General features: G+C 39.7%; 2 protein-coding genes across 4 annotated transcripts in view; one reads left to right on the top strand and one right to left on the bottom strand.

The window, feature by feature from the left end:
* The first annotated feature begins 39,598 nt into the window (after positions 1-39,598).
* On the top strand, positions 39,599-114,417 carry SEC22A (SEC22 homolog A, vesicle trafficking protein). 3 transcript variants are annotated; one of them, XM_040250408.1, is made up of 7 exons: positions 39,599-39,652; positions 57,422-57,622; positions 68,835-68,998; positions 70,138-70,332; positions 87,044-87,159; positions 100,517-100,582; positions 110,601-113,192. In XM_040250408.1, exons 2-7 carry the CDS (start codon positions 57,441-57,443, stop codon positions 110,799-110,801), a joined length of 924 nt encoding a protein of 307 aa, XP_040106342.1. In that variant the 5' UTR covers positions 39,599-39,652; positions 57,422-57,440; the 3' UTR covers positions 110,802-113,192. The 3 variants fall into 3 exon arrangements, with proteins under 3 accessions (XP_040106342.1, XP_040106343.1, XP_040106341.1); XM_040250407.1 differs by lacking the exon at positions 39,599-39,652 and adding an exon at positions 41,651-41,760 and having other exon boundaries at positions 110,601-114,417; XM_040250409.1 differs by lacking the exons at positions 39,599-39,652; positions 100,517-100,582 and adding an exon at positions 41,649-41,760 and having other exon boundaries at positions 110,601-114,417.
* A 25,936-nt stretch (positions 114,418-140,353) lies between these two features.
* ADCY5 (adenylate cyclase 5) overlaps positions 140,354-144,179 on the bottom strand; it is a 159,326-nt gene continuing 155,500 nt past the window's right edge. Inside the window, exon 21 of the mRNA XM_040250406.1 lies at positions 140,354-142,717. Coding sequence (XP_040106340.1) covers positions 142,589-142,717 — 129 coding nt within the window. The 3' untranslated portion in view covers positions 140,354-142,588. The remainder of the gene's footprint in view (positions 142,718-144,179) is intronic.

Here is a 144,179-nt window from a genome sequence, read left to right as displayed (position 1 = left end):
TCTGAATTCCATATATATGCGTTAGTATACTGTATTGGTGTTTTTCTTTCCGGCTTACTTCACTCTGTATAATAGGCTCCAGAGGGATGGTATGTGGAGGGAGGTGGGAGGAGGATTCAGGGTGAGGAACACGTGTACACCCGTGGCGGATTCATGTTGATGTATATGATATTGTAAAGTAATTAGCCTCTGATTAAAATAAATAAATTTATATTTTTAAAAATAAAATAAAGTATTACTTAGACTTCTAAAAAAAATAAAGAAAAGCAAATATTAAATGAGACAGCTAAAAACAACAACAACAACAACAACAACAAAGAAATCAAACCTGTGTCTCCTGCATTGGCAGGCAAATTCTTTACCGCTGAGCCACCAAGGTAGTCCCCGTATAGTTATATAGATTCAGAAAATTCTTTTCTTCTCCAAGATCATCATTTTTACTTTTGCTTTTCTGGTATCTAAAAATACATCTCAAATTCAAGTTTATTTTAACATAAAGAATGAAGTAGGAATCCAGCTTTTTGTTTTTCAGAATGACTAGCCACTTGCCCCGACATCATTTTGATTAATTTACCATTTCCCCACTGAAATGCCACTTTTATCATATGTTAAATTTCAAAATGTGTTCAGATGCCTTACTTTTCTGCCAGATTCCACCAATCCCTTTACTCCTGTTTTATTTTATTTTTAAAATTCCATTTTAATTACTTTCTTTTTGAATAGAATTTTCCTAGCTGCTTAGACTGTTTTTTTTTTTTTCAGTTAAACTTTCTATCTTTGATCTCAGTTCTTTCTAACCCAAAGTCAGCCTAACCTTTTCAGTACAGTGATTACCTCCTTTAATGGAATAAACAGGAATAAAAAGTTGTGGAGTTGCACTTTCTTTTCTCATCCATCAACATTATGAAGTTGTCTCCAAGTAATGAGCCCAGATCAGGTCTCCCTCCTTGAACCTCTTCCTCTGGACTTAACAGAAGCCACCCTTTCTGTCGTTGTAGCTTTTTGCTGCAAGCCTCAGTAGCTAGACTTCCAGGAACTCTTCTCAGGATCACTTTCGTGCATCCTCCTCGCTCCCTGTGCTTTGTGACCTGAGTCCTCCTCCCAGTGAAACGCGCCCCCTCCCGCCCCACCCCAGCCCCCAAGCCCGCTGCCCGGATTCTTTTATGTAGACCTTCCTTTTCTTATCACTGCGTCACTTTCAACAGTAAAGTCTTGGTCTGTACCTTCTTCTTTTTTAATTTAAATTTAATTTTTAACACCCAAAACATTTTGTATTGGTGTATAGCCAGTTCACTTTGTTGTGATAGCTGTGATAGTTTCAGGTCCCTATCTTCTTACTCTGAGTATTTAGCTTAGAAGGAGGGCATCTTTTCTACGACAGTCACCTTCACAGCCTGAGCTGAATGTTGTGCCCCATGGACCCCAGATACCCTCCAACCTCAAACCCTAGGTATGTCATGATGAGGAAAAGGAAGAAAGAGATGACATCAGCATGTTGTCATTGGAAGCTGGTAACCTCCGAGGCTAAGTTCTCTGCAATCACCTGGATTTTCTGCTATTTCACTTCTTGGGAAAAGGATAGATCACCATTCATGCCATCTTATCCCAGGTTCTATGATTCTCAATCCTGAACATTTAACCACTTGGGGGAGCTTGGAAAGCTATCAGAGCCAGGGCCCCACCCCAAAGCAACTGAACTGGAGTCTCTGGGGATGGAGTCCTGTCATTGATATGTTGCAGAAGAGCTCCAGATTGTTCTAAAGTGCAGCTGGAGTTCAGAAATGAGCTGAGTATTAAAGGCTTCAGCAGTGTGTTGTTTATTTTTTATATGTATGGAAACAAGCCTGGGAAAATGGAAAAATCAAGGGAAAGACATTTTTCAAACAACATTATTCTCCAAAATGTTGGTCATTTTTCCTTTTGATAAGTAATCAAGTTGCTCGTCACCTATTACTACTTTCAACTCTCCTGAAAATTGTTTCTAAAAAACATTCTCTAGGGAGCTATATATGTAAATCCATCCACATTATCACTGCAATACAGGATCCGTGTAGCTAATATAATGGTGGCTCTAATATTCAAAGGCAGCAAAGTAAGTGACATAATACCACCACTCTATTTTTCCAGACCATAGGATAAGCAGCACACGCAAACATGTTTCAAAGGCTGCTGTATCACGTGAGAGTTCCGCGTGGCATCCAGACTGGGAGTCTGCCAAGTAAACGTCTCCTCTAACAGGATGGTAAAACCTCGGCAGACTCAGACTTTAATTCCTGTCATCATCTGATGCTTTCAAACCTTCCGCCTTCTGTGGCATGGAAGCAAATTGGTCTGGGTTTCAAAATTCTTCTGTCAAGAAATAAACTAACACGTGAAGGCATAGAGGGTCTTATCTGAATGCAAGCAGACACTGGGTTTTCAGAAGACTTTGATGTGTTGAAAAAAAAAATACAGAGGTGTCTGAGGAAGGTGAATTGCTGATAGCAATAACTCAGAGAATGAACTGAGTAAACCAAGCTCCGTCAGCTGGGGTGATGCAGGAGGTGGCTGTAACTTTTTGCTCTATGTGTATATTCAACCCATCCTTTTGTTTTCAGCATCACTTTCAGATATACTTGTGGCCCCAAATCTTTTTATTTTGTCCACACCCCTACAGTTTGCAAGATCTTAGTTCTCTGACCAGGGATCAAACCTGGACTACAGCAGTGAAAGCCCTGAATCCTAATCACTGCACTGCCAGGGAATTCCCAATCCAGATCTTAAACCTGCGCAGAATTATGTAATGTGAATCTGCTACTTCCAGTTGGGCTTGTAGTCTGCTAAGTCAGTGACCACCCACCAGTATGACAGTCTAAGGACTGATGCCCAACCCCATTCTCCCTTAAAGAGTTATGTCTGCCAGCCTCCCTCATAGAGAGCACTGCCAACCACAGATGTGTGATTTGTGAGCATGGGTGCCCATACAATTTAGGGGTCCTCTTTAAGGAAAAGAATACAAAATTGGGATAAAGGCAGATATTTATTTAGAATGTAAAGGAAAAATCTCAAGTTAAATAATTAAAAAGCTTAAGTACACCACAAATAACACAAAAATCTAGAATAATAATAATTTATAGTTGTTCCATCGCTAAGTCATGTCCGACTCTTTGTGACCCTGTGGACTGCAGCACACCAGGCTTCCCTGTCCTTCACTAGCTCCCAGAGTTTGCTCACATTCATGTTGATTGAGTCAGTGATGCTATTTAACCATCTCATCCTCTGCCACCCTCTTCTCCTTTTGCCTTCAGTCTTTCCCAGCATCAGAGTCTTTTCCAAGGAGTTGGCTCTTTGCATCAGGTGGCCAAAGTATTGGAGCTTCTGCTTCAGCATCTGTCTGTCCAACAAATATTCAGGGATGATTTCCTTTAGGATTGACTGGTTTGATCTCCTTGTTGTCCAAAGGACTCTCAAGAGTCTACTCTAGCACTACAATTCAAAAGCATCAGTTCTTCAGTGCTCAGCCTTCTTTATGGTCCCACTCTCACATCTGTACATGACCACTGGAAAAACCATAGCTTTGACCATATGGACCTTGGTCGGCAAAGGGAAAATAACAACCCTGTATTTTTAATTTATTTTTGTTTATGTAGGTGTCTTCTAAAATATCATCTTCCTTGGGAGGGGGCCCTCCTTCTCTCACCACCCCATACAAGGAAGGCAGCACCCTTATATTGGTCTCCATCCCCTCACTCTGCTTTCTTTTCCATAGCACCTGTCCCTTGGGATGTCATATCTATTCTTATTTGTCTGCTTGTTGTCTTTTTTCTTTCCTCACTAGAATGTAAGCTCTGTGAAGGTAAAAATATTTTCTGTCCCCTCTTCTATATTGTCCAACAACCAGGACATGCTAAGTACTCAATGAATGTTTGTTGAGGAAATGTTGAAATTTTTCACACAAAATTCAGTATTTTATAAAACATATATAAAGTATGATCCAGCTTTTGTAATAATATGCATAAGAGTAAAGAAATAAATAGATCAAAATGTTAAAAGTGATCATCTCTGAGTGATTTTCATTTTCATCTTTCTTTTCTGTATATTTCAATTTCTCTTCAATGCTGTTATACATTTTAGATAAATTAGAGGTGCAATGCTTGTAAATGAAATGTGAAGAAAAGTGAGATAGAAAATATAGCTAATAAGATCCTGATTTAATGTTCTTTTTAAAAAAAAATTATTTATTTTCGGCTGTGCTGGGTCTTTGCTGCTGCGGGGGCTTTTTGTTGCATTTTCAGTCTTCTTATTGCGGTGGCTCCTCTCGCTGCAGAGCGCAGGCTCAAGGGCACTGAGCCTCAGTTGCTGCAGCCTGTGGGCTCAACAGTTGCGGTTCTTGGGCTCTAGAGCGCAGGCTCAATACTTGGGGCCAACAGGGCTGATTTGCCCTGCAGCTTGTGGGATCTTCCTGGACCAGGGATCAAACTCCTGCATTGGTGGGCGAATTCTTTACTACCGAGCCACCAGTTCAGTTCAGTCGCTCAGTCGTGTCTGAATCTTTGCAACCCCATGGACTGCAGCACACCAGGCTTCCCTGTCCATCACCAACTCCCAGAGCTTGCTCAAATTCATGCCCATTGAGTCGGTAATGCCATCAGACCATCTCATCTTCTGTCGGCCCCTTCTCCTCCGGCTTTCAATCTTTCCCAGCATCAGAGTCTTTTCCAATGAGTCAGTTCTTCACATCAGGTGGCCAAAGTATTGGAACTTTAGCTTCAGCATCAGTCCTTCCAATGAATATTCAGGACTGATTAAGGGACTCTCGATAGTCTTCTCCAACACCACAGTTCAAAAGCTTCCATTCTTCGGTGCTCAGCTTTCTTTATGGCCCAGCTCTCACATCCATACATGACTACTGGAAAAAGCCACCAGAGAAGCCTCTAATGTCCTTTTTTTTTTTTTTTTTTTTAATGAGAAGAAGACAAAGGGAATGTAGTGATGAACTAATAGTAGTTACTTTTTGGAATAACTGGTGGTTTTCGATTCTTCTTACTTTTTGTGTTTTTCCAGTTTCTATCATGGGAGTGAATTACTTTGATAATCAATGAAAATTAAGATAACAAACATTAATGTGAAAAATAAGATAACTTAGAGAGGCAGCTAGACATTTGGTGGTGTTCAGAGAAAGGTCAGGGCAAGATAAAAGGAAGGGCACCCAAAAGGAGGGAATAAAGTAGAAACAGGGATCTGGATGAGAGTAAAAGAGTATCAGGGAGAGAAAGAAGAAACCCACCACAGTGGTGGATGAATATAATAATGGAGGAGGAGAAGTGGAACCGAGAAATGCCCTCATTTTGATTCAAATAAGTGCCTCCCCTCAGAGTGTCCTAAATTTCTAAAAAAACCCCAAAGTTAAGTGGTAAGTAAGTGGATAACATTTTGTAAACTTTTGATGGGCTCTTTTAAAAAGCAATGAAGAAAAAAATGTATTCTGAAATTGCCCCAAATGCCTTCTTAACTTCAGTTTTTCAAGATAGACATCTGAATTAGAATATTTATGACTTGACTTAATTGTGCATTAGTTCTGGGTACGATGATTGACCGTAACTGCAGGTAACTGGACAAATCCTTGTGGTCTCCAAGGACTACCTGTTTAATGGAATAATAATGATAACTAGGATGTGGTGAATCCACCTTCTCACCAAGAAATAGAATGCCAAATAGAAGTCGTTGGTATTCATTGAAAACAGCATGTGAATAATCAGATAAAAGAAAAGTACTTAGTGAAGGCACAAAAACACTCAGTGAAAATCCTTTAGCATGTATTTTTGTAGCACAATAAAAATGTGGGCTAGTTTTAAAATTCATAGCTTATCTAAAGGAACTCCTTGAGACTTATTGGCTACATATAAAATTACTTTAAAGAGCAAAATAGAGACTGTAGTATAAAATGGAAAGAATTCAAAGCTCCTTCTTACTAGAATACATATTGATATGTAAAAGTTCTTTTCAGTTCAGTTCAATTCAGTTCAATTGCTCAGTCGTGTCTGACTCTTTGCAACCCCATGAACCGCAGCATGCCAGGCCTCCCTATCCATCACCAACTCCCGGAGTCCACCCACACCCATGTCCATTGAGTCAATGATGCCATCCAACCATCTCATCCTCTGTCATCCCTTTCTCCTCCTGCCCTCAATCTTTCCCAGCATCAGGGTCTTTTCAAATGAGTCAGCTCTTCTCGTGAGGTGGCCAAAGTATTGGAATTTCAGCTTCAACATCAGTCCTTCCAATGATCACCCAGGACCCATCTCTTTTAGGATAGACTGGTTGGATATCCTTGCAGTCCAAGGGACTCTCAAGAGTCTTCTCCAACACCACAGTTCAAAAGCATCAATTCTTTGGCACTCAGCTTTCTTTATAGTCCAACCCTCACATCCATACATGACCACTGGAAAAACCATAGCCTTGACTAGATGGACTTTTGTTGGCAAAGTAATGTCTCTGCTTTTAATTGAAGATAATTAAAATAACAGGCTATCTTTAAAATAATTACATACTAATGTCTACAAAATGATGGGAACTTGGTTATAAAATTTTAACATGAGCAGTATCAAGACATAATAATGCCATATCTAAATGAATATATATATTTTTACTAATTTATCTATTCACCCTACATGCTCTTCTGCTTAGCGGGGAGGGGAGTGGAAATCTCACTAATATATAGACCCTGATTCAGCAGGTACAGACGAAATTTACTGGAGTTAGAGCTCTATGACAAAGTTATAAATGTAAATTTACCATTGAAATAAAACTTGACAGTAGTGGGCCCCCTGAAATATATATTCATATTCATATATCTATTGATATAAATAGCTACACATTTAATTTATGATAGGCTTAACTGTGTTCCTTACATTAATAATTAACTCCAAAGGAAATGAAACTAGACGGTCCCATCTATGAGGGATGTTTAACTTAAGGAGTAATAAAATGAAATGCAACTTAACAAGGAGCTTTTTTAAAAACTTAAATTAACAAAGTATTTTAAAGCTGATAGTATACAAAGCATCATCATCAGTCATCACCAATAGCATTTCAAAGTGATTCAAACCTCTTGGAAAGTAATCTGGCAATATAATATTAAGAGACACAAAAAATTATAACTTTCAATTTAGCAATTCCAGTTATAGGAATGTATCCTAAGAAAATAATCCCAAGCATGGAAGCAGCTATAAACAAGAAAACATTAATCTAGGCATCACTCATAATAGGGGAAAAAAGGAAGTAGATGTCCCAGAAAAAAATGCTAAATATCTAATAAAATGATAGTTACGTGGATTATATAGTACATTCATTTGATATATTCTGCAGCTGGTAAAAATGACAGTTATGAAAACTAGGGAGAAACATGGAAGAAATCTTATGGTGTGTTAAATTTTAACAGTAGAATGCAAATGTATGTATACTGTACGATTGTAATTTCTTCAGAGATATGCTTTTTAAAAAGTGCCAGAATAAATTGCATTAAAATGATAATGATGGGGCTGTTAGGGTGAGAAGGCTATTTTTATTTTCTCTTCTTTCTACATTTTTGTAACATAATTATATTACTTTAAAAATAAATGTTATTAAACTTTTTGTATTGGAGATTTGACTTGCTAGTTTGAAGTGTTTTTTGCAATATTTTCCAGTGTCTTCTCCAATCCTGTACTATCTCTGAAGGCTTGATAAAATTTAATAGCATAACCTTACAGTAAAATTTGGGGGGAAATTTTAGGTAAAAATACACATGAGAAAGTATAATATGAAAAAAAGCTGGACACAAAATGCTTCCTCTAATATGATTCTGGTTTGTTTAAAAATATTTTTATAAAAAATAAGGCAAGAACTTCTTATACATGACATCAAAAGCACAAGAGCACAAGCAACCAAAGAAAAAAAAGATAAATTGGACTTCACTGAAATTACAAACTTGTGTTTTTAAAAAAATACCACTGAGAAAGTGAAAAAATAAGCATAAAATGAGAGAAACTATTTGCAAATCAGATATGTGATAAAAGAAATGTATCTAGAATATACAATGAACTCATAACTCAACAATAAAAAGAAATACCCAATTTTAAAAACAAAGGATTTAAATAGATTTCTGCAAATAAGACATGAAAAGATGCTCAACCTTACTGGTTATTCAGAAATGCAAATCAAGACCACAGTGAGCTACACTGGGTTGGCTATAATCAAAAGACAGACAACAATTAGCACTGCTGAGGATGTGATGCAATTAGAACTCTTATTCGTTGTGGTGAAAGTGTAAAATGGTACACTCAATTGGAAAGATAGTTTAGAATTTCCTCAAAAATTAAGCATAGAGTTACCTTATAAGCCAGCCTCTTCCCTTGTAGCTCAGTCAGTAAAGAATCTACCTGCAATGCAGGAGACCCGGGTTCGATCCCTGGGTTGGGAAGATCCCCTGGAGAAGGAAATGGCAACCCACTCCAGTATCCTTGCCTGGCAAATCTCATGGACAGAGGAGCCTGGTGGGCTGCAGTCCATGGGGTCTCAAAGAGTCAGGAACGACTGAGTGACTAACACTTACTTACTTACCTTATAAGCCAAAAGTTCCATTCCTGGGAGAAATGAAAATGTGTGTCCACACAGAATAGCATATGTGGATGTTCAAAGCAGCATTATATTTAATAGGAAAAAGTACAAACAACCTAAATGTCCATCAACAGATGTCTAGATAACAAAATGCAGTATATGCATATCATGAAATATGACTCAAAGAAATGAGGTTCTGATACATTCTACAGCATGGATGAACTTGGAAATATCATGACAAGTGAAAGAAGCCAGTCACAAAGGACCATATATTGTATGAGTCTATTTATATGAAATGTCCAGAATAGGAAAATCTGTAGGGACAGAAAGTAGATCAGCGGTTGCCCATAGCCAGGAGGTAGGAGGGTGGGGGAACAGACGTGGAGCATTTTTTAAGGCTGGCTTTGTTTATTTATAATTTATTCTATTATTTTTGGCTGTGCTGGGTCTTTGTTGCTGTGCATGGACTTTCTGTGGTTGTGGCGTCAGGGCTCAGTTGCAACTCACGGGCTCAGTTGCAACCCACAGGCTCAGATGCCCTGGTATGTGGAATCTTCCCGGACCAGGGATTGTACCTGTTTCCCCAGCATTGGCAGGTGGATTCTTAACACTGGACTACCAGGGAAGTCCTGTGAAGCATTTTTGGAGAGACAAAAATAATCTAAAATTAGGTAGTAGTAATGATTGAACAGCTCTGTGCAGGTACTAAAACCACTGAATCCATAGGCTTTAAAATGGGCGAGTTATGTGGTATATGAGTTATAGTTCAACTGAGCAGTTAAAAAAAAAGAATGACACCTCTATTTTGACTTAAAGGTGTTTTAAAAAAATGGTTGAAGGAAATATGGCAATAAATCAGTAGCCATTCAGTTCAGTTCAGTTCAGTCGCTCAGTCGTGTCCGACTCTTTGCAACCCCATGAATGGCAGCACACCAGGCCTCCCTGTCCATCACCAACTCACACAGTTCACTCAAACTCACGTCCATCGAGTCGGTGATGCCATCCAGCCATCTTATCCTCTGTCGTCCTCTTTTCCTCCTGCCCCTAATCCCTCCCAGCATCAGAGTCTTTTCCAATGAGTCAACTCTTCGCATGAGGTGGCCAAAGTACTGGAGTTTCAGCTTTAGCATCATTCCTTCCTAAGAACACCAAGGGCTGATCTCCTTTAGAACAGACTGGTTGGATCTCCTTGCAGTCCAAGGGACTCTCAAGAGTCTTCTCCAACACCACAGTTCAAAAGCATCAATTCTTCGACACTCAGCTTTCTTCACAGTCCAACTCTCACATCCATACATGACCACTGGAAAAACCATAGCCTTGGCTAGATGGACCTTTGTTGGCAAAGTAATGTCTCTGCTTTTCAACATGCTATCTAGGTTGGTCATAACTTTTCTTCCAAGAAGTAAGCGTCTTTTAATTTCATGGCTGCAGTCACCATCTGCAGTGATCTTGGAGCCCCCCAAAATAAAGTCTGACACTGTTTCCACTGTTTCCCCATCTATTTCCCATGAAGTGATGGGACCAGATGTCATGATCTTAGTTTTCTGAATGTTGAGTTTTAAGCCAACTTTTTCACTCTCCTCTTTCACTTTCATCAAGAGGCTTTTTAGTTCCTCTTTGCTTGCTGCCATAAAGGCGGTGTCATCTGCATATCTGAGGTTATGGATATTTCTCCCAGCAATCTTGATTCCAGTTTGTACTTCATCCAGTCCAGCGTTTCTCATGATGTACTCTGCATATAAGTTAAATAAGCAGGGTGACAATACACAGCCTTGACATACTCCTTTTCCTATTTGGAGCCAGTCTGTTTTTCCATGTCCAGTTCTAACTATTGCTTCCTGAACTGCATATAAGTTTCTCAAGAGGCAGGTCAGGTGGTCTGGTATTACCACCTCTTGAAGAATTTTCCACAGTTTATTGTGATCCACACAGTCAAAGGCTTTGGCATAGTCAATAAAGCAGAAATAGATGTTTTTCTGGAACTCTCTTGCTTTTTCAATGATCCAGCGAATGTGGGCAATTTGATCTCTGGTTCCTCTGCCTTTTCTAAAACCAGCTTGAACATCAGGAAGTTCACGGTTCACATATTGCTGAAGCCTGGCTTGGAGAATTTTGAGCATTACTTTACTAGCATGTGAGATGAGTGCAATTGTGCGGTAGTTTGAGCATTCTTTGGCATTGTCTTTCTTTGGGACTGACCTTTTCCAGTCCTGTGGCCACTGCTGAGTTTTCCAAATTTGCTAGCATATTGAGTGCAGCACTTTCACAACATCATCTTTCAGGATTTGAAACAGCTCAACTGGAATTCCATCACCTCCACTAGCTTTGTTCGTAGTGATGCATTATTAGATAAATGCAAATCAAAACTACAATGAGATACCACCTCACACCAGTCAGAATGGCCATCAAAAAGTCTACACACAGTAAATGCTGGAGAGGGAGTGGAGAAAACGGAACCCCTCTTGCTTTGCTGGTGGGAATGTAAACTGATACAGCCACTATGGAAGACAGTATGGAGATTCCTTTCAAAACTAGGAATAGGGGCTTCCCTGGTGGTCTAGTGGTTAAAGAGTCTGCCTTGCAATTCAGGGGACACTGGTTTGATCCCTGGTCTGGGAAGATTCCACATGCCTTGGAGCACCTAAGCCCCTGAGCCACAGCTGTTGAGCCTGTGCTTTAGCACCCCTGAGCAGCAACTGTTGAACCCCATGCAGCAATTACTGAAGCCCACAGCTGGAGTCCCTGCTCTGAAATAAGAGAAGCCACCACAATGAGAAGCCCACATACTACAATGAGGAGTAGCCCCCTTTTGTTGCAACTAGAGAAAGCCACGTGCAGCCATGGAGACTCACTACAGCCAAAAAATAAAAATAAATACATAAATCTTAAAAAAAAAGAAACTAGGAATAAAACCACCTCATGACCCAGCAATCCCACTCCTAGGCATATACCCTGAGGAAACCAAAATTGAAAAAGACACATGTACCCCAATGTTCATTGCAACACTATTTACAATAGTTAGAACATGAAAGCAACCTAGATGTCCACCCACAGATCAATGGATAAAGAAGCTGTGGTGCATATACCCAATGAAATACTACTCAGCCATAAAAAGGTACACATTTGAGTCAGTTCTAATGAGATGGATGAACCTAGAGTCTATTATACAGAGTGAAATAAGTCAGAAAGAGAAAGATAAATATTGTATATGGAATCTAAAAAGATGGTACTGATGAATTTATTTTCAGGGTAACAGTGGAAAAACAGACATAGAGAGTAGACCAAGGGACATGGTGGGAGGGGAGGAGGGAGAGGATGAGATGCATGGAGAGAGTAACGTGGAAGTTTATGTAAAACAGATAGCCAACGGGAATTTGCTGTATGACTCAGGGAACTCAAACAGGGGCTCTGCGACAATCTAGAAGGGTGGGATGGGGAGGGAGATGGGAGGGAGATAGGAGGGAGTTTCAGGAGGGAGGGGACATAGGTGTACCTATGGCTGAGTCTTGCTGATGTATCACAGAAAACCACAAAATTCTGTAGGGCAATTATCCTTCAATTAAAAAAGAAGGACATCATGATATTTCTTCATACTAGGCTGTTTTGAGCATTAACATAGAGAGTTTGTGTAAGTGCAGAGCAGAGTGCACTCAATCAATAAATGCAAGCTGGGAACAGGAGTCATAAGTATAGTGATATTAGTTCCAGCAGCAGTAATACTAAGGGATCCATGAAGCCAAAATGGTTAAGAAGCACCACTCTCAATGGCAAGGCTCTCTGACTCTAGGTTGGTCAGTTGTTGTAAGTGAGGAGGGCTGTGAGGGCACTTCCTTGACTCACGGGGCTTTTGCAGATAATGTTGAAATAAACGTTCTTTTGGTTTTCTGGCCATTCTGAATTCCTAATATATTGATTATTTTTTTCTCTGAGGTTTATGGAGGCCAAAGGGAGGCCAGGCAGTAGTATTGTTTTTTTCAGTTTTGCTGTTATATAAAATTAATTTGCTCCTTTTCTTTCTTCTTTTTAAAATTCATATCAAAATAAATGGTTGAATTTTGAATTTGTTTCAACTAAATGAGATTACCTCATTGGGTTTAAAACTACACTTCGAGAGATACAGAGTAATGGACCTTACTGTAATATAAGGTTTATTTACTATTATCAGATCAGGCTGATTAGGAACACCAATAATTCTACCATTTTCCTGAGCCTTTGCATGACTAGGGGGAAATTAGGCTGGACTTTTGCTCTTTCTATACTGAGACTTGCTGTCGAGATCAACCTGAAAAATCAGGATTAATTGTTTTAATGATTAGCATTGGTGTCTATAAATAAGTGGTCACATATTGGATATGGTCACAAGCATCTGAAGGTGGTGATTCCTGATTTCTTCAATGATTTTCCTGATACCACTTGTCTGGCAGAGGTAGCAAGGGCATTCCTCTTTCTGTTTGCTCTTCTTGGATGCTGGGGGAGTGGGGGTGCTGCTTTTCCCAGCCTTCCTTGCAGTTATGCTGTGGGGTCTACGACTGGCTTCTACCCAGTAAAATGCAGGGGGCACAATGGAAGCCAACTTCATTTTGGGTCCTAACATGTCCTCCAAAAATCCTCCAGCTCTCTCTTCCCTTGGATACCATGAGTTCTAGATGAAGAAATTAAGATCTCTGGGTCCCCCTTTGGAGAGAAACTGTTAAGGAACAGCCTGAGACCCCGGACCATGTTATAAGTGATGAATAAAACTTCACTGTATTGAGACTGTTCTGTCTTGTTGAAAACAAACCTACATTTTAACACAGAAATCTCCAAAGTATCCCTTAAGATGGTCAGTGTCATATCACATTAACCAAATGATTTGGTTTAAATACTCTGCTTTGTTGATGTAACTAGGATTAGGTGTTCATGCAATCTGTATCCTTACGTGTCACATGTAGCATCACTTGGATATTTACCTTTGCATTCTCTTCACACCAAAATGAAAGAGGAGTTCCTGCTTACTCATGCCAGGGCTGCAACATCCTTCCTCAAAGCTCACTCTTCTCCCCATGGCTTCTCTCTAACCTGTGTGCCTCAGTTCTTCACTTGGAGCCAAGTGTGACATTCAAAAGAGAGAAATGCATGAAGAATGGTATAAACTATGATATATCTTCCACTGAATGTGTTATGATAGTCTTTCCCCCTTTTTGGAAAAGAAAAATGTTTGGTAACCAAATTACTAAATGCATTAGGGTCAACAAATGCATTAAAGAGAGATTGTTGTTGCTGCTCAGTCACTAAGTCACGTCTGACTCGTTGCAACCCCATGGACCCCATGGACTGCAGCCCACCAGGCTTCCCTGTTCTTCACTATCTCCCAGAGTTTACTCAAACTTATGTCCATTGAGTCAGTGATGCCATCCAGTCATCTCATCCTCTGTTGACCCCTTTTCCTCCTGCCCTCAATCTTTTCCCAGCATCAGGGTCTTTTCCAATGAGTCAGCTCTTTGCTACCTGAGGCCAAAGTATTGAAGCATATAGTAATGAGCAATTACTATTTCTTTGACTAAGAATTCAGAAGTGCTTAGCACCTTACAAGCTATCACATTTATATTATGAAATCTTTTTTTCTCTTATATTTTAAGTAACTTAAGGTCCAGGTTGCTTTGTGTTTTTTTTTTTTTTTTTCTGGTTGTGTTTTTTAGGGTTTTTTTTTTTTTAGTTATCTCAAGTGCTGAGAGCTGGGTCAATTTTACTCCATTCATAGCAAATTATTACCAGTCCACATAAGGCCTCTTTCTAGTTTTATACCTTTTTATTTTTACCTATTCATCTCTATTTACCCCCAGATAATCATCCACAAATGCATCTGATATGTCTTTAAATATGAATGTATCCTTATGAAATATGTGTTGTAGTGTGTGTGTGTGTGTGTGTGTGTGTGTGTGTGTGTGTGTGTGTGTGTAAAATCTTTGTTTCTTCTCCACGAGTATTAAATGACATTGCACAGTCTGATGTAAAAGTCTGAGCTAGTTTCTAGAATGTCAAATAGGCCACTTTCTCCACAGACTGTCAGATAATGTGCTGATAATTAGACTGTACAGCTTTATTACATTTATATGGTTTTCAATGCCCTTTGAAATGTGATTAGTTCTTTTAAGGTTCATGGACCCATATGACACTTAGCTTATAAATAATTAAATCCAATTAATGCTCCAGACTGAACCAAACCTAATTTATTTCAAGTTCTGGTTCTTAGCAGAGGAGGCCTTGGTTCGCTACTTTTGAAATAATTCCATTTTCCCTTCAATTCATATGAGTAATAAAATACAGATGACATGAAAGGGGAAGTGATACCTGTAGAGTATATATTAAAATATGGTATTTTATTAATTTGAAGAAACTCCAAATTCCAGAAAAGTAGAGAGAATAATAAACTATAAACCTTTAAATTTCTTTTTTGAAAAATAATGTATTTCATATATATAAAAAGGCATTAAAAGAATATGAAGAGCATCACTATGCCCATTTCTTGGTTTAATCTTACAAACAGTTGGCACCTTCCTGACCCCATTCCCCTCTGTTTTTCTTCTGCCAAAACACTATCATCCTGAATTTCATGTCTATCCTTCTCAGGTAAGTCTTTATGCTTTTACTAGTCATATATGCATCCAAAACGGTAGTTTCATTTTGCAGATTTTAAACTTTATATAATCAACATCATACTCTAAGTAGCCTTTTGTAACTTACTTTTTATTTTAATTTTTTGGAGATTTTTTTTCTTGTTAATATGTGCAGTTGTAATTCATTCAAATACCAGTGCCATCTGTTTTTATTACACGACTAAAGTGTAGTTTTTCTCTGACAAACAATACTGATGTGAACATTCTTTAACATGTCCTCTTGTGTGTACATAAGAACATTTCTTGAGAGCTGATGCTTGGGAGTGAAGGGGTTACAGCATCCGGTGTCCCCTCCCTTAGGCCTGCTTGGACGTCTTGCTCACCCTGTTTCTAGTGCCGCTCTCTCTTCTGTCTCTTGTAGCCACATGGACAAGCATCCTGATGAAGGCAGGCATTGTGTTGGTGGTTGAGCATATGGAAGGTGACACTCTCTCTGGTTCCCCTTGGCTGCCACAGTTCCGCTGACTGCCATCTCTAACTCTGGCACCCAGGCTCTTGATGCAGCCTCTGGAAGAACAGTTGACAGCCCTTTTGCAAAAGACCCCTGAATCACAGCCAATCAGCAGCATCTTGGCACTGCACTGACCTCTTTCTACTCATTGTCTCGCTCCCTCTGGGTGCGCCCTAACTCCACTGGGACAGCTCTGGCCCTTGAAGCCTTCCTGATGGCTGCAGGATGTGGCATGTATCACTTTGCTCTGGGAAGAAGGAAATCCTGTGACTGTGAGAATGCCTTTCTGCAGAGTCTGCCAGCACCACAATGCCACCTCCTGCAGCCACCAGGAAGGCTTCAAGGGCCAGAGCTGCCCCAGCAACAGCGAGCAGTAAGTCACCAGCAATAGCACGTATTGATATCACACACCGCTCGGTGTATGGTAGACTGAAAAAGGCACAACATGACTTCTGGGATATTCTTGCCCCAAAAGCATTAGCTCAGTCTGATCAAGAAAACGCAAGTCAAACTCAAATTGAGGGACATGTTACAAAATAGCTTACCAGTACTTTTCAAGAATATCAAAGTCATAAAAATCAAGAAAAGATAGAGAAAATGTCACAGATGGAGGAGACTAAGTAGATATGGTTACTAAATGCAATATATCACAACAAAATGTGGAAAATTCTTAAAGAGATGGGAATACCAGACCACCTGACCTGCCTCTTGAGAAATCTGTATGCAGGTCAGGAAGCAACAGTTAGAACTGGACATGGAACAACAGACTGGTTCCAAATAGGGAAAGGAGTATGTCAAGGCTGTATATTGTCACCCTGCTTATTTAACTTCTATGCAGAGTACATCATGAGAAATGCTGGGCTGGATGAAGCATAAGCTGGAATCAAGATTGCCAGGAGAAATATCAATAACCTCAGATATGCAGATGACACCACCCTTATGGCAGAAAGCAAAGAAGAACTAAAGAGCCTCTTGATGACAGTGAAAGAGGAGAGTGAAAAAGTTGGCTTAAAACTCAACATTCAGAAAACTAAGATCATGGCATCTGGTCCCATCACTTCATGGCAAATAGATGGGGAAACAGTGGAAACAGTGTCAGACTTTATTTTTGGGGGCTCCAAAATCACTGCAGATGGTGATTGCAGCCATGAAATTAAAAGATGCTTACTCCTTGGAAAAAAAGTTATGACCAACCTAGACAGCATATTGAAAAGCAGAGACATTACTTTGCCAGCAAAGGTCCATCTAGTCAAGGCTATGGTTTTTCCAGTGGTCATGTATGGATGTGAGAGTTGGACTGTGAAGAAAGCTGAGCACCGAAGAATTGATGCTTTTGAACTGTGGTGTTGGAGAAGACTCTTGAGAGTCCCTGAATATTCACTGGAAGGACTGATGCTGAAGCTGAAACTCCAATACTTTGGCCATCTGATGTGAAGAACTGACTCATTTGAAAAGACCCTGATGCTGGAAAAGACTGAAGGCAGGAGGAGAAAGGGACGACAGAGGATGAGATGGTTGGATGGCATCACCAACTCAATGGTCATGAGTCTGAGTAAACTCTGGGAGTTGGTGATGGACAGGGAGGCCTGGTGTGCTGCAGTCCACGGGGTCGCAAAGAGTCGGACATGACTGAATGACTGAACTGAATTGAACTGAAATGTGATATGGGCTACTAGATTGAATCCCAAGACAGAAAGATATTCTTGGGAAAACTTGTAAAGTTCTCCATAAGTCTATACCTTTTTTAGGTATTGCACTAATGTTCAATTCTAGGTTTGGATAATTATACTGTAGTGATGTAAATTGTTAGCAGTAGGGGAAGCTGAGTGAAGATTATGCAGGAACTCTGTCAATTTTTACAACTTTTCTGCAATCCATGATTATTTCAAAGTAAAAGTTAAAAAGAAATCTAGGCCTCATGCCTTTGGAGGGGTCAATTTTTTATCATTGACACAATTTTAAAAATTTGTTATTAGTCTAATTAGGATTTATAATCTTTCTCTAGACATTTTTTTTGGAAAAAATTTCCCTTTCAAGTGTATTTTCAGGATTATTGGCATGATATTCATTCATATTATTTCTCAATGTGTTTGTTTTGAAATCTATGTTGGATTTATAGTTAGGTCACTTTCACTTTTCACTCTCATGCATTGGAGAAGGAAATGGCAACCCACTCCAGCGTTCTTGCCTGGAGAATCCCACGGACAGGGGAGCCTGGTGGGCTGCCATCTATGGGGTCGCACAGAGTCAGACACGACTGAAGCGACTTAGCAGCAGCAGCAGCAGCGGCAGCACCCTTTTCCAAGTGACTCAGGTGGTAAAGAGTCCACCTGCAATGCAGGAAACCTGGGTTTGATGCCTGGGTCGGGAAGATCCCTTGGAAGAGGAAATGGTAACCCACTCCAGTATTCTTGTCTGGAGAATCCCATGGACAGAGAAGTCTGGTGGGCTACAGTTCTTGAGGCCACAAAGCATCAGACACAACTGAGTGACTAAGCATGCACGCATGCATCCTTTTCATTAATTCATTTATGATATAATATTCACTTATTATTTTTCTTGTTCTGTTTATTCTTTGATTAAGACTTCAAGAGGTTTATCTTTTATTAGCCTTTCAAAGAATCTCTTTTGGTTTTGTGGTCATTTTATTGTATGTTTTCTATTTTTAGTAATTTCTGATTTGGTTTTAATTTTTTTCCTTCCCTTCTTTTTGTGTTCATTCTATTACCCTTTTTCTACCTTCTTAAACACTTTGCTTATTAATTTACCACCTCTCTTTTTTCCCAATGTAAACCACCATATAGTACAGTATTTCTTCTAGTTCTATTTGACTATATCACTCAAGTTTTTGTAAGGTTGCCTTTTATTTTGAAATATATGAAATTATTATCTTATTATTATTAATACTAATTTTACCTTATTAAAACATGGGCATTCTTGTAGTCTAAATAATATCACTGTCAAAAATACTATCACTGTTATGAGAGTCACAATATAATTTTAATAAATATTGTCCATATACTCTTCAGTCTTCCCTCCAAAACAGTTACTGGTTGACTGAAAATAATGTTTCAAAATAGAATATATATAAGATTTCAGATCAGTTCACCCTCCCCATATCTTTCCAACAGTTTTGTATACTTAAGAGAGCTGAAGCACAACTTTAGGTTGATTTGTAATTCAGCCCATCATCTTGAGACAAATTACGGCCAATAAAAGTTTTCAAATTAGCATCTCCTCTCTGGCACTTGCAGGTATCAGTGACATTTGTGTGTGGATAGAGGTTATGGAGATTTGCGATGGTGCTGAAGAATATAGGTCCAGAATCAGTACTTATTATTGCTGGTGTTAAAGTATGACAAGTAATATCCTGGTGAATTTATATATTCCCACTATTCGAAACACTGAGCTAAGCTGGAATCTGAAGACAAGGTCAGGAAAGTCACTCTTTAACATGGGACCTAATGAGATTTAATATACAAGGGAAGGGAGTGTTTGTAACATATCCTGTTTTGTGGTTTGGAGTGCTCTTTTCTATGAGCCCAAAAATGGTAGAAGAAATGGCCGAACTCATACAGACTAAAAAGTGAATCTAAGCAGTAGTTATTCATCATTGCCGTGTTCAGGTTGTGCAGACACATGTAACCAATAGGAGAGATAGATCGATATCTATATCTATAGTTTAACTATAGCTATGTATATATAGTTACATCTGCAGGGTGGGCTGCCAAGCTGGAGACCCAGGAAAGAGCCAATGCTGTAGCTCAAGTGTGAAAGTTATCTGAGGGAAGAATTCCTTTTTTGCTCAGAGATCAGTCTTTATTTTATTTAAACCTTCCTCTAACTGGATAAGGCTTACCCACATCATGGAGGGACAACCTGCTTTTCTTAAAGTCCAAAGATTTAAATGTAAATCTCATGCAAAAACACCATCACAAAATAATGTTTGCTCAACCATCAAACACTGGTCCAGCTAAGCTGACACATAACATTAGCCATCACCCTTCCTGAAGAGTCCAGGGCTGTCACGAGTGGCTAATAGTATTTTGGTCCCTGGGAGATAAGGTGCTCAAAAGGAAAAGTGCCCTGATTTTGATTCCCAGCTGAATTTCTCTTAGCTTTTTGATCTTTGGCAGTTTAGTTAACCTCCTGGAGCTTCAGATTCTTTCTGTAAGTAAATAATAAGGTTGTGAGAATTAAATAATGTAATGCTATGTAACAACTAACAGTCCTTTTGTAGGTGCTCAAAGATTGTTCATTTCTCTCTGTTTCCTGAGGAAGGAGCATTCTCCATCTGCTTCCTTAGCCTGAGCCGATATGAGATGACCAACACCTTGGGCTCTGATACCCTGATCACAAAGCCACATTCTGATTACTAAGTCCATTTTCCAAATGCATGGACAGAAGAAGTCTTGTTGGAAAGGATTGTTCCATTCGTCATGAATACAATGGCATTCTTATTCAAAAATCAGTACCTGAGTCAGAAGTTTCTAGTAAGAAAGAAATCTACTCTAAAAAGCTCATAAAAAGTGGATTTGATATCAAGACTGAGAGGAATGTCATAGAGACTTAACTGCAAGATATAACCTATCGTCACTGGGAATCATAATATGAGTTACCTGCCCCATCTCTCTCTGAGGAGATAGAGCCATGTTCATTTCTTTTGGGCTTCCTTTGCTGTATTCTAAACATGTGCTCTCCTGTAAATTGGGGCCATGTGTGGCACTTATAGACTCTCTGACCCACCCTCTAAATAACCTTTCAGATAGTTGCATGTATGTGGCATCTGACCAGCCCACTCTTTATGTTTCTTAGGTCAAATTCAGACAGTCTGATTGATCGTTGGCCAGCTCCTTTTGTCACATGGTCCGATTAGCTGTGGCTAAGTCTCTAGTACAGTTGCCTGGCTGGACAGTCAATGCACCTCAAAGAGCTGTGCCTGCCTTTTGCTCCTGCATCCCCAGCTTAGCTTGCCTTTACCTCCCAGCTGTCCTCCAGACTTGCACAGGCTGTTTTCTTCCCAAGCGAGAGATGCCAACGCTCCTATAGGCCTTTCTATCCCAGGCTGCCATCTGTCTGGCTATTGGAAAAGCTTATCCACTTCATTACGTGGGTCTCAATAGACCGCTAGAATCCCTGGCATTGACTGGACATCTCTTGTCCTGCTTTTATATCCCTGTCTCCAGTCTCAGTGACTTCCCAGGTCTTTGCCGCCTTCACAGACCTGCAGATTTTGTCTATATGCACATTCCCCTCATGTGATTTTAGATTTCCTCCCTGGGTATGCACAGGGCCCAGCAGTTTACTTCATGCCAGGATGAGCCGACACATACATAACATTGGCTTTCTGAGCTTGCAAAGTTGAGAGGCACACCCTGACGTGGCTGGATCCCTAAGGCATGTGGAGTGTCCTAAGATGACAAGCCTAATGCAGTTGGTCTGTCTTCCTGGCTACAGAGCTGCCCACTGCAAGTGGCAGCAAAGGATCACAGTGAAAAGAGCCAGCGTGGGAATTAGCAAGCTTGGATTTGAATCCTGGCTCTTGCATCTACTCACTGTGGGACCTTGGCCAAGTTTCTGAGACTTAGTTCTATAAGATAATAATTATTATAATATTTAAGGCATAGGGTTGCTAGAAAAACTAAATGAGATGGGTGCAAAGTAATTAACCCAAAATAAAGGAATGGGAATAGTTACTTTTAATCATCTTTATCAGTGTTAATAGAATATTTCCTAGTCCCCAAGAAATGGTTAAAGAGGAGGGATTGTTACAGCCCACAGGCAACTCCTCATTCCTGAAATAGGCTTTTCTCTCCACTCCGTCTCTCCTACAAGGTCACAGCCATATGGGGGTGGTGAAGAAATGATGGATGTATTTATAGCAGTTAGGGAAACTGTATTTTGGATTTCAAAAACTTCCTGCACCTAAACCCCTCTGCTGTAATAAAGGTTTAAAATCCTTTCCTTGCAGCTTACCTTACTTTTTTTCTTAAACTTCAGCAGCAATGTCACATTGAGGTCTTTCTTTGAACAAGCACCACTGTACGAAACCATATTTCTTACTGAATTTTGGGTGGAGTGAAAATTATTTCTAAGTCATTTATTCCTTAAGCCAAGAAGTATGCAGTAATTAAAGCACTATATATAAATAGGAACAAGAAGTAATTTATAGCTTATGTGTGATTGTTTCATTCTTTCATGAACTTACATATTTATGTATTTGAATAAAACCTATGAATACTAACTGGCTCTTTATTCCAACAAACGAGACTGATGGGGAGTGAATTGAAGAAGGAAAATGTGAGCACGTAATTGAAGTATAAGATGGAATGATGGACTTGAGATGCACGTCTGACTCATTTTGTAACTCTGAATACAACACTTCATGCTCTGACTCTCCACCTGGAAGACTACAGTAATATAACTATCTGGAAAGTATGGCATAGGAGTTTATTTTTTAAAAAGAGAGAACATCAAAAATATTTTGGGGTTTTTGGATCCAAACAGGTAAACATTCAGCACAATGGTCTGGGAAGTTAGAACCCTTGTTTAGCCTGAAATATTTTATCCTTGGTGAACAAAGTTTGTAAATTTGAAGATGCTGCTTTAAATCGAGGGTAGCAACAGAGTAATAGTACTCACACATTGTTTAGCCAAAGAAACAGATGAACGGGCAACTCTCCGAAGACAAAACGCATTTGAGCAAGAAACACATAAAACGATTAACATCTTCACTAATAATTGTGTAAGAATTGAAAGCTAAACAATAATGTAGCTTTTTTTCACTTTTCAAACTGGAAAAAAGTTAAACACTCTGCCGATATAAGTGCAGCTTTGGGGAGGATTGGGGAAATGCACACAATATTGGTGAGAGTATAAGTGAGTACAGGAATTCTGAGAGCAATCTGATAGTAATTTTCAATCCGTGTGCCCTTTGGCCAGGAAATTCTACTTCAAGGAATCTGTCCGACCTAAATATTCATATATGACAGTCTTTACAACATCAGTGGTTGTAATGGCCTGAAAAGGGAACATAAACATCCATTAGTAGAAAGTGATTCAATCACTTACAGTAATCCATATTACCATATGCCACGGTGAAAAAGAATGAAGTAAATCCACAGATACTGACTAGGGTAGGAAGAGGGACTGTACATGAAATACTGTCCTAAAAACAAGTGGTAGAGCACTTGTTTGGTGGCTCAGAGGTAAAGAATCAACCTGCCAATGCAAGAGACACAGGTTTGACCCCTGATCTGGGAAGATCCCACATGCCACAGGGCAGCTATGCCTGAGCGCCACAACTGCTGAGCCTGTGCTCTAGAGCATAGGAGCCACAGCTACTGAGCCCATATCAGTGAGTGGTACTCCCACTCTCTAGAAATAAATGGTACACATATTTTTCTGTATTATCTTGCAGTCTCTTAAAAATAAATCCTTAAAAATTAGAATTATAGATGTGGTATCATACACTGATTTCTATTTATGTACTAATTTTAAAATTGTTTTTAAATTTATTTAAGTGCTCCGTGCCTTAGGTGCAGCATACACGATCTTCGATCTTTATTGTAGCATGCGGGATCTAGTTCCTTCACCAAGGGTCCAGCCTGGGACCCCTGCATTGAGACATGAAGTCTTAGCCACTGGACCACCAAGGAAATCCCTTATGTACTGATTTTTAACTTAATGTTTTATTATGAGCGCTTCTCTAGATTATTTGGCATAACTTTAATAGTTATAGAATACTTTATGGAGATACCAATAGTTATTTCATAATGAACATTTGATAGTTTCTATTTTTTGCTATTGTAAAGAATATATATACATGCATATAAAATATGTTTCATTATATCTCTTGGTTGCTTCTTCAGGATAAATTTCTAAAAGGAGGAGGAGTGCAATCTTGGCTCGACACATATTGCCAAGTTGGTTCCTGGAAATACTGAATTCATTTGGACTTTTACCAGAAGGAGATCAAAATGAATGAGCTTCTCAGGTAGCTCAGTGGTAAAGAATCTGTCTGCCAATGCAGGAGATGCATGGGATGTTGGTTTGATCCCTCGGTTGGGAAGATCCCCTAGAGGAGGGTGGCAACCCATTCCAGTACTCTTGCTAGGAAAATCCCATGGACAGAGGAGCCTGGCGGCCTACAGTCCATGAGGTCACAAACAGTCAAACTCGACTGAGCACCTGTGATGAAACTTCAACCATCCCACTGTGGCCAGTAGCTTAAATTCTACTTTAAATAGAAAATAAAAAGAAGCCAAAATAATAAGAGGGAATCTATTTAACAGGCAAAAATTTTTTCCTTTTAAAAATTCGTATTTGCTTGATTGTTATTATAGTTGGAAAAATTAAAATATATTTTTTACTTCAGTTTGTAGTTTAAAAAAGAACATTTCCCTCCATAAAATTATAATTTTTAATATTATATCAATATTTGTTTCATAGTTAAATTGCACCATTTGTCTTAAAAATGTCTTTTCTGGTTTGTTTAAAACAAAATCCAACACAAGACCAGACGTTGAACCTGAATATTATGTCTCTTAAGATTCTTTTAAGCTACAGTTCCTTTATTTCTCTTTCTTTTTCCCTCTTGTTTTCTTCCTTTCTCACTCTCTCTTTTCATGTACTGACTTTTGAAGAGATTTGGTCAGTTGTCTGTAGAATGTTTTATTTTTCCATATTTGTCTTATTTCCCTGCAGTGCTGTTTAACAATGGCACCCCACTCCAGTACTCTTGCCTGGAAAATCCCATGGATGGAGGGGCCTGGTAGGCTGCCGTCTATGGGGTCGCACAGAGTTGGACACGACTGAAGCGACTTAGCAGCAGCAGCAGCTGTTTACTTTGATCCTCTATTCCCTGTATTTTCTGTAAATGAGGAGCTGGATCTAAAGGTATGAGATTTAAGCTAAACATTTTGGGGAAGAATACATCACAAGTGTCTTATATTTCTTATTGCATCATATTAGCAGTCTGACCAATAACATCTCGTGGTCAGTCATTAGGATTGTTAAGGCTGACCCCGATAACGGTAGTAGCAAACTTCTCCCTCCATTTCCCTTTTGCAACTGCACAGTAATCTGTGTGGTGCCCTTGAGCACCAGAGGGGTACTATTTTATTAAATAGAGCTTTCTCTCATCAACTTGTTTATTCTGAAATGCAACGACTAGGAAGGTAAGCTATTTCATTTTTTCCCTTTAATTACCCCTTAAATATTTGTTTGCCACTTACAATAGTTCTTTGGTGAATGATCGTTTTAGTGCCTTGCCTATTTGCAATGAAAATGTTCCTAATTCTCTTGGCATATACTTTCCTCAGTTTATTGTCTGGTTCTTAATTTTACTTGCTTTCAGGTACACATTTTATATTTTTATTTAATTTGGTCTCTTAATCTTTTTCTTTGTGGTTTCTTCATTGTTTTCATGCTTAGAAATCCTTTTCTATCCCAAAGCCAGATCCACCTTTATCTTTATATAGCTGCTTTAATAGTTGATTTTTTTAAGCTATAAAATATGCTTATTTTTAAAGCACCATTTAAAAAAATTTGCTGCTGCTGCTGCTGCTGCTAAGTCGCTTCAGTTGTGTCCGACTCTGTGCGACCCCATAGGCGGCAGCCCACCAGGCTCCTCCGTCCCTGGGATTCTCCAGGCAAGAACACAGGAGTGGGTTGCCATGTCCTTCTCCAATGAATGAAAGTGAAGAGTGAAAGTGAAGTTGCTCAGTCATGTCCGACTCTTAGCGACCCCATGGACTGCAGCCTACCAGGCTCCTCCGTCCATGGGATTTACCAGGCAAGAGTACTATTCCTCTGCTTAAAATCATTCAGTGCCTGCAGGATAAAAGTCAAACCTGGCAACTTGGGATATCAGCTCTTTGGAATCTGGGCTTTCCTTTGGCTTTATTTCCCATCTACATTCTAGCAACAGAAGGCCACTTGCAGTTCCCTGAATTGTTAATGCTGTCCCATGTGTCTATGCCTTTACAAACATGGAGTCCCTTCTCCATGACCCACCACAGCTTGCCTGATTAATTTATCTTCTTCCCCTTTATCACCTCTTTCTGTAAAAAGTTTTCTGTGTTTCACTGCAGCTTAGTCACCCCTTTGTGATCCTCCAGAGCCTCTTGGTCATATTTTTATTGACATTTATCTTATTGAATTATCATTGTCTTTATACATATTTCTCTCCCAATCCTGACTGTGAGGGCCTTAAAGGGGAGGACTGTATCGTATTTACAATTGTGGCTGCCAGCACACAGAGGGCACACAATTAGTTGAATTGTGAAAGGTTGATGAAAATACAGTTTTAGACAATAAACCAGATAACAGTTTGCAAAAGTGATGGAAACCACCTTTGCAGAGTGGTGGAAATGTTATTTCAGAATTTCTAAGATGCAATTTTTAAGATGCTTTCCCTCGCTCCATTTCTAAGAAATAGGGCTATCAAAGGTTTTGCTAACCTAAAAGAAAAATAACTTCATATAAATATGACATGTGTGTGTGTTAAGGATGGCTTGTGATATGCAGTGTTAGTGACAAAGAAATGATGTCATAGTGGCAAAGCTACTACACAACTGCAATGCTGGGCAATCCTTGCCATCTGGCTTCCCTAGCCCCTCTGTCCTGCAGCTCTTTACTCTTGGTTCTGCAGTGCTGCCATGCAAGACTCAGACACACTACCCCCAGACGCAAATCTGCACTTCCTTCCCCACCAGGTCTACCTGGAGCCTCCCTTACATGGCTGGCTGCAGAGAGGGTCAGCACTGTTTATCTGTCCCTCATTGACAGTTTTTTAAAAAAAAACCCAGGCCTTCCACAGAACTGGCTCATAAAGCAACAGAGCAGTCTCAAACTAGGGCATGTAAAATGTTTAAAAATATGGGATGATGACAGTACTAGAGATAATCTTGATTTCTATACTATGAAAAAGTACTGGAATCCAACAGTGCTATCCAATAGAAATAGAATGCAAGCCATATAATTTTAAATATTTAGTAGCCATCTTTAAGAAAAAGAAATATAAAATTAACTATGCTAACATATTTTAACCCACATATTAGCATACTATGATTTCAGTGCATATAAATTTTACAGTTCTACATTGCTTCAATTTTAAAATAAAAACTTAAATTTAACTAAAGTTAGGTAAAATAAAAGTGGTTAAAATTGGTACATTTAGTATTGATACAATGCTACTGATATTATCTATTTAGTACTGTTACAGTATTATTGATACTATCTGATCCATTCTCCATATTCAAATATTATTGGTTGTTCAAATAATGTTCCTCGTGACTATTTCTTACCACAGTCCAGAATCTAATTTAGAATTATGTATTTCATTTAGTTGTCATGTTTTTTTAGTTTCTTTGAAACTGGAAAATAATCTCAGCCTTCCCAGACATTGAGATTTTTGAAGTGCATGGGCCAGTTGCTACGAAGAATGTCCCTTAATTTGGGTTTGATGTTTCCATATGATAATTTTCATGTGTTGCATTTTTGGTAAGCATCCCACAGAAAATCTGTGTGTCTGCTGTAGACACAGGGACTCCCTGCCAGAATCTGCCTCAAGGGAGGACTTGTTGAGTTTTATGTACTAAATGTTTGTCTCCCTTTGTTGAATACCCACCCCACATGTAATGGTATTAGGAGATGATGTATTTAGGTTTAGTTAAAGTCATGAGCGTGGTGCTCCCATGGTGGGATTATTATCCTTAAAAGAAAAGAAATAGACACCAGAGCTCACTCTCTTACTATACGAGGATATAGTAAGACAAGAGGACTTGTCGTGTACCTGCAGGGAGAATGGTCAGAAGATAGGCTCTAGTCAGCAGATGCTCTATCGTCAGCCTCAGTTTCAGAGAGAAATCTTGTGTGATGTCATGTCCATCTCGAGAAGTCCGTGTATGGTGACTTGTGAGGCAAGGATATCAAAGCCTGGCCATCTGATCTGACACAGGACACTATAACAGGTGGTACTTGTTCCAGAACTCCTGCTAGACTGACTGAGCACTCCTTTGTTAGATCTGCATCACAGTTCAACTTATTCCTCTGCCAATACTGTTTCCTTCTCTTCCCTCTGAAGGAGGAAACAGACAGAACAGGCTCCATCTTGAAAGCAGGACTCCATCTTGGGCTGGACTCTGGACTTTGAGCTATATGCCCAGTATCCATGGAAATGACATACCAACTGGAAAACCAGGTACTCTGGATGGAAGAACCCCAGGGCTCATACCTATACTCTCCACTGCCTAAAAGAATACCCTAATTATCTGTGTAACCAAATAAATCATAAATTCTATTTTGCTTATTGGGGTACGACCACAGGCCTATTGATAATTGTCCACTGTTAGCTACCTAGGCTTAAGGCATATGAATCATGGGTTAACTTTGATTGTATCTTTCTCTTCCTTTGTTCAGACTAGTTTTAGGGAATTTGGGGAAGTGGGTTTGGGCATGTACACTTAAGGTATATAAGGTTTTCAGAAAAACTGGTTGGGGTCCTTGGCTAAGAGGAGACTCTGCCTTGGGCCCGCCAGTGTAATAAACTGCACTCCACTATCTGCATTGTCCTTCTGAGTGAGTTTGTTTCCCGAAACGCATAGCTACAACACCTTCACAGGTGTTGGTCCCTAATAAACATTTCATACCCCAAACTCTACTTAGTGCCTACTTTCAAAGAACCCAACCCATTGTGTTAACAGAAATGGGATAATGAAAAAAAAGGCAATAATAAAGAGTATTTGAAATGGAATCATTTACCACCTGGCTGGGGATATTAATAGATGGAAAATTTGACAGTACCACTTGTTAAAGTCTTTAGCAGTGGTAAGTTGAGAGGTATATAGGTGGAAGGGAATATACACAAGCAGGTACAATGTATGAGACATTCAAGATATATGGAGAAAGAAAATCTATGAGGATAGTGCATTGGATGGCTCTTGCTGATTGACATTAAGGTTCTACATAGAAATATAATACACAGCTAAAGTTGAATAACAGGCAATTGAAAACCAGGTGTGAAAATTAGAGGACCACTTTGATTACATATATAAAAAGAGACAAATCTCATCTCTAGCAAGACTGCAGAGAAAGCCCAGGAGAAAGCCAAGGGTTTAAGAAGTTAAAAGCCAATAAAGGCAGGACTGCTTTGCCAAAGTCAGATTCCTGGTCAGGAAACACTGATTGGGAAATAGGACACAGGGAAAAGGGTCATATATGTAGAGGACCCCAAAGTTTTTGCAGCCGTATCCCACTCCTGTCTCTTCTGAAACTTCTGAGCCTGTGTAAGTGGCTGTGTGACAACCCTCCACATTATGAGTTGGTACCTGACCCTCAAAGGCAATATGTGCTCCTGGGCCTATCCTATCGGTCACCAGGCCTATGATGAGGCTTCAGTGAAGGTATAGCCCAGCTGAGGACATGGTGAGCCTAGGAAGGAAGGAAAGGAGCTATACACCAAGGGAGCTGCAAGATCCAGCCAACAGTTATCAGAAGGAGCAGGGTAGTCCATGTGTGACTGGGGTCTAAGGCTGTTTAATCTAAGGGGTCAGAGTATAAAATTGGATAGAGATGAGTTAGACTTGGGAGTACCTTCCTGAGATTCAGGATTTAACACATAGCAAGAACCCAGAATGCCAGGAGGTGAGCATTTAGCCCTTGGATGGCTCTTTCAAGTGTGGTTGACACAGTTCAGTTGAAACACTGGAATGGCAGGGGAGGACGGGATAGAAAGTGGAAGTGAGCACGCTGGAATGGTTACACTATGTAGACTGCAAGAATTGCCAGATGATATGTTCTTGGAAAGGCCCAGAGGAATGAGCTGTGGGGCACTGTTCAGAGGTTCAGCAGGTCTCTCTCTGTCAGCCAGGGTTGATGGCAGCAGAAATCATAGTAGAATTTGGTTCCCTGATATTACAAGACCCTGAGCAAACAGAGGCCAAGTATTGATGTTTAACAGACAAATGCCAGGGTGAGACCGTGATGACTATAATGGTCTGCAAAGTTAGAGTGGCAGTCTGCTGGCCTGACTGCAAAGGATTATAAAAAATGGTTCATAGAATGTGGACTTCATTGGGGCAAAATAGATGGGCAGCTGACTAACTACTACTCAGCTTTCACTAATAGAAAACTGGGAGGCTGAGTGTACTCATCCCACAAAAAACTCATGATTCCTGATCATGACTATCATGATTCCTTGTACCCCTAGTAGGGACAATACACAAGTCTAGGTACCAGCGGGTAGAAGCAGACTGGAATCTCGTATCATGACTCTTAATGACTCATCAAGGGACTTCATATTTCTTGTCTCCATAACCCTGGGCTCTGAGAGGTTTGAGTTCTTGGTCTCCACATGTTTGGCAGGTGATACAAGAGTCCTAGGGGATTATGAACTATGACTGCTCCCTGAGCACTTTGAATCCCTGTGTCCAGGGACCAAGAAGAGAGTCACTGTCTTGTCAGGGATCACAGAGCTTCAGGAGGAGGTTGGGCTGCTTTGTACACAACTGAGGCAGGGACAATTGTGTTTGGAATGCAGGCTTCCCACTTGGGAGCCTCAGAGTACTCCATTGCCCAACTGTGACTGTAAAACCACAGCTGGAGCAGGGCATGATGACCAGGGAATGAAAATCTGGGTCATGCCACTGGTAAGCCACTGAGGCCAGCAGAGTTGGAAACGGAAGATGAGGACAATTAGAATGCAAAGTGGAGGGGGATGATGTGATGTATCAGTTGTAGCTTGTCTCCCTCCCTTCCCTCCTCTAAGTTTGCCCTCTGAAAGAGATCCACCATATTCCTGGAGAAGTGGATTGGTTGACAACAAGGTGTTGACTGTGATAGACACAGAGCTAAGATGCCTAGACCTCCCCTCTCCCCACTCTACCAATGAAGAAAATGCTGCCCATCTTTAGTGAGTGAAGACCCTTCAGCATCTGCACCAGCTACAAGAGTAGCTGTAGGTGGGGTCATACCCTTCCCAGAGCAGCCCGCCTCAGGTCCCTGATTGAGGTGGGACTATAAAAGTGGTCATTTTGGCCCACACAGGGCACTCTGATAAGCAACACTCACTCCAGAGCTACCCATTGGATTGGGAGAGGCTTTCTTAGGTCTGAATTGTAGTGTAAACTCTTAATCCCATTTTCCAGTCTGTTTTCCTTCATAGGTGTTAATCACTAAATACACATTTTACACTTCAAACTCTGGCTCCAAAGAACCCACTTTCTGACAGTGTCCTTTTCAGTGCATCAGATTAGGAAGCAAGCATATAAAGTCACTTGGTGATTTGGTGGCATCTGCCAGGTTTCTCCATTATAAAATTCCTGGGTTTCCCTTTGTTTAGTAGGCAATTTGGGGAGATGCTTTAAGATATATAAATATCTTGTTCCTCATTATAATTCTGTCTACTTAGTTTGGGATAAGTGAAGTGAAGTCGCTCAGTCGTGTCTGACTCTTTGCGACCCCATGGACTGTAGCCTACCAGGCTCCTCCCTCCATGGGGATTCTCCAGGCAAGAGTACTGGAGTGGGTTGCCATTTCCTTCTCCAGGGGATCTTCCCGACCCAGGGATCGAACCCTGGTCTCCTGCATTCCAGGCAGACACTTTAACCTCTGAGCCACCAGGGAAGACCCCTAGATTGGGATAGGCATCCATTAATAATTTTCCAAGTCTCTCATTCTTTCTGTATTTGTTACTTGGCATTCTACTGTAAGAAAAAGCTTTCTGTCCTCATTTATCTATATCTATCATCTATGATTTAAATTTATATCAGTATGGACTCATGGACTTCCCTGGTAGCTCAGCTGGTAAAGAATCTGCCTGCAATGCAGGAGACCTCGGTTTGACTCCTGGGTTGGGAAGATCCCCTGGAGGAGGGATAGGCTACCCACTCCAGTATTCTTGAGCTTCCCTGGTGGCTCAGTTGGTAAAGAATCCACCGGCAGTGTTGGAGACCTGGGTTCAATTCCTGGGTTGGGAAGATCCCTCTGGAGGAGGGCATGGCAACCCACTACAGTATTCCAGCCTGGAGAATCTCCATGGACAGAGGAGCCTGGCGGGCTACAGTGCATAGGGTCGCAAAGAGTCAGATATGACTAAGCACATAGACTCACAGATTATTTGCTTCAGTGATATTTATTCTGCTCAATGGGAATTATATAAAAAATGACAGCTATTGTTTAGTTTGAGACTATGATATTGTCCCAGATCGAGTCAGAGGAAATCCTTCAAGCTGGCTCCTATGTCTTGGATACGTCTCTGTCATTCTTTGACACTTCTTTGTTTTCTGGCACAATATGATCCAGGCGCCTATTATTCTTTCTGTGCCGTAGGCCTGCAATCAACCTTTTCCCCAAAGACTTCTGGTCTCTTTTAGTGGAAATGGCATTTTGTCCTCTTATTTTTAGGTAACTCCATTATTTTAAAATAACATTAGATAACATTTTTAACTCCCTTTCTTGACTTGGGTAACCTGCCTTCCATCCTTCTCAGTGTATTGATTTCTTTCTTCAAGCCTAGAAAAGACAAAAATAATTTCAGATTGCTAGTTAGACTTCAATATTTATATGCCACTTTTTTCTTTTGAGGTAAATTTACATGCAATGAGATGCAAAAATCTTAAGTGTACTATTTAGTGAGTTCTGAATAATTCATATGCCTGTGAAAACCAAATCCCTATCAAGATAACAGAACCTTATCACCACCCTAAAAATGTCTCTCATATCGCTTTCTAGTCAACCCAACCACTAGAGGCAAGCATTTTTCTGATTTTCTTTTCACTATATATTATTTTTATGTGTTTGCTGCTGCTGCTGCTGCTGCTAAGTCCCTTCAGTCGTGTCCAACCCTGCACGACCCCATAGACAGCAGCCCACCAGGCTCCCTCCATCCGTGGAATTCTCCAGGCAAGAACACTGGAGTGGGTTGCCATTTCCTTCTTCAATGCATGAAAGTGAAAAGTGAAAGTGAAGTTGCTCAGTCGTGTCCGACTCTTAGCGACCCTCATAATTTACATGGAAAGATACAGAATGTACTTTTAGTATTTGGCGTGTTTTGTTCCACTAGTATTTTAAAATTTATTTTTATGCCCCAGAGTATGGTATAGCTTAGTGAATAGTGCATGTGTACTCAAAAAGAATGTATATCCTATTGTTTGCCATTATTTCACCTTCATACTTTGAAAGAATTTTTGCTGGATATAAAGTCCTAGATGGACAGAGGTTTTTCTTTCAGATTTTATTCCATTAAATTCTGGCTTACACTACAGTCATCAAGACAGTGTGGTGGTGGCACAAAAACAGAAATATAGACCAATGTAACAAGTTAGAAAGACCAGAGATTAAACCCAAGCACCTTACCTTTGAAAAAGGAGGCAAGAATATATGAGAAAAAGTAGTCTGTTCAGTAAGTGGTTCTGGGAAAATTGGACAGTTACGTGTAAAAGAATGAAATTAGTATACATCCTAACATCATACACAAATATAAACTCAAAATGGATTAAAGACTTAAATATAAGACCAGAAACTCTAAAATTCTTAAAGGGAAATATAGGCAGAACACTCTTAGACATAAATCACAGCAAGATTCTCTATAACCCACCTCCTGGAATAATGGAAATAAAAACAAAGGGAATCTAATTAAACTTAAAGGTTTTTTCACAGCAAAGGAAACCATAAACAAGATAAAAAGACAACCCTGAGAATGGGAGAAAATAATTGCAAATGAAGCAACTGATAAAGGATTCATCTCCAAAATTTACAAGCAGCTCAGGCAACTCAATATCAGAAAAACAAACCAGTCAATCAAAAAATGGGCAGAAGAGCTAAACAGACATTTCTCCAAGAAGACATACAGATGGCTAATAAACATTAAAAAGTGCTCCACATCACTTATTATGAATAGAGAAATGCAACTCAAAACTACAATGAGATACCACTTCACACCAGTCAGTATGTCCATCATCAAAAAATCTACAAACAATAAATTCTGGAGAGGATGTAGAAAAAAGGGAACCCTCTTGCACTGTTGGTGGGAGTGTAAATACAGCCACTATGGAGAACAGTATGGAGATTTATTTAAAAGCTAAGAATAAAACTACCATATGACCCAGCAATCCTACTATTGGGCATATACCCTGAGAAAACCACACTTCTAAAAGACACATGCACCCCAATGTTCATTGCAGCACTATTTATGATAGCCAGGACATGGAAGCAACCTAGATGTCCATCAGCAGATGAATGGATAAAGAAGATAGACACACACACACACACACATACACACACACATATATATAATATAAATACAATGGGATATTCAGTTCAGTTCAGTTCTGTTCAGTTGCTCAGTCGTGTTTGACTCTTTGTGACCCCATGAATCGCAGCACGCCAGGCCTCCCTGTCCATCACCATCTCCCAGAGTTCACTCAGACTCACGTCCATCGAGTCCGTGATGCCATCCAGCCATCTCATCCTCTGTCGTCCCCTTCTCCTCCTGCCCCCAATCCCTCCCAGCATCAGAGTCTTTTCCAATGAGTCAACTCTTCGCATGAGGTGGCCAAAGTACTGGAGTTTCAGTTTTAGCATCATTCCTTCCAAAGAAATCCCAGGGCTGATCTCCTTCAGAATGGATTGGTTGGATCTCCTCAATGGGATATTACTCAGCCATAAAAAGGAACAAATCTGAGTCAGTTCTAGTGAGGTGGATGAACCTAGAGCCTGTTATACAGAGTGAAGTAAGTCAGAAAGAGAAAAACAAATATTGTATATTAACACATATGTATGGAATCTAGAAAAATGGTACTGATGAACCTATTTGCAGGGAAGCAATAGAGATGCAGACAATAGAGGACAGACGTGTAGACACAGTTGAGCAAGGAGAGAATGGGGTGAATTGAGAGCGTAGCCCTGAAACATTTACATACCATATGTAAAATAGATAGACAGTAGGAATTTGATGTATAACACTGGGAGCTCAACCTGGGGCTCTGTGACAACCTACAGGGGTGGGATGATGGGATAAGTGGGAGGGAGGTTCAAGAAGGAGGGGACATATGTATACCTATGGCTGATCCATGTTGATATATGGCAGACACCAACACAACATTGTAAAGCAATTACCCTCCAATTACCCTCCAATTAAAAATAAGTAAATTTTAAAACACTGTGGCTTACAGTCCCTCTGATTCTTAGTAGTAATTCTTATCTTTTTCTCTGTATACAATGTGGCTTTTTCTCTGGTTGTTTCTAATATTTTCTTTTAATTATTTATTTTCAGCAGTTTTGTGTAATGTGCATTGATGAGGATTCTTTGTGTTTATCCTCTTTAGGGTTGGTTTGATTTCTTGATACTGTGGATTTCTATTTTTCATTAAATTTAGAAAAGTTTTGGCTGTTATTTCTTCAAATATTTTAAAATCACCTCTCCTCTCTTTCTGGGTCTCTGATAATACATGTGCTAGGTATTGTCCTGTAGGTCACTAAGTCTCTCTTCATTTTCTTTTCAACTTTTATTCTCTTTGTGCTCTGGTATAGATAATTCTTTTTGTACTATTTTCTCATTCACAGATCTTTTTTTCTGTATAACTAAGCTGTTTTTAAGGCCATCCAGTGAAGTTTTCATTTTGGATACTGTATTTTTCTGCCCTAAAAGTTCTATTTGGTTATTTTTTATAGTTTTCATTTCTTGTGTTTTCCTTTAAATTCCTGGCTACATTTTTAACAGCTGTTTTAAGTACGCTGATAAATTCATTACCATTGTCCTTTCTGGGTCCATTGACTAATTTTTCTCCTCTTTATGACTCACATTTTCTTGCTTCTTCATATAATTCAGTTCAGTTCAGTCGTGTCCGACTCTTTGCAACCCCATGGACTGCATCACGTCAGGCTTCCCTATGTATCACCAACTCCTGGAGTTTACCCAAACTCATGTCCATTGAGTTGGTAATGCCATCCAACCATCTCATCCTCTGTTGTCCCCTTCTCCTCATGCCTTCAATCTTTCCCAGCATCAGGGTCTTTTCAAATGAGTCAGTTCTTCGCATCAGGTGGCCAAAGTATTGGAGTTTCAGCTTCAACATCAGTCCTTCCAATGAACGCTCAGAACTGATCTCCTTTAGGATGGACTGGTTGCATCTCCTTGCAGTCCAAGGGACTCTCAAAAGTCTTCTCCAACACCACAGTTCAAAAGCATCAGTTCTTTGGCGCTCAGCATTTTTTATAGTCCAGCTCTCACATCTATACATGATTACTGGAAAAACCATAACTTTGACTAGACAGACATTTATTGGCAAAGTAATGTCTCTGCTTTTTAATATGCTGTCTAGGTTGGTCACAGTTTTCCTTCCAAGGAGCAAGCATCTTTTAATTTCATGGCTGCAGTCACCATCTGCAGTGATTTTGGAGCCCCAAAAAATAAAGTCTGACACTGTTTCCACTGTTACCCCATCTATTTGCCATGAAGTGATGGGACCGGATGCCATGATCTTAGTTTTCTGAATGTTGAGCCAACTTTTTCACTCTCCTCTTTCATTTTCATCAAGAGGCTCTTTAGTTCTTCTTCACTTTCTGCCATAAGGGTGGTGTCATCTGTATATCTGAGGTTATTGATATTTCTCCCGGCAATCTTGATTCCAGCTTGTGCTTCATTCAGCCTGGCATTTCTCATGATGTACTCTGCATATAAGTTAAATAAGCAGGGTGACAATATGCAGCCTTGACGTACTCCTTTCCCTATTTGGAACCAGTCTGTTGTTCCATGTCCAGTTCTAACTGTTGCTTCTTGACCTGTATACAGATTCCGTAAGAGGCAGGTCAGGTGGTCTGGTATTCCCATAAGAATTTTCCAGTGTATTGTGATCCACACAGTCAGAGGCTTTGGCATAGTCAATAAAGCAGAAATAGATGTTTTTCTGGAATTCTCTTGCTTTTTCAATGATCCAGCGGATGTTGGCGATTTGATCTCTGGTTCCTCTGCCTTTTCTAAAACCAGCTTGACCATCTGGAAGTTCACAGTTCATGTATTGCTGAAGTCTGGCTTGGAGAATTTTGAGCATTACTTTGCTAGCATGTGAGATGAGTGCAATTGTGCAGTAGTTTGAGCATTCTTTGGCATTGCCTTTCTTTGGGATTGGAATGAAAACTGACCTTTGGATACTGGACATTATGGGTACTACATTGTTTAGTGCCTGGATTTTGTTGTCCTTAAAGATTATTAAGTTTCATTCAATGAAGCACTTAATTTACTTGCAGGTAAGTTTTCTGTTTTGTTTGAGTGAGTCTAGAATAGCTTTTACTCTTGGGCTAATTTAGCCTTATCTCTAAATTGTGGCCTTTCTGAAGTTTTCTTACCAAATGCCCTATTTGTTTAATAAGGTTTTTCCATTCCAGTTGGTCAGAACTTCAATGTTTCCAAACCTTATTTAAGATCTAGTAGTTGTTCAGCTTATAGTTCCCACAGTAGTTGTTATTTAACCAGCCTCCTGGAGTCTCATTAAAGCTATGCCAAAGATTCAAGGAGACTCACGCATATTTCTGAAACTCTTAATCTGGGTCTCTGCCTTGATTTCAGTTGCCTCCATCCCTCATAATTCAAATTTCACTCTCCTCAGTTAGAAAGAGTACTGTATTCTGCTTAGCTTTCTTCAGTCCTGCGCTATGGAAAATACTACCAGAAAGAAAATCTGGGGACATCTTTGGGCTCATCTTATTTGCTTTCCTTCTTTCTAAGATCACAGTTCTACTGGGCCTACTGTCCAATGACTGAAGAGACACTTGTCTCATAGATTTGGTTCAGTTTTCTATTGTTTGTGGTAGGAAAGTTAGTTTAGTTTGGTACCAGTCACTTATTTATGGCTGAATCAACATAACACTTTAAAAATATAAAATTTCTATTGAATAATAAGATGCATACTAAAAATTGTGTATCTTAAGTATGCAATTTGATGAATTTTCTTTTCTTTTTTTGCCAGCTCCATGTAGCATGCAGGATCTTAGTTTCTTGATCAGGGTTTGAACCTGTGCCCCCTGCAGTAGAAGCAGGGAGAGTTCCCACTGGATTGCCATGGAATTCCCAACCTCATGAGTTTTCATTAATCAAACACACTAGTGTAATTAACATCCAGATCAAACATTACTAGAACCCCAGAAGCCCCCTAGGGGCCCTTTCCAAATCTTAATGCTACCTAAGGGTAACCAACAGTCTAACTTCTATTACCATATATTATTTTTGTCTCTGTTTGAATGTTATATAAGTAGAATCAAGTAGTATACAGTTTCTGTGTCTGGCTTATATCAGTCAGTTTTACAGTTGTGAGATTCATTCACGTTTTGTATATAGTTGTTGATTGTTCATTCTCTTTCCTGTATCCTGTTCTACTATGTGAATATTCTAAAGTTTATTTATCTTATGATAATTCTTATATATGTGGTATATTCTTATGTATGTTTATGGTAAACAAATGAATACATTTCTGTTCCACATATATCTAGGAGTGGAATTGCTTGGTTAACCCACTCCAACAACCAGCAAATTTATATAATTAGTCCAGACATTGCTTCTGGACTTCAGACTTACATCTCCAAATCTGTTTGACATCTCCATATACAAGCATGTCCAACTTAATATGTCCAAGACCATTTGCTCCTCCTTCTAGGTTCCCTGAGTCAGTAAATGGATTCTTAATTCATCTAGTAAGTTATGGAGGCATTCTTAATGCTCCGCTTTTCTTTATCATCCTAGGCAAACCAATTCTTTATTACATCCTTTGGATTCCACCTCTAATTTATAAATAAGTATTTCAAAATTACCCAAATCTTTCTGTCTCTAGTGTAATTACCCTAGTTCAAGCCACCATCATCTCTGGCCTTGACTAATGTAACTGCCTCCAAACTGGACTTCCAATAAGCCCTTCTCTCCTCTTTCAAACTATTCCCCACAAACAGCCTAAGTGAGAGTTTATTAATAAATATGTAAATCTGACCCTACTTAACACTCTATTAGCTGCCCATTGACCTTAAGATACATTCCAAAATACAGTCTAACATTTATAATGTGGCCAGGAGGAGCCTGCATAGTCTGGCCTCTGATTCGTTTCAACTCGTTTGCTCCTACACCTCAACCCCATTGACTTCCTTTCAGGGACATGTTCCTAGAACACATCAAATTCTTTCATGCCCCAACAATCTCAAACATAATATTCCCTATGCCTGCAACATTCTTAAAGGCTCTTTCATGTGCCTGGAGCTTCAAAGGCACTTCTTCAAAGAACTCTTCCCCCATAGTCCTGATTAATCTATCGTTGCACTCACTAATTTTTCTTCATAGAATTGATCACAATTTATAATTACGTAATGCTTATGCTTTACCATCTCTTGCTCCTATCACACATTAGATCCACCGAAAGTTATATTCAGTCCTATAACCCAATGCCTAACACAGGGCTTGGCACATAGTACGCAGTCAGTAAGCACTCGTTTAATAATGCATGACCGATGCAAAAGCTGGGATGGACTGCAGGAAGAGCATCTGGCATTTCTTTGTCAAGGTTGGATGCCTTCCCGGGCGTGGTAATAATGGGACAGGTCCTTTTCTTGTTCACTCAGAGTGGGGCTTTCATGCTCCTTCGATAAGTGTTTTCTGCAGGGCCGCATAAGAAACAAACTACCTTCAGGTACAGGCGGCAGACGGGAGATCAGTCCTATTTGCGAGGGACAGTATAATCAGTCAATCCAGGACTTGCCACTCTCTTGGCGTAGAAGCGTGAAAAGCTGTCAATCTCCCCCGGAGCGGGCGGGTAAGTATGTCCTTCCTCCAGAACCTGATTGGCCTGAGCAAGGAACGGGGGCGGGCCTTGATCCCGCTGGGTGCCAGCCACGTTGCATGCGGGGCTGCCCCGCGGAGAGGCCACTCCCCGGCCCCACAGTGCACTGCGAAGCGCGTCACTCGGAGCGGCGGGTCTCGGCTCGACAGGTACGACCCGGCCCCTCCCAGTCCTCCTGCGTCCCTCCTTGGGGTCGCCCGAACCTTGATCTGCCGCTCGCCTCTCTCTCCCGTTCTCCTGCCACGGTCCTGACTCTCGCCGTTGGGACTACAGACCTACCTACCCCGGGCGGGAACTAAGTTCGTGGCGTGGGAGCGGGAGTCGTCGGAGTCGTGGAGCTTTGGAGGGGTGGGATTGCTCGGACTTCGTTCCCTTCAACTTGAGGGATCACTGGGGCCGCGCGAACGGCGGTTGCCCTTCGGCTGACCTGCCGGGATATCGGGCAGCTTGGGCAGGGGGCCGAGGAGGGAGGGACAGTCGCTCTCGAGCTGCAGCGGTTAAGCGGCATTCCCTGGCGCCCAGGTGTCAGAAACACGGTGGCCCTCCTAGGCTGTTTAGGTGGCCCAGAGAGCTTGACATGGCACTTCCTATTTTCTTTTAGGCAGAGTTACTTAGCTTTTTTGTGAGGTAATTCAACCTCAATGCTAATTCAAGCATTGAACCCAGAGATTTGCCCGCTTTGGCTCACAGAAACCGAAGGTCCTGTTAATGGCACTTAGGAAACGATGTGGCATAAGGGAGACCTAAGCAATTGGCTCGACAGGTAGCTGAGGGTTCCGGAATAGGAGGCCAGGCCGAGCCCCAGCTGCCTTTAATCTCTCTGACAGTGAAAACAGCAGCTTTGCCCCCCCCCCCCCCCCCCCCGCACCCCGCCTCTCCGGTGCCCCCGCCCCACCCCATTTAGTTTCCTGGATCACCCACCTGGGGCAGTGGGAAAGCTTGAGAATCAGTTCCTTCTGTGCTTTGCTTCAGCCAAGGCAAAGCCTAGCGGTGAGGTGTCAGCCACCAGGAGGGAGATGACGGGATCTCAGCTAACAGGTGGAACAGCCACTTAAAAATCTTTGAGTCCCTTTGCAGGTTACTGGCATTTGTTCAGGTGCTAAGATAATGGTTTCCCTGGTGGCTCAAATGGTAAAGAACCTGCCTGCAATGTGGGAGAGCTGGGTTTGATCCCTGGGTCAGGAAGATCCCTTGGAGAAGGGAATGGCAACCCACTCCAGTATCCTTGTCTGGAGAATTCAATAGGCAGAAGAGCCTGGCAGGCTACAGTCCATGGAGTTGCAAAGAGTCAGACAGGACTGAGCGACCAAGCACACAACACAACCCTAATTTAAGGGGCATCTGGGCATTGCCTATACTGAGAACCATAATTAGTTTAGTGCTTGTGTGTGTGTGTGTAAAGTGATTATAAAATGGTAGTCGTGTCTGAGTCTTTGTGATCCCACACATTGTAGCCCACCAGACTCTTCTGTCCGTAGGATTTTCCAGGCAAGAATACTGGAGTGGGTTGCCATTTCCTCCTTCAGGGGATCTTCCCCACCCAAGGATCAAACTTGGGTCTCCTGCATTGCAGACAGATTATTTACCATCTGAGCCACCAGGAAAGCCCGTGTGTACATAATTGACTCTTAAAAATCTTCAGTGTATTTTATACTGGTGTATTAATGGAGCCTACAGTTCAGTTCAGCCACTTAGATGTGTCCAACTCTTTGCGACTCCATGGACTGCAGCCCACAGGCTTCCCTGTCCATCACCAACTCCCAGAGCTTGCTCAGACTCATGTCCATTGAGTCAGTGATGCCATCCAACCGTCTCATCTTCTGTTGTCCCTTTCTCCTCCCGCCTACAGTCTTTCCCAGCATCAGGCTCTTTTCCAATGAGTCTAGGTCTTAACAAACGGGAACTTTCGACCTTCCTGTCCATGTAGTTGAGTTGCTGCTGCTGCTAAGTCACTTCAGTCGTTTCCGACCCTGTGTGACCCCATAGACGGCAGCTCTCCAGGCTCCCCCGTCCCTGGGATTCTCCAGGCAAGAACACTGGAGTGGGTTGTCATTTCCTTCTCCAATGTAGTTGAGTAAGAAGCTTAAATATGTTGAGAGGCAACATTTCAGAGTGTGATTAGAATTATGCTTGAGTTTAATTCTGTCACTTGCTCGTTTCAGGATTGAATAGATTACTTTTCTGGGCTTGAATTTCCTCAGAGATAAAATGGAATGGATAATAACTACCTCACGGGGTATTGGAAGGCTTAAATGAGGTAATGTGTATAAAGTGGTAAATAGAGGACAGTCAGTAATAACAAACGCTTAATATTGCACTTTCCGTCTGCAAGGTGATGTTTCAGGTTCTTTACATGTTCTTATGTGGTAGATAGTATCTTTAAACAGTCCTATGAGATGGATGCTATTGGTAGTCAAAATTGACAGAGGAGGATATTGAGCATAAAAAGACAGTTTGCCCAAGTTTACACAATTACTAAACAGTAGAGCCAGTTTTTGAATCCAGGCAATTTGGTTCCATAGTACACCCTGTTAACTATACTACTATACTGTATAGTATATAAGCTGTTTTTAAAAATTGTTATTTCAGAATGAATAGCTAATTCCTGTATCACTGGCTTCTTGCCCCTTGTTGATTATAGGAGGAGCACAGTGATGTAGAGATATACAAGAGACTTAGATTTAAGCACTGCCATATATTAGCAGTGTGACACTGAGGAAAGTTTCCTCATCTGTAAAATGGAGGTTATACCTCCCTCACTCTTCGTTAACTGTGAGGTGTTACACAAATTACTGATGCAATTGAGTATGTGTTGAAGGCCTTCTTCCTAGTTATGTGAATGATCCACTCTGGAGCCAGAGTTCTTATGCATACTATGCAGTACAAGTACCTATAATAAAAATACCAAAGGCTGTTGATAAGATGCGGGGCACAGGAAAAGTTGCAAAATAAACTCTGGTTGTTTTTAGTACCCTTTTCACCTCTTTTCAGGCTCTATCTCCCAAGTACCTTCCTGCTAACCTATGGCTGCATGAAATCCTTCTTGTTTCACTCAATCTTCCCCCAGCCCAGGGCATCACAATTAGTATAGCTTTCTCCAAAGCTACACCCCAGTTCCCAGATCTCAGCTAGTACTTTTAAAAAAATTAATTTATTTATTTTAATTGGAAGCTAATTACTTTACAATATTTTAGTGGTTTTTGCCAGACATCAGCATGAATCAGCCACGGGCGCACATGTGTTCCCCATCCAGAACCCCCCTCCCACCTCCTTCCTCATCCCATCCCCCAGGGTCATCCCAGTGCATCAGCCCTGAGCACCCTGTCTCATGCATTGAACCTGGACCAGTGATCTGCTTCACATATGATAATATACACATTTCAACACTACCCTCTTAAATCATCCCACCCTCGCCTTCTCCCAGAGAGTCCAAAAGCCTGTTCTTTACATCTGTGTCTCTTTTGCTGTCTCACATATAGGGTCATTGTTACCATCTTTCTAAATTCCATATATATGCAATAGTATACTATATTGGTGATTTTCTTTCTGACTTACTTCACTCTGTATATATGCTCCAGTTTCATCCACTTCATTAGAACTGACTCAAATGTATTCTTTTTAATGGCTGAATAATATTCCATCGTGTTTATGTACCACAGCTTTCTTATCTGTTTGTCTGATGATGGACATTTAGGTTGCTTCCATGTTCTGGCTATTGTAAACAGTGCTGCGATGAACATTGGGGTACACGTGTCTCTTTCAATTCTGGTTTCCTTGGTGTGTATGCCCAGCAGTGGGATTACTGGGTCGTATGGCAGTTGTTTCCAGTTTTTTAAGGAATCTCCACACTGTTCCCCATAGTGGTTGTACTAGTTTGCATTCCCACAAACAGTGTAAGAGGGTTCCCTTTTCTTCATACCCTCTCCAGCATTTATTGCTTGTAGACTTTTGGATAGCAGCCATTCTGACTGGCGTGAGATGGTACCTCATTGTGGTTTTGATTTGCACTTTTCTGATAATGAGTGATATTGAGCATCTTTTCATGTATTTGTTAGCCATCTGTATGTCTTCTTTGGAGAAATGTCTGTTTAGTTTTTTGGCCCATTTTTTGATTGGGTCATTTATTTTTCTGGAATTGAGCTGCAGGAGCTGCTTGTATATTTTTGAGATTAATTCTTTGTCAGTTGCTTCATTTGCTGTTATTTTCTCCCATTCTTAAGGCTGTCTTTTCACCTTGCTTATAGTTTCCTTCTTGTGCAAAAACTTTTAAGTTTAATTAGGTCACATTTGTTTATTTTTGCTTTTATTTCCATTACTGTGGGAGGTGGGTCATAAAGGATCCTGCTGTGATTTATGTCAGAGAGTGTTTTGCCTATGTTTTCCTCTTCAGTTCAGTTCAGTCACTCAGTCGTGTCTGACTCTTTGCGACCCCATGTACCGCAGCACGCCATGCCTTGCTTTCCATCACCAACTCCTGGAGTCTACCCAAGCCCATGTCAGTTGAGCCAGTGATGCCATCCAACCATCTCATCCTCTGTCATCCCCTTCTCCTCCTGCCCTCAATCTTTCCCAGAATCAGGTTCTTTTCAAATGAGTCAGCTGTTCACATCAGGTGGCCAAAGTATTGGAGTTTCAGCTTCAATATCAGTCCTTCCAGTGAACACCCAGGACTGATCTCCTTTAGGATGGACTGGTTGGATCTCCTTGCAGTCCAAGGGACTCTCAAGAGTCTTCTCCAACACCACAGTTCAAAAGCATCAATTCTTTGGTGCTCAGCTTACCTTATAGTCCAACTCTCACATCCATACATGACTACTGGAGAAACCATTGCTTTGACTGGGTGGACCTTTTTTGACAAAGTAATGTCTCTGCTTTTTAATATTCTGACTAGGTTGGTCATAACTTTCCTTCCAAGGAGCAAGCATCTTTTAATTTCATGGCTGCACTCACCATCTGCAGTCATTTTGGAACCCCCCAAAATAAAATCAGCCACTGTTTCCACTATTTCCCCATCTATTTGCCATGAAGTGATGGGACCAGATGCCATGATCTTAGTTTTCTGAATGTTGAGCTTTAAGCCAACTTTTTCACTCTCCTCAAGAGGCCCTTTAGTTCTTCACTTTCTGTCATAAGGGTGGTGTCATCTGCATATCTTAGATTATTGATATTTCTCACGGCAATCTGGATTCCAGCTTGTGCTCAGCACCACTTGTTAAACAGATTGTCTTTTCTCCATTGTATATTCTTGAATATTTTCCTCTAGAAGTTTTATAGTTTCTGGTCTTATGTCTAGCTCTTTAATCCATTTTGAGTTTATTTTTGTGTATGGTATTAGAAAATGTTCTAGTTTCATTCTTTTATAAGTGGTTAACCAGTTTTCCCAGCACCACTTGTTAAAGAGATTGTCTTTTCTCCATTGTATATTCTTGTCTCCTTTGTCAAAGATAAGGTGTCCATAGGTGTGTGGATTTATCTCTGGGCTTTCTATTTTGTTTCACTGATCTATATTTCTGTCTTTGTGCCAGTACCATACTGTCTTGATGACTGTAGTATAGTCTGAAGTCAGGCAGGTTGATTCCTTCAGTTCCATTCTTTCTCAAGATTGCTTTGGCTATTCGAGGTTTTTTGTATTTCCATACAAACTGTGAAATTATTTGTTCTAGTTCTCTGAAAAATACCATTGGTAGCTTGATAGGTATTGCATTGCATCTATAGATTCCTTTGGATAGTATACTCATTTTCACTATATTGATTCTTCTGATCCATGAACATGGTATATTTCTCCATCTATTTGTGTCACCTTTGATTTCTTCCATCAGTGTTTATAGTTTTCTATACATAGGTCTTTTGTTTCTTTAGGTAGATTTATTCCTAAGTATTTTATTCTTTTCGTTGCAATGGTGAATGGAACTGTTTCCTTAATTCCTCTTTCTGTTTTCTCTTTGTTAGTGTATAGAATGCAAGGGATTTCTCTGTGTTAATTTTATATATTGAAATTTTACTGTAGTCATTGATTAGCTCTAGTAATTTTATGATGGAGTCTTTAGGGTTTTCTATGTAGAGGATCATTGTCATCTGCAAACAGTGAGAGTCTTACTTCTTTTCCAATCTGGATTCCTTTTCTTTTTCTTCTCTGATTGTTGTGTCTAAAACTTCCAAAACTGTGTTGAATAGTAGTGGTGAGAGTGGGCACCCTTGTCTTGTTCCTGACTTTAGGGGAAATGCTTTCAGTTTTTCACCATTGAGGATAATGTTTGCTGTGGGTTTGTCATATACGGCTTTTATTATATTGAGGTATGTTCCTTCTATTCCTGCTTTTTGGAGGGTTTTTATCATAAATGGAGGTTGAATTTTGTCAGAGGATTTCTCTGCATCTATTGAGATAATCATATGGTTTTTATCTTTCAGTTTGTTAATGTGGTTATCATATTGATTGATTTGTGGATATTAAAGAATCCTTGCATCCCTGGGATAAAGCCCACTTGGTCATGATGTATGATCCTTTTAATATGTTGTTAGATTCTGTTTGATAGAATTTTGTTAAGGATTTTTGCATCTATGTTCATCAGTGATATTGGCCTGTAGTTTTCTTTTTTTGTGGCATTCTTTGTCTGGTTTTGGTATTAGGGTGATGGTGGCCTCATGAATGAGTTTGGAAGTTTACCTTCCTCTGCAGTTTTCTGGAAGAGTTGGAGTAGGATAGATGTTAGCTCTTCTTTAAATTTTTGTTAGAATTCAGCTGTGAAGCTCTCTGGTCCTGGGCTTTTGTTTGCTGGAAGATTTCTGATTATGCTTTTGATTTCCATGCTTGTGATGGGCCTGTTTAAAATTTTCTATTTCTTCCCGGTTCAGTTTGGAAAGTTATACTTTTCTAAGAATTTGTTCATTTCTTCCAAGTTTTCCATTTTATTGGTATATAGTTGCTGATAGCAGTCTCTTATGATCCTTTGTATTTCTGTGTTATCTGTTGTGATTTCTCTATTTTCATTTCTAATTTTGTTGATTTGATTCTTCTCCCTTTTTTTTTTTTTGATGAATCTGCCTAATGGTTTGTCTATTTTATTTATCCTCTCAAAGAACTAGCTTTTAGCTTTGTTGATTTTTGCTATGGTCTCCTTTGTTTCTTTTTCATTTATTTCTGCCCTAATTTTTATGGCTTCTTTCCTTTTACTAACTCAGGGGTTCTTCATTTCTTCCTTTTCTGGTTGCTTTAGGTGTTCAGCTCAGCTCAGTCATATCCTGCTCTTTGCGATCCCATGAATTGCAGCACACCAGGCCTCCCTGTCCATCACCAGCTCCTGGAGTTTACTCAGACTCATGTCCATTGAGCCAGTGAAGCCATCCAACCATCTCATCCTCTGTCGTCCCCTTCTCCTCCCACCTTCAATCTTTCCCAGCATCAGAGCCTTTTCAAATGAGTCAGCTGTTCGCATCAGAAGGCCAAAGTATTGGAGTTTCAGCTTGAACATCAGTCCTTTCAATGAACACCCAAGACTGATCTCCTTTAGGATGGACTGGTTGCATCTCCTTGCAGTCCAAGGGACTCTCAAGAGTCTTCTCTAACACCACAGTTCAAAAACATAAGTTCTGTGGTGCTCAGCTTTCTTTATAGTCCAACTCTCACATCCATATATGACTACCGGATAGAGTTAGGTTATTTATTTGACTTTTCTTTTGTTTCTTGAGGCAAGCTTGTATTGCTATGAACCTTCCCCTTAGCACTGCTTTTACTGAGTTCCATAGGTTTTGGGTTGTTGTGTTTTCATTTTCATTTGTTTCTATGCATATTTTGATTTTCTGTGATTTGTTGGTTTTTCAGAAGCATGTTGTTTAGCCTCCATTTGTATTTTTAATAGTTTTTTTTCCTGTAGTTGACATCTAATCTTACCACATTGTGATCAGAAAAGATGCTTGGAATCATTTCAATTTTTTTGAATTTACCAAGGCTAGATTTATGGCCCAGGATGTGATCTGTCCTGGAGAAGGTTTCATGTGCACTTAAGAAAAAGGTGAAATTCATTGATTTGGGGTGAAATGTCCTATAGATATCAATTAGGTCTAACTGGTTCATTGTATCATTTAAAGTTTGTGTTTCCTTGCTAATTTTCTGTTTAGTTGATCTATCCATAGGTGTGATTGGGGTATTAAAGTCTCCCACTATTATTGTGTTACTGTTAATTTCCCCTTTCATACTTGTTAGCATTTTCCTTACATACTGCGGTGCTCCTATGTTGGGTGCATATATATTTATAATTGTTATATCTTCTTCTTGGATTGACCCTTTGATCATTATGTAGTGTCCTTTGTCTCTTTTCACGGCCTTCATTTCAAAGTCTATTTTATCTGATATGAGTATTGCTACTCCTACTTTCTTTTGATCTCCATTTGTGTGAAATATCTTTTTCTAGCCCTTCACTTTCAGTCTGTATGTGTCCCTTGTTTTGAGGTGGGTCTCTTGTAGACAGCATATATAGGGGTCTTGTTTTTTTATCCATTCAGCCAGTCTTTGTCTTTTGGTTGGGGCATTCAACCCATTTAGATTTAAGGTGATTATTGATAAGTATGATCCCGTTGTCATTTACTTTGTTGCTTTGGGGTTGAGTTTACACACCCTTTCTGTGTTTCCTGTCTAGAGAAGATCCTTTAGCATTTGTTGGAGAACTGGTTTGATGGTGCTGAATTCTCTCAGCTTTTGGTTGTCTGTAAACCTTTTGATTTTTCCTTCATATTTGAATGAGATCCTTGCTGGGTACAGTAATCTGGGCTGTAGGTTATTTTCTTTCATCACTTTAAGTATGTTCTGCCATTCCCTTCTGGCCTGAAGAGTTTCTATTGAAAGATCAGCTGTTATCCTTATGGAAATCCCCTTGTGTGTTATTTGTTGTTTTTCCCTTGCTGCTTTTAATATTTGTTCTTTGTGTTTGATCTTTGTTAATTTGATTAATATGTGTCTTGGGGTGTTTCACCTTGGGTTTATCCTGTTTGGGACTCTCTGGGTTTCTTGGACTTGGGTGGCTATTTCCTTCCCCATTTTAGGGAAGTTTTCAACTATTATCTCCTCAACTCTTTTCTCATGGCCTTTCCTTTTGTCTTCTTTTCTGGGACTCCGATAGTTCAAATGTTGGGGCATTTGACATTGTCCCAGAGGTCTCTGAGGTTGTCCTCATTTTTAAAAATTCTTTTTTCCTCTCTGCTTCATTTATTTCCACCATTCTATCTTCCACCTCACTTATCCTATCTTCTGCCTCAGTTATTCTACTGTTGTTTCCCTCCAGAGTGTTTTTGATCTCAGTTATTGCATTATTCATTATTGATTGACCCTTTATTATTTCTTCTAGGTCCTTGTTAAACATTTCTTGCATCGTCTGAATCCTTGTCTCCATGCTATTTATCTGTAACTCCATTTTGTTTTCACGATTTTGGATCATTTTTACTAACATTATTCTGAATTCTTTTTCAGATAGACTCCCTATCTCCTCCTCTTTGGTTTGGTGGGCATTTATCATGTTCCTTTACATGCTGGATATTTCTCTGCCTTTTCATCTTGTTTAGATTGCTGTGTTTGGGGTGGCCTTTCTGTGTGCTGGAAGTTTGTGGTTCCTCCCTTTGTGTGGGGTTGGACGAGTGGCTTGTCAAGGTTTCCTGATTAAGGAAGCTAGGGTCAGTGTTCTGGTGGATGGAGCTGAATTTCTTCTCTCTGGAGTGCAATGAAGTGTCCAGTAGTGAGTTTTGAGGTGTGTATGGGTTTGGTGTGACTTGGGCAGCCTGTATATTAATGCTCAGGGCTATGTTCCTGCGTTGCTGGAGAATTAGCATGGTATGTCTTGCTCTGAAACTTGTTGGCTCTTGGGTGGAGCTTGGTTCCAGTGTAGGTATGGAGGCTTTTGGATGAGCTCTTGTTGATTAATGTTCCCTGGAGTCAGGAGTTTTCTGGTGTTTTCAAGTTTTGGATTTAAGCCTTCGGCCTCTGGTTTTTCAGTCTTGTTCTTACAGTAGCCTCAAGACTTCTCCATCCATACTGCACCGATGGTAAAACATTTAGGTTAATGGAGAAAAGATTCTCCACAGTGAGGGACACCCAGAGAGGTTTGCAGAATTACATGGAGAAGAGAAGAGGGAGGAGGGAGATAGAAGTGACCAGGGGGAGAAGAGGGGGAATCAAAAGGGAGAAAGCAGTCTAGCCAGTAATCAGTTCCCTATGTGCTCTCCACAGCCTAGAACACCCAGAGAGGTTCACAGAGTTACACAGAGAAGAGAAGAGGGAGGAAGGAGAAGTGGGGGAGTCAAAAGGAGAGAGACAGATCTTCAGCTAGTACTTTTAATAAAACAGTATGTACCAAAGTAGTGTTTCCCAAACTTTGGTAACTTAAGATAGGCAAGATAATTCGAATGATAAGCAGATAAACATAAAAGAAATTCTGCAAAAATTTTCCAGCACATGTTTGATAAGACAAAAGTTCTTTATATATTTTAATTTAAATTAGAAGGAAAACCTAACACCTCAAAACTGATTTCATAGATGCTATTGCTAAGCATAGGGCAAAAAGTAAATCAATTGAAAGACCTGTATTAAGTAAAAAATAGTACAGGTGGGATGCAGATATGGTAATATGACTTCTGAAAATGGTACTTGGATGATGGAAGTTTGGGAAATAACAGACTAAAAGTATGAGTGATTAACCTATTATGAAATTATTATTTTTTTCCCCCTTAAAAGTGGCATTTTGAAAGCATCTTGCTGTAAAGTAGATATAAAATGTACTTACGTGTTGGGTTTTGTTTACTACTTTTGAGAGATTGCCTTCCTAGAACCTTGGACCCACAGTCATTACCCTACAACATTCTGAAGAAGAAAGGCCAGCGTCTTGTTGTCTTGGGTCTAAAAGGCTGCTTGCTAACCACTGCTGTAGGAGTTTGGTATTGTGGAATTTTTTACTCTAGCAGTTGCTATTGGGCAAAGAATATATAAGCCAGCACTCAGATTTCCTATGAGTTTTCTGATGCTGTGTAAAGGCATATGCTACTTTTTTTTTTCCTGTTAAAGGTGAGGGAGAATGGACCAGTGTCCTAAAAATGTATCTATAACCCCAATAAAACTACTGCTGTTAAATCTTCCCATGCAAGTGTCTTAACCTCTCCCTTTTTTCAGTTCCCACTAGCTTTTCCGTGTTTTCTCCAGCCACTACCCTGCCTAGACTTTAAGGGTATCCTAACCCGAGCTTCTGTTAGGTCCATACCATTTCTGTCCTTTATCGAGCCCATCTTTGCATAAAATGTTCCATTGGTATCTCTAATTTTCTTGAAGAGATCTCTAGTCTTTCCCTGTTCTGTTCTTTTCCTCTATTTCTTTGCATTGATTGCTGAGGAAGCCTCTATCTCTTCTTGCTATTCTTCGGAACTCTGCATTCAGATGCTTATATCTTTCCTTTTCTCCTTTGCTTTTTGCTTCTCTTCTTTTCACAGCTATTTGTAAGGCCTCTCAGACAGCCATTTTGCTTTTTTGCATTTCTTTTCCATGGGGATGGTCTTGATCCCTGTCTCCTGTACAATGTCACAAACCTCCATCCATAGTTCATCGGGCACTCTATCAGATCTAGTCCCTTAAATCTATTTCTCACTTCCACTGTATAATCATAAGGGATTTGATTTAGGTCATGCCTGAATGGTCTAGCGGTTTTCCCTACTTTCTTCAATTTAAGTCTGAATTTGGCAATAAGGAGTTCATGATCTGAGCCACAGTCAGCTCCTGGTCTTGTTTTTGTTGACTGTATAGAGCTTCTCCATCTTTGGCTGCAAAGAATATAACCAATCTGATTTTGGTGTTGACCATCTGGTGATGTCTGTGTGTAGAGTCTTATCTTGTGTTGTTGGAAGAGGATATTTGCTATGCCCAGTGCATTTTCTTGGCAAAACTCTATTAGCCTTTGCCCTGCTTCATTCCATATTCCAAGGCCAAATTTGCCTGTTACTCCAGGTGTTTCTTGACTTCCTACTTTTGCATTCGAGTCCCCTATAATGAAAAGGACATCTTTTTTGGGTGTTTAGTTCTAAAAGGTCTTGTAGGTCTTCATAGAACCATTCAATTTCAACTTCTTCAGCATTACTGGTTGGGGCATAGACTTGGATTACTGTGATCTTGAATGGTTTGCCTTGGAAATGAACAAAGATCATTCTGTCGTTTCTGAGATTGCATCCAAGTAATGCATCAGCATCACTATGGACAAAGCTAGTGGAGATGATGGCGTTCCGGTTGAGCTCTTTCAAATACTGAAAGATGATGCTGTGAAAGTGCTGCACTCAATATGCCAGCAAACTTGGAAAACTCAGCAGTGGCCACAGGACTGGAAAAGGTCAGTTTTCATTCTAATCCCAAAGAAAGACAATACCAAAGAATGCTCAAACTGCCGTACAGTTGCACTCATCTCACACACTAGTAAAGTAATGCTCAACATTCTCCAAGCCAGGCTTCAGCAATACGTGAACCATGAACTTCCAGGTGTTCAAGCTGGTTTTAGAAAAGGTAGAGGAACCAGAGATCAAATTGCCAACAACCACTGGATCATTGAAAAAGCAAGAGAGTTCCAGAAAAACATCTATTTCTGTTTTATTGACTATGCCAAAGCCTTTGACTGTGTGGATCACAATAAACTGTGGAAAATTCTGAAAGAGATGGGAATATCAGACCACCTGACCTGCCTCTTGAGAAACCTATATGCAGGTCAGGAAGCAACAGTTAAAACTGGACACGGAACAACAGACTGGTTCCAAATAGGAAAAGGAGTACGTCAAGGCTGTATATTGTCACCCTGCTTATTTAACTTATATGCATAGTACATCTTGAGAAATGCTGGGCTGGAAGAAGCACAAGCTGGAATCAAGATTGCCAGGAGAAATATCAATAACCTCAGATATGCAGATGACACCACCCTTATGGCAGAAAGTGAAGAGGAACTAAAAAGCCTCTTGATGAAAGTGAAAGAGGAGAGTGAAAAAGTTGGCTTACAGCTCAACATTCAGAAAACTAAGATCATGGCATCTAGTCCCATTACTTCATGGGAAATAGACGGGGAAACAGTGGAAACAGTGTCAGACTTTATTTTTGGGGGCTCCAAAATCACTGCAGATGGTGACTGCAGCCATGAAATTAAAAGATGCTTATTCCTTGGAAAAAAAGTTATTATCAACCTAGATAGCATATTGAAAAGCAGAGACATTACTTTGCCAGCAAAGGTCCGTCTAGCCAAGGCTATGGTTTTTCCAGTGGTCATGTATGGATGTGAGAGTTGGACTGTAAAGAAAGCTGAGCACCGAAGAATTGATGCTTTTGAACTGTGGTGTTGGAGAAGACTCTTGAGAGTCCCTTGGACTGCAAGGAGATCCAACCAGTCCATTCTGAAGGAGATCAGCCCTGGGATTTCTTTGGAAGGACTGATGCTAAAGCTGAAACTCCAGTACTTTGGCCACCTCATGTGATGAGTTGACTCATTGGAAAAGACTCTGATGCTGGGAGGGATTGGGGGCAGGAGGAGAAGGGGACGACAGAGGATGAGATGGCTGGATGGCATCACTGACTTGGTAGACCTGAGTCTGAGTGAACTCCAGGAGTTGGTGATGGCCAGGGAGGCCTGGTGTGCTGCAGTTCATGGAGTTGCAAGAAGTCGGACACGACTGAGTGACCGAACTGACTGAACTGAACCCAAATTTGGCCTTAATGTCAACAGATTCCTTTTTCTACTGCCACAGTCCAGATTAAGATTGGAGTGTGTGTATGTTTAAGGAACTGTATTAAGAATTCAAGGTAAAATTAAAAAAGGTGGTGTGTATGTATTGAGTTAATAAAGGAAAGATTGCTAATCCAAAGAGTTGGACATGACTGAACAGAACTGAAGGTGACTAAAGTCTCTACAAATTAGTCAAGCCTCGTATTGTTCACTAACTGTCATCCCAATTTCTTTTGTTAGTTCGCTGGTTTGAATGCTCTGAATTAAAGGTTAAATGACTCTGAAAGGAAGAGGTTTAATTTTTTCTTCTCAGAGAAATCTTATCAGTGGGTCTATTGAAGTAGTTCTCTGAAAACCTTTCAAGAATTTAGAAAGGGAATGTCACTGCTGTTGTGCTTTTGGTTACAAGCCTAAAACTGTATATTAGGAATATCTGAAAGGCAAGTTTGTGTAACTGTAGTTTTCCAGTTAGTAAAGCAGTTGGCAATATAGCTTTTGTTATGTTTGCTCTTTCCGTCTGAATTTAATTCTGGATTGATGCTTCTCCGTGGTAGGAAGTATCTATTCCTGATGTCTAACATAGCCCCTGGCATAAATAATAAATGTTTGTTAAATGAATGGAACTTAACTAGGTTGGTATTCTTTTAGGAAGTATGAATCATACATTTCTGTCTTTTAAATCGTATAAAAAGAAAAGAGTAGCTTTGAAGGTTATGTGAAAGTTGGCATTGTATAGTAAAGCTTATTCCTAATATTTCTGTTGAGATCCTAGAAAGATCAAACATAAAGAATGCAGTTTCTTTTAAACAGTACTAAGAATATGGATGTTTGGAAACTGTAAGTCACAATCTTACCCTCATGTTAAGTCCTAGAGTGGTCATTGTGTTTCAGTATACTTCTGGAAAGATGAAATTTTCTGTTTAAATCATAAATTATAAGGGTATAAAGTAGCCATTTTCCTAATTTCTTACACTTAGGCTAAATGTTACAACTGTGGTTTAATAAATGTAACAACTTTAAAAAGAGATTTATAATATAGACATTATCCCTTGATCCCAGCATTCTTTTGCTACTGCCTTCAGAAGGAAAAAGGAGCTGGTTCAATAGGAAGAAAAAAAATGATTTGGATATGTCACGTTGCAACTTTTGTTTGAAGATTCCATTATGGTAAAGACTAACTTAATTCCTGCTGTTTTTTTTTTTTCCTTTCAAATAAATGGAGAATAAAAATATTAAAGGATAATGACATATTAATACCTAGCTTTTCCTCTCAATCCCTCATGAATAGAGGTAAAGGGGGAAGTAAATTTAATGCATTAGCTTTATTATTTGGGTTAAGTTTTGTTATCAGTTATCATCATGATTGGGCACTCAGATTTTGACTTGACACAGCGACAAAAATTAGGGGCCCCTGGTTTCCAAACTTGGTACCAATTGATTTTCTTTGTCATAGTTTGATATATTACTAACTCAGTTTTTCATTTTTGGAGTGAGATAATATTGAACTAACTAAGCTGATTAGGTAAGGATTAATTTAGTCTCTGAGTATTATCTTGAAAAAAGCCTGTGACATTGTTACCAAATTTTTCAATTTTACTGCTGCTAGTGAAGGAGACATATTTAGTGACATTATGCTCTATGGCCTGGCAGGAAAGAGTTATCACTTAATTATAGACTGCTAACAGACTAGTTCCAAACAGGAAAAGGAGTACGTCAAGGCTGTATATTGTCACCCTGCTTATTTAACTTATATGCATAGTACATCTTGAGAAACGCTGGGCTGGAAGAAGCACAAGCTGGAATCAAGATTGCCAGGAGAAATATCAACAACCTCAGATATGCAGATGACACCACCCTTATGGCAGAAACTGAAGAGGAACTAGAAAGCCTCTTGATGAAAGTGAAAGAGGAGAGTGAAAAAGTTGGCTTACAGCTCAACATTCAGAAAACTAAGATCATGGCATCTGGTCCCATCACTTCATGGGAAATAGACGGGGAAACAGTGGAAACAGTGTCAGACTTTATTTTTGGGGGCTCCAAAATCACTGCAGATGGTGATTGCAGCCATGAAATTAAAAGACTCTTACTCCTTGGAAGGAAAGTTATGACCAACCTAGATAGCATATTGAAAAGCAGAGACATTACTTTGCCAGCAAAGGTCCGTCTAGTCAAGGCTATGGTTTTTCCAGTGGTCATGTATGGATGTGAGAGTTGGACTGTGAAGAAAGCTGAGCGCCAAAGAATTAATGCTTTTGAACTGTGGTGTTGGAGAAGACTCTTGAGAGTCCCTTGGACTGCAAGGAGATCCAACCAGTCCATTCTGAAGGAGATCAGCCCTGGGATTTCTTTGGAAGGACTGATGCTAAAGCTAAAACTCCAGTACTTTGGCCACCTCATGCGAAGAGTTGACTCATTGGAAAAGACTCTAAAGCTGGGAGAGATTGGGGGCAGGAGGAGAAGGAGATGACAGAGGATGAGATGGCTGGATGGCATTACTGACTCGATGGACATGAGTCTGAGTGAACTCCGGGAGTTGGTGATGGACAGGGAGGCCTGGCATGCTGCAGTTCATGGGGTCGCAAAGAGTCGGACATGACTGAGTGACTGAACTGAACTGAACATGTTGTAATTCAGTTTTTTTCAAAGTATGGTCCTTATATAGTATAGTAATTACTTGGGGAATTTGCTTAAAATGGAAAATGCTCAAGCTCCACCCCATAGTCGATGGATCAGAACTTTTTGAGGGATGGACCCAGAAATCTTCATTTCTAATAAAAATTCCAGTGGTTTTGATACAGGCTAAAATTTGAGAACCACTGTGTATATGTGTATTTTATCAAAGTTTGACTGTTTACCTGATTTCTTTCAGGCCTGCATAAACCTTTGGTCTTTTATTTATTTTTGTAAAGCATGATTAGAGTATAATAAAACAGGTCATTATGATTTAGTCAGTTCAGTTGCTCAGTCGTGTCTGACTCTTTTTGACCCCATGGACAGCAGCACACCCAGGCCTCCCTGTCCATCACCAACTCCCGGAGTTTACCCAGACTCATGTCCATTGAGTTGATGATGCCATCCATCCATCTCATCCTCTGTCGTCCCCTTCTCCTCCCACCTTCAGTCTTTCCCAGCATCAGGGTTTTTTCCAATGAGTCAGTTCTTCGCATCAGATGGCGAAAGTATTGGAGTTTCAGCTTCAGCATCAATCCTTCCAATGACTATTCAGGACTTATTACCTTTAGGATGGACTGGTTGGATCTCCTTGCAGTCCAAGGGACTCTCAAGAGTCTTCTCCAACACCACAGTTTAAAAGCATCAATTCTTCAGTGCACAGCTTTCTTTATAGTCCACTCTCACATCCATACATCACTCTCACATCCATACATTATGATTTGCTTTCTGGCAAAAAGATTGAGAACAGTATTGATTAGTATTCCTTTAGCTTTAAGACTTATTTTAAATAAAACATTTATCTGATTATAAAAATAATATGTTCCCATTGTGGAATATTGCGGAGACTTAGGAAATTGTAAAATAACTGTCACCCATAATACTGTTTCTTGAAAATGAGCATTCTGATTTTGTCATGTTTCCTTCCAGTATCTGTTTTGCCATTTATCCCTCCCTTCTTTCTTCTCTGTGTCTTTATGGAAAACAACATATACAGTTTTGATCCTGCTTTTTAAATACCTAACAAATAAACATTATAAACATATTACCATATCATTAAACTGTTCGTAACAAACATAACTTTTAGTTGCATTATATTCTATCATGGGGTGTACCAATAATTTGTTTAACCATCCCCCTGCTGTTGAATGTTTAGGTTGTTTTCAGCTCTTTCTATGAGAAAAATGTCTTTCTGTTTAAAATTTTTTTCTAAATCTGATTATTTTCTTTAGGATAAGGATAAGGGCATATGTGGTCAAAGGGCATGTGTTTTTTTTAAACTCTTGTTGAGCATCACCAAATTGTTTTTACATGCTGTTTATTCCAATATTTATTTCCACGTATACTTATAGAAATGCCAGAAGGAAGCAAGTGGTTTTTTTTAACAGCTAATTTGTGAAGGAAAGTATGATATGTCATTGCTTTAATTAGTAAGTCTTTGATTATTAGTGAGTTGCACATTTTTGCACTGTTTATCAGCCTTGTATTTAATTTCTTACCTAACTCAAATTGTTAATTTTGTTTCAGGTCTTCTCTGCTGGTGGAAATGTCTATGATTTTATCTGCCTCAGTCATTCATGTCAGAGATGGACTGCCGCTTTCTGCTTCTACTGACTATGAACAAGGCACAGGCATGCAGGAGTGCAGAAAGTATTTTAAAATGCTCTCAAGAAAGCTGGCTCAGCTTCCTGATAGATGTACACTGAGAACTGGACGTTATAATATTAAGTAAGACTTCAGCTTGCTCCCTTAGAATCATTTGCTTTGTGGTTGTCATTTGAATGAAATTTTAGTTGTTGAAATAGAAATTAGTGTTTGATTAGCTTAGGAAAACTTTTCAAGTCAAAAATGATGTGATTCTGAACTTTTACTAAATAATATTTATTATGTCATTACCCTTTTTGTAGTTTCTCTGTGTTTATGTCTGACTTTAGAAAATTTTATATTTTTACAGATTGCAGATATTCTGTCTTGTAAACTGATCATTAGGTATTTATTGGTGTTCTTACATGTCCAGGAAAACTTTCATGGGAAATATAAAAAATCATACCTGATAGCTGCCCTCAAAGAACTTACAAGATTGATATCCTAGTGAGAGGAGATAGTGCTCATCATTATTATTTATTGACATAGTGCCCAATAAATAATGAGCAGTGGGATAGTGACTTTTGGTGGTCAGGGGCCTCTCTGAGAGGGTGACATTTGAACAGAGATCTAGAAGACATGAAAGACGACAGTCTTATGAATGCTGTGGATGAAGATCAAAGTGTGGTCGGTGCATTAACCTGGCCTGGCGTAGTGAATGGTGACGCAGGGATAGTTATGGGAAATGTGAGATAATTAGTGTGGGGCCATATCCTACATCTCCCTGAAAGTTCAGGTCGAGGGATGTCACTTTGATGATGTAATAAGTTTAGGAAACTGTTACCGCAGGTTTGAGGAAAATAGCTTTATAAAAAACAATGCTGAGACAGTAAAATATAGGGTGAAATGGAAAGTCTGAGTAGAGGAGAGAAGTCAGCTTGTAATTAGGGCCTGAACTCGTAACATAAAAGTGCAAATGATAAAGAAAATGCCAACAAGAAAGATACTTCAGAAGAAATGGTTAAGCCTGATAAGATAGAATATCAGAGACGAAGAGAAGGGACGAAGTTGACTTGGAATTGGAATAGGACAGAATGAGATCTTTGAAAAGGGTTGCTTATGTGGTGAGGAAGATGAGGGAAACAGTGAAGCTCCATTTTGATCATTTTACTTGAGGTTGTAACAAGGCGTTCAGTTGAAGTGGTAGAGAGATTTTTGAGTTATTTACATAGAAACAAACTGTGAGGGTAGACATGCCCAATGAGTTTCAGAGAGGCCCAGAAGAGAACCTTAAAGAAGGTCCGTATTTACTTGGATTACCTGAGATAATGAGCATTGTCTTTACTTGGTCTTTCTGAGAGTTTTAGCTACAAAATGTGGTGGTCATGGTGGTTAAAATAGATCTAAAATGATATCTTAGTCTACTTCTATATTTTGAAGAAAAAGCCTGAAACCTTAAAATATTTCATAGGTTCTTTTAGTGCCCTGGGTTTATCATCCTGAGTTCCAGTTGTTGTGTAGTGCCAAGACAGATTGGTTTGAATATGTATTAATTCAGGCAGATATCCTTGACTCTAAAAAACCAAACGCTTGTTTGCAAATGTTTTTTGTTCCTCTACCTTATTGGCTTAAAAGGAGAGTAGAATGTGGTGAAATTTTAGCATTCTTCCAATGCTCAATGCTGTTTAATTGTTGTGAATTCTAGATTTTGTATTATTTATTTGCACTCATGTTATTCCACAAAGGATGTGAGGCAATCAAAAAAATTCAAGAGTACAGGTAAGAGAATCATATGACAGAAAAAATAAAGATAGAGTAATAAACTGAAGTAACGTATCCTTCTAGAGATGCAAACTGCATAGTCCATTAATTTTTTTAGAAAAAGGCTACAAACATTGTTCTGAACTTCCTTGGGGCCAAAACAAAGGGGGATAATGGGTCATTTATGGGATTCACAGGTTCCATTGGATAAAAACATTGCTTCTCATGTTACTGAAACCTGATGTACATAAAGAGAGACAGAATTTGGATAGTATTCTTCCAGCAGCCATACCGTGAGCTTTTTATGATTTTTCTTATAATATTTCTTAGTATAAGCAAATAGCTTGATGCAAAAAGCAATTTATTAGTGAGTTTAGGAGTCAGGTGAATCAGCAGAGGTCTAATCAGCCTGATCTAAAAATATAATTTAGAAATGTCTAAAGGAATAAATAGATTACATGGCCCCCAGAACCACATATAGAAAAATCTCTTTGTGTATTTTTATAGCCAAGTTTTAAGAAAGGTTTGAATAACAGAGAATTTTTAGTTCTAGTTCCTAACAACCTGGACTTCATATATTTTCTTTCACTGATTGCTAACTAACTGTCTTGTTAGTTGGTTTGTAGTTCATTGAGGTTTTTGTGCAATATGACAACAAATTTAGCCTGAAATACATAAAATTGGAAATTGATGTGTTACCTGACATTAAAATTCTAACGACACCACTTTTTCTAACCACCATGAGTTTGCCAGACAAAACCCAAAGGTCTATAGTAGTGGTTGCACCACAGCATGAAACTGGCAACACTCTGTACTTTCTTAGCCATATTTCTAAGTACTTCTCTTTCTTTCAAAGCTCCGCCTAGAGCCTGTGTCTTTTGAGTCACCTGCCTCATTACTACTGTTTGATTTCTCTAGTAACCTCACTCCCTTCACAGATTGCCTGTAGAACTTGTTGACGGGCCTTTTCACCATTTTGTTTTCTTATTAATATTTTTTAGAATTTCTATATCCACTCTCTAAAACTAGGTTGTAACTCATTGAGATAATTGACCTGCCCTGGCTTGTATTATTTTTGATTCCTCACCTCTAAGCTTTGTGGTTTTTAGATTTGTACAGAAATTGAAGTGCTCTTTGCAGAGTACCCCTGAGAAGCCAAACTAAGTGTCAAATTATGTGCTAAATCAGATGGTACCTCACCTTAGATTCTAGTTGACTAGGTAAAGGAAGTTCAAAGTTTTAAGAAAAAAAATGTTAGCAACATTTAAAATTGTGAAAATTCTTTTAATTTTCTCCTCCTATGTATTGGATAAAAGATAAATTTCAGCAGATTGTAGTATCTGAATAATGCAATTCAGCTAATGGTGCACGTTCTGTGGAGTCTGGCTTGTGGTGGCACTGTGCCATGCACATATCGTAGTAGCTGCTACATGAGGGGTGGTTGTGCGGTGTGGCAGCAGAGTGCAATGGAGTTAAGTCTTCATTTTCTTTTAATTCTTCATCTTGACTAATTGATTGGGGTGGGAGTGGGGGATGTATAATCCAGTTTTGTGATTTCTTTTCACATTGCATAGTGATAGTATAATTCTCTGTATAAAATTTTAAGGAATTCATCTGTTTTATTTGAAGGATACCTTCCTTAAATTATAGTGTTTAATAGATAAACTTATATTACTACTTACGGAACAGTGACTCACACAATAATTATTAACCATATGGAAATTAAATTGTATTTTATGAAATCTTGAAACTTTGAAATTGGTTTTAGGTGTTTAAAAAGTATAATTGTACATTTTGACATCTCTTTAAACATTGAGACACTGATCTCATGAAAAGACAAACCCTTTGGAAGGTCAGTCATACTCTGAGGTGAGTTTAGTGCAAGAAGTGAAAAGAGGGAGTTACCTCCCTTTACCCTTAACCTCTTTTCTGACAAAGTGCCTTCCTAATTCTTTTCATTTTATGAAACTAACTAGGGAAGAGTATTAAGTGAAACTATCCCCCCTCCCTTTGGTTGAAAAACAATGAGGAACAGAGTATCTATGAAGTCTAAAATTGATGAGAAAACATTGGAGACGAGGTGTTTGGTGGGGGCGGGGGATGCAGCCGGGGAATGCAACTCACCAGTAGTTACCAGGCCAATTGGGGGAGAAGATAACCTGTGTTTTATCTCATTAGTAGCATCGTATTACGTTTCTACTGTTTATTATGGTAAGATCCACAGCTTTTCAGCTCCATGTATGTTAAATAGGCTCTTATGAACTGATCTAGAAATCTAGTTACTCTTACAATGCAGTTTCTGTAGGTGTAGTAAACCTCTGAAATACAGCTAACAGGCAAATAAAGAGGCTGTCAATGGTCGGTTATCTAAAAGAAGTTAGGATCTTTGTTCCCTGGAACATGAAGGTGTAAAGGAATTAGGGTTAAAATCAGGAGGTAGACTAACTCTGCAGAAAAAGAAAATGAAGGCTGTCAAAGGCAAAGTTTGTATCCAAGGTTCTGATGGTGTAATCATCTTCTGTCACTTAAAATCATCTGATTCTCCGTTTGTTTTTGTTTAGTTGCTAAGTCGTGTCCAACTCTCTGTGACCCCATAGACTTACAAGATGACCCCCTGGGTCAGCAAGATCCAAGAAGGGAATGGCAACCCACTCCAGTGAGAATTCCATGGATAGAGGAGCTTAGCAATTTACAGTCCATGCGATCGCAAAGAGTCCGACACGACTGAGTGTCTAACGCTTTCACTTACTTTCTCCAGGGGATCTTCCTGACCCACAGATTGAACCATATCTCCTGCATTATCAGGTGGATTCTTTACCACTGAGCCACCAGGAAAGCCCAATTCTTCTTTAGCTTACTGTTATAAGTTACTATCACCTGACATATTACATATTAATACATATTTTCTTATATAATGAGGTTTAAGTTAGTAATGAAAATGGGTCTTTTATTTATGCGATAATGTATTTATGATTTAGCTCTTCACCACTGGAGGGTAATTAAAGGTTGGCTACGTAAGAGAGGAATAAGTGAGGAAATATGAAATCCCTGATAGAATGTGGAGCACGGCAGATGCTCATTGTTACTTAGTTCTCTTTCTGGTTCTTGTCATCATACTGTCACTGTACTGTCCCTCTGGTGGTAAAGTCTTGTTTTCACTTTGTTTCTTATCATATGTATTTGGTGATAACAAATTCATAAGGTATACTCAATTTCACAACATCAAACCGTTTTTTATGATTAAAACTTTAAAATCATTATTTTAGGAAATGGAATGCAGTATGGAAGGTTTTTCTTCTTAGGAGTTTTTTAAATGTGGATTAGAGATTTCATGTCCAACTGGAGAACTTGAGAACTTTTCTTCACCCAGGAAAGCTGTTTACTTGGTAAACATGGCTACAAAGGATGAGCAGACTTTCTATGTGCAATGGTACAATTGCAGAATGAAAACTATCAGTTCAGTTCAGTTTGGTTGCTCAGTCCTATATGACTCTTTGCGACTCCATGGACCATAGCACTCCAGGCTTCCCTGTCCATCACCAGCTCCTGGAGCTTTCTCAAACTCACATCCATCAAGTTGGTGATGCCATCCAACCATCTCATCCTCTGTCGTCCCCTTCTCCTCCTACCTTCAATCTTTCCCAGTGTCAGGGTCTTTTCCAATGAGTCAGTTCTTTTCCAATGAGTCAGTTCTTTGTATCAGATAGCCAAATTATTGGAGTTTCAGCCTCAGCATCTGTCCTTCCAAAGAATATTCAGGACTGACTTCCTTTAGGATGGACTGGTTGGATCTCCTTGCAGTCCAAGGGACTCTTGAGAGTCTTCTTCAACACCATAGTTCAAAAGCGTCAATTCTTTGGCACTCAGCTTTCTTTATGGTCCAACTCTCACATCCATATGTGACTACTCAAAAAGCCTTAGCTTTGACTAGACAAACCTTTGTTGGCAAAGTAATGTCTCTGCTTTTTAATATGCTGTCTAGGTTGGTCATAGCTTTTCTTCTAAGGAACAAATGTCTTAATTTCATGGCTGCAGTCACCATCTGCAGTGACTTTGGAACCCAAGAAAATAAAGGTCTGTCACTGTTTCCCCATCTATTGACCATAAAGTAATTGGACCAGATGCCATGATCTTAGTTTTTTAAATGTTGAGTTTTAAGCCAACTTTTTCACTCTTCTCTTTCACTTTCATCAAGAGGCTCTTTAGTTCTTTGGTTTCTGCCATTAGGGTCCTGTCATCTGCATATTGAGGTTATTGATATTTCTCTTGACAATCTTGATTCCAGCTTGTGCTTCATCCAGCCATGTACTCTGCATGTAAGTTAAATAAGCAGGGTGACAATATACAGCCTTGATGTATTCCTTTCCTGATTTGGAACCAGTCTGTTGTTCCATGTCCAGTTCTAACTGTTGCTTCCTGATCTGCATACAGATTTCTCAAGAGACAGGTCAGGTCGTCTGGTATTCCCATCTCTTTAAGAATTTTCCACAGTTTGTTGTGATCCACACAGTCAAAGGCTTTAGTGTAGTCAATAAAGCAGAAGTAGATGTTTTTTCTGGAATTCTGTTGCTTTTTCTATGATCCAACAGATGTTGGCAATTTGATCTCTGGTTCCTTTGCCTTTTCTAAATTCACTTTGAACATCTGGAAGTTCATGGTTCACATACTGTTGAAGCCTGGCTTGGAGAATTTTGACCATTACTTTGCTAGCGTGTGAGATGAGTGCAATTGTGCAGTAGTTTGAACATTCTTTGGCATTGCCCTTCTTTAGGGTTGGAATGAAAACTGGCCTTCTCCAGTCCTGTGGCTGAAAACTGTATGTAATACAAAATTATTACTGTTTCAATTTATAACTATTTTTATAATTTTTCATTTAGCATGCTAAAAAGTTCAGTTTTGTTTCTTTAATCTTGTTTTGTATATCATTTTAAGTATATTCCCAGTACCTAACTATAGGTTCCTGGTGGGCAGGCATTTGGTCTTTGACATTAAAGCCTGTACAGTAGAATGCTGGATATGCACTGGGTGCTTTATTATTTGCTGTGAGAAAGATCATAGTCTTCACTTAGTTGGTACAACAAGCCAGCACGTCCTAATAATGTTGATGTTTAATTGGTGATGTCTAAAAAAAATTTTTTGGCATTTCATAAATAAAATTAGGCACTGGGAAAAGTTTAATGTCTAAAACCACTTATTCATTTTGTTGGACTTTAGGAATCACTTGAGGTGCGGCCTGCTTGGATACATGTTAAAATTAGCTTTTAAACAAAGTGACTGAAAGTGGTAAAGCCTCCTTATCTGTAGTTTGAACTTCAGCCAGCCTTATGTGTCCCAGACAGTCTTGACCTTGGAATTCCCTAAAGAAGTTTCTAGTATATGTGCCATGGAGAGGAACCAAAGATGTAATGAGGTTAGATAAATTCCTGGGTCAGAAGAAAGGCAGTAGCTATAAAGATCAAATCCCATGGATCCCAAAGTCCAGAAGTGGAAGGAAATAAAAAAGAAAAAGGAAATTAGAGTGAAGTAGGAAGAAAACAGTGGCAATTTAAGAACTGTGCTCAAGGTGGAGAAAAGAGGACTTTTTGTTGTTGTGAGGATTAGTAATGACTGTGATAAGAGGAAAGTCGACAAACTTGCTAGACCTTTATAACCATCTGGAGGTACTCAGTGCACAGGTGAGTAGTTCTACATGATCTCTGAGAACAGCCCTGTCTTTCAAATAGGGGGATGTTGAAGACCTAGTGACTTGAACTCAAGCCTTCTGGGAACAATGACCTGGAAGAGTATGTGAAGTTCTGCTCCCTTCTGTCATTAGTCAGGTGTTTATTGAGCTTCTTGGTGTAGATGCCACTGAGCCGTGCAATTATCTGTGCATAGTAGCTAAATCAATTAGGTATAAATGAATAAATGAATGATGCCATCTGTGCACTTATTTATTTACAAATTTATTGAACACTTATTGTGTACTGGACATAATATTCTAGATATTAAGAATACAGTGGTGAACTGTAAAGAATCGTCTCTGCTCTCATGGAGCATAAATATTAGTGAGAGAGACATAACAACAAACATACAAATATGTAAGTATAAACTGGGTTAATTACGTGAAGATAGATAGCATGTGCTTTATTTACATAAAGTAAGAATGAAATTAGATGAAATATGTAAAATACTTAGCAAAGGGCCTGGTTCATACCAAGTGATCAGTAAACTGTACCTGCTGTTACTGTTACTATTATTAAATCGTACTATTACTGTTACTACTACTACTCTTCTTCCTCCTCATCAAGGCAGAAGAACAACAGCCAGATTGTCTGTAACAAGTGAGCCAAATGAACTTGATGGACAGGCTAAAGCCTGCACAAACTTGCTTGCCTCTAGTGACTTTAGACTATTTCATTGCAAGTTGTCCTCAGTGTGATGGTAGGAGTCTTTCAGTTTGTCCCAGTGATATGAAAAAGTAGAACCTTTGATAACAGAGTAGAACCTTTGATAACAGAGTTGTATGTAATTTTGGAAAACCAGCTTTGCATTTCAAAAAAAGACAGCATTGTAAGGGTAAATTCACTATGAAAAGTCATAATACTATAGAATATAGCATTTTTGGAGAATATCGAGCATTTATAATAAAATAAAGACTTTATAATAAAGACTTGAAAACGTTAACATACCATCTTAAAAACAGGACTTTTTTAATTTCACAAATAATTTGCCAGGTAAATTGAGTGCAAGCAAGAGAAACCATTTGGGATAAACACATGTAGGTGTCTATGGTTCACTCTGTTACTAACATGGAAGTACAGTAAAACCCTGTTATAGCACAAAAACTGGAGTGTAAAAGCTTCCATCATATTATTGAAGGATAGTGAAATAACGCCTCGTAAGTTGCCTTGAAATAACGCCTTGAAAGTTCCAAGTGTTTAGAAGCCAATCACCAGTTTTGTTCTATCGCAATTCACGTTATTGTGAGATATATTTGAATGCTAACGACATGTTGAAGAATTTTGATAGTGACAGTGAAGATTTTTTTGGACAGGGAAAAGTATTTGGGAAAATCATACTTTGATTTTTCAATTTACTTGACAATTTTGTAGAAAAGTACAGTACATTATGGCTGAACTTTTTTGACTGTGACCCACAAGAAGAGATACATTTTACTTTCTGACCGTTACTTAGCATACAAATAGAATAAACCAAAGTTTTATGAAACAATTGCATTCAAGCATTTTCTGTAATATTCTATTTCAGTTTTTAAGAAAATGCTGTGTGTAATTCATTAATTTTATGATTTACTGGTGAGGGGTCACAACTTTCAGCTTGAAAAACATTGCATCAAATGGCTGTATGTTAAGTGGAACTTCAGAAAGGAATTTCAGGTTATTCCAGAAGAACAAGTTCAGCACAGTTTTTCTAGTAGTATATCCTGCACTGTTAGTAATAGATGATGAATAGGTACCAACCCCATATCATTTGGCTGCCTTGGGTGGTGTTTTAAAAAAGATAGATGTATATTTGTTTTCATATGCATAACTCTGACTGGAAGGACGCATATGAAATTAATAGTAACATGAGTTGCTTGAGGGACAGAGAACTGAGTATCTGAGAGCAGCGGTGGGGATAAGATACTTCAAGTATATATTTCCTTTCATTTTTCATTCTTTTAAAATTTGAGTCGTGAATATTTTAAAAGTTAAATTTAAAATGATATTAATAAATAAATTCTGCTTCTATAATAGTAGAGAAAAAGGGAGAGAGAGAGACTCTGATGTAGATCAGGGTTCGGTAGTAAAAACTGCTGTGACAGATTAGCAGTGTCTGGCATGGGAGTGGCGAGGTTACAGCTTGTACGCTCTGTTTGCTTCCCTTGAGCTAGACCAGAACTGTGTTGACAGTACTATGCAAGAACATTTAATGACCCATTAAAAACTATCAATTTCTGTCCCATCCTATGCACGTTATAGGGCAATGTATACTTTGTTTTAGAAATTTTTTTTCCAGTAGAAGATGGTTAATTTAAACATTTTTGTTTTTAAATTTTAACTTACTTAGAAATGATTTCAAACTTTCAGAAAAGTTGTACGAGTATAAAAATTACAAGTAATACTTGAAACCAGAGTCACATTTTGTTAACATTTTACCCCATTTACTTTATTATTTTATCTATCTGATTTATTTTTGTCCAAACCATTTGAGAGAAACAAAGATACCATACCCTTTTATTCCTAACTACTTCAGAGTGTATTTTCTAAGGTTAGAGATATTCCTATACTTAATTATAGGATGGTTATCAGATCTAGTATATTTAATATTGACACCATACTTTCACCTAAGCTACTGTACCGCCTGTTTTCTGTTTTTGTCAGTTGACCGAGGAGTGTCCTCTGTAGAATTTTTCCCCTTCTGCAACACAGGGTCCAGAATAGGGTTAGGTATTGCATTTAGTTGTGTCTCTTTAACCTCCTGTGGTCAGAAACGTTTCCAAAGCCTTTCTGTCTGTCTTTCTTTACAACTTTGAGATTTCTGAAGAATACAGCTCCCCACCCCACACCCTTTTAAAGAAAATAGAACGTTGATTACTCTGGTGTTCCTTCATGATTAGATTCAGATTATTCATTCTCAGCCAGAACTGATATGTCTTACCGAGGATCACATCTGGAGGCATGGGAAGGCCATCTGTCCCTCTTTAGTGATGTTAGAGTACCTGGTTAAGGTGTTGTCTGGTTTCTACTGTTTTATAAATACAGTAGAATTCCCCTGCAGCCAATAAGCAATCCATGAGAAGACATTTTAAAGCCATGCACAATTTCCTGCTCCTTACCAAAGTACCTACCTAGATTTAGCACCCACTGTTTATAAATGGATTCATTCTTTACTGTGTAGGCTGCAAAGTGCTAAGTTTCCCAGTTCTACCACTGTCTCCACATTTACCAGGTGGTATTCAGCATTCTGCTATGAATGAGTCTTCCTTTCTTCCCTTTTATTTGTTGTTATGAACTCCTAAACTCTCTTTTCCCCCCAATGATACATAATTCATTTTGTGAAGTAGAGGATTTTATTTTGGAGTCAGTAGATAACTTTAGGAGGTCAGTAATCACCTTGAGACTGTTAGCCAAATTCTGTGTTGTTTCTGCAAAGAGTGTCCATAACTTTCATCAGAACCTCTAAAAAATTCTTGATTCAAACAGTGTTAAATTCCTCTAGGTTGAAGGATTGAAATGTTAAGCTATCTGTCTCTTATCTATTTGCATAGTCTTTCCTGCTTTCTACCCCAAATGATAAGTAACTGAAACGTTCGAATCACAGTATATAACCCTCTCCACTGTTTAAAAATGAATCTTAGTTTGAATATAGTTGATTTACAATGTTGTGTTAGTTTCTACTATACAGCAAAGTGAATACATTCACTTTTTTGTCTTTTGTTTTTAAACCGCAACTGATTTCAGTTCCTTTAATTTTTTGCCAAAATATTTAATAAGTGTTCATATCATCAATGCCTCTGTAGCAGCAGTGTATGATGTATAGAGCCAGTCTTGTGAAGTACTGAATTACCTTGATTTAATTTGAAATTTTAAATCCGATGTTTTTTACACTGTAGTTTTATTAGCTCTATGGGAGTGAGCTACATGATGTTGTGCACTGAAAATTACCCAAATGTTCTGGCCTTCTCTTTCCTGGATGAGCTTCAGAAGGAATTCATTACTACTTATAACATGATGAAGACAAATACTGCTGTCAGACCGTACTGTTTCATTGAATTCGGTAAGGGCCTGATTTTTTTTTCTCCCTTTTCATTATCCTGTCTCTATTCAGTCATAAATGACTTTTCATCTAATACTAAGGATCAGAGAGAAAACTCAAAAAATTCTACTAACTTGCTTTTGACAGAATAGTTCGACAGTCTATAAATTATGGCAACTTCTTCACTTGGATGCCTATTAGAAAAGGTTCTGTTTGAATTCTCTAGAGGATCGTGATTATTGGCTCAAAGAATTAATCCCAGAGGATAATTTCTCAGTGAGAAATTTATAAGCTAGAGATTCAGAGCTTTGTGTTTATGTGATAGTATTTTTAGGCTGCTTAATGTAGAACAGAAGTTGGCAAACGTTTATTGGAAAGGACCAGATAGTACAATTTTAGGCTTTAAGGATTATTTTCTCAGTCTCAGTCCTTGCTATTATGGCTTAAAAACAGCCATAGGCAATGCATAAATGAATGAGTATAGTTATATTCCAGTAACATTTTGTTCACAAATAGAATCAACAGGCTAGATTTGGCCTGTGGACATTAGTTTGCTTGACTCCTGATACAGAAGGGGGAAAAAGGGTAAATTCAAGGTGCAAATAGTGGAAATAAAATTGGGAGAAATTTAGGAAATGTCTTTTATTGATTTCATTAAATTTGTTCTTTAAAGCATATGTTCTAATGGTATAAGCAATAAATAAGAAAACAGATTTATATGAACATGCAATTTACAGTGTATGTTTTAATGTAATTACAACTGGTAATACTTACAGATAATATTTTATGAGATCTGAATCCCTGTACAAATTAAAGCTTTGATTTAAATTTAAAGCGAGCTGTTTTCAATTTTTTTTTTTTTTAAGAGGTTCAGAGTAATTCCTTGAACTGGATATAATTGTAGAAGTATTCTCACAACCATGTGATATTAAATCCTTAGTTTAGTTATAATTACTGGTTTCTAGAGTATAATTTCTAGTGAGAAAAACTGATGATGCCATGATGTATTAAACACAAATAATATTAGGGCATTCCATGACAGGTTGAACATTTAGGATAACAAACTGTTTATCACCAAATTTACTGTCTATAAACATCACACTTTCAAATGATTTAATTAACAAATGACTGCAAGGAAATTTATTTTTTATTTTACATAGATAACTTCATTCAGAGGACCAAGCAGCGATATAATAATCCCAGGTCTCTTTCAACAAAGATAAATCTGTCTGACATGCAGATGGAAATCAAGCTGAGGCCCCCTTATCAAATTTCCATGGGTGAGCTGGGGTCAGCCAATGGAGTCACATCTGCATTTTCTGTTGACTATAAAGGTGCTGGTAAGATTTCTTCTGGTGAGTTCTGGATCTCAATTACTTCATTAAAAAAGTATTTTCTAAGAACTGAGGGGCTCTTAAAAAATGAATTAATTTATTCTAAAATTTTAAAGCAAGTACATGAATGTAGAAGCTCAAAGTAATTAATCATTTCTCCCAATGATTTATGTAGTTATCTCTCAGATATGTGACTGATCAGAAAAAGACTTTTAAACAGCAATCTCAAAGGAACTCTTTGCTAGAGAAACATTTAAGGTTTATTTGTACACATTTTTCTTGAAAAGAATAATAGTTTATTTGCAATTATACTTATAGGCATGTAAAGTGCTTTGCATTCTGTAAAAATGACTACATTTGAGGTCAAGGTTTTTGACTGTCACAGAAAATATGATCATCTGCTCAGATGTCCCTCTCAAACAAGGAGTGTCATTCTCAACAGTTGTGACATGTTGAAAATTTCTGCTTAAAAGTAAAATTCTTGTTATTTTATAAGGTAGTATATGCCACTGTTGAATTGCTTATTTTAAAAATTCTTTCTTGTATTTTTGAGCTAAAATCTGTTCCTTATAATGCCTACATTTGTCTTAAGTTCTGTGACCTCTCCCTCCCTGGCTTCAGCTGTACCACAACTTTGAAATCAGCAGCTTTGTGTCCTTTTTATCCTGTTAGTCTGATTGACTTCATGTAAAATATCCCAAATTTCCTTACCCTTTTTGTCTATTGTATTTTGAAACCCTCCTCATCCTGGAAGCTTCCTCTTTATATGCTTATGTTTGTTAGTATTCTTCAGATGTGACATTCAAGGTTGAACACAACCTTTCATGTTTGGTTTGATTAATATAAATTATGGGAGACAGAGGAAGCAGATTTCACTAAAATAATCCAGCTAGTCAGAAAACAAGTAAACAAACAAATAATAGTAACAAACCTTGGGGGAGAGGAGGTGGATCAGTACCCAGAGTTGTTAAAATATAGTTTCTAAAATGCCTAGTTTCCAATAATAACAATTACAAGACATTCAAAAGAAAAGGAAATTATAATTCATATACTGGGGATGGGGTATGGTAGGGAAGGCAGGCAATAGAAACTGCCTGTGAGAATGATCTGATGTCAGATTTAACAGACAAAGACTTCAAAGTAGCCATTATAATTTTCTTCAAAGGACTAAAGGAAGCCATGTTTAAGAATATGATGGTGATATCACATCAAATAGACAGTATTAATAAAAGAAAGAAAATTTAAAGTAAAGGAACCAAATGGAAATTCTGGAATTGACAAATACAGCTGAAATTTAAAAACTTGCTAGTTGGGCTCAACAGTAGATTTGAACAGGCAGAAAAAAGATCAATAGAGATTATGTAGTCCAAAGAACAGAGAGAAAAATGAAGAAAAATGAATAGAACTTCAGAAAAATATGGGGCCCTATTAAGCACACTAACATATGCATGATGGGAGAGCCAGAAGGAAAGGAGAGAGGGGAGCAGAAGAAGCATTGAAGAAATAAAAGCTGAAAAGTTTCCACTTATTCAGATATGTTAATCTGCTCCTCCAGGAAGCTCAAGGGATTCCAAATAGGATACATGCAAGAGATTCACAAATAGATGAATCATTAAAAATGCTGAAAGACAAGGAAAAATCTTTAAAACAGAAAGAGAAAAACAACTTGTCATTTGCAAGGTTAACCACAACAAAATTAACAACTGCCTTCTCAACAGAAACAGTGGGGACAAGAAGGTGATAGGATAATATGCTCAAAAAACTCAAAGGGAAACAAAAACTCAACCAAGAATCCTATATATAATATAGTAAGGCTGTCTTTCAAAAATGAAGGTGAAATAAAGATATTTACAAATAAGCAGAAGATGAGAGAATTTGTTTCTGGTGGACTCACCATAAAGAAATACTGATGCAGGTTCTTCATATTTGAAAGCAAGACCCAGACAATAATTTGAATCCATACTGAAAGAAAAAAAAGCAAAGAGCAATCATAAAGGTAGTTAGACAATAAAATATATTTTCTTCTTTTCTAAGTTAGTTAAAAGCAGTATTATAAAGCTATATATATATAAAATCTCAGTAGATGCAGAAAAAGCTTTTGACAAAGTTCAACAAACATTTGTGATGAAAGCTCTCCAGAAAGTAGGCTTAGAGGGAACCTGCCTCAACATTATAAAGCCATATATGACAAACCTCTTCTGTTGTTGGAAGAGGTTGTTTGCTATGACCAGTGTGTTCTCTTGGCAAAACTCTATTAGCCTTTGCCCTGCTTCATTCTGTACTCCAGGGACAAATTTGGCTGTTACTCCAGGTGTTTCTTGACTTCCTACTTTTGCATTCCAGTCACCTATAATGAAAAGGACATCTTTTTTGGGTGTCAGTTCTAGAAGGTCTTGTAGGTCTTCATAGAACCATTCAACTTCAATTATTCAGGGTTAATTTCCTTTAGGATTGATTGGTTTGATCTCCTTGTTGTCCAAGGGGCTCTCAAGAGTCTTCTCCAGCACCTCAATTTGAAAATCAACTGTACTCCAATAAAAATTAATGAAAAATAAAACAATGTATATATTTTGCTACCAATGACATATAGAAATGTAGTATATTTTCTGTTTCTATAGTACAAAGGAGGTAGATGGTAGCAAAGCTCCACTGGGTTAAAAAAATGACCCCAGATGGTAATTTGATACCCCAAGTAGTAATTTGATTCCACAGGAGTAAATGAAAAAAGCCAGAAATGATAAGAATTCATATTAACAAAAACCTGCAAAAATATAATTGCATTCCTTTTTCCTCTTAATTTCTTTAAAAGACATACACATAGAGCAATGCCACAAAAACAGGAGAAAGGGAATAAAGCCATATAAGAGTAATGTTTTCTGTAGCTCATTTGGATTAGGTTAGTATAAATCTGAAGGTGTTTCTGATAAATTAAGATGTATATGGTAAATTCTAGAGCAGACACTAAGCAAATAACTCAAATAATGAAAAATCACTGAAGAAAAACACTGCAGTATTCACTTATTGTAAGTATAGCAGTAAATAAGGAATAGAGCAAAAAGTATGAGGAATATCAAATAAGTAAAAATGGCAAATGTAAATCTTCTGTCTCAATAATCACATCATATGTCAATGGATTTTCTTTAATGTGAATGGATGAGACATTCCAGTCAAAAGTTAGAGATTTTAAACTGGATTTAAAAAACCAAAATTCAAAGATACCGATAGATTGAAAGTAAAAGGAAGAAAAAAAGATAGATATTGCAACCAACAACCAAAAGAGAGCTGGAATGGCTATTTTGATATCAGACAAATGGAATTTAAACAGAAACCACTACTAGAAACAAAGGACATTATATAATGATAAAAGAATCAATATACTAAGGTATAACAGTTACAAATACATATGCATTTCTCAACAGAGAAAATCCTAAAGAATTCACCAAAAAACTGTTAAACTAATGCATCAAGCAAGGTTGTAGGGTACAAGACCAAAATAGAAAAGTCATTTGTGTTCTAAATAATACCAATGGACAATCTGAAATGGAAATTAAGAAGATCCTAGCAACTATTGGCCAAAACAAGACACGTACGTATTCTACTGTTTGCAATTAGAAAGAAAATCCCATATGCTGAAAAGTACCAAACATAGGAAAAAATTAAAGAAGACCTAAATTAATGGAAAGTAAAGTAGTCCTTTGTTCATGGATTCAAAGACAGTATTGTTTTCATTTCATATCCTAAATTGATACACAGCTTCAGTGAAGTCTCTATGAAAATTCCAGCTTTTGTGTGTGTGTGCAGAAATTGACAAACTGATCCTAAAATTCATATGGAAATGCAAGGAACTAAGAATAGTCAAAATAATCTTGAAAAAGAATAAAGCTGGGGGACTCAAACTTCCCAGCTTACTACCAGGCTAGATAGTCAGGACTGTAGTTCTGGTATAAAGATAGATGTACAGATCAACAGACTAGAACTGAGAGTACAGAAAGAAATCCTTATAGTCAATTCATTTTTAAGAAAAATGCCAAGACAATGGTGAAAGAATAGTCTTTTCAACAAATAATTCTGGGAGAAGTGGATACCAACTTGCAAAAGAATGAAGTTAGACCTCTACCTTACAAAATGTGTTGAAACTGACTCATAATGAATCAGAGATCTAAATTTAACAGCTAAAACTGTGAGATTCCTAGGAGAAAACTTACGGTTCTACAAAGAAAATGTGTAGCTGGCTAATTAGCACATGAAAAAATGCTGAACATCATTCAGTCACTCAGTCATGTCTGTCTTTGCGACCCCATGGACTGCAGCACTCCAGGTTTCCATGTCCATCACCAGTTCCCAGAGCTTGCTCAAACTCATGTCTTTTGAGTCGGTGATGCCATCCAACTATCTCCTCTATTGTTCCCTTCTCCTCTGCTTTCAATCTTTCCGAGCATCAGGATCATTCCCAGTGAGCCAGTTCTTTGTATCAGGTGGCCAAAGTATTGGAACTTCAGCGTCAGTACTCCAGTGAGTATTTAGCACTGATTTCCTTTAAGATTGACTGGCTTGATCTTGCAGTCTAAGGGGCTCTCAGGGGCTCTCAGCTCTAAGGGGCTCTTCAACACCACAGTTCAAAAGCATCAATTTTTCAGTGCTCAGCTTTCTTTATGGTCAACTCTCACATCCATACATGACTACTGGAAGAACCATAGCTTTGACTAGATGAACCTTTGTCAACAAAGTAATGTCTCTGCTTTTTAATATGCTTTCTAGATTAGAGAAGGAAATGGCAACCCACTCCAGTATTCTTGCCTGGAGAATCCCAGGGACAGGGGAGCCTGGTGGGCTGCCATCTATGGGGTTGCACAGAGTCGGACATGACTGAAGCGACTTAGCAGCAGCAGCAGGTTGGTCATAGCTTTTCTTCCAAGGAGCAAGCGTCTTTTGATTTCATGGCTGCAGTTACCTTCTGCAGTGATTTTGGAGCCCAAGAAAATAAATTGTTTGTTAAAGAAAATTCCATTGTTTCCTCATCTATTTGCCATGAATTGATGGGGACAGAGGCCGTGATCTTAGTTTTTTGAATGTTGAGTTTCAAGCCAGCTTTTTCACTATCCTCTTTCACTGTTATATTGTTAGTCATTAGTAGAAAGCAAAGCAAGGTGTTAAGATACCACTTCATACCCACTAGGATGACTGTAACAAGACAGACAATAACAAGTGTTGGCAAGGAAGTGGAGAATTTGGAACATTCTTATGTTGTTAATAGGATTGTAAAATGGTACAGCTGCTTTGGAAAATAGTGTGAAAGTTCTCAGAAGAGTAAAAAGAGTTATCATATGACCCAGCAATTCTAGTTCTTGGTACATACCCCAGAAATTGAAAGTGTATGTCTAAACAAAAATGTGTACATGAATATGCATACCAGTTAAAAAGTAGAAATAACCCAAATGTCCATCAATTGATGAATAAATAAAGTATGGCATAATCACGTAATAGAATATTCAGTTCAGCTCAGTCGCTCAGTCATGTCCAACTCTTTGCAACCCCATGAACCACAGCACACCAGGCCTCCATGTCTATCACTAACTCCCCGAGTTTACCCAAACTCATGTCCATTGAGTCAGTGATGCCATCTAACCATCTCATCCTCTGTCGTCCCCTTCTCCTCCTGCCTTCAATCTTTCCCAACATCAGGGTCTTTTCGTATGACTCAGCTCTTCACATCAGGTGGCCAAAGTATTGGAGTTTCAGCCTCAACATCAGTACTTCCAATGAACACCCAGGACTGATTTCCTTTAGGACTGACTGGTTGGAACTCCTTGCAGTCCAAGGTACTCTCAAGAGTCTTCTTCAACACCACAGTTCAAAAGCATCAATTCTTTGGCGCTCAGCTTTCTTTATAGTCCAACTCTCACATCCATACATGACTACTGGAAAAACCATAACTTTGACTAGCCAGATCTTTGTTGGCAAAGTAATGTCTCTGCTTTTTAATATGCTGCTAGGTTGCTCATAATTTTCCTTCCAAGGAGTAAGCGTATTTTAATTTCATGGCTGCAGTCACCATCTGCAGTGATTTTGGGGCCCCCAAAAGTAAAGTCAGCCACTGTTTCTACTGTTTGCCCATCTATTTCCCGTGAAGTGATGGGACCAGATGCCATGATCTCAGTTTTCTAAATGTTGAGCTTTAAGCCAACATTTTCACTCTTCTCTTTCACTTGCATCAAGAGGCTCTTTAGTTCTTCAGTTTATGCCATTGGGTGGTGTCATCTGCATATCTGAGCTTATTGTTATTCCTCCTGGCAATCTTGATTCCAGCTTGTGCTTCATCCAGCCCAGTGTTTCTCATGATGTACTCTGCATATAAGTTAAATAAGCAGGGTGACAATATACAGCCTTGATGTACTCCTTTTCCTATTTGAAACCAGTCTGTTGTTCCATGTCCAGTTCTAACTGTTGCTTCCTGACCTGCATACAGATTTCTCCAGAGGCAGGTCAGGTGGTCTGGTATTCCCATCTCTTTCAGAATTTTCCACAGTTTGTTGTGATCCACACAGTCAAAGGCTTTGGCATAATCAATAAAGCAGAAACAGATGTTTTTCTGGAACTCTCTTGCTTTTTCAATGATCCAGCGAATGTGGCCAATTTGATCTCTTTGCCTTTTCTAAAACCAGCTCGAACATCTGGAAGTTCACGGTTCACGTACTGCTGAAGCCTGGCTTGGAGAATTTTGAGCATTACTTTACTAGCATGTGAGATGAGTGCAATTGTGTGGTAGTTTGAGCATTCTTTGGCATTGCCTTTCTTTGGGATTGGAATGAAAATGGACCTTTTCCAGTCCTGTGGCCACTGCTGAGTTTTCCAAATTTGCTGGCATATTGAGTGCAGCACTTTCACAGCATCATCTTTTAGGATTTGAAATAGTTCAACTGGAGTTCCATCACCTCTACTAGCTTTGTTTGTAGTGATGCTTCCTAAGGCCCACTTGACTTCTCATTCCAGGATATCTGGCTCTAGGTGAGTGATCACACCATCATGTTTATCTGGGTCGTGAAGATCTTTTGTGTACAGTTCTTCTGTGTATTCTTGCCACGGCTTCTTAATATCTTCTGCTTCTGTTAGGTCCATATCATTTCTGTCCTTAATTGAGCCCATATTTACATGAAATGTTCCCTTGGTATCTCTAATTTTCTTGAAGAGATCTCTAGTCTTTCCTATTCTATTGTTTTCCTCTATTTCTTTGCATTGATCGCTGAGGAAGGTTTTCTTATCTCTCATTGCTATTCTTTGGAACTCTGCATTCAAATGGGTATATCTTTCCTTTTCCCCTTTGCTTTTCACTTCACTTCTTTTCACAGCTGTTTGTAAGGTCTGCTCAGACAGCCATTCTGCTTTTTTGCATTTCTTTTTCTTAGGGATGGTCTTGATCCCTGTCTCCTGTACAATGTCACAAACCTCCATCCATAGTTCATCAGGCACTCTATCAGATCTACCCCTTTAATTTAATTTCTCACGTCCACTGTATAATCATAAGGGATTTGATTTAGGTCATACCTGAATGGTCTAGTGTTTTTCCCCACTTTCTTCAATTTCAGTCTGAATTTGGCAATAAGGAGTTCATGATGTGAGCCACAGTCAGCTCCCGGTCTTGTTTTTGCTGACTGTATAGAGCTTCTGCAATATTGTGAAGTCGCTCAGTCGTGTCCGACTCTTTGCGACCCCATGGACTGTAGCCTACCAGGCTCCTTCCTCCATGGGATTCTCCAGGCAAGAGTACTAGAGTGGGTTGCCATTTCCTTCTCCAGGGGATCTTCCCGACCCAGGGATCGAACCCGGGTCTCCAGCATTCCAGGCAGATGCTTTAACCTCTGAGCCACAAGGGAAGCAATTATTAAGTAATAAAAAAATAATGAAGTATTGATATTACATGGTACCATATGAACTTTAAAACATGCTATGTGAAAGAAGCCAGGTACAAAAGGTCACATATTTATAATTCAGTTATTCAATATGTCCTAAGCAGGCAGATCTACACAGATAGAAAAGTATATTTGCCATTGATAGGAGCTGGAGCAAAATAGGCATAATAACTACTAATTGTTATGAGGTTTCTTTTTAAGGTAATAAAAATGTTGTGGAATTAGTTGATAATGATGGTACAACTCTGTGAATGTTTTAAAATTTCTGAATTGTACACTTTAAAATGGTGAATTTTATTATATTTGGATTATATTAATTATTAAAATCAGTAATAAATGAAGGAGTTATTACTTTAAAGACTTCCAGTAATGATGGAATAGGTAATTGAGACCAATGGTGTGAGTCACTGAGTCATGTCTGACTCTTTATGACCCCATGAGTTATAGCCTGCCAGACTCCTCTGTCCATGGAATTCTCCAGGCAAGAATACTGGAGTGGGTTGCCATTTCCTTCTCCAGGGTATCTTCCTGACCCAGGGATTGAACCTTGGTCTCCTGCATTGCAGGTGGATTCTTTACCATCTGAGCCCCCAGGGAAGACATTCAGACCAGTAGTTCCATGAAATACATGTGGACGAGCTAAATGGAATGTATATATTATATAGAATAATAGGTCTAATGTAGAATTTAATTTAAAATATAATGTTCCTGAAGTCTTTGGAGACCTAACAAGATTACTAAAAAGTACTAGGTTACAGGGGAAAATGGTGGCTCAGAAAAATGAGCCCAATGTTTGGAACTACTTTTTTGGTGAGGAGGCTTTTTCCAATTCTGGAGGGAACTACTGATAACCTCTCAAGACCTGGGAGACAGGGTTTAGAGAGCAGAACCCACCAAGGTGTTGAACCTCATGAGCAGCTCTTCAGCTTTGGGTTAGGATTTTGCATTTCTGCACTCTCAGAAAAGGATAGACAGGAAGGAGTACGAAGTAGATAGGCTTTATGTGTGAAGTAGATAGGCTTTATCAGGACTGCAGCTTAGTTTTGAACTATATTGGTCTCTGAAACTGAATTGAGCTGATTACACCATGCTTTGCTCCAAAGATCCTGGCAGAAACAAATTTCCTAGAAGAAATAGTCTCACAAGCTTTAAATGTCTACAATACGATTTTGAAAATAGATTGGCAAGCAATCAAAAATAACCAGACTTCTTGAGGAGACCAGACTATGTGAATGCAAACCATTAGACACACACACACACACACACTGTCTCTCTCTCTCTCTCTCCTTCTCACAGAAACCGTGGAGGCCAGAAGGCAGCTTAATAATATCTTCTAAAAGAGAGGTTAACTGCAATTGTAGAATTCTGTGGTTAACAAAGATATCTTGAAAGAATAAAGTAGCAGGAATGGATATTCTTGCTTTGTTCCTGATTTTGATCTTACCAGGAAAAGCTCAGTCTAAACAGTTAAATACTTATAATACGATATTAACTTAAGGTTTATATTTGATGCCTTTTTACCAGGTTGAGAAAATTCCCTTATATTCCCAGTTTGATGAGTGGTTTTTATCAGGAACTGAAGTTGTATTCTGTCAAATGCTTTGTCTGCATTTATTGAGATGATTGTAGCTTTTCAAATGTTAAATCAATTTGGTGGTTCTGTGATGAACCCCACTGAGGTTTATCCTGTATTATCCTGTTTATATAGTCAGATCCAATTTGCTAAAATTTTCTTAAGATATTGTACCTGTATTCATCAGGGAATTGGTTTTTAGTTTTCCTCTTTTGTGATTTTTTTTTGGGGGGAGGGGGTTTCTGGTTTTGCTAACATGAAAAAACTGGCCTCAGAATAAATGGAAAGGTATTCTTTCTTCAAAATTTGAGAAATGTTTCTGTAGAAGTTTTATTTCTTTAAGCATTTAATAGGTGAAGCCTTTGGAGCTTCTAGTTTTATTTGTGATAAGGTTTTTATTTACAGATAAGTTTCTTTAGTGAATGTAGTTATTCGAGTTATCTTCTTGAGTGAGTTTTATTAGTTTGTTTCTTTTAAGAATTCTGTCCATTTCACCTAAGTTATTGAATTTTGGGGCATAAAGTTTGACATCAATCTTCTTAGAGTTTATCATTTTTCTTTGTTTTTTTAAAAAAATATATTTTGTATTGGGGTATAGCTGATAACAATGTTGTGATTGTTTCATGGTGAACAGCAAAGGGATTCAACCATACATAAACATGTATCCATTCTCCCCTATGGAGTTTATAATTTTTATTGATTTTCTTAAAAAACTAGCTTTTGCTTACTTTGACTTTTTATTGTTTTGTTTTCTGTTTCATGATTTATGTTTTGATGTTTATTACTTCCTATCTTTTGCTTCCTTAGAGTTTAGTTGAGTTTTCTTTTTGTAGGTTATTAAGGTAGAAGTTGGCAAAATAATGTCTCTGCTTTTCAATATGCTATCTAGATTGGTCATAACTTTCCTTCCAAGGAGTAAGCGTCTTTTAATTTCATGGCTGCAGTCACCATCTGCAGTGATTTTGGAGCCCCCAAAAATAAAGTCTGACACTGTTTCCACTGTTTCCCCATCTATTTGCCATGAAGTGATGGGACCAGATGCCATGATCTTCGTTTTCTTAATGTTGAGCTTTAAGCCAACTTTTTCACTCTCTGTTGAAGCTGAAACTCCCAATACTGTGGCCACCTCATGCAAAGAGCTGACTCATTGAAAAAGACTCTGATGCTGGGAGGGATTGGGGGCAGGAGGAGAAGGGGACGACAGAGGATGAGATGGCTGGATGGCATCACCAACTCGATGGACATGAGTTTGAGTGAACTCCAGGAGTTGGTGATGGACAGGGAGGCCTGGCGTGCTGTGACTCATGGGGTCGCAAAGAGTTGGACACGACTGAGCGACTGAACTGAACTGAACTGAACTGAAGGTAGAAGTTGAGATAGTTTACTTCAGAACTTTCTTTTTTAATACAGACATTTAGTACTGTGTATTTCCCGCTAAATATTGCTTTAGCTACATTTCACGAATTTAAATTATAATATATTGCATTTTTGCTTTCAGTCTGTTCAGAATGGTTTTTAAATTTCCCTTTTGATTTCTTTCATGATCCATGGATTTGTTAGAAATATGTTACATGTTTCAAATATATAGAGATTTTTCAGATGCCTGTTATCGATTTCAAATTTAATTTCACTGTAGCCAGGTAGCAAATTTTGTATAATTTTAATCCTTTTACATTTATTGAGCTTGTTTTGTTTTCTCTGAGTATAGTATATCTTAGTAATTTTTCTCTGTTTATTTGAAAAGAATATGTATTCTACTGTTACTGGCTAGATGATCATATATCAATATCGGTGATCAATATCATTTAGATCAAGCTAGTTGATGGTGTTCAAGTCTTTTATACCTTTCTGATTTTCTATTTCTGTTAATTATTGAGAAAGGGGTGTTGAAATCTCTTACTGTATTTGCAAATTTATGTTTTGTTCCTCATTGTTTATATTTTGTGTATTTTAAATCTTGTTAAATATTTAGGATTGTTCTCTTGGTGTTATGTACTCCTTTTCCTTTGAAATTACTTTCTTTATATCCAGTAATATTCTTAGCTCTGCAGTCTATTTTATTAATAGAGCAATGATAATCTTTTTTTAAATTAGGATATATTTTGCCATCTTTTTTCTTTTAACATTTGTTTTTAACATATTTTTAAATAGGTAAATGTATTTTCAAAAATACTTATTTAATATTTAAATAAATTAGTTAAATAACTACATTTATATATTTTAAAATATATACATTTACTTATATATTTTTTAATGAAATATAGTTGATTTGCAGTGTTGTGTTAATTTCTATTTTATAGCAAAGTGATTGAGTTATACATATCTATCTATATTATACATTCTCTTTCATGTTCTTTTCCATTATGGTTTAATCACAGGATGTTGACTGTAGTTCCATGTGCTATACAGTAGGATCTTGTTTTCCATTTTATATACAGTAGTTTGCATCTGCTAATCCCAAGATCCCAGTCCATCCCTACCCTCCCTGCTTGCACCTTGGCCACTACAAGTCTGTTCTCTGTGTCTGTGGGTTTGTTTCTGTTTTATAGACATGTTTATGTCATCTTTTAGACTCCACATATAAATGATATCACATGGTATTTGTCTTTCTCTTTCTGACTTACTTAGTATGATAATCTCAAAGTCCATGCTGTTGTATGCCATTGTATATATGTACCACATCTTTATACATTCATCTGTCAATGGACATTTACGTTGCTTCCATGTCTAGTAAATAGTGCTGCAATGAACATTTTTGAATTATAGTTTTGTCCGGATATATGCCCCAAAGTGGGATTGCTGGATCGTATGCCAACTCTATTTTTAGTTTTCTGAGGAACTTCTATACTGTTCTCCATAGTGACTGTACCAACTTAATTCCCACCAAGATGTAGAAGGGTCCCCTTTTCTTCATACCCTTTGCAGCATTTGATATTTATAGACTTTTTAATGATGGCTGTTCTGACCAGTGTGAGGTGGTACCTCATTATAGTTTTAACTTGCTTTTCTCTAATAATTAGTGATGTTGAGCATTTTTCGCATGCCTGTTGACCATCTGTATGTCTTCTTTGGAGAAAGTCTTCTCATTTTTTGATTGGGTTTTTTCCTTGTTCTTGTTATTAAGTTGTGTGAACTATCTGTGTATTTTGGAGTTTAAGCTTTTGTTGGTTAAAACATTTGCAGATATTTTCTCCCTCTGTAGGCTGTCTGTTTTATTTATTGTTTCCTTTGCTGTACAAAAGCTTGTAACTTTGGTTAGGTTCCATTTGTTTATTTTTGCTTTTATTTATATTGCCTTGGGAGACTATTGTATTTTTATATTTAAAGAGTTTTTTTTTTTTTTTTAAGGTATCATGTAGTTGAGTCTTTTGGGGAAAAAATCCAATTTGACAATATCTGCCTGTTTACCTATGTATTCAGATCATTGATGTTTAGTGTGCTTATTGGTATGTTTGGGTTTAAACCTATCATCTTGGCTATTTGTTTTTGTTCTTTTGGGGTTTGATCACATGTCTCTTTTTCTGCCTCTCTTTGTATTGATTACTTTTGATCTATTTTCTGTTCTTTGTTGCCTTATTATACCTCCTTGTTTCATTTGTCAGTTTTTGTGGTTCTTTTGGGTTTTATAGTCTTTCTTTCCAATGGATAAGCTGACAAGGTAACTTCTGATTGAGAAAAGACTTTCTAGGGAGATGGAAATGGTCCACACTTTGCTCTTCCGTGTTTCCCTGTTGTTGAGTTTGTTCATAATTTTTAGCCTCATATTTCAGACTGTTAATTTGTTTTAGCCTCCCTTTCTGATCTAATTTCTTCCTACTTTTATAAACATCTTTTTGAGCAAAACAAAACCAGTAGCAATGCCCAATAGCAAAGTGGTTAAGAGCATGAATTCTAGAGTCAGGCTGTGTGTGTGCCCAGTCACTCAGTCATGTCTGACTCTTTGCAATCCCATGGACTGTAGCCTGCCAGGCTTCTCTTTCCATGGAATTTTCCAGGCAAGAATATTAGAGTGAGTTGCCATTTCCCACTCCGGGGACTCTTCCCAACCCAAGAGTCAAACCCAGTTCTCTTGGATCTCCTGCACTGGCAGGCTGATTCTTTACCACTGTGCCACCTGGGAAGACCCACCTAAATTTAAATGCCAGTTCCTTTACTCAGTTTGGGCAAATTTCTCAATCTCCCTAAACCATAGTTTCCTGTTAGAAAACACTTCGACAACTGTAGTGTGTACTGCACTGAATTCTTGGAAGGATAGAATGAGATTGTATATATGAAGCACTCGGTGCCTGGTAGATTGAGAGCAGCCACTATTAGAAGGATTAGAAGTAGTGGCAGTGGTTTTTGTTGATGCTGTTATTATTTGCTTCTCCCATTTTCATCTCCAGGCTCCTCATGTTCTTTTCTGTGTGTGGAGTACAGTTCTTCCATTTGTACGTGTCTAAGTTTTAACCACCTTTAAAGACCTACCTTGGTTTTCTTACCACTCCCGTGTCACCTAGTTATCTTTCCTCTTCAGAATTCCCTACCTCTTAATTTAGAATGCTTATTACTTCCATGAGCTTATCTGTCCATTTTGCTGTAAAAGACTAGAAGTGCCTTGTGGGCAGATTGGGTAATTCATTTTTTTTAATCCTGTAAAGCATAGCATCTTACACAGAATCATGCCCAAAAATGTATGCTGAATAAATATATTAGTTCACTATAACCAGTAGCCCTTTTGTTGCAAGGGATTTGCTCTTATTTCTTTAGGAATTTTTTTAAACTTTCCATTAATCATTGGCACATTAAAATTTTAATTTTGATGTGAAAATGCAGTTATTGGGCTCAAGGAGACTAATTTAAAAAAAAGCATCATAGCAGAAGACAATAATAGCTAAACAAATAAAGTGACCCGATAGTGTTATTTTGAATTAAACAAAACTATTATTTTCTATATTACCTCTCATTTCTTCATTTCTTACTGTTCTAAACCTGCTTTATACCTAATAGTACCTATCATGGTGCCAAATTAAAATGTGAAGTAAGCATTTGTGGATAATAATTCATCTAAAATCTGTTTTATAAAATAAAAAATATGTAATATAATTCATTGAAATGTTATTAAATATCTTGTTCAGTTCATTAAAATGAGAAAGTGTCCTTACAAAGTGTCAGCCTCACATTCTGTGCAGGTGGAGTTTTTCTTAGCGTTCCCACAGGTCTTAGGAAGGGGTTGGGGTGGGAGTGGGGGAATCTCTACTTGAGAATTTTCTTTCTTGTGGTGATTTGGTGCCTTTCCAGCCTGTCCTTCAACATAATCTGTGCCTTGTCCTTGTGAAAGGAGGCTTGTCATTTGCTTTAATGCCTTTAAAAATGTTTCTAGTTATTTGAAATAATTTTTAAGTCTTATACTATCATTATAAAGAGAGTGCTCCAAGGGCCTAAGAGGCAAGAGTTAGAAACTTGGTAAATATTATTATTTATTTCTTAAATAGGTATTATCAACACATTAAAATGGTAATATTTTTTCATTAAAGAATGGCCATTCCTTACTTGACCACAAAAGGCTATGGTTCTTAATTACAGTATAGATTACTATTTGGTTTTTTGGTAAGATAAACTTGTATACTTGCAGAGAAGGCAATGGCAACCCACTCCAGTACTCTTGCCTGGAAAATCCCATGGGCATTAGAAGTGTTATTTCTGTAATCTGTTTAGTTATCAGGTAGCTTTGTGCTTGAGGTCTTTGCTAAGGATCTCTTTTTCACTTGGAGGTCAGTTTCCCCTTACTACCCAGAGGGAGTGGAGAACGATGGAGGGAGGGATGCAGAATATGACTAATTGTTAGACCATTGGATAAATTCTTAAGTTGTGCGATTTTTTCCCTAGTGATAGAAAATCCGGTACCAATACTTTACAAAGAAATTTAATTTTTGCTTTCATATTAATCTCAAGCCTTCCCTGGTGGCTCAGAGGATAAAGCATCTGCCTGCAATGCAGGAGACCCGGGTTTGATCCCTGGGTTGGGAAGATCCCCTGGAGAAGGAAATGGCAACCCACTCCAGTATTCTTGCCTGGAGAATCCCATGGATAGAGGAGCCTGGCGGGCTATATAGTCCACGGGGTCGCAAAGAGTCGGACACGACTGAGCGACTTCAAAGAAATTAACTGGGAGAACAAGCAATTAGCTTTGGCGCAGAAGAAATTTAAGAACATATATCCTATATTTGGATTCCTACTGAATTTGAGGAATAACTTTTTTCGTGACATGTGGGTTTTTGTGTTTTTATGAATTATTTAGGGATGCTTTTCTGCTGTAATTGTTGAATATAAGTTGCAAAGATTTAAGCCTTTATATTAATGTTCTACTTCATTAGCTTCATTGTTAGGGCTTTTACACTTCAGTGATTTAAAATAAAATGATCTAAATATAGTTCTGTTGTCCTCTTTTTCCCTCTCTCTCCCTTTTGAGGTCTAGATGATTATGTATTTAATTTTGTGTTTTCATTTAGACTCTATAGTTAATTTTGTTAACTGCAGAATGATGAAGGGAAGCTATTGTATATCTAAATGTGTTACACTGTAAAGCCCCTATGGATAAGGCATGTGTTTATAAAATAAACTGGTCACTTCATCAACTGTTGTTTTATCTTCAAGTGGTCTTCAGAGACCAGGAGCCTCATAACTGTAAGAGTCCATTCTATTATAGAGTTCAGATCAGTGGTTATAGATGAGCTTTCACATATATCCTGTGGTATTTATAGCCCTGGGACCCAAATAAGGAAGAGCTTTGCTTAAAAGCAAGCTATGTTTATCCTTTAAAATGTCTCCTAAGCATTTTCAGAAAAAATAGGAATTATGCAGTGAATTTCTGAGCAAAGTCACCTTCGCAAATATTTGCAGCTAAAAAAATATACATATTTGCAGCTACTTGTAAATGGTAGACATATTTAGGCAATAAGATTTTTTTCCTATATGGTTTATTGGCAAATGTGAGAACTCCTTAGCACTATGTACCCCAAATGCAAATTAGGTGTCTTTGTTAAAAATGTAGAAAAAAAAGTTAACTTGAGTTCAAGGGAATGAAGCTGTCATGTCAGATATTTTGCATTTAAAAAAGTATTTAATTTGTAAGGTATATTATTAAATAATTTTATGAAGATTCACCAATATTTGATCCATATAAATTGGGCAGTGAATTTCATTTTATATAAGTATAGGTATTGATGTGAGATATTGATGTTCATTTCTGATCATTTCTTTTATTTTTCAGCTCACCAGAGACTGGAACCAGCAACTCTTTCAGGGATTGTGGCATTTATCCTTAGTCTTTTATGTGCTGCTCTGAATTTAATTCGAGGCTTTCATGCCATAGAAAGTCTCCTGCAGGTACTGTGCTATTTCTGCAATTTCAGGTGACTGTGCCTTTTGATTCCACTTGTTACACAATTGATTTAGATTGATTTGGTTATTAGTACAACTTACTGTGCTCAGATTTTGTATCCTTTATACTACTCTAGTTTCCTCTCCTCTTAAGAACACTACTTTCTAGTTGGCTTCTTCGACTTAACTAACACATATTTATTTATTATCTGCTCTGTAGGAGGCACTGTTTAGAGGTGTTCTGGGGAAACCAAGATATGTGTGACAAGGGCCTTGCAGTCTCAGGCCCTGGAATTGAATTGGGAGGCAGAGAAGTCCACAAATAAATGACAAGTACAGAGAGTTTGAAAGAGGAGTCAGGGTACGAGAAGGAAGCTCTGAGGGGGCCTGTGAGCAGGACCTGGAAGGACCTGAGTAGACAGAGATAAGTGGAAGAAAGAGGAGAGCACTCATAGGCAGGCTTTCGTCCTGCTTTTGGGTTTCCTCCCTAGTTATCTGCTCTTTTTTTCTTTTTTATTGATAGCTACCTCTGAAATCACTAATTTTTTCAGATATTGCCAACTATTTTGTTTTCCAGAGGAGTTTCTTCCAGAGACTATAGCTATCAGAACATACTTTTTCTCTTACTCTTTTTGTAAACTTTTGAAACTTCCTTTCTTGAAGTTACACACATCTCCCCTTTTCCTTTCCCTGTTTTTACTCACATTCTCAGAAGTTTTTGACACTTACACATTGTAAATTAGTTCTCTCTCTTTTTTTTTTTTTGGCCAGTATTATGCTAAAAATATCATTTGTAAGAACCCAGTCAAGGGACTTTATATTCTGTTTTAAAGTTGCTGTTAGTTTGGGGAATACACAAGAAAGTGGCATCTTGAGTACCCTCTGAAAGTCCTCAGCCATATGAAGCCAAGAGCAGAGGACATCACAGCTTTCAGGCAGCCAAGCTGTCCCTCCAGTGGGATTGGGGGTCTTCTTATGACTTCCTGGTTCCTCTCCTGAACATCCTGGGCCTGCAGGTAAAGCTCTGTTCCCTTTCAGGCACAGGGCAGCTGGCTGCTGTCTCTTGGCATTCCTGCCCTGGTTGCTTAGCTGTTTAGCTTTATTCTAGTAGGGCATCAATTTCAAGCCACTTAAACAACCTGCCAAAAAGAAACAAAGGCAATTTGGAGGCTGCTGACTGGAAAAAGCTAATAAATAAGATCTTCTCTTGCCTTTTAAAAAAAAAAACAAACTTGATATAGTGGAAAGAACAGTCATATAGAAGTGTGAGAGCTGAGTTTTGTTTGTGGATGAGTGAGAGGGAGGGTTGACTCCAGCTGAGCTACTGATTAGCTCTGTGACCTTGAATTGCTCACCTTACTTTCTGGTTCCTCAGTTTCATTTCTTATAAAATGAAGGAGACTGGAGACTTTCCTCATAGTCCAGTGGTTAAGACTCCATGCTTCCAATGCAGGGGACATGGGTTCAATCCCCAGTAAGGGAATTAAGGTTTCCACATGGTGTGCAGCACAACCAAAAAAAAAAAAAAAGGCAAAATACATCCAAATAAATCTATCATGTTAAAAAAAAAAAAGTGAATGGTGAATGGATAAACAGATTTCAGCAAACTATACAATGGAATAACATGGCTAAACCTTAAGTTCATATTGCTTAATGAAAGAAGCCAGTTTGAAAAAAAAACTATATACTAAGTGATTTCAACTATATGACATTTTGAAAAGGCAAAACTCTATAAAGAGAATAAATGAAAAGATTTGGAGGGATGGAGGAAGGGAGCATGAGGTTTTTAGGGCAGTGAGAAAACTCTTACTATAATAGTGGTTGTGTCATTATAATACACATAGAGTGTTAGTGCTCAGTCGTGTCTGACTCTTTTGCGACTCCAAGGACTGTAGCCCACCAGGCTGCTATGTCCATGGAATTGTCCAGGCAAGAATACTAGGGTGGGTAGCCATGCTCTTCTCCAGGGAATCTTCCCAACCCCGGGATCGAACCTGGGTCTCCTGCATTGCAAGCAGATTCTTTACTGTCTGAGCTGCCAGCGAAGCCCTATGTCATTATACATTTGTCAAAACCAGTAGAATGCACAACACAAAGAGTGGGCCCTGATGTAAACCATGGACTTCAGTTAGTAATAGTATGTCACTGTTGGTTCATCAGTTGCAATGTTAGTGCATGATGCTAATGATAGAGGAAACTGAGTAGGGGAAAGGGTGGATACATGGGAACTCGCTGTACCATCTGCTTAAATTTTCTGTAAACCTGAAGCTGCTCTAAAGATAGCAGTCTGTTCTATGTACACGCACCTCCTCACCACCACCAGATTCTAGCAAAGACTGGAGGCACATTCTCCAGACTTTGATATTTCATTAGGTGTGGCTCTACACACTTGGCCAGCTCTTTTTTTTTTTTAAATTTATTTATTTATTTTTAATTTTTACTTTACAATTCTGTATTGGTTTTGGCATAGATTGACATGAAGGGGCTTTCTTTTCTAACAGTGGCAGAGTGTTCCCCTTCACATGGGCCAGGTAGGGACACCAGAGCCCTAGCCAGAATGGAGCCTGGGTTCAGGAGTCTGATATGTATTTCATAGTTGGATGTACAAATTTTTGCTATCTGAGAACTATGGCCATTTTGAGAAAGCCACTGAGAGACAGAACAGGTTCTCTGACATTGTACCCACCAGTCTCTCTCAGCTTGGCCCCCAGCTCCCCTCATCAAGATGTCCTGGGAAAGCACAAGGAAAGTCTGGAAAGATAAGAAACTAATAAATGTAGTAGGAACTGGATAGATAGGAAGCAGAGTAGGATTGGGAATCTTCACAATATATATCTTCTTAATTTTTACTTTTTGAACCATATAAATATATGACATTCAGATTTTAAATGCTAAAAATTAATATTTATTAGCACCTATTATGTAATCTGGAAAACACTTTTCTTAATCCAAATTAATAGGTAGATTTTCAAGAAACAGAAATTTCAGGCAGAGTAAAGGTACATATTTTCATGGAGGGTAAGAGGAAGCTGAGCATTTTCCCTACATTTTTTGAAGCTTCTTATTGTCTCTTAGAGTCTACAATTTCCCTAGTAGCTTCAGGGTTTTTTTGTTTTAAACAGTTTCTTAAAACTGTGGTGGTGGGGTATGAAAGCAGCATGGGGTGAATGATGAATGGGGAAAAATTATAGTGGTCTTTTATAGTTTGGGATGCTTATATCTTTGAAGATGTGTCTTTCTGATGGTTGATATGGAATTCTTTTTCACTGTTGTCCTAGACTAAATTCACCCCAATAACATTGCTTTCTCACTTGACCCAGGGAACTGTAAATTGTTCCATGTGGGGATTTTAGCTATCTGGAGGCTAAGGACACCTGGTTATGTTACTCTCTTAGCATTGTTTTAAGTCTTTGTTCTGCCATAACCCAAATACACTCATCAACAGTTGAGGTTCCTAAAACAGTGATGCTTTAAGAGAGGAGTGAGGAAACAAAAGAGTACAAAGTTGGGGGAATGTAATCTACAGGTACTTTGTCACTCATTGGTAGTTTTAAGGCATTTTCCAGCAAATTTTGATCCTCTCACCTAAATGAGAATTACTGCTTTTGGAAGTTCACTGGACCAAAAGTAGAGATTCCCATTGTTCCAGTTATTGGGGTTTTTACATCTGTATAGAGAGAATGTTCTGGTAAGTGACTAGAGCTTGGAGATATGTTTCCTTGTCTTGTTATGAAAATAATGAAGGAGTGCTATGTAGTGTTGGATTCCATGTAGTGTTGGATTCCTGAAAGATGGAATGGATAATAGGCTAACAAATGGAGAAAAATGTGATTGCAGAGAGCACTGTGATAAACTTAGAGCTCTTAGCAGGATGAGTTTAGGCATGCAAACTAGATTAATTTCAACAGTACGTCCTTTATAGCTTGAATTAACCCGAAAGAAAATATATACAAAATTAGGGACCTGAGTTTTCTCTCTTTTACTCTTCCCTCAGCATCTCTTTTATCATTGTTTGTGACTTGTGTTGGTTAAAATGTTCTTTTTATTCTCATTAAAGCCACTGAATTTAAGACATACTTCTTAGCCTTTTCTCTGTTCATCACTGTGTTTTGTGTTTGGAATAATCTCTACAGTTTTTGTAGATAATTTTTGATCAGTAAAGTAGATCTTTTTGAGGTGGCCCACTGTGTAGACTTTAGTGTAAAATCTCGAACATGGGTCTTAAACCTTTATCTGTTCTGAACTTACCTGTATCTAATCACACCCCACTGATACAGACTTAGTCATATGGCCACACCTATCTGCAAGAGGAGCTGGACATGAAGCTCAGCAGCAATGCCCCCAGTTAAAATGCAAGGATGCTAAAAAAAAAACAAAAAACATATAGTTATCACAGGACTGGAAATAGTCAGTTTTCATTCCAATCCCTAAGAAAGGCAATGCCAAAGAATGCTCAAACTATATAGCACAGTTGCACTCATCTCACATGCTAGTTGGAGAAGGAAATGGCAACCCACTCCAGTACTCTTGCCTGGGAAATCCCATGGATGGAGGAGCCTGGTAGGCTGCAGTCCATGGGGTTGCTAAGATTCGGACACGACTGAGCAACTTCACTTTCACTTTTCACTTTCATGCATTGAAGAAAGAAATGGCAACCCACTCCAGTGTTCTTGCCTGGAGAATCCCAGGGATGGGGGAGCCTGGTGGGCTGCCGTCTATGGGGTCGCACAAAGTCGGATACGACTGAAGCGACTTAGCAGCAGCAGATCATGGTAGTAACAGAGGAAGTGGAAAAACAGTACCTAGATTAAGTGGCCTCAGCATTTCTTTAATACTTGATTTAAGAGCAGAGGGTTTATTTGGGGGCCATATTTTTAGATCTAGCTGAAAATGTATAGTATGTGTCCTGAGTGTGAGCAATATATTGATATTAATTTCAAATTTGATTTTTTAAGGCTGTGAATTCTAAATACTGTCCTTAAGTATTAAAACTGATTGCCACATTTATCTTCTAGTATGTAACTTGGTGCCTGAGGCAATTTAAATTTGAGAACCCACAGGAATTAACATTCCTATGTAGTTAATGTCGTTTGAAGGTTCAGCACAAGTTTGTTTCTTCTGGATTAATAACTGATTCTTGGGGTGATAACAAGTGATTTATTACAATGCCCAGTACTGAAGTTTTTCTTTGGTATCTAAGTTCAGACTGGGGAGGTTTAGGATGAGTACAGCTTTTTTTCAAGTTGGTAAATTTGATTTGGTATTCACAGTAACGTGTAAATTAGATTATTTTCGCTTATTTCCATACTTTGTTCTGAGTTTAGAGATGTTATTGTGAATTGACACCTCACAAATGCATAAGCTTTTATCACATTGGGCTTATTTTTCCTGTGTTCTTTTAAGGATCAGCCTTGGAATGATGATCTTAATTAGACTGATGCCAACCAGAAGTAATTCACATGTGGTGCACTAGGAAAAAAAACGAGTATTCTGATACAGAAGTAGAAATGCTGACCCGGAAGTCAGAATACCTGGGTCACATTTGCTAATAGCAAACTTTGTGACCTTGGATGGGTTATTTTACCTTCTTGGATATCATTTTTCTGTTTTGCAAGAGGAAAGTTTTAGACTACAGAGGCTCAAGGATCACTTCATTACTACGGCTCTGATTCTAAAATTGTTTGTTCAGTTCAGTTCAGTTGCTCAGTCATGTCTGACGTTTGTAATGGATACTATAACTAAAAGTCAACTTGCTTTTATTCCTGGAGTTCTTTATTTCCCATAAATTTGTTACTACCTTTTAAACAAAATTGTGTACCTATTAAAGCTCAATGGAAGTTTTTATTTCTTTAGTAGCATTATATCTTGGAGAAGGCAATGGCACCCCACTCCAGTACTCTTGCCTGGAAAATCCCATGGATGGAGGAGCCTGGTGGGCTGCTATCTATGGGGTCGCACAGAGTCGGACATGACTGAAGCGACTTGGCAGCAGCAGCAGCAGCATTATATCTATGTTAAGATGCAATGATTGCTTTCTTCAAAAAAATAAATGCGTTTTTCGTGTGTTCTGTGCATAAAGAGTTGGAAAAATATAAAGAAGAAAAGAAAAATCCCCCAATTTTCTCTTGTTTTATTAATATCTACCATATATATACACACACATATCATACCATTATGTAACTTTGTGTCCTTTTTTTCACTGAAGTTTAAAAAGTAAATGTTTCTCAATTATTACAGACATTTTAATTGTATCATTCTAATACATTTTGTGGCTATCATAGCAAGCTTCTGCTTACCTTGACATCCTCATTTTAAAAAATTCTTTCCCTTTATTAATTATTTTTCAAGCAGTATATTGGTACCCTAGCAGCCTCTGAAGGTGAATGTGATTTTTAAAATTTTGAACTCTTTACTTCAGCTCTTTCTCCCCCACCTCACCCTTAATCCCATCTACTCATCCTGCCCCCACTGACTCCCACTTTTGTCTCTCTCTAAACCTCTGCCCCATGTTTCCCCATCCTGTAGCTATTCATCTATTTTTCATATGCTTCCTCTCTACTGGCTCTGTTCTCTCAGCTCATAAGTATGCTATAGCCTGCTGATCTTTAAAACAAACACCCCTAAAAAACTTCTTGATGTATGTTCCCTTCTAATATTTTGAAAGCATAGACTACACTTGTGCCCCTATTCCCTTACCTCTGTTCTCTTGGTTTACCATGATCCCTTTCTGCCCTTCTAATTCTTTCAGTGACCATTAAGTTCACCAGTGTCCTTTGGGTCACCAGATATTGCAGCCACTCTAGAAGCCTTGTTTTATGTGTCCTCTCTGTCTCATCACACATGTTGTTCAGTGCTTGCTTTTGAAAATAATTCATTGTTTGAATTAAAAAATAATGTTTATTTTAGAAAACTTAGAACCAAATAAAATAGATTACTTTATTCTTGACATAATCTCATCCCTTCATTGCCATGAAACAATTTTTCCTATTGTATTTTTTCTCCTTTCTCTTCTTGTTGTTCAGTTTATCTGGTAAATTTCGTCCTCCACCTGTCCTTTAAATTGTAGGGTTTGTGTCATGTGCTTGGCTTTATATTCTTTAAAGTCTACATCTTCTTGGATATTTTCATAATGACTTTTTAAAAAGGTAATGCATGTATATCTACAGATATCAACAGTCATGCATACACAAGTAAAATATGTACATGGTAAATTTCAAAGCCTGTAATTTTCATAATAGGCAATTCTCTTCCTATTTCTCCTCTCTAGAGTCAACCACCGGTATATCCTTCTAGAAAGACTATGTGCATATGTTAGTGAAATGAAGTGAAAGTCGCCCAGTCGTGTCCGACTCTTTGTGACCCCATGGACTATACAGTCCATGGAATTCTCTAGACCAGAATACTGGAGTGGGTAGCTGTTCCCTTCTCCAGGGGATCTTCCCAACCCAGGAATTGAACCCAGGTCTCCTGCATTGCAGGTGGTTTCTTTACCAGTGAGCCACCAGGGGAGCCCACATATGTTAATAAATATGTATTTATATATTTACTTATATATTCTTTTAAAATTATTCCTTTGTAAATGGAAGTATATTATTCATATTGATTTGAATCTTTTTCCATCTAACTATGTAAATCATTTCATAACAGTATATAGAGATTCTTGTTAGTGACCAAAAAGCTTTTTTTTTTCATTTGTATCCCTGTTTCCCCCACCACATAGCATTTTATTTTGACAGAATTCAAACTTACAGAAAGGTTTTAAAAAGCAATACAATTAACAGCTACCAAACCATTCAATGTCACAGTAATCCAAGTCTATGCCCAACCAGTAATGCTGAAGAAGCTGAAGTTGAATGGTTCTATGAAGACCTACAAGACCTTCTGGAACTAACACCCAGAAAAGATGTCCTTTTCATTATAGGGGACTAGAATGCAAAAGTAGGAAGTCAAGAAACACCTGGAGTAACAGGCAAATTTGTCCTTGAAATACAGAATGAAGCAGGGCAAAGACTAATAGAGTTTTGACAAGAGAATGCACTTGTCATAGCAGACACCCTCTTCCAACAACAGAAGAGAAGACTACCATCTTTTGCAGCCAAAGGTGGAGAAGCTCTATACAGTCAGCAAAAACAAGACCGGGAGCTGACTGTGGCTCAGATCATGAACTCCTTATTGCCAAATTCAGACTTAAATTGAAGAAAGTAGGGAAAACCACTAGGCCATTCAGGTATGACGTAAATCAAATGCGTTACGATTATACAGTGGAAGTGACAAATAGATTCAAGGGTTTAGATCTGATAGACAGTTCCTGAAGAACTCTGGACGGAGGTTCATGACATTGTACAGGAAGCAGTGATCAAGACCATCTCCAAGAAAAAGAAATGCAAAAAGGCAAAATGGTTGCCCGAGAAGACCTTACAAACAGCTGAGAAAAGAGAAGCTAAAGGCAAAGGAGAAAAGGAAAGATATACCCATTCGAATGCAGACTTCCAACAAATAGCAAGGAGAGATAAGTGATCAATGCAAAGAAATAGAGGAAAACAATAGAATGGGAAAGACTAGAGATCTCGTCAAGGAAATTAGAGATACCAGAGCACAATAAAGGAAAGAAATGTTACGGACCTAACACAGGCAGAAGATATTAAGAAGAGGTGGCAAGAATACACAGAATTATACAAAAAAGATCTTCATGACCCAGATAACCACGATGGTGTAATCACTCACCTATAACCAGATTTCCTAGAATGCAAAGTCAAGTGGGCCTTAGGAAGCATCACTATGAACAAAGCTAGTGGAGGTGTTGGAATTCCAGCTGAGCTATTTCAAATCCTAAAAGAAGATGCTGTGAAAGTGCTACACTCAGTATGCCAGCAAATTTGGAAAACTCAGCAGTGGCCACAGGACTGGGAAAGGTCAGTTTTCATTCCAATCCCAAAGAAAGGCAATGCCAAAGAATGTTCAAGCTACTGCACAATTGCACTCATCTCACACGCTAGCCAAGTAATGCTCAAAATCCTCCAAGCCAGGCTCCAGTAGTACTTGAACCATGAACTTCCAGATGTTCAAGCTGGATTTAGAAAAGGCAGAGGAACCAGAGATCAAATTGTCAACATCCACTGGATCATGGAAAAAGCAAGAGAGTTCCAGAAAAACATCTACCTCTGCTTTATTGACTATGCCAAAGCCTTTGACTGTGTGGATGACAACAAACTGGAAAATTCTGAAAGAGATGGGAATACCAGACCACCTGACCTGCCTCCTGAAAAATCTGTATGCAGGTCAAGAAGCAACAGTTAGAACTGAACATGGAACAACAGACTGGTTGCAAATCAGAAAAGGATTATGTCAAGGCTGTATATTGTCACCCTGCTTATTTAACTTATATGTAGAGTACATCATGAGAAATGCCGGGCTGGATGAAGCATAAGCTGGAATCAAGATTGCCGCAAAAAATATCAATAACCTCAGATATGCAGATGACACCACCCTTACGGCAGAAAGCAAAGAAGAACTAAAGAGCCTCTTGATGAAAGTGAAAGAGGAGAGTGAAAAAGTTGGCTTAAAGCTCAACATTCAGAAAACTAAGATCATGGCATCTGGTCCCATCACTTCATGGCAAATAGGTGGGAAAACAATGGAAACAATGAGAGACTTTATTTTGGGGGGTTCCAAAAAATTTAGGGGGGCTCACTGCAGATAGTGACTGCAGCCATGAAATTAAAAGACACTTGCTCCTTGGAAGTAAAGCTATGAAATTAAAAGACGCTTACTCCTTGGAAGAAAAGCTATGACCAACCGAGACAGCATATTAAAAAGCAGAGACATTACTTTGCCAGCAAAGATCTGTCTAGTCAAAGCTATGGTTTTTCCAGTAGTCATGTATGGATGTGAGAGTTGGACTATATAGAAAGCGGAGTGCTGAAGAATTGATGCTTTTAAACTGTGGTGTTGAAGACTCTTGGGACTCCCTTGGACAGCAAGGAGATCCAACCAGTCCATCATAAAGGAAATCAGTCCTGAATATTCATCAAAAGGACCGATGCTAAAGCTGAATCTCCAGTACCTTGGCCATGTGATGTGAAGTACTGACTCATTGGAAAAGTCCTTGATGCTGGGAAAGATTGAAAGTGGGAGGAGAAGGGGACAACAGAGGATGAAGTGGTTGGATGGCATCACCGACTTGATGGACATGAGTTTGAGTGAGCTCCAGAAGTTGTTGATGGACAGGGAAGACTGGCATGCTGCAGTCCATGGGGTTACAAAGATTCGGACACAACTGAGTGACTGAACTGAACTGTTACATACCTACCATTCTTTCTTCCATTCTCTCTTTATTTACTTTTTTTTTCTGAATCATTGGAAAGTAAAAATTTTCAGTATTATGACAGATTTATTCCAAAATTATTCAATATGTCTGTCTTTAGGACTAGAACATTCTCCTGCATAATCACAATACCTTTATTAAACCAAAGAAACTGAAGACCAATGTAGTATTAGCTAATTATAAAATCTATTTTCAGATTTCACAATTCATATTTGATCCCAAATATCCTTTATATTTTTTCCTCTCTCTAGTCTATCAGCCAGTCAAGAAATATATTTTGTATTTCGTTGTCATACTCCTTTTTTCATTTAACTACTATTTAAATATTTGACTACTAAACTAGATCTCTAGGTTAAGCTCTTCCCTGAAGCTGACTTAAATGGCTACTAAACTTATTTTTTGGATATCTCACGAGCAACTCCAAAATACCTGAGTCCAGAATGAGCTCATTTTTCCTTCTCTCAAGCCCATTTTTCCTCCTATATTCCCAGCTTAGTGTTTGTGTATGCTTAGTCTCTCAGTCGTGTCCGACTGTTTGTAACCCATGGACTGACTGTAGCCTGCCAGGCTCCTCTGTCCATGGGGATTCTCTGGGCAAGCATACTGGAGTGGGTTGCTATGCCCTCCTCCAGGGGATCTTCCCAACCCAGGAATCGAACCCAGGTCTCCCACATTGCAGCATCTGAACAACCAGGAGAGGCCAACTTAGTATATGTATCATTCAAATATTGCCTAAATAGGAGACCTTGGAGTCATCCTGTCCTCGTAAAACTGTGCAAGCTACTCCGTTTGCCTGGAATTCTTGTCCTACCTTGTCTACTGGTTTATCCTTCAAGATGCAAATTAAGCTTTACTTTCTGTGACAAACCTTCCCTGATCCTGTTTTTCTCCAGAATTAAATGTGTCTCCAGTATGCTCCCTTAGTACCCTGTACATACACCTATCCCATCAGTTACCACTTTGGATGTAAATTGTTACTTTCTATATCTGCCTTCCTGATTAGAGTTGAGCTTCCTTATTTTATGTTGACTTGTTTTCTATCCTTGGTTGCAAACATAGTACTTGGGCCATCAGTGTTTAGTGAATGACTATTTCTTGAATGGAAGAATATGTTTATAAATATTCTCTTTACTAAGTGGAAAATTTTCCAAAGCACAACTCAATTTGGCATTCATTTGTTGAATTCCCACTTTGTGCACAGTTTCTTGCAAGTAGTAACATTTATTTTCTTCCTTGAAGGAAGGTTAGGATCTCACTGAGAAGACAAGGCTGGTACATTAGAGATTTAAACAATATTGAAAGGTAATCCTAATTATCTGATAAATGGTGCACACAGTAACCTCTGGGAAGGAAAGATTAGTGAATGTTTTTGAATACTTACTGTGTCAGTTACTGTTCTTTGTGTTTCCCAATATTATTGATATTTCACTGACTCTCTACAACTTTTATTTTCAAAAAAGGGAATTGGAGTTAAATATTAATAATAGTCCATGGTCACACAGCTGGCTAATAAGTAAAGATTTGAACCCAGTTCTGATCTACTTCAGAAACATGCTGTTAAGTGTTCCAAAGGCAATTAGGAGAGTTATAAAGTGATACTGTAGATTTAGGGAAAATATAATATTCGATTTTAAGACAATAATGAAATTATTATATAGCCCCACAGTTAAAGGTTATGTAATGATTACAAATTAAGTGGTTGAGAAATATTTAGTATCTTGAGAACATGTTTTATATGATCTAGTGTGAAGTACTAAAATACATAAAAGTATGATTCCATTTTTTCAATGTACATATCCTTTTGTACAGAAAGGATTAGAAGGAAGTACATAAATGGTTAGCAGTAATTCTCCTAAAATTGTGATATTATGTACTATGTGAGTTTCTCCTTTGTAACATTTTGTATCAGATTCTCTACAATGAATATGAACTTTTATAATCAAAAAAGATCATTGAAAGGATAGAAGAAAAAACAATCAAGCAGAACTTATTTAAAAGTCTTAGAATTATTAAAGTAGAAGGGCTTTTTCTTGACCTTCCTTGTCTCTGGTATAGAGCTGGTCTAACCATCCCAGACAGATTAATGGTTTCTATTTTAAGATCCTCTCACTAGGGTAAGCCATTTTCTTTCTGCCTTATAGGCACTTCTGTTGTCCAATAGCAAATGGAAAAGGAATGTCTGCTTTATGTTATTTCAAGAACTCATGGTCATGAAAGACACTCCCATGTCTTCTGAAAATTTTTATTGTATATAGAGATTTTTTTTTTCTAAAATAAAGGCCAAATTTAATGTTTCTACCTAAAAGAAAAGAAATGTGATGCTGCTGCTTGGGCTTTATGTTCTACTCCATCAAAAGACTTGAGAAATACAGATATTTAAAAGGAGCCAAAAAGGAGTAGAAAAAAATGGGTTTTTACATGTCTCCATCAGTTTTCTTTTAAAAGAAATACTCTTATGCATAATCTATCTCTGTTTTTCCTCTGAGTGGTTTTAGCATAATACATGTGACTGAATTTCCTCATTGGGATTTAGCACACTCTAGTGGACAATAGCTTTTCAATTTTAGTTGTCTTTTTAAAAAAATGTTAATCATGTCAAATGACTTCATTGGACAGTTCCGAGATGTGCTAGTTCTAGATGTAAACTATCAGTATTTATTTGAGTCAAATAGTAATCCCAATAAGCAGGCCTGGCTTTATAGGCTGCTGGGGTATTGTATATTTTCATATGGTTTCTTTAGTGGAAAGTAGAGACACGTGAGGCATGTTTAATGCTACACAGAAACTTGTTTCCATTGGCTTTCATCTTCTCTTGGGTAAGATATAATTGATGGGGGAGCCCAGACCTAGAGGAACACTGGTAGTCTTCCCCTACCTCACACTCCCAGGTTTTATGTTTCTCTTTTAGGACTCTTTTTTTTTATATGCCACTTTTGAAAATTTTGACCATTTGTGCATAAAGGTCATATCCTATCCCAATGGATTGTTTTTGGAAATGGGCTTCCACAGAAAGACTAACTTTTTATTTTATTTTTGCAGAGTGATGGTGAGGACTTTAATTACATTGTTGCATTTTTTCTTGGAACAGCAGCCTGCCTTTACCAGGTAGGTTCTCTCTCATTTTTAAGAAATACCTTCCTGTCATTGCTCATTTCAGGTGTCATTTCTAATTAACTTCTTGGGCACTTAAAATAAAATAATGTCTGAGTTCTTTGCCTCACTTTTCAGTTGAGCCTCTGTAAGCTTTGTGACCCTTTTGAATGAACATAGATCCCAGTGAATTCAGTGTTAACCCTCTTCCTGTGCTGGGGCTTCATTGGCAGCAGGTCATCAGCCTATGGCAGTAAAGGCTACTTCTAGATATTCCGGTGACTTATTATTCTACTTGCAGGCTCTGCTTTTACTCCAGGTTGAGAATTTTGTATTTTTGAGAAGGTCTGTGAAGAGGGAACAGCAAAAGCAGGATTTTAGGATATTTAATTTAGCCATGATGAATAGGGTAGATTGTCAGAGCAGAGAGACTACAAGTAAGGATATTAGTTTTGAGGCAGAAGGTAATGAAAGCCTAAGTTATGGTAATAGCAGAGAAAAGTGAAAGTGAAAGTCACTCACTTGTTTCTGACTCTTTGCAACCACATGGACTGTATAGTCCATGGAATTCTCCAGGCCAGAATACTGGAGTGGGCAGCCTACCCCTTCTCCAGGGAATGGCAGTAGGGATAGGAAAAGAAAGGACGCTGAGAAGGAAGACTTGCTGAGATTTGAAGGCCAAGTAGATCTGAGACTTCAGGAGAGAGGAGGGTTTGTACCTGAATGATAGGGAGATACATACTCTCATTTCCAAGACCAGAAGAGGCACAGATGAGTTAGAGAAGGGAGATTTAACCATGCTGATTACCCAGATTCAAGTCTTTTTGCTGAAACATGTTAGAGCAAGCAAGGCCTTTTGACTTAACACTTATAGGTGTCACATTTCTCTGTCTTGCATAGAAAAATGTTAGATTCAGTACTACAAATAAAAGGGTACCTAAAACTCAGCAGAAATCTTTAGGGAAATATATTAAAGATATGCATTTGTCTTTTATGTAAAGACATTAGAAATTTTAGTTTCAGTGGCCCCATTTTTTTAAATTCCCCTAATTTTTCTTAATCATTTATATTAGCTTTAGAAATTGTTTTTCTGTCAAATTTGACAGATTGAGTTATAATGAATGACATTTCATTCATACAGGAGATATGAAAGCTTGTCTTCATTGATGTCACAAGTATTTTAATTTTATGAAATATTCTTGTGCAAATTTCGTCCTTTAATCTCTACAGTCTATCACAGAGGGTATATTATCCTTACTTTTTTGAAAAAGAGAAATCTGAAGCAGTTTCAATATTATCCTGAGATCACATAGCCAGCAAGTGGTAGAGTCAGAACTGAACTGGGTCTTCAGATTTTAAATGTCATATTCATTCCACTATATCATGCTATCTCTAAGCAAAATTTATATTTGCATAACTTTTATAATGCTGTAAGTATATAACTTAATAACTTATATGCACTATTTCATATTCTAAAACAATGTGAGGTAAATATTGACTTTAAAATAGTCTCATGAATGATTATCCTTAAAAAATATACTTTTAGCTGTTTTACCTTAATGAAATAATTTTAAATGCTAATAATAATGCAAAAATGTGTTGAGCTCTTCCTTTGTGGTAACCCCTTTACATTCCTTATGCCATTTGATCCTCAAAGAAAGCCCCACACTAATCCTATCATTATCACCATTTTTCACTGCAGCCTAGACAGTTCTTACAGTCAGTCAGTGACTTGAATCTAGGTGATCTTAGAACCAGTGCTCTTGCCAAGGATAGGCATACCTCTGTTAACTTTCTCAGAACAGATGAAAGTATTGATAGTTTTAAGAGTAGCCTCATGGTGGAGCAATGTCACCCAGGTCTTCTTTTCACTTGAGAAGTAAACAGATAAATACTTTAAAAAAGAAAAATTAAAAAAACAATGTCCTTCATATTGACACGCTTGAAACTGAATGCTTTCCAGATATGATTAGCATATTCCTATGATTTCCCCATAGGAAAAATTAAGTGATTAGCTTTTACCATGTGATGTGCTGTATCTCCAATTTCAGGATATTTTTAAATCTCCTTTAGATCAGACCTCACAGGCCACTACTAAATGGTTTGTTGCCTTTTCCTCCAGGCTCTGGATACTTACAGAATCACAGGGTTCAGTCAGATAGAGATCATCTTGATATGGAGCATTTACAATAGGAAATCTGGGAATTCCCTGGCAGTTCAGTGGTTAGAACTCCATGCTTCCACAGCAGGGGGCATGGACGCAGTTCCTGATCTGGGCACTAGCATCCTGCAAGCTGCATTGCATGACCAAAAACATAAAATAGGAAATCAGAAGAAACTAGAGATTGTACTTTTCCTTCTGTGTTTTATTTTGGAAACCTTTAGACTTATAGAAAAGTTGAGAAACTGGTGCACCTGGAATCACCAGTTGTTAGCATTTCACAACATTTGCTTTATCTTATTCTTTTTTTGTTTGTGTATGTATGTGGGGTATATACTCATTGTTTACAATGTAAGTTGCAGATAAAATGAATATGTGAAGTTGTTTTTCTTTTTAGACTTTTTATTTTGAGACAGTTAGACTCACCTGGAGTCATAAAGCATGCTTATATAACATTTATCTGTTTCCCCCCAGTGTAACCACCTTGGAAAGCTATAATACAACATCACAATGCATACTGATGCTGTCAAGTATATAACAGTCCTTACCATAAAGACAGCTCATGTTGCCTTTTATAGTTCCCTCCTGCCCCAACCCCAACCCCTCTTTAATCTCTGGCAACCACTACTGTGTTCTCCATTAATATAATTTTCTCATTTTGAATGTGTTATATGAATGGAACCATATAGTATATATAACCTTTTGTGGTTGGCATTTTTTATTCAGCGTAATTCTCTGAAGGTTTATCCATGCATGTATCAATGGTTTGTTCCTTTTTATTGCTGAACTGTATTCCATGGTATGGCTGTACCACAGTTTGTTTGCTCTTTCACTCATTTAAAGGACATCTGAATTGTTTCTAGTTTTTGGCTATTATAAATAAAGTTGCTATAAACTTTCATGGTTGGGATTTTGTGTGAAAAAATTCTTCATTTCTCTGAGCTCAGTGCCCAGGAGTACAATTACTGGGTCATGGTAGTTGCATGCTTATTAAGAAACAAACTGTTTTCCAGAGTAGTGTATCATTTTACATTCAGCATCGTGTGAATGATCTAGTTTCTCTGCATCCTTGTCAGCATTTGGTGTTGTCTGTATTTTTTTTTTAGCCATTCTGATAGATGTGTAGTGATAATCTCACTGTGGTTTTAATTTTCATTTTCCTGGGGGCTAATGATATTGAAAATCATTTCATGTTTGTCACCTGTATATCATCTTGGGTGAAATGTCTGTTCATGTCTTTTGCCTATTTTCTAATGGGATTGTTTGTCTTTTACTGTTGAGTTTGAGAGTTCTTTATATATTCCAGATATTAGTCCTTTGTCAAATATGTAGCAAATGTCTTCTCCCAGTCTTAGCTTATCTTTTCATCCTCTTAAGAGTCTTTTGTAGTTCAAATATTTTAAATTTTTCTGAAGTTTAATTTATCAGTTTTTCCTTTTTTTCCCCTCTACTGAGTTGCTTTTGCACTGAAAAAATCTGTTGGGCATGTTTATGTGGATCTGTTTCTGGATCCTCTATTCCGTTCTGTTGATCTATGTGTCTGTTCCTCTGCCAGTACCATACAGTTTTGATTACTTCCACTATTAGTAAGTCTTAAAAAAAAAGATTATTTTTATTTTTTGGCTGTGGTAGGTCTTTGTTGCTGCACATGGGCTTTCTTTAGTTACGATGACTGGGGGCTGCTCTTCACTGTGATGTGTGGGCTTCTCATTTTGATGGCTTCTGTTGTTGCAGAGCACAGGCTCTAGATGTACAGACTTCAGTAGCTGTAGCACATGAGCCCAGTAATCCTGGCACACAGGCTTAGTTGCTCTACAGCATGTGGGATCTTCCTGGACCAGGGATTGAACCAGTGTCCCCTGCATTGCAAAGTGGATTCTTAACCACTGGACTACCAGGAAAACCCTAATAAGTCTAACAATTTTCTTAATAGTTATAGAGCTGTTCACATAATTGTTTACAATGAATGGTTTGCATTTTATGAGGAAATTGTCCATTTCACTTAAGTTATCAAATTTGTGTGTGGGATGGTTGTGGTATTCCCTTACTATCCTTTTGATGTCTATAGGATATGTAGTGATATTTCTTATTTCAGTTCTCATATTGATCATTTGTACTTCTCTTTTCTTGATCAGTCTTATTAATTTCATTGATCTTCTCACAGAGCCTGTTCCTTGTTTTATTGTTTCTTTCCTATTTTCTATTTTATTGATTTCTGCACTACCTCCATTGTTTCTTTCCTCATGTTTGCTCTTGGTTTATTTGACTCTTCTTTTCCTGGGTTCTTGAGGTGAGAGCTTAAATTATTTGATTTGAGAATTTTCTCTTTTGTAATGTGTACATTTATTATTACAGATTTCCCTCTTAGCACTTCTTTAGTTCCATTCCATACTTTGAGATGTTGTACTTTCATTTAATTCAGTGTATTTAAAAATTTTGTCCTTGCAGTTTCCTCTTTGGCCTATGGATTATTTAGAATTGTGTCGCTTAGTTTCCAAGTGTTTGGATATTTTCATTTTCTTTCCATTATTCTAGTTTGATCCCATTGTAGTTTGATAACATATTCTGTGTGATTTCAGTTATTTTGCATTTGTTGAGGTTTGTTCTGTGGCCCAGAATATGTTTTGTCTTGGTATCTATTTCATGGGCACTTGAATAGACTGTGTATTCTGTTGTTGTTAAGTGAGTGTTCGGTAAATGTTGATTTGATTCTGCTGGTTGATAGTGTTGCTCAGTTTTTATATGTCTTTGCTGATTTTTCTGGCTAGTTCTACCAATTGCTGGGCTTCCCAGATGGCACCAGTGGTAAAGAACCCACCTGCCAATGCAGGAGACTTAAGAGATGCAGATTTGATCCCTGGGTCAAGAAGATCCCTGGAGGAGGAAATGGCAACCGTTCCAGTATCTTTGTCTAGAGAATCCCATGGACAGAGGAACCTGGTGGGCTATATGCGATCCATGGGATCCAGGGCGTCCATGGGGTCACAAAGAGCTGGACATGACTGAAGCGACTTAGCATGCATGCACACTCAGAGGAATGTTTAAATTTTCAACTATATTTGCGTATTTGTGTATTTCTTATTTGAGTTCTATCAGTTTTTGCATCTCTGTTGTTTGCTTCATACACATTTAGGATTACTGGATCTTTTTAATTGATTGATCCATTTATCATTATATCCCTCTCTGTCCTTGGTTATTTTTACTTTCTTTGAAATATTTTTACTTATTTATTTTTGGTTTTTGGCTGCACTTTCTGTTTCTTAGTTTCTCAACCAGGGATGAAACTTGTGCACCCTGCAGTAGAAACATGGAGTCTGGACCACCCGGAAAGTCCCAAAATATTTTTATGTTTATCTAATAGTAGGATAGCCACTCATGCTTGCCTTTGGTTAGTGTTTGCATGCTACACCTTTTTCCATCCTTTTACTTTAAACTTGCCTGTATCATTTGAAGTGAGTTTCTGGTAGATAACATAGAGTTTGTTATGCTTTTTAATACATCCTGTCAATCTCTATCTTTTAATTGCTATGTTTAAGCCATTTATATCCAGTGTAGCTATTGACATGTTAAGGCTTTTGTCTGCTATCTTATTTTTTGTTTTCAGCTTTTTCATTTTTCTGTTTGTGTCTTCCTGTGGATTACTTGAACACTTTTTTTAGAACTCCATTTTGTTTTACCGTTTTGTTTTATCTGTGATGGTTTTGAATGTATTTCTTTGGATGACTTTTTAAATATTGCTCCCTACATTTTACTTACTCAGTTTACTGATGTCATCATTTTACTAGTTCAGGTGAAGCATAGAAATTGTAACTCCTTATATCTCTTTGTCCTTCTCTATTTATAATTGTCTTAAATATTTCCTCTACATATATTTAGAAACATATCAGACCTTGTTACAATTTTTACTTCAATCATCAAACATAATTTAGAAAATTCTTAAAAAGGCAAAGCTAGTCATTAACATGTATTTTTGATGTATTCCTTTTCTATCCAGTGTTGCAAGGTTCCTTTTTTGTTTGGTTTCCTTTCAGTCTAGAGAACTTCCTTTAGCCATTCCTTTAGAGTATATTTGCAGGTGATGAATTCTCTTCGTCTTCTGTCATCTGCTGCTGCTGCTAAGTTGCTTCAGTCATGTCCGACTCTGTGCAACCCCATAGATGGCAGCCCACCAGGCTCCCCTGTCCCTGGGATTCTCCAGGCAAGAACACTGGAGTGGGTTCTGTCATCTGAGAATGTCTTTATTTTTCCTTCATTCCTAAGGGATATTTTTGTTGGATATAGGATTCTGGAGCTAAGAGCTAATTTTCTTTCAACATTTGAAAAATGTTGTTCCACTCTTATCTGAACTTCATAGCTTCTAATGAGAAATCCATTGCCTTTTTAATGCCAAGTGGAGGTGAATTTCTGCAGTCCTTCTTAGTCTCCAGTGATACACCATGGGGTGGGGTTGAGGGACTCCTACCATCCAGTGGAAATCAAAGTTCTGGCTTCCCACTTGCCTTCTCTGAAGCCCTGGAGAATGAGAACATCTCCTTAGAGCATTATAGGCTGCCCCCATAGGCTTTGATGGGGTGAATGTGGGTGGTCACAGTGTGTGTGTGTGTGTGTGTGTGTGTGTGTGTGTGTGTGTGTGAATGTGGGTGGTCACAGTGTGTGTGTATGTGTGTGTTTTGGCTTTTTTGGTTTATTTTGGTGGTGTTTGGCTGTAGTAGAATAGTTGTTATGTACAAGTTTCTATTGTGGAAAATCGCGTCACTCTTGGTCTTTTGGCTAGAGAAAGCAAAATTTTATTGAGTTTTGTTTGTTTTGTTGGTGTGCATCCAATGGTTTTCTAGTTGTCAACTTCTTCAGCTCCAAGTGTGGGGTATATGAGGCAAAACAAACAAACTTAGGTAATTTACCAGTGTGTCATTCCTTGAGACTTAAGGTCCTTAGCCTGTCTGCCTTCTTTTTATCATCCAGAGTCATCCGATACTTGTTTGATATATAATGTCCAGGATATTTAGTTGTATGCAGTGGTAAGAATAGAGGAAAGTACATCAACTCCATCTTCCCAGAAGCAGAGGTTCCTGCAGGTTTTTTTTTTTTTTTTTCTTTTAAAGTAAGTTACAAACATCAAGATATTTCACCTCTGGAAACTTCAGTGTGTGTCTTTTGAGAACAGAGACATTGTTCTGTTGTACATAGCTGTGATACCTTTATCACACCCAAGAAATTTAACGTTGATACAGTATTACCTAACATAGGATTCATATTCAGATTATGTTGTCTCTGAAATGTTCTCTATAGCTCTTTTCCTCTGATTTCAAATTGTGCGTTGTGTTTGGTTGTTGTGTATCTTTTAACCTACAATGCCATCTCCTGGCCTTTTTGTTGTTCTATTTTGTTTTGGTCTTTCATAGCCCTGACATTTTTTAACAGTCCCAGCAAATACCTTATAGAATGCCCCATAATCTAGATGTGTCTCTTGTGATTAGATTCAGGTTAATTATTTTGGTGACCATACTATGTAGTATAGTATAATATATTCCTCTAATTACATAAGTCAAGAGGCATGTAATAAATTTGATCATTTGATTAAGTGATTGCCTAACAGATATCTCCATTGCAAAAGTATCTTTTTCCTCTCTGTAATTAGTACGTAATCTGTGGGGTACAGACCATTATCTTTAAAGCCTTTGAAAACCACAAATTAAATATTTATTTTAAAAAAAAAAACAGGTAATCTAGCTCTTCTTCATAGTAGAATTTTCCAGTTAATAAATGTAGAGAATGATGGAAATTGAAAGTGACCATTTGGCAAACACTTGTGGCAGGCAGGAATCATCAATAGATGCTAAAACTAGTGGGCAAAAGTATGATGGGATAGAAATCTACATTATCTCAAAGTATCTTCCCACAGGATACTGATTACAAAGGGAAAAATAGTAACTGGCGGAGAAACCTGTTGGATACCACCTTACCAAAAGATCAAAGTTAATAAGTAATTTGACACATCACATATTACCTTTTTGGTATTCTTCTTTCCAAAATTGGATATCCTCTATTCAATTTTGAGACAATATCAGCTGAACCAAAATTAAGGGCCGTTTTACAAAATAACTGATCAGTACTCTTTAAACTGTTAAGGTCACAGAAAACAAAGAAAGGCTTGAGCTGTTAAAGATTCAAGGAGACCTGACAACTAAATTAAATATGGAGTCCTGGATTGGATTCTGGACCAGGAAAAGGGTCTTATGGGATAGCTGGCAAAACTCAAGTGAAGTCTTTAGGTTACTTAATAGTATTAAAATCAATGTTAATTTCCTGTTTTGATGATTATACTGTGGTTATATTAGGATAACATTTGGTTGGGGTGAAAAGCTTTTGCAACTTTTCTTACATTTAAAATTATTTCAAAAGAAAATTTCTATTCTTTTCAACTTTTTAAATTCAAAACACTCCAATAAAATAAATTTTTCCAGTTAAATTTTGCTTGGATAGCAAACACAGGCCTGATTTGTATAAGAACCAAACACATTAAGCAGAACATCACATTCTTTCTGTATTGTCACAAACACTGTAATGTTCTTCCTGTTCTGAAGTCTGGATATAAATCTCACACAGAGTCCTGCACCTCTTTCCTAAGACTTTGTGATCATATGTAACTCCTATATATCCCAGACTTGGAATTTTAGATACCTTCTAGAAAACAGTTCATTGATTCAACAGATTTTTATTGTGCACTTATTATATACATACCAGGCATTGTTTGGGCTTCCCTGGTGGCTCAGAGGTTAAAGCGTCTGCCTGCAATGTGGGAGACCTGGGTTCAATCCCTGGGTCAGGAAGATCCCCTGGAGAAGGAAATGGCAACACACTCCAGTATTCTTACCTGGAGAATCCTATGGATGGAGGAGCCTGGTGGGCTACAGTCCACTGGGTTGCAAAGAGTCGGACACGACTGAGCAACTTAACTTTCAGGCATTGTTTGGGGCAATGGAGAAAAGTGAGTGAACAAGGCAGTTAAAAACCTCTCCCTTCATGAAGCTTGGATTTCATTGGAAGACTATAGATGACAAAAAAAAAAATAAGCATATTTTTGAAGTATGTTAATAAATGTAATATAGAGAAAAATAAAGGAGGAAAGGTGAATGCCAGGGTTTGCGTGCAGGAGAGTACTTTATCTTCTAAATCAGCACTCATTGCGTTCTGTGTCCCATTTTAAAAAATCTTTTTTAGAACATAACTACTTGATTTTATATATATAAATACATATATATTTATATATAAACTTTATAATCTGTCTTCTCCCAGTAGAATATAAGCTCCATCTGAGTGAGGTCTTTGTTTACTTAAAACCAAAGAACAACACCAAACAGATAAATAAATTTCCATTGAATAAATTCTCCCTCAAGTGTTCTCTCAGGTCCTAGTTTAGCCCCTTGGACTCAAGTAAATATTTGTTGATTTCATTAATATACAGATTCAGGTTATATGAGCCCATTTTGCTGAATAACAAAATGTATGTATGAGTTTTTTTAACTTTTCTGGGATAAGAACCCTTAAGATCCTAAGACTGCTTCTTAGTTGCCTGTCATCTTGAGGAATTTGTTTAGCTTGTTTGCATGGAAGTTTATCTATTTTAAATATAATACAAAACGCTTTTCCTTTTGAAAAATGAAAAACATAAAAGGAGAAACCTATTTCCCTCTTAAGCTGTGGAGCTTTCATAGCTGAATGTCTTAAAGATATTACATTGTCTTATCTGTAGTTGAAAAATCCCCTTACTTCACTCTCATATTTCACCCTGTGGCCTGTTAAAGTTTTATAGTTGCAGCATCCATTTCTTCCTATAACCCTAATCATCATTTATTTTTATATTTTCAACAGTGTTATTTACTCGTCTACTATACCAGCTGGCGGAATGTCAAATCTTTTTTGACTTTTGGTTTAATCTGTCTATGCAACATGTATCTCTATGAACTGCGCAATCTCTGGCAGCTTTTTTTTCACGTGACTGTGGGAGCATTTGTTACACTACAGATCTGGCTAAGGCAAGCCCAGGGCAAAGCTCCTGATTATGATGTCTGACACCATCCTTCAGACATACTGCCTTGCCTTAAAGAGGAAAAGGAAGGACACTACCACTGTGATGAAGAAACTGTTCACCACAAATGAGAAGCTCTGCTTTCTTTCTCTCCAGCTGTCTTTTTAAGTCAGCATGGCATGCCTGTGAGCATGCAATACCTGGTAGGTAAATTCCTCTCAGCAGAATGTTGGCCATGATTATCATTCAGAAGATGAAGAGCCCTCTCTACAGGGCAATGGCAGTGAAAGAACAGACAGATGCCACTGGAAGACTTGGCCAACAGCTCTCAATCATGGCTGGAGAATTCAGTCAGGAAGTGTGTGGTACTTGCTCTGAGAACCAAGCAGGAACTCTACAGCCCTAGTTTGCCTTTGTGAGGCATTAGTATAGACCAAATAAAAGACGCTGCAGTGAATTGGAAAGTTTATGTGTAAAACAAAAGACTCGCTAAATATTAGATCATTTGCACATACATTGTGCCATGAGTCTCTGAAGTCCAGATTGGTGTGGAATGGTTTCTTTTTCCTTTTATATTTTTGCTTGAATCTTAACTCTGGAAATCACCTGATGTAGGAGAAGGCTGTGGTGAGCTCATCCCTGGAGCATCATAAGTATTGAAAACACAGTGACACATGTTTCTTTCCTAGACCACATTTACACCTTCTTTTGAAATCACTTTTTAAAAATATGTCATTAGGCTATAGCCATTATTTGCCAAACTTCAATTACTTAAGTATTACTATTACATATGGTATTATTTACTTAATATTTATCTTTTAAATTTTAAAATATTTTAAAAAGAAACTAACCTCTACTCCAAGTGAAAAACCAGCATCAGTTTGCCATTAAAAAAGAGAACTAAAGAATAAATTAAAAATAAAACAGGATGTTGTTAGATTCTAACTGGATGCTAATGACTGCCAAGGCTCTGAATCCAAGAAGCCTACTCTTTCTTTGTTGCAGTGAGAGATGTTAGCTAGCCCCCAAATGGGCTCTTTCTGTGGAATTATCAGAAGTTTAAAAGAAAGTTATAAAGGAAATGACATTCACACTGTGATTCAACATTATTTAACTCTGTGTTGTGTATCACCTAAAGTCATCTCACAAGCCACCAAGTGATATGGGTCCTGCCCTGTGGAAACACTGAGTTGTTCTAAGAGTCAGAAGGTTAACTCCTCTCTCAGCACTTCTTATTATCCCTCATAGTATTTCATGGCTTCGAGGAGTTAAGCACCTACTATCTAAGTGGTGCTTTTCGATAACTTTGTAAAGATTGTTTAAGCAGTTGTGAGTTATTAGAGGAAGCATATTTTGGTTCTTTTAGCAAAATCTACAGCTCTTCTGGTTTTGAGGGCTTCCCGGTGGCTCAGATGATAAAGAATCTGCCTGCAGTGTAGGAGACCTGGTTTGATCTCTAGGTCTGGAAGATCCCCTGGAGAAGGGAATGGCTACCCACTCCAGTATTTCTTGCCTGGAGAATTCCATGGACAGAGGAGCCTGGTGGGTTATAGTCCATGGGGTTTCAGGGAGTCAGACAAGGACTGAGAGACTAACACTTTCACTTTCTGGTTTGGAAATCATCTTCATGAGTGATTTTCTTGAAGAAAGATTCCAATTAAGGAATTCATAAGGTTTGAAATTTGATATCCAGAAAAACAGTGGACTCATTACATATAATTCATGTTACTGGGTATATTAATTAAACAGAAAAAAATGTCCAGAGGGGTAAAGTCACCAAACTGCATTGTTTCCAGAACCAGTATATATAGGTATGCTTACAATGAGAAATCCTGCTTACCTACAACCTTTTTGCTACACTCTCCTTTTTAGGAGAATGAGGCAAAAGAAGACAGTGAAAGCTTACGGTTTGGAGGATTTATTTAATACAAGAAACTCCAGTTCCCTCCAATTTTCTACCCCTAAAAAAACTGCAAAGAAATTATGAGTATTCTGAGAGATTATCCCAAGGTACCACATGATCCTAAATCATCAAAATAAAATTGATTTATGTTTGGTGTTTTGTAGTTGCTTGAACCGGAAAGTTAACTTGGTTCACTTTACTTTAGAAAGTAAAACTTGAGAAAGTTTTTTATAAACTAATGGTTAAAGCAAGAAGAGTTTTCTTGTAAATAGTTGATTAACCAGAGATTGGAGTATTCTGGTTCATCGAGATTTTGCTGTATATTGATACTTTATAGCTCTCTTACCAGTTTGGTTCTTTTTATTATTGAGTCATAATGTCTGGTATTAAGCAAGCACATTTGAAAACTCACCAGCTATCTTTAAATCCTTCATTTGTTTTTTGTTTAGTTTTTTCACCAGCTATTTTGGATAAGGGGATGTTTATATTTTAATGTAAAAAATGAAAACAGGTATAAATAATGTTTTATGTATAGAAATGTTTTCTTTCATTATTTGGTCCCTGCATCTTTGCGTGTTTATACAGCTTTCCTGCCTCTGTCATGTTGTTGCCAAAGAAAGTATGACTTTAGAAAGATAAATTTTTGCCATGAATGTAAAGAAGTTTTTAAGCTCTTGAGAGAGAATCACTTAGGCCTCTAATGTGTATGATGGTGATACGTTGCATTTATATTGCAATTGTACTTCTAAGGGCACCTACCTAATCATAACGGGTCTTCTACTGTCGAGGAGGTACTATTTTCCCAATAGGAAAGAGGACACTATGATAACCAGGAGTTAATGTCTTACCTAGGGTCAAGAGCAAAGCACACACAATCTCTAATCTCTTAGCCCAGGGTTGGGCTAATGAAGGTAGCTAAGATTATATTAATGAAGATAACTAAGATTATATTCAGGAAATATGTCTATTCTTGGTAAAATTGAAGTCCTGGGGACTTCTTAAAATAATGAGCTTTAGCCCGCTATTGTATCTATTTGTATATTTTCTTACTTAAGGTAATTCTGAAATATTGCTTTTGATTAAGATGTTCTGTGAGGGCAAAGATACTCCCTTTTATATCCTAAATGTATTTGCAATATTTGCTTGCTTTTTTCGGGTGTGTATTTGAAGTATATCTGGCCTCTTTGCCAAAAGAATTTGGGAAGCATATCCAAAAAAGACATACACAATAATGGTAATAAAATATGAATATTAAGGGAAGAAAAGCAAAACCAATGAGACCGGAAGGAAGGGTGAACACATTGCTGTTACTGAGTATAAAATTTGATTCTTGAATTTCTTGAAAGTCAAAGCTAGAAAAAGGAAAACAAGTTTTGCCTTGATTTATATCCGTAAGTCAGAGCGTGTTTGTCAGAGAAGATGTCTTCCTGATGAATTCAGGTAAAAATATTTGCACTTGGCAGTCTTGTGAAATGCTAAAAGGAACAAAATCCTCAGCTGTTTTACAAACATTTCCATATTACAATTGTGCCTTGGATCCTCAACTTTGTACCAGCTTTCAAAGGCTTTCATTTCAGGGCTTTTTTAAAAATGTGTTTAATAGAGGATTTTGTTCCAGTAAGAATTCTGCTCCTAAGCTAAAAGCAAGTATCCGTGTTAAAGCTTGAAAATCCATTTAAGACAAATGCCTTGACACTTGGAAAACCTTTACCCAGTTTTGTAATTTTATAACTTATATAAAGTGAATCTGCTGCCTCTGGGTTAGCACATTTGTTTTGTATTAAATATTGTCTTTTTCACAGTGGAATCCATTCTGGAGAAATGCACAGCCCCATTTCTTCTGGACTGTGTGTGGAATCTCATAGAATTCTGATTTGTCAAGCCTCCACAGAGACCAGATTTGTCGGGTGAACCTTTAACCCTCCTGTCTCAAAAGTGCTTCCTCCTGGGGTTAGCAGCCTACCAAAAAGGCGTACACTTGGCCTTTATTACAGAAGATTTACTGAGTAACCCAAGAACCCGTTCCAGGCTGTTGGATTTCCAAGAGACACAGCAAATTGTGTGTGTGTGTCCACTATTCTTTTTGCTGTTTTAACAGACTTTTTATTCACTGTAAAATAGTTTTAATAGAGTATGTAGTAAAAGAACAAATTATTTCAAAATCAGCCACCACTCAGACCAAATTGAACACTTAGCTGTACTACATATTACAGGTCACTCTTCAGGGCTTCCCTGGTGGCTCAGACGGTAAAGCGTCTGCCTGCAATGCAAGAGACCTGGGTTTGATCCCTGGGTCGGGAAGATCCTCTGGAGAAGGAAATGGCAACCTGCTCTAGGACTGTTGCCTGGAAAATCCCATGGACAGAGGAGCCTGGAAGGCTTACAGTCCATGGGGTCACAAAGAGTCAAACACAACTGAGCAACTTTACTTTCTTTTCAGGGCTTCATTCTTTGTCTGTGGTCAAGCCTTTGTATTTTTCTCCTTTATATCTCTAAGGAAATGGAGTCTTTCTTTCTAAAAATACTGTGATAAAGTCAAATCTAAATTTGGGGTTAAATTGCCTTTAGGAATATCCTGGCCTAAAGTTAATAGAAGAAACCTTTCCAACTCCCAGGGTTATAAATGAATTGTGCAGAGACCATGTCCGCTGAGGATTTTACTCTTCTGGTTGTACTGACTAGGGTCTGATGATCTTCATCAATGTCCTGGGATTGCTGTTGAATGCTGGCATATTGTAGCCTTCTGTTTGAGCAGTGAGCCTTTCAAAGAGAAGTGGTATCCGTGGCTGCCACTCTTGCAACATCTCTTCCTTGGGTGGCCAAGCTTTCTAGGTTTCTTTATTCAACAAGTGAAATCACAGTGCCATAGCATTGTGTGGTTGGAAGCCACATGGCTTGTATCCTCCTTGCCTGTTACAGTGAGTGGCATTGACATGAGTGCAAACGTTTTCTTCTGCGTTGGTGATGCTGATGTGTAAAGAATAGTCTCAACACAGTGGAGGCTAAAGAATCTCAAGGAGAGAAAAGGCTTCATTCTCAAAGAGTTCCTAAAGTCAATACTGTAACCTTATGAATTTTTCCTGGTGTTTCCTTGGCAACAAATGGTGTTTTCAGCCCAGCCCCACCCACAGTTCACATTTGCCCTTTTCTCCTACATCCCACAGTATGGCAGTGCAAGCATCACACACAAAAGCGCGTTCAGGCTCCATCTGATAGTGGGAAATAGGGCTCATCAGTTCTGTCTCCTGTCTGGTCCCAGCAGCCCCTTCCCAGCTCTGCCTTGGTTACCTGCCTCCTTGTGCTGGTGAATTTCTTTGAGGCTGGGTTTTCAAAGGGACTTTGCCTAAAGGTGAACAAACAACATTTTGCCCTTGCCCTTTGAATTCTTCCAGAAAATTGGGAGATACCAAGGGAAAATTTTATGCAAAGATGGGCACAACTAAGGACAGAAACGGCAAGGACCTAACAGAAGCAGAAGAGATTAAGAAGACGTGGCAAAAATACACAGAAGAACTATACAGAAAAGGCCTTAATGACCTGGACCTAACCACGATAGTGTAGTAACTTACCTAGAGCCAGACATCCTGGAGTGTGACGTCAAATGGGTGTTAGAAACCATTACTATGAACAAAGCTAGTGGAGGTGATTGAATTCCAGCTGAACTATTTAAAATGCTTAAAAATGATGCTATTAAAGTGCTGCACTCTATGGCAGTGAATTTGGAAAACTCAGCAGTGGCCTTAGGACTGGAAAAGCCCAGTTTTCATTCCAACCCCAAAGAAAAGCAATGCCAAAGAATATTCAAACTTACGTACAGTTACGCTCATTTCACATGCAGGCAAGGTAATTCTCAAAATCCTTCAAGCTAGACTTCAGTAGTATGTAATCCAAGAATTTCCAGGTGTACAACCTGGATTTAGAAAAACCAGAGAAACCAGAGATCAAATTGCCAGCATCTGTTGGATCATAGAAAAAGCAAGAGAATTCCAGAAGAACATCCACTTCTGCTTCAATGACTATGGTAAAGACTTTGTGCAGATCACAACAAAATGTGGAAAATTCTTAAAGAGGTGGGAATACCAGACCACCTTACCTGCCTCCTGAGAAACCTGTATGCAGGTCAAGAAGCAACAGTTAGAACCCGGCATTGAACTATAGGCTCATTTAAAGCTGGGAAAGAAGTACATCAAGGCTGTATATTATCACCTTATTTATTTAACATATATGCTGAGTACATCATGGGAAATGCTGGGCTGGATGAATCACACACTGGAATCAAGATTTCTGGGAGAAATATCAGCAACCTCAGATATGCAGATGATACTACTCTAACGGCAGAAAGTGAAGAGGAACTAAAGAGCCTCTTGATGAAACTGAAAGAGGAGAGTGAAAAAGCTGGCTTAAAACTCAGCATTCAAAAAACAAAGATCATGGCATCTGGTTCCATCTCTTCATGGCAAATAGGGAAACAGTGGAAACAGTGACAGGCTTTATTTTCTTGGGCTCTAAAATCACTGTGGACAGTGACTGCAGCCATGAAATTAAAGGATGCTTGCTCTTTGGAAGAAAAGCTATGACAAACTTAATGTATTAAAAAGCAGAGATGTTACTTTGCCCAAAGATCCGTCTAGTCAAAGCTATGGTTTTTCCAGTTGTCATGTATAGCTGTGAGAGTTGGACCATAAAGAAAGCTGAGTGGCGAAGAATTGATACTTTTGAACAGTGGTGTTGGAGAAGACTCTTGAGAGTCCTTGGACTGCAAGGAGATCAGTCAATCCTAAAAGAAATAAAGCCTGAATATTCACTGGAAGGACTATTGCTGAAGCTGAAACTCCCAATACTTTGGTCACCTGATGCAAAGAGCCCACTCACTGGAGAAGACCCTGATGCTGGGAAAGATAGAAGGCAGAAGAAGGGGACAACAGAGGATGAGATGGTTGGATGGCATCATGACTCAATGGATATGAATTTGAGCAAACTCCGGGAGATAGTGAAGGACAGAGAAGCCTGGCATGCTGCAGTCCATGGGGTCGCAAAGTGTTGGACACAACTTAGCAACTGAACAACAGCAACAATACCTACAATTCATGTAAAAAGAACGCTCATTAGCACCTGCTGTGGGCCAGTGTAGGGCCTCCTACGTAGTTTATCCTTATGGCAGCCTTAGGGGACAAGGGTGGCACTATTTCACATTCATTTGAGGAAACAAAGGCTGAGAGTGAAACCTAGGATTCAAGATTAAATGACTCAAGAATTGGTGCTCATTTTTCCATGCCACAGAGCTTTTCAGAGAGTAGGTTCTTTATGTGTGTGTTCCTGCCAACACTGGGCTCTTACCATCCCAGCAGCAGTGAGGACAAGTGAAGCCAGCGTGGAGGGGAACCAGTACTGCGTGTGCTGAACACCCTCACAGGCTGCTTTGTGAAGGCTTTCTGTGTCACAGATGGAGCACCTGAGGCCCAAAGAAGCTACGAGAGCCACAGTCTAACCTTTGTGTCGGCACCAGGATTTCAATCCACATCAGTCTTAGAACTCACACTCTCAACCACCCTATAATATTAAGCTAGGCAACACGGAAATATGTTGAAATATATAAGGAATATATAGACAAGTAATGCATGTTACTTTGAAAAGAGGTGAAGCCATGGCTAATTCCTGCAGTATAGATGTCCTAGTAAAATTGTTTCCTAAAATTCCTACATGTATAATGGTCAGGACAGATGGCTGCCATAGGTGTGGTGAACCTCAGGTGTGCCTTAGATTTTAGGGCAAGGAGTTATAAAGTTTATTCTTTCTCATAAAACTAACTCACAAATTAATGATTCTTGATATAGAATGTTAAAGCTTCATTGGTGTTACAAACCAATGTAAATGTTTTACAAACATTTCCTTTTTCTAGCTGAAGACCAGCATAGGTTGATGCTTTGATATGAAATAATTTCATAGGAATTCTGCTTTAAGTCATTCCTATATCTGAAAACATTAGACAAAAGGTAGAAGGTCACTAATTGCTTAATCAAAAAGTAGTAATGATGAGTTTAGAGCCAGACCATCTCCCCTGCGCCCCTCCGCCCCACCAGCTCCCCCTGCCACTGGCATGGTGACCTTGGCAAGCCATGTAACCTCTCTGCCTCAGTTTCCTTAGGTATGAAGTAGAGGTAACTGTGCTTTGGGCAAAGTGTTGTGAGGATTGAATGAGTCAATAAATGTAAATCACCCAGAGTCGGGCACAGCAAGTGCTAGGACAACATTTGCTGCCTTATTGTGGTCTCTCTGATAGGTGTTGCTGTTACTTTCAAGATAGGCATCTTTATGTATATATATGTATTTATTTATTTTTAATTGAAGGATAATTGCTTTACAGAATTTTGTGTTTTCTGTCAAACCTCAACATGAATCAGCCATAGGTGTACATATGTCTTCTCCCTCTTGAACCTCCCTCCCATCTCCCTTCCCATCCCACCCCTCTAGGTTGATACAGAGCGCCTGTTTGAGTTCCCTGAGACATACAGCAATGCAAATGCCCCTGAATATATCATTGCACATAACTTTTCAGAAATTGTGAATTAAGAAAGGATCCTAATTCAAAAACAAAAACAGACAAAGGATCCCATTGAAATATTTGATAGGCAATTGACCTGCTCTGGCAAGCTCTTGTGTGCAGACTTCAGGGCAGTGTGCTGGGGATGCATTCAAAGTCAGAGAAGGGAACTGAGGGACTGACATTTGCCATATGCCTGCTGTACATCAGGTATTTTACACACAGGATTTGTGTGAGCTTAACAAAATCCATCTGAGGTGAGTAAACAGGATTAAGTTGTCACTTAGTCCAACGTCACTCAACCTGGAAAAAGTAGACTACTCTCCAGGCCCCCTCAGTGTCCTGGGTACTGGAGCACTGCCATCAGAAGGGGAAAGTGCCTCTGGGAACCCTCGCCTGCTACAATGCGATGCGGGTCCTTTGGCCTCATCGTTGTTTGCTTTGAACATCCTGTTTTGGTCTATTGGGTATTCTTGGATGACTGCCACCTAGTGCCTACCACTCTGCCGGGCCGCCACAGAGTGGAGTGTGTGTGCACATGGTCTGTGCCTGGGTGGGAGAAAGGGGTGAGGAGGCAGCCAGCAGCCTTCTAGCACAGAGTGGAAATATGTAGATGCTGAGGATGTGAGAGTTCAAGGCACTCTTCAAACGTGCAAATGCAACATGGCTTTCTAGAGAGTAATCTGAAGAGAAATGCATTCTCCCTACCACCCCCAAAAAAATCCCATGTGAGCCGGGGAAATGCCTGACTAGCTTACAGAGTCAAAGCAGAGCAGCACAGTTTGCAAAATTGGAAAATAGTCTAAGAGAATAACCAGAGATGCTAACAAACTAGAGATTACGGGTGGGTCTACATTGGAAATTGGCTGAAGGGAAAAAAGTGATGAGGCTTCTTTCTAACGGATTCCAGTGAGACTTCTTTAAATTCACAGAGGCCTAATAGGCCAGCAATATGAAAAGGGCCTTGGGGATGAATATGCAAGGGAGGGGGCAGCTCAGCTCTGCTCATTAGAAACAGATGGTGAGGTTTGGGGCTGACAAGCCAGTGGGGACAGGATGCCCTCAGCCCCAAACAATCCTTTTCTTTCTCTTTGTCTTCTCACCATCATCCTGCCTTTCTGGATCTCTGCTTGCTCTGTGAACCTAGGTTGACCTGCACTTGCCTCTCCCCACTCCTTGGACCAGGGCCCTTGATAGAAAAGGGCATCTATCGTGCATGGTTGCTGCTGCTGCTGGGTAGGCAGGAGGAGGACTGAACAAAGGGTGCTTCCGACTTTGGTTTGGAGGTGATCCTCCCACAGGTCCCCCTTGGCAATGTGCTTTCACCTCATTTGTCTTTCTGTCTTTATCTAACATCTTCAAATCCTGTTTCGATTGTGTTTATGTTTGCACCATCCTTGTAGTCTGGCACTTGAAGGTAAGATGAAGAGCTGCACAAATATTTAGTTAGGGAATGCCAGAGAAGAAAGAAACCCTGGAGGTCAGCCATTCCAGTGGCCTCACTTGGCTTTGTTCTTGTGTCTGTCTTGCAAAGCAGTGACTTTGCCAGTGAGGAGGGGAGACAGGCTAGAGGAAGACAGCAAAAAAGTTTTTCCTCCCAAGACATAAAAAACCCACCAAAAGGCTTTTTAGAAATTTTGGAAAGATAAAATCTACAGAATACTATAGTAATTGGATCTCATTTCATCTATTGTCAGCCTTGGAGAAGGGTGGACCCTCTGTTCCTGCCAGGATCATTGGTACTTGGCCGGGTGGGCACACTGAACAGAGGTGCCTCTGGGCCAAGTATCCAAGCCACAGCACGAGCTGCACTGATCATTTCCCCTGTGGCCCGCTAGGCATGGGGCAGCACAGTGAGGAAGCGTCCTGAAAGCTCTTCACACACCAGGAACGTCATCCAGATGACGGGCTTGCTATCCTCTGGTCGTCCATCCCCTCGCCTGACCCCAGTTCTACAAGTAACACCAGCGCTTCCAACTTTCCTCCTGACACGTGTGCTCCATGCTGCTTGCCACAACCAGCGTGGCCCAGCCGTGTCACTCCTCCCTTCTGGACTTGATGACCTGTACAGTGTGCTCTTCAGTGTGGAGCTGTTTCAATCTAGGCAAATTCAAACACTGGGCTTTCCTAGTGTGCTTGTCCCTGCCAGTGCAGTTCTCCTGTTCAGTGACAATGAGACACTGCCCAGCACTGCTTTTGAACGTGTACCTTGTGTCCAAGAATGCTTTCCTGCCCTGTGACGATGCAAGCCCAGCATCTCTTTCTGGGTCTGGGAAGCTCATTTTCTATCACTTAGCAACTCATGGCCAGATTGCATATGGAAACATCCATGTTTTAATCATGTAAATACCACAGTTCAGGACATGATTTATCTGTGTGCTTCTCAAATGATACTCATTTTAGGAAAAGTTATATAAATATAATTTTGAATGTCTTAACGTAACATGGCTACCTGGTGAACATTTAGCTTTACCTTCCTCAGTGCACCAAAATTCACTGTGCCTTACTGCTAACATCACTACCACCGTTAAGTCATCCCCCTGTTGGATGAAATCAGGTCTTAGTTTTAGTGATCTTTGCTTCTTTGCTGTCAGTTCAGTTCAGTTCAGTCACTCAGTCGTGTCTGACTCTTTGTAACCCTGTGGACTGCAGCACGCCAGGCCTCCCAGTCCATTGCCAATTCCTGGAGCTTACTCAGACTTATGTCCATTGAGTCGGTGATGCCATCCAACCATCTCATCCTCTGTCTTCCCCTTCTCCTCCTGCCTTCAATCTTTCCTAGCATCAGGATCTTTTTAAATGAGTCAGTTCTTCACATCAGATGCCAAAGTATTGGAGTTTCAGCTTCAGGATCAGTCCTTCCAATGAATGTTCAGGACTGATCTCCCTTAGAATGGACTGGTTGGATCTCCTTGTAGTCCAAAGGACTCTCAAGAGTCTTCTCCAACACCACAGTTTGAAAGCATCAATTCTTCAGCGCTCAGCTTTCTTTATAGTCCAACTCTCACATCCATACATGACCACTGGGAAAACCATAGCCTTGACTAAATGGACCTTTGTTGGCAAAGTAATGTCTCTGCTTTTCAATATGCTGTTTAGGTTGCTCATAACTTTCCTTCCAAGGAGCAAGCGTCTTTTAATTTCATGGCTGCAGTCACCATCTGCAGTGATTTGGGAGCCCCCAAAAATAAAGCCTGTCATTGTTTCCCCATGTATTTGCCATGAAGTGATGGGACCAGATGCCATGATCTTAGTTTTCTGAATGTTGAGTTTCAAGCCAACTTTTTCACTCTCCTCTTTCATCAAGAGGCTCTTCAGTTCTTCTTCACTTTCTGCCATAAGGGTAGTGTCATCTGCATATCTGAGGTTATTGATACTTCTCCCAGCAATCTTGATTCCAGCTGTGCTTCATCCAGCACAGAGTTTCTCATGATGTACTCAGTTCAGTTCAGTCGCTCAGTCGTGTCCAACTCCTTGCAACCCCATGAATCGCAGCACGCCAGGCCTCCCTGTCCAACACCATCTCCCGGAGTTCACTCAGACTCACGTCCATCGAGTCCATGATGCCATCCAGCCATCTCATCCTCGGTCGTCCCCTTCTTCTCCTGCCACCAATCCCTCCCAGCATTAGAGTCTTTTCCAATGAGTCAACTCTTCGCATGAGGTGGCCAAAGTACTGGAGCTTCAGCTTTAGCATCATTCCTTCCAAAGAAATGCAAAAAAGCAAAATGGCTGTCTGGGGAGGCCTTACAAATAGCTATGAAAAGAAGAGAGGCGGAAAGCAAAGGAGAAAAGGAAAGATCTAAGCATCTGAATGCAGAGTTCCAAAGAATAGCAAGAAGAGATAAGAAAGCCTTCAGCGATCAATGCAAAGAAATAGAGGGAAACAACAGAATGGGAAAGACTAGAGATCTCTTTAAGAAAATCAGAGATACCAAGGGAACATTTCATGCAAAGATGGGCTCGATAAAGGACAGAAATGGTATGGACCTAACAGAAGCAGAAGATATTAAGAGGTGGCAAGAATACACGGAAGAACTGTACAAAAAAGATCTTCACGACCCAGATAGTCATGATGATGTGATCACTAATCTAGAACCAGACATCTTGGAATGTGAAGTCAAGTGGGCCTTAGAAAGCATCACTACGAACAAAGCTAGTGGAGGTGATGGCATTCCAGTTGAGCTGTTTCAAATCCTGAAAGATGATGCTATGAAAGTGCTGCACTCAATATGCCAGCAAGTTTGGAAAACTCAGCAGTGGCCACAGGACTGGAATAGGTCAGTTTTCATTCCAATTCTAAAGAAAGGCAATGCCAAAGAATGCTCAAACTACTGCACAATTGCACTCATCTCACATGCTAGTAAAGTAATGCTCAAAATTCTCCAAGCCTGGCTTCAGCAATATGTGAACCGTGAACTCCCTGATGTTCAAGCTGGTTTTAGAAAAGGCAGAGGAACCAGAGATCAAATTGCCAACATCTGCTGGATCGTGGAAAAAGCAAGAGAGTTCCAGAAAAAACATCTATTTCTGCTTTATTGACTATGCCAAAGCCTTTGACTGTGTGGATCACAACAAACTGTGGAAAATTCTGAAAGAGATGGGAATACCAGACCACCTAACCTGCCTCTTGAGAAATCTGTATGCAGGTCAGGAAGCAACTTCTAGAACTGGACATGGAACAACAGACTGGTTCCAAATAGGGAAAGCAGTACGTCAAAGCTGTATATTGTCACCCTGCTTATTTAACTTATATGCAGAGTACATCATGAGAAACGCTGGACTGGAAGAAACAAGCTGGAATCAAGATTGCCAGGAGAAATATCAATAACCTCAGTTATGCAGATGACACCACCCTTATGGCAGAAAATGAAGAGGAACTAAAAAGCCTCTTGATGAAAGTGAAAGAGGAGAGCGAAAATGTTGGCTTAAAGCTCAGCATTCAGCAAACGAAGATCATGGCATCCGGTCCCATCACTTCATGGGAAATAGAAGGGGAAACAGTGGAAACAGTGTCAGACTTTATTTTGGGGGGCTCCAAAATCACTGCAGATGGTGATTGCAGCCATGAAATTAAAAGACGCTTACTCCTTGGAAGAAAAGTTATGACCAACCTAGATAGTATATTCAAAAGCAGAGACATTACTTTGCCGACTAAGGTCTGTCTAGTCAAGGCTATGGTTTTTCCTGTGGTCAATTGATGTAATCTGCATATAAGTTAAATAAACAGGGTGACAATGTACAGCTTTGACATACTCTTTTCCCAATTTGAAACCAATCTGTTGTTCCATGTCCAGTTCTAACTGTTGCTTCCTGACTCGTGTATAGATTTCTCAGGAGCTGGGTGAGGTGGTCTGGTATTCTCAGTGAGAATTTAAATGGTGTTCAGAACTCATTCTACATAATAATGGTGCCCTTGCTAATTAACATTCTAGTATGGATGTGCTTTTGAAAAAAAGTATAAACCTTTGGGAGAAACAAACAAGTTCTCTGGATTAGCTCAGTGGAGATGGAGATGGAAAGGTGTGAGTTGTGTCCTTTGTTGTCGCAGTGTGCCCTGGGTGTGTACACATGCCTGGGTGCTCGTTTTCATGTGCCTGCCTGAGGCTTGCTCTCCACCACCCACAGCAGGGTGGGAGTGTTACCAAACCAGATTCATTTTGCTGGATGTGCAGCCAGCCCAAATACTGTGATGCTGAGGTTTGCAGCAGAGAGAGGGTTTATTTGTAAAGCAGTTAAGCAAGAAGACTAGAGAACAAATCTCAAATCTGCTTCCCCAAAAGCAAAGGCCTTGGGGTGTTTATGAGATAAAGAAGAAAGAAACAGGACAGACAGGCGTGGGGAGTATAGGGAGAGGTGATTGGGAAAAGGTATGGTAATTGATGTTTTGTGCAGGCATAACTAGGCTACCAGCCTTGGTGTGTTCTGAGGATGGAATTTTCAGCCCTCTGATATCAAAATGTCACTGAGAGGGTGCTCACATGTGTCCAGTTGAAAGATTGGTGGTCCTGCCTAGTCTTAACCAGCTCAGCTTGAACTGGACACAGCTGACTCCTGACTAAACTGAACTAGGCATAGCTGTGAACATCTTGTTTTTTAGGCTGTGTACCCCTTGGAAGAAGGGGTACAAAGAAAACATGCAAGTTTTCAAACCACCTTATTAGTGAAAGCAAGGGAAATGCATTTAACCCATGGTTTCAGTTCCCCTTAGATTTTGATCATTCCTCCGTCTTGGGGGAAAAGGGGCTGTTACTGAAAAAAACTTAGGTCTGCTAGCCCACAGCACAGCATAGTCAAGCTACTGACACGTGGTTGTGGTAGATAGTACAGCATTTACTGCAGGGTGCCCAGTAAGAACAGGCAGCTTGGTGCAAATGTCCTAAACTCCCTAATGGCTTTCAGGGAAGGGTTTTTAAAGACAACATTTGGGGTGAAGGTTGCAGAGGGCATGACCTTCTTCTGATTTGTTGGTGGTATGGTAACAGGGTAACATTTCAGGAATTTTAATCATCAACCTTCTGGTTCCAACCAGTACGTGTTCTAGTGCTTGTGGTCAGCAGGTAATCACTATCGTCCTCCTGGGTAGGAGTCTTAATTTCTTCAGAACAACTCAAAGATACGCATCAGTTAGTCAATTCAGTCGCTCAGTCATGTCCAACTCTTTGCAACCCCATGAACTGCAGCACGCAAGGCCTCCCTGTCCATCACCAACTCCCAGAGTTCACCCAAACCCATATCCATCGAGTCGGTGATACCATCCAACCATCTCATCCTCTCTCGTCCCCTTCTCCTCCTGCCCTCAATCTTTCCCAGCATCAGGGTCTTTTCCAATGAGTCATGTCTTCACATCAGGTGGTCAAAGTATTGGAGTTTCAGCTTCAGCTCCAGTCCTTCCAATGAACACCCAGGACTGATCTCCTTTAGGATGGACTGGTTGGGTCTCCTTGCAGTCCAAGGGACTCTCAAGAGTCTTCTCCAATACCACAGTTCAAAAGCATCAATTCTTCAGTGCTCAGCTTTCTTTATAGTCCAATTCTCACATCCATACATGACCACTGGAAAAACCATAGCCTTGACTAGCACCTTTGTTGGCAAAGTAATGTCTCTGCTTTTTAATATGCTATCTAGGTTGGTCATAACTTTCCTTCCAAGGAGTAAGCATCTTTTAATTTCACGGCTGCAGTCACCATCTGCAGTGATTTTGGAGCCCAATAAAATAAAGTCAGCCACTGTTTTCACTGTTTCCCCATCTATTTGCCATGAAGTGATGGGACCAGATGCCATGATCTTCATTTTCTGAATGTTGAGCTGTAAGCCAACTTTTTCACTCTCCTCTTTCACTTTCATCAAGAGGCTTTTTAGTTCCTCTTCACTTTCTGCCATAAGGGTAGTGTCATCTGCATATCTGAAGTTATTGATATTTCTCCTGGAAATCTTGATTCCAGCTTGTGCTTCCTCCAGCCCAGCGTTTCTCATGATGTACTCTGCATATAATTTAAATAAGCAGGGTGACAATATACAGCCTTGACATACTGCTTTTCCTATTTGGAACCAGTCTGTTGTTCCATGTCCAGTTCTAACTGTTGCTTCCTGACCTGCATATAGGTTTCTCAAGAGGCAGGTCAGGTGGTCTGGTATGTCCATCTCTTTCAGAATTTTCCACAGTTTGTTGTGATCCACATAGTCAAAGGCTTTGGGGTAGTCAATAAAGCAGAAATAGATGAGTTGTTTTATATATATTGTTTTGTTTAAGCTATCATTACTTAACTTGCTTCACTGCTTTTCCTTGGTTTCTGCTTTCTCTCACTTCCATACTTAGTAACTGCTGAGTCTGCTCTTTGGAACTCAGGGAAGGCCTAGAGACTAAAGTCTTTTATCTACAGACAGGAAATGAGGAACACAAAGGGGCTTTTGTACCCAGAATGGCCCTGTTGAGTAATGGGGTCTGGGGTGTCCTGAAGCTTCAATTGGCCTGCTAGTAGACAGGGCCCAGATGGTCACAGAGTAGGGTCTGGCCTGCCGTGGATGGACTGGGTTTGCAGGCTGCAGGGTTGTAATTTTCCCCTGTCTGATGTCTGCTCCCTGGTGGGTGAGGCTGGTTTAGAGGCTAGCATAGGCTCCTTCTAGAGTACGGCTGGTTCTTGCCCAGTGGTGGATAGAGGTGGGTCTTGGCCCTCTGGTGAGCGGGGCTGTGTATGGACATGTCTAGAGGTGGCTGTGGGCTCAGGAAGCCTTAAGGCAGCCTCTCTGCTGATGGGTGGTACTGTGTCCATACCCAGTTAGTTGTTTGGCCTGAGGCATCACCACACTAGGGCTTCCCTGATAGCTCAGTTGGTAAAGAATCCGCCTGCAATGCAGGAGACCCCGGTTCAATTCCTGGGTCAGGAAGATCTGCTGGAGAAGAGATAGGCTACCCACTCCAGTATTCTTGGACTCCCATTGTGGCTCAGCTGGTAAAGAATCCACCTTCAATGCGGGAGACCTGGGTTTGAACCCTGGGTTGGGAAGACCCCCTGGAGAAGGGAAAGGCTACCCACTCCAGTATTCTGGCATGGAGAATTCCATGGACTGTTTAGTCCATGGGGTCGCAAAGAGTCAGACACGACTGAGCAACTTTCAGTATCACAACACTGGTGCCTACAGATTGTTGTGTGAGAGTCCCTTTTCTCCATATCCTTGCCAACATTTGTTATTTGTGTTCTTTTTGATGAGGGCCGTTCTGACAGGTGTGAGGTGATATCTCATTGTAGCTTTGATTTTCATTTCCCTGATGATTAGTGATGGTGAGCATCTTTTTATGTGCCTGTGGAACATCTGGTATATTTCTTTGGAAGAATGTTTATTTAGGTTGTCTGCCCATTTTTAAATTGGTTTTTTGATGTTCAGTTGTGTAATCTATTTATATCTTTTAGATGTTAACCTTTTATTGGCTGTGCCATTTGCAAGTATTTTCTCCCATTCAGTAGGTTTTCTTTTATTTTTTTTTCCAGTGGTTTCCTTTGCTGTGCAAAAGCTTTTGAGGTTCAGTTAAATCCCATTTATTTTTGCTTTTTTGTCTTTGGCCTTATGAGACAAATTACAGCAATTTGTGGAGGGTCTATGTTAGAGTGTTCTACCTGTGTTCTCTTTTAGAAATTTTATGGTTTTGGATCTTACATTTAGGTATTAATCTATTGAGGTTTTTTATAGGGTTTGAGAAAATGTTTTAATTTCTCATACATGTAGCTATCCAGTTTCCCCAGTACCACTTTTGAAGATACACTTTCAGTGTATATTCTTGCTTCCTTTGTTGTAGATTAATTGACCATTAGAGTGGGTTTATTTCTGGGCTATACTGTTCCACTTATCTATGTCTGTTTTTCTGCTAGACCATACTATTTTGATTACTGTAGCTTCATTGTATAGTGTGAAGTCAAGAGTGTGATTCAAGCCATGTTCTTTAAAAATTGTTTTGGCTGTTTGGGGTCTTTTGAGTCTGGGCTCATTCAAATTATTCCTTAGATATGCATCTTAATTATATAAGTCCAGCATCCAAAGCACAACATAAATCCTATTTTTCTCCATACTGAATTTCCCTCAGTGCACACCATGGGAGCAATGGGCAGTGGCTATGGTGACTGGTAGCTTGATCCTTGAACTGGAATGACAGGCAACATTCCCTTTTCACAACCTCAATAATCAAAACCATGTATCTGCCAACTGTTGAGGCCTTCACTGGTAATCAAACCAATGGTAGACAAAGAGACATACCCTGAAGGGGCACACAGAATGCCAGACATTAGACTCCTTGGCCCTCTGGTGAGCGGGGCTGTGTATGGACATGTCTAGAGGTGGCTGTGGGCTCAGGAAGCCTTAAGGCAGCCTCTCTGCTGATGGGTGGTACTGTGTCCATACCCAGTTAGTTGTTTGGCCTGAGGCATCACCACACTAGGGCTTCCCTGATAGCTCAGTTGGTAAAGAATCCACCTGCAATGCAGGAGACTGTCTAGTTAGGGATCTGTGTCTTACCTTTACTTATTGGACTTTCTCAACATTCTCAGTTTGTCTCAGAAACCTAGATATTAAACATGGAAGTGACATAGGCTGGGAAAAATAGGTATTGTTTCTATAAAATCCTGATCAAGGTCTTTTTTTTTTTCTTTCTTCAATCTGAGGACCAAATTTCAACTTAGTTAAAAAAATAGGGGACAGGAAATTCTGTTGACTTGCCTAAGTTGGTATGTTATATCCAAGGACTTTTTATTGTAAAGTCACAGTGACATTAGGGATGGTTGAAAATTGATGACAAGCACAACCAGGGGGTCAACGTGTGAAATACAGAAAATAGTTTTGGATGACATATCTAGAGCTTGAGAGATTACCTGCCTTTGCCAAAGTCTGAGAAACCTCATCATTGTTCTTTCAAGCCTGGAAATTTAGAGACAAAGAGAAATCATAATAGAAGAAAATAATCATTCTGCTCACCTAACAAACTATTTAAAGTGCCTTCTGAAAAGTTTTACTTTACCAAGTTACCACTGCGGCAATGCTGTTCACCTCAATTTCTTTCCTGTGGCTTCCTTCTGAAAAGCAATGTAGGAACTGTTAGAGGTCCACGTGCCCACTTGGAGCAGCCAGTGCCGGGGCTGGAGCAGCCATGCTTTGATGAGCTCTGTCAAGGCTGTCCTCTGCTGCAGGGTTTCCATTTATCTCTGCAAGACGAGCTTACCATGAGTGTGATGAAGCCATGCCTTAGTTCTCTTCCTCTTCACTGTGGAATGGGGCACAAGTAGCACTGGCAAGGTCCAGTCCAGCAAGTATGGAACTGGTCTTCTGGATGTTTCTTCTTCCAAGATTTCAATAGGACGCAGTCTCCAGGATAGACATGGTTGCCAAGAAGCATGTAATTTCCAGCAAAGGCCCTCCTGCAAAGGCCCTTCTGTTGTCTCTGAATGGACATAGACACCAAACCTAGGATTTACTTCGTGCAATAAGGCTTTAACCTCAGAAACTTTCAGAACAGCAGGAAAATACTTCTAAACAACCAGTTAAAGTGTCCAAGAAAACTAATGAGTACCTGAGTACTCTAGTGGTTCTTTAGCGTCATAGTCAAATCAACCTGCCAGTCTTTGAATCTAAATTCAGTACTGATAAAATGATCATGCTAGACTACTTCAGGCAATTTATAGATTCAGTGCAAGCCCTATCAAATTATTGATGGCATTTTTTGCAAAAAAATAAATAAAGTTTGTATGGCAACACAAAAGGCCCCAAGTAGCCAAAGTGATCTTGAGAAAGAAAATGGAACTGGAGGCATCAGACTCCCTGACTTCAGACTGTACTGAAAAGCTACAGTAATCAAAAAAATATGGCACTTGTACACAAAAACAGAAATATCAATAGGACAGGATAGAAAGTCAAGAAATAAAGTTATGCACCTGTGGTTGCCTAATCTATGGCAAAGGAGGCAAGACTATATAATGGAGAAAAGACAGTCTCTTCAATAACTGGTGGTGGGAAAACCGGACAGCTATGTGTTAAAAAAAAAAATGAACCATACATAAAAAATAAACCTAACGTAAGGCCAGACACCATCAAACTTTTACAGGAAAACATAGGCACTCTCTGACATAAATCATGGCAATATCTTCTTCAACCCACCCCCTAAAGCAATGAATACAAATACAAACAGGACTGAAAAAAAAGGTAAAAGCTTCTGTACAGCAATGGAATCCATAAATAAAATGAAAAGAGACCCTTAGAATGGGAGAAAATATTTGCAAATGAAGCAACTCACAAGGGATTAATCTCCAAAATATATAAACAGCTCATGCAGCTCTATATTAAAAAAAAGGACCTACTCAGAAAATGAGCAGAAAATCTAAAATCTAAATAAAGACACCATACAGATGGCCAAACACTGCATGAAAAGATACTCAACATTACTAATTATCAGAGAGATGCAAATCGAAACTACAATGAGAATATCACCTCACACTAGTCAGAATGACCATCATCAAAAAGTCTACAAACAACAGACGCTGGACAGGATGTGGGAAAAGGAATCCTTCTACACTATTGGTGGGAATATAAATCGGCACAATCACTGAGGAGAACAGTATGGAGGTTCCTTAAAAAATTAAAAATAGAACTATCATATGATCCCGCTATCCCACTCCTGGGCAAGTATCCAGAGAAAACCTTAATTTGAAAAGATACATGCACCCATGTTCATTTAGCACTACTTACTATAGCCAGGACATGGAAGCAACCTCAGTGTCAATCGACAGGGGAATGGATAAAGAAGATGTGGTACATACTTACAATGGAATATTGCTCTGACATAAAAAAGAACAAAATAATGCCATCTGCAGCAACCTAGATGGACCTAGAGATCATACTAAGTGAAGTTAGCCAGATAAATACCAAATGATATCACTCATATGTGGAATCTAATTTTTTAAAATGATACGAATAAACTTATTTAGATAGACTTACAGATATCAAAAACAAACTTATGGTTACCACAGAAGGTATAAATCAGCAAAGAAATAAACCAGCAGTGGGAAACATAACCTGCTAGGCAAAACATTTATAGCAGTTAGAGTAGCTCCCAATGATTGTATATAGTCGACAATGTCTGGTTTCTTGTTTCAAGTTCCCTCTTGGTCTCATAAACCATTTCTAGAAAATAGGAATCGTCTCCCATAGAACATTCCATAGGGGCTCAATTGGAGCTTGCTTCTAGGGGCTACTTTCACTCAAAGCAGGGCAACTGGTAAGACCTTATTCCTGGGAATTATAGCTAAAATTTGTCAAGAGACTTGTCTTTTTAAGATTCTAATTCATCTTTCCTTTTGCCAGTAAATTAGGAATTACATGCATGGACTTTCCTGGTGGCACAGTGGATAGGAATCCACCTGGCCAATGCAGGGGACAGGAGTTTGATCCCTGGTCTGGGAAGATTCCACATGCCACACAACTAAGCCTGTGCATGACAACTAGTGAACCAGTGTGCCCAGAGCCTGTGCTCTGCAATAAGAGAGGCCACTGCAATGAGAAGGCTGCCCTCCCTGCAGCTAGAGAACAGCCCCCGATCTCTACAACTAGAGAAAGCCAGCTTGCAGCAATGAAGACCCTGCACAGCCAAAAATAAAATAGGTAAAAAATAAATATAGCAGTGTGCACATGTCAAAAAAAAATTACACGTTTCATGGCAACCCCAGCGAAGCTTTCAAGCTCCAGATACTTGAGTTGCTAAAGGCCCCTCCACTGTCACTCTGAATGGACATAGAGAACACAAACCTAGGAATTCTTTCTTTTAGTAGGGATTTTTCAACCTCAGAAGCTTTTTCAGACCAGCAGGGAAATGCTTCTCACCAGGCAGTAAAAGGGTCCACAGATACTAGTAAGTACCTAAGGTTTCCAGTTGCTTTTGGCCTCACAGTGAACTCAGCTTACTAATCTTCTCCCAGTCCAGCACTTCCGGTCTCAACTTCTTTGATTGGCAGTAGCCCAGTGTTAGCGTTCTTTGCGAAGAGTCCGACATGACTGAGTGACTTCACTTTCACTTTTCACTTTCATGCATTGGAGAAGGAAATGGCAACCCACTCCAGTGTTCTTGCCTGGAGAATCCCAGGGACGGGGGAGCCTGGAGGGCTGCCATCTATGGGGTTGCACAGAGTCGGACACGACTGAAGTGACTTAGCAGCAGCAGCAGCACATACTGTGTATTTCTGTATCACCTTTTGAATTGTTCTTTTCATGTTTGGTCCTATAGTAAATTTCTGAATCCACTGCAGGGTGGCATCTTTTCCATTGTGGGTGCACTTGTGTAAATAATTTATTAGATCTTCCATCAGGAGCTCAGGGTCAAGCACCTTGCCTTGTCTATTCTAAACTCACCCTTCCTTGGTGTACCTTTATAGTCAGCCTTCTGAGAATGGCTGGGAGAACTCCAGTCAAATCCCCTTTCCCTAGCCCCTTCTGAGTCTTCAGGAGACTACTTTGGATAGCATTTTGTCAAGGGTAAGGGCCAAGTTGGGAACCCAGGGGTTTTAGTCCTAACTGCTAGCTTTGCCACTTGAACTGCTAGATTATTCCCTCAAGCAGTCAGACAACCTGATTTCTAATGTCCTGCACAGTGGAAGATAGCCGGTTCTTTTGGCTCTGTGACAGCTTCTAAGTTTAAACTTTCTTGGCATGTTTAGTTTCCTCCTTTTCTGCAGTTAACGGTCCTTACCCCAAATGACCCCACGGACTTGGACCACCAATAAAGCATATTTGGCATCAGTGATAATCGTTATTTTCTTATCCTTATTAGATGGAGGGCTCTCATCAGGGCTGTGAACTTCCACCTTTTGAGTGGGGGGTGCCTTGGAAGGGTTTCAGCTTCCAGTGCCTTTTGATGAGTCAACAACACATACCCAGCCTTGCAGTGGCCCCAGTCCCCAAAGCTGTTTCCATCTGTGAACATCCTGTCAACTTAAAAGTTCACAACCTAAAAGTTGATAATTATGTTGAGGGCAATACTGAGTACATAGCCTGGGGTACAGTCTCTTGGATAGCTCTGAGGGACTGTACTGAAGAGGTAAGGGAGGAGTCAGGACCTACAGGAGTTTTTGCAGAAAAACAGGAAAGCAAAAACAAACTGGGTAGCCAAACATTGGAAGAGTCACTTAAAGCAAACAGACATCTCAAGTTTATGAATTGAGCACTTTTCTTTGTATGTGTGCTTAGTCGCTCAGTCGTGTCCAACTCAGTAACCCATGGACTGTAGTCCTCAGGCTCCTCTGTCCATGGAATTTTCCAGGAATTCTGGGGTGGGTTGCCATGCCCTCCTCCAAGGGGATCTTCCCAACCCAGGGACGGAACCCAGGTCTCCTGCATTGCAGGTGGATTCTTTACCATCTGAGCCTCTGGAGAAGCCCTTTCTTCACATGGAAAGATGCAAGAGTCTGGGCTCATTGAAATCATCCCTTTGATATGCACCATAACAACCTGTCCTCTTTTTCTCCATCCTGCATTCCCTCAGGGTGCACAGTCAGGGCAGCTGCAGTGGCTGATGGCTGCAACGTTCTTTGTGTTCTTTGTCTGTAGTTGAGACTGCTTTCAGAGTAACATTAGGAATGTTACTGCCTTTTTGCTCATTTCCATGGCACCATAACAGTCCCAGTTTGACCACACAGGGTCAAGAAAACTCCTTGGCCGGGTGTGGACAAGGAACTGATGATGGAAATTTGATGTCTACTCAAGAATGAGGAAGGGGACTTCCCTGGTGGTGCAGTGGCTAAGACTCCATGCTCCCAATGCAGGAGGCCAGGGTTCAATCCCTAGGAAGGGAACTAGATTGTGCATGCCACAACTAAGACCTGGTGCAGCCAAATAAATAAATATACTTCCTAAAAAGAATGAGGAAGAAGATGGTCTTCCCCTCCCCCCTCCTTTTTTCTATTATGAAACTGTAGCCCACTAAGTTCTCAGGGTGGCACGCCCTTTCCTGCCTGCTTATCTCTCTCAAGCATCCTATACTAATAAATCACTTCCTGCCTGACCCTTTGCCTCTTGAAGAATTCTTTCCGCCCTGAGACAAAAGAACCTGAGCTTCATTTAGCCCTGAGATGCGTTCTGAGGTTTCCGCAACCTATGCTCTGAGTCCAAATACAAGTTGTGTGATTTCATGAGGAAGTGCCATCCAGCAGTACTGTTTAATTTTTGTTAAACTTTTGTATCTAGATCTTCCCGTTTGAAAACAAACAACTCTTGGGATTCAGAAACTCAAGGGTATAACCAAAAAAGGCATTCCTTGAATCCAAAATGGTAAACCAACAAAAATCTCCAAAGTAGTGAGCAGAGTGTATGGGTTAGGCACTGGATGAATATCTTCTGCAGTTTGAATAATTGTTCTTTGGTTTGTGCACAAACCAGTTTGTGTTTGGTGTCTGACTGGTAAAATCAGAGTTCTAGAAGGTGGCAGGCAGAGGTGTATTAAATCATATTCAAGGAAGGCTATTAGCAGGGGTTGACTTCCCCACTTCCCCTGTTCCTTTAATGGGTAATGCTTTTAAGTTTGGGATTTTTGCCCTAGAGCAAAGCCTAACCTGTAGAGGTATAGCTGTGTTTGTTCTCCCTGCCTCCCATCCATTCACTCCTCTGAGCTCACCTCTGCCATCTCTCTCCTTGGATAGTTGCTGGATGTTTTCTTCAGGGTCAAAGCCATTGAGCCTGCAGTGTGCAAGCCTGCCCTGGTGGTATTCTAATGTCCATTCTTGCAGGTGCAAAGGTACCCTTGCCATTTAACTCAGTAAATCTCAACCCAGAAGGGAAAGAAAGCCATGCTTCTGATGGGTCTCCCCCATCTGACTGTCCAGTAGCAGGAGAAAAGGCTTTTTCAGGTTTCTCTGGACATCCTAGCCTCAGAGGAAGGTTTAGAAAGCCTATTTTTAACAAAGCGAGTGGCCTCAGCATCAGTCAGAAAGTCCAAAAGCTGATTTCCCACAGTCGTGGTCACCTGCGGTTGCCTACGGGGATATTGATGGATGCAGGATTGAGAGGAGGTCCTGGGCCCTGTCATTCTTGTTCACTGTCATTCTCAGCTCCCACACCTGATGTGCCACCTGTTTACCTTCAGTTCAGTTCAGTCGCTCAGTCGCGTCCGACTCTTTGCGACCCCATGAATCGCAGCACACCAGGCCTCCCTGTCCATCACCAACTCCCAGAGTTCACTCAAACTCATGTCCATCAAGTCGGTGATGCCAGCCAGCCACCTCATCCTCTGTTTACCTTCAAGAATGTTATTTAGGATGTGACAATCTTTTTCAGTGTCCCCCCTGTTGGCAGTATGCACGTTGCGGGGTCCCACTGTCAAGTGCCCCATTCAGGTGGAAGTCTGGGGCTTGAGGCCTCCCACCTTGTGCTGAGTCCCTTGTGAGGCTCCTCAATTTGGTCTAGCTCTCCCCTGTGTTAAGGCAGCAGCCAGCTACGAGGCCTGTTTCACTCTCCGCTGTTCCCTTTTCTCCTGAACATGGTTCCTGCCATTAAAAACTTTGAAGGCAATTTCAGCACATTGAGACATAGGCATTCCTAAAGCCCCTTCCACCTTTTGCAGTTTCTTCTGTATACTGAGGTTGCTTTCACCGATAAAAGCCATTAAACTCTTTTAAAATTCTCTGGGGTCTTAGGATCTGTATCTGCACGTTGCCTATAAGCTTTAAAGACTCTTTCTAGAAGTTCTGAAGATTCTCACTCAGTTTCTGTATTAGCTCCCTGACTCTATTAAGGCTTCCTTGTTTTGACCCTGGGTCCTGCCCTGCAAGAATGCAGTCTTGATAATGTTCAGCATTCGAGCCCCAGTTAGGATCCGCTGTTGGTGTAGCTATGCTTGCAGCAGCACATACTGAATTACCAAGAGTTTCTGTATGAAGCCCATCTGCCCTCTCCCTAGCTTTATTCAGCACCATTCTATGTTCTGCTGAAGTATGGGTGGTGTTTAATAAATTTTCAACATCTGCCCAGACTGGGTTGTGGGTTGCAGAAATTGAAAAGACACTTTTCATTTTCTATGGGTCATCTCTATAAATTGGCATATATATATATAAATTTTTTGGCTGTGCTATGTGGCATGCAGGATTGTTGTTCCCCGATTAGGGATGGAACCAGTGCCCCCTTGCAGTGGAAGGGCAGAGTTCTGGCATATTGTTCTTCTGATTAATTAAACCTGAAGTTGAAGAAAGAGTGGACCCAAATCAATGCCATCAACTGCCCAGTCTCAGCATTTACACCCTCAGTGTGGATTTGCCTTAATGGTAGGATTGCCCTGAGCTTGGGTGGCTCTCTGGTGGATATGATCGGACTTCCCTGGTGGCTCAAATGGTAAAGAATCTGCCTGCAATGCAGGATACCTGTGTCCAATCCCTGGAGAAGGAAATGGCAGCCCATTCCAGTATTCTGGCCTGGAGAATTCCATGAACAGAGGAGCCTGGCAGGCTACAGTCCATGGGGTCGCAAAGAGATGGACATGACTGAGCAACTAACTTTCACTTTCTGGTGGATATGAGAGGGGAGACCATTCCTATTTCTTGATTCTCAGAGACAGGGGCAACCATGGCCCAGAGGCTGTGGCTCGGGCACTGGCAGGAAAGGAGTAGCAGCCCCATCACATGGGGGTGGAGGAGGAACAAGCAGAGTGTTCTACTGAGTTAATAGCAAGTCCTCTTTTTCCTTAGGATCAGGCAGAACGGCTTTCTTTGCCTTCCCTTCCTATTGAACTGTAGTCTTATTTTCTTTGCACAGGTTTACTCAGATATACCGAGAAGTCAATGGCACCCCACTCCAGTACTCTTGCCTGGAAAATCCCATGGACAGAGGAGCCTGATGGGCTGCAGTCCATGGGGTCGCTAAGAGTCAGACACAACTGAGCGACTTCACTTTCACCTTTTACTTTCATACATTGGAGAAGGAAATGGCAACCCACTCCAGTGTTCTTGCCTGGAGAATCCCAGGGACGGGGGAGCCTGGTGGGCTGCCTTCTCTGGGGTTGCACAGAGTCGGACACAACTGAAGCAACTTAGCAGCAGCAGCAACTCAGATACAATGACATAAAAAATTACACTAGATTTTTATCACACTTTTCTTCCTACTTAATAAATAATTCTAGCTGCAAAATTGTATTGATTTAAAGATCCATTTTCAGGCCATTTTGTTCTTGAGCCTAAAGTCAAGCTGTGCTATCAAAAACTACCATCTTCTTCTCCATGGATTCATACCTGAAATCTCCCTAGTTTTAGAGAATGCAGCCTAGAAATCTTGAAGAGGGAATTGGATTAACATTTTTGATTTTGAAAGCGCTTTACTTCCAGGTGGTCACAGCAGCAAAGTCTTTCTACCATTGCTTGCTGTGGTCACCAAGAAGCTCAGTCCCCAATAGCCAATTCTTAATAAGTGACAACCTGACATAGACGTAGACGAACAAGACCAAGACAAAACCAAAATAAAACGAGACAAAACCAGGAGTCCCTGAGCCTTTAACCCATTGTCTGCCACAATTCCACCAGGTGGGCCTTCAACTCATGATCTATATGGACAGTCTTACACAGGTATACCTTTTTAACAAGGTTTCTCACCCAAAGACAGCTTCCAAACCCCAAAGCCACTTCTTTGCTACAAAATGAAACTAAATGCTAGAGGTCAGTGGCCCCTCCCTGAGAAGATCGGGGTGGGTAACCCTAGGAACAAATGGCCCAGGAAGCCGCTTGAACTTGCTCACAGGCTCTCAGTACGGGCAAGGGGCTGACAAACTACGGGCAGGAACTCCCTCTGGACTTCTCTTCTTGCAGGCTCATCAAACCTGTTACCAGATCAGGTTCATCCTCCCTGAAGAACAGCAAGCCAAAATGCTGAGATGCCAAGGTTTGCAGCAAACTTATTTGCAAGGCAGCCAAGCAAGAAAACAGGAGAAAGCATCTCAAATCTACCTCCCCAGGGCAAGAGATGCGGGGTACTGATATAGGATAGCCAATAAAGAAACAGAGCGACTGGAGGATGAGGGAATGTGGGGAAAGGTGACTGGAAAAAGGTGCAAAACTCCTCATTCCGCACAAGCATAACTAAGCTACAAGCCTCTGCCTGTTCAAAAGGTCACTTGTGCCTGCCTAGTTGAGGCATCTGTGGTTAAGAGTCTGAACTGGCTGGCCCATCTCGAACAGGATGTAGCTAACTCTTAAGTTTCTGGAAAACAACTCGTGCCAATATCTCATTGTTTAGGCTACATGCAGATTGGAGGACACGCAAGACTTTTGTAGCAAGTTAAAATGATTAGGGCAGGCAGGTTACAGGTGAAATGGATTTAACTGATGATTTCCCATGATTGCACTCCTAAAAGATCCTGAAAGATCTCTAAGTTAAAACTTAGCTCTGTGTTGCAGAGCGCGGGCTCTAGAATGCTTGGGCTGCAGCATTTGCGTCTCCCAGGTTTTAGAGCACAGGCTTAATAGTTGTGGTGCACAGGTTTAGCTGCTCCAAGATATGCGGGATCTTCCACGCTCTGCAACGAGAGAAGCCACTGAAGTGAGAAGCTGGCGCTCTGCAACTACAGAGTAACCCCTGCCTGCCACAACTAGAGAAAAGCCTGTGCAGCAACGGAGAGCTAGCACAGCCAAAAATAACTAATGAATTAATTATAAATAAACTTTAGCTCTATGCAATTACATTCTTTTCCACACTTATTTGAATTCCTAATGATATCTATTTTCTTTGGGATAGGAGGCCTACCTAGAACCGGGAATACCACATCTGTGTCCCTCTGTGGCCATTATTACAATGAAGCCCAGTGAAGTATCTTTCAATAGTTCCTTCCTTCTCACTTGTGTTCAATTTTATTTGACCAAGCTCCTCTGCTTTTATTTCCTGAAGCCAAATATAACCCTGTATTTAATGGGTGCAGCAGGTGGGAATTGCTGAGAAGGGTCCCCTGCCCTCCTACCACCTTTCCCTTCTCTCGGAAAAGGAGGAGTCCGGGACACATGTGAAGTTACTTATCTGTGTGGGCTCACTAGACAAGCCCGCTTGAATCTCGGGTGTGAATTACCAGTTGTGTGGACTTAGGCAGAGGATTCAGCCTCTCTGTTCCTTCCTCAGTGAAGTGTGGTGGCCAGGAGGATTAAATGAAGCCATGTTTGTAGGGTGCTTTTCCTAGGCTCTAGCAGACAGATTGCCTGATAAATATTCCTAGTTATCCAAGTCAGGTCAGTTCACCTCCTACCTACATCTCCCCCACTGCCACCTACTTGGGTCCTTTCAATGATCTGTGTTCCCTCTTGTATTTTCAAACTTTCATTCCCTTAACATTGAAACACAGTTGGCTCACCTGTTTTAAAACATCCTCCCCTTGGTCCTGGTTCCATCCTTCATTGCTTGTTCCCTTGGTCCCTCTCCCTATGTCTCCATCCCGTGGCCTCCTGCACCCTGGCACGTCCAAGGTCACCAGTGTTCTCCCTCCTGCTGCCACAGTGACTGCAGTCTGGCCAACATTCTCACCACAGCGGTGCACTGTCCCCACTCAGGGGCGCTCTCTACCCTCTGAGATGTCCTCTGCAGGACCTGTCCTGCACTGAGAGCACTGTTCTTCCCACTGGAAACACGCCCACCGCCCAAGACGCAAATTAGACCAGGACACATTACCAGTGAAAGTGTTTAATAGTTAAATTATTTAAATAGACTTTTCCATTTCCATGGGAAATCATAATTGTATTCATTTTTGCAAGAGCAGGGATAAAAAGAGTGCACACCCCTTGGAGGGAATGAAGAGCTAGCACTGCACGTGGTCACCAGTCACTGCTGGGGTGGGAGGGAGGGGCCCCACGAGGCAGGGAGTCCATGACCAACAGGGGAAACACTGGAGAAACCAGCACACACGTTACTCAGGTTGGGAGCAAAATGAAAACCCAGCACCACTGGCGGGCCGTATGGAGAGGTCAGGGACTCGAATACAACACCACGGAGAATGCCAGCCCCTTGCGACAGATGCAGGGGTGATGCAGAATTCAGAGGATGGAGCAGCAAAAGCACAGGTAGACTAAGGCTGCCAGTGTTAGGCCCATAAGCTTTGCTTCTCAGAATTGTGTTTGATTGGGGTGGGAGGTGGTGTGTAGAAAGGGGAGGGCGGGGCTAGTGTCCACTGAGAGGTGGTGCAGGGGGGTGTCAAAGTAACATTTTGCAGCTGGCATATAGCTGCCTCCTCACCTCCTTCAAGCTTACATGGGAGGCGAGAATAATGCTGCCCTGAGACGGAATGAAGAGATCTGGGCACAGGACCCAAGGATTCTGTTTGAATAAGGTCTCTATGACAGTATATCCTTTTCCAAATGCCTCCCTCATAGGACGTAAAAAATAGAATTTTTTCTTGGTGTATTTGACTGCTCCCACCCCCACAAATGAAATCAGACAAAATGAAATTTCTGCTGGCTTTGGCCCATGGATTGGCCTCCACTCTTTCCTCTGTCTGGTTTGTAGATGGAGAGCAAAGCCCCCATCCTTTCCTTGCCTGAGGGATCATCTCCAGAGAGATACGCCTGCACCTTGGCCAGCATCGAAAGCCAGGCAGCCCAGCCTTCCCCCCATCACCATGCCAGTTGAGCTCTCAGGGTTGCAGGGGTTCCCTCTCTGCCCGAAGCAAAAGCTGACATCTCTGGGAGCAGAAGGGTGGAAGGAGGCCCTGCTGTCTGCCACGGGTTGAGGCTGCTTCCCTTGACTCCAGCTTGGCCTGTGATGGGAAAGAGGCTTTTGTTTTCTTTTTATTCTGTTTGCATTTTACTTAATAGAGGTGACAAGTTTGTGTGTGTGTCTGAGAGAGAGAGAGACAGGGAGAAAGATAGGGTAATGTGTACATGCATCTTTCTACATATGGAACCCCAAAAGGACACGCTCACTACTCTGGTTGGACCTAGGAAAATCTGAGGTGAGGGAAATGGGTGTCCTGAATGAGAACAGTTCCACAGCATAAACACACGTGCGTGCGCGCGTGCACACACACACACACACACACACACACACACCGACATACATACAGTACAAATGAGCACAAATGCCCTGCTGTGCACAGCTGTTTTCTAATATAGAGAATTTACAAAATATAGAATTTGGTATATTTGTTAGATCTCCAAGGTTTTCAGTAATACAAAATAAAAAATACAAAAAGACAAGTTGGGATCCCTGGCCTCCCTCCGCATGGCATCCTGGTTTGCTTGTGGGCCTCTTACACGCATACAGCTAGCACAGTCTAAAGAAGGGCACAGAAACGTGTTTTGTTTTATTTAATAAATATTTTCTTTTTTTCTCAGAACCATCACTCCTTGCTCCGAGTCCTCTGGCCTCCCCCTCGCAGTTAGTCCTGTCCCCTCCAGGGGCACCGGCTGTGGGTTGTGAGAGGGGCCCGCGATTAAGGCCACGGCCCATCCAAAAGCCAGCGCTCCTGCCGAGGCCTGCAGAGCCGCTGCCTCGGTCTGAAGTGTAAAGGCTCACATAGAAAAGCAGCCTCGGGCCGGGCCAGAGTGGCGCGGCCTCCCGCCCGCCGGAGGCCGAGCTCCGCGGTCCTGCGCCCAGGCGGCCTGCCCTGCCGAGCCCGATCCCTCCTGCCGCTCCTCTCCGCGCGCGGCAGCTCCCGTCAGTGAGAAAACTCGAGGTTCCGACCGCATGTGGCGGCGCCTTCAACAGAGGGAGACATCTTTGGTCAGCTTGGTGCTCGCAGGACGCTGGCACCCCGGGCCTTGGACGGAGACCGCCAGCCCTCCCGCCCGCAAGGGCAGAGGCTGCTTCTGGAGTCAAAGTGGGAAATCTCAGGGCGGCCTCGCGGGCTGGAGCGAGGCTTCCGCCATGTCTCTGGAGGCCAGGCTGCCTGGCGTCCACGGTGGCTGCTAACTGGGCGGGGGCCCTCCGTTGAGGAAGTAGGTCATCATCTCGCCTTTGCCCTTGACCTTGACCACACCCCGGCACTCCAGCTGGTATGTGTTGGCGGCCAGCACCTGGTACATGTCTGTGGTGACCTAAGAGGCAAAGGAGGAGAGAGGACAGGCCATCCATGACCTGACTGCCCCTGACTTGGAAGGGTGGGTGGCAGCCTCACTGTGGGGCAGCTCCCCCAAGGAAGGGCCTCAGAACCCAGAAGGAGGCAGCACCCACTCCCGGCCAGGTGGGGTGGCCAGCCCCTGATGCACCTGTGGCCACGCACTGCCTATCGCCATCCTCCACAATGAGAGAGCTGCAGAAGCTGAGGGGAGCTCTCAGGAGCTCACAGCCCTCCCACTCCCCACAATCCACGCCCAAGTGTTTTACCAAAGCCTCACTCCAGACCTTTCAGAAAGTTCTAGAAACTGGTTTTCCATCACAGACAGTTTGAGAACCACTGCTGATCTGATTTCATCTTCCTATGAGGTTAGAACTATGATCTCAGGCTCGGAAAACCTATGCCACTTGCCTGAAGTCATGCAGCTGGTAAATGCTAGAGCCCGGATTCACTCCAGATTGTGCTGCCCACCTCTGCTTTGGCTTTTGGAACACAGAGGAGGACTCAGAGGCAGTGTCAGTAACGGCAGGATACTACTGCAGGGTGAAGGGCCCAGCAGAGGTGACAGGAGGAGCAGTGAGACTAAAGCTTCAGCACAGGGTGATCCAAGAGCTGCTTCTGAGCATGGCCAGCACCCCTGCCGGGGCCCCCACCCACACCTGCTGTCCAGCCAGGAAAGGGCAGCACATTCTGTGAAAGGTAAGCCCTATGTAAAGGGAGGTGCCTGGCTGTCGGTTACTGACTGAGCCCCTCACATCTGTGTGTGTGGGCGGGGGGGTTGAAGCTCTGTAAACACTTCTCTCCTCTCTCCATCTCTCCTCAGGACCCCCACTCCCACCTTTCTGTCCCACTCTCTTCCCCCCGCCACCCTCCCCAGGATGGAGGTGAGAGGAGGCCATCTGGCCAGGCCCCTCAGGCAACACCCACAGGCCAGCCAGGGCCGTGCTGGGGTCAGTCCCTTTGTTCAGAGGCCCCACAAGGGAGTGACGTTAGGGGACGGTTAAGCAGCGTCAGTGTGAGCAAGGACCTTAAAAATGGCCCAGTTTGTACTTGGGAAAACCAAGACCAGGAAGGCTAACCGAGGTTCCACAGTTCAGGGCCTCTCTGTGTCAGATCAAGCAAGGCCTGAGATAAACAAAGAAAAGCAGCTGAAGAGCACCAGCCTGTACAGGATGAAGAGAAGAGAAAGTCTCCAGGTCTCTGGCCAGGCTCCTTAGCTGTTAAGACTGGTGGGGGCACCATCCAGGGACCTTGTCTCGTTTTCAAACCCAGCCCTGAGTGCTCTGAGCTCCATTTAGCAAATCCTGCTCCCTGCAGCCATCTGCCTTGTGACTGCTCTGTGTGCCTGCTGTGTGGCGTTAGCGCTCCTGGTTTGGCATGGGCAGCTGGCTGTGCCATTCCCCACAATCCCTCCTGTGGCCAGTAGAGGGCTTTGTGCAGGC

Source organism: Oryx dammah, unplaced genomic scaffold (genome assembly GCF_014754425.2).
Source record: "Oryx dammah isolate SB20612 unplaced genomic scaffold, SCBI_Odam_1.1 HiC_scaffold_2, whole genome shotgun sequence".
In the NCBI taxonomy this organism is placed as follows: domain Eukaryota; kingdom Metazoa; phylum Chordata; class Mammalia; order Artiodactyla; family Bovidae; genus Oryx; species Oryx dammah.
Note: the sequence above shows the minus strand (reverse complement) of the source record. Positions and strands in the feature narration are given on the sequence as shown.

Bases quoted from the DNA above. Each gene is read 5' to 3' on its own strand.
- SEC22A (XM_040250407.1), top strand. The intron at 70,333-87,043 runs GTGAGTTCTGGA...TTTATTTTTCAG, and splicing joins TGCTGGTAAGATTTCTTCTG to CTCACCAGAGACTGGAACCA. The intron at 87,160-100,516 runs GTACTGTGCTAT...TTATTTTTGCAG, and splicing joins CCATAGAAAGTCTCCTGCAG to AGTGATGGTGAGGACTTTAA.